Genomic DNA, 121,896 nt, shown 5'->3' with positions numbered 1-121,896 from the left:
GGAAGGGAGGGGAGAGTGGGAAGGAAATGGAAACAGACAGGCGACTACCGTGCTAGGACTGATGACATTTCTGGTGGCGCCGGAGAAAACAAAAGGTGAGGGAGAGGGGTGCCGAAAGGGAGGGAAGGAACAAAACAAGCGACTATCGTACTAGGCCTGACGACATTTCAGATAGTGCTGGAGGGGTGGGGAGACAAGTAAGGGGTGGCGGGAGGAGACAGACGAGGTTGCTAAGATACTAGGTCCAGGGACACATCTGATAGAGTAAGTGCATAGAAGAAAGTAATGGGAGGAGGAGGAGGGGAGGAGATAGGAAAAGAAGAGAACAGTGAGTAAGCAGTCAAAAAGAGTGGAAAGCAAGAGGGGAGAGAAAATACAATTGCAGAAGTCAGTAGAAACACATCATTTTGCAAGCCTGGATACAAAATGAAGATGGGAACAGCATGATGTAGGGCCACCATGAGAAAGGGTGATGCACTGTGAATCAATGAAGTCCATAAAAGTCAAATCCAGCATTGGCCACAAGACTGTGATGGTGAAACCCAAATGTATCAGAAAGGAAAAGTGACAGAAGCTCAATTACCCCTCTTTTTGTCCTCCTTGCAAAAGGGTCAGGGACCAAGGGATTTTAGATAGAAATCTTCCTTATCTATCTAGGGGTTGCATAGAAACATATCATTGTCCAGAGAGCATTCAAAGTACAAAACATGATATTTTAATAGATTAAATTACACACTTCTATAAATGGTCGGTGCTTTCCACAAGGCACCTCCAGACTTTAGTAACAAATTAGAACACATAAAGTTAAAAAGTCCACCACAACCACACACGTATTCTATTCGTGGCGTCTAGGGTTAGTAAAGTGACAGTTTTTATGAAACACCTTTCTATAAAAGCGATTGTTTAAATTTCTGATTCTGTTCGGGGAAACCAAGGCATTAAATCCGCAGCGTGAGAATTGTAACGCTGCAACAAAAGGCACATCTATTTTTGTGTCAGGATGTCTACATATGTTTCGGCAACAATTTGCATCAACACCATCCCTGGTGTTCTGCTGTTTTAGTTGTAGCCCTCTTCAGGACAGGATGCTGTTTTTTAGGTTGATATAAATTCAAAGAACCCCCAGGTGTTCACTTTATTTTCCGATGCTGCAAAGAATGGAAAGATGGAATTCGTGTTAGTGTTTGGTCTGGAATACAGTGTAAAAACTCTTCTGGTGAAAGTTCATGCGACATGGATACTCCATTTTCCACATTTACCATTGGCACTGACCTTTCTATGCTTTTATGGTCGGACTCAAGTTTTTGATTTTTGTTGTAGAAGACAGTGAAGTCACTCCTTATTTTCTGTGTATCTTCATGTTCTAAATTCCTCCTTTAGTATTTCGGCTGTAAACCAATTTTAGTCTTTGTGTCGAGATACTTCAAACGTTAGACCTAAAAAACAAGTTTCATATATTGGTTTTTAGTGTAACATTATTGACGTGTTTTTCTTCCAGAGTGCATAGTTGATTAAGCCGGCTCCCCGCGCAAACACTGAAAGGTGCAGTACTATGAACAAAGAAGACTGACCTGCGGAACAACTCAAAAGGTAAATGACTCACTCTCCCGTGACCAGCTGTTCTTTCCACTGTAAAGAAATAACCCACCGATTAAGCCGGCTCCCCGCGCAAACACTGAGAGGTGCAATACTATGAACAAAGAAGACTGACCTGCGGAACAACTCAAAAGGTAAATGACTCACTCTCCCGTGACCCGCTGTTCTTTCCACTGTAAAGAAATAACCGCAGAATTCCGCGGGTAAGCGAAAATCAAGATACTGTAGTCAACATGGAGTACATGGCTAAAATAACGTTGGGTCTGTCTCCACAGGTTAACTAAACAAAAGAAACAGACGATACCTTTTCAATACTATTTATAGCAGAAACGTGCAGCGGTTATAAGAGTCAGCGCGTAATCGAAATCAGAGTACCTATATATCAAATTACCAGGCCAGCAAAGAAAGCAATCAACTATGCACTCTGGAAGAAAAACACGTCAATAATGTTACACTAAAAACCAATATATGAAACTTGTTTTTTAGGTCTAAAGTTTGAAGTATCTCGACACAAAGACTAAAATTGGTTTACAGCCGAAATACTAAAGGAGGAATTTAGAACATGAAGATACACAGAAAATAAGGAGTGACTTCACTGTCTTCTACAACAAAAATCAAAAACTTGAGTCCGACCATAAAAGCATAGAAAGGTCAGTGCCAATGGTAAATGTGGAAAATGGAGTATCCATGTCGCATGAACTTTCACCAGAAGAGTTTTTACACTGTATTCCAGACCAAACACTAACACGAATTCCATCTTTCCATTCTTTGCAGCATCGGAAAATAAAGTGAACACTTGGGGGTTCTTTGAATTTATATCAACCTAAAAAACAGCATCCTGTCCTGAAGAGGGCCACAACTAAAACAGCAGAACACCAGGGATGGTGTTGATGCAAATTGTTGCCGAAACATATGTAGACATCCTGACACAAAAATAGATGTGCCTTTTGTTGCAGCGTTACAATTCTCACGCTGCGGATTTAATGCCTTGGTTTCCCCGAACAGAATCAGAAATTTAAACAATCGCTTTTGTAGAAAGGTGTTTCATAAAAACTGTCACTTTACTAACCCTAGACACCACGAATAGAATACGTGTGTGGTTGTGCTGGACTTTTTAACTTTATGTGTTCTAATTTGTTACTAAAGTCTGGAGGTGCCTTGTGGAAAGCACCGACCATTTATAGAAGTGTGTAATTTAATCTATTAAAATATCATGTTTTGTACTTTGAATGCTCTCTGGACAATGATATGTTTCTATGCGACCCCTAGATAGATAAGGAAGATTTCTATCTAAAATCCCTTGGTCCCTGACCCTTTTGCAAGGAGGACAAAAAGAGGGGTAATTGAGCTTTTGTCACTTTTCCTTTCAGTATCTAGTCCCGTTGTTAGCTCAATCCCCCTAAAACAAAAAATAGGGACTCACCCTTTGTGTATACACACCAAATGTATCAGGACAGACTCCTGCAGAAGTAGGCTGGAGGGGGACAGAGCAGAGTAAAAGAATCAAGCAAAACAGGCAACACCTGTGTGCGAGAAGGGCAGGGCTCAAGAAAACATCACAGGGGGACCAGATGGGTGGGGATGACCTGTGGGGACAGAGGGAGTAAACACATGTTGGTGCATGCTTACCTGCTGTCTGAGCAGGGGTTCGGGCTCTGGATGCTCCTGGTCCAAACAGGTCCAAACAGGAATTTCCTTTTTCTTTGTCTGCACTTCACTTCATACGCCCGGGTGGGAGACGCCCTTGATCTAAGAGTTAAGAGCACGAAAGGAAGAGGCAGGGCTAAGAAGGTGGGTGGTGCATAGGCCAGGTGACCAAGGTCCATCTAGTAGAATTATTGGAAAAGATAATAGGGGATTGGTAGAGATAAGGATGCAAGCAGAAAGAGGTAGAGATGGAGGTGAGGGGAAGAGAAATGCAGGAATGGTGGTATAGGGAGAGGAGAGATAGTGGCGGAAGTGAGAGAACACTAGATGATTATTAGACAATCAGAGTAGAGGTGAAAAGGAAACTGGAAAAGATGATGGTGAGAGTCAGAGGAGGTAAAGCTTGAGGTTAGAGAATGGAAAATGTAGAGACAGAGGTCAGTTGAAAGTAGACTTGACCTAACAGCTTGTGAAATGGTGCATCACAAATGCACAATGAAACTGTGCTGTGGTGTCACTTTTGCATGGTGCAGCTTTTCATGTCCACTAGGCTTAGTCTGCCTCCTGGTCCCAACATTTCACATTACATGAACACAGCTTTATAAGTACCTATTTACAGCCCCTCTTGCACTACTCCTGTTGATGGTAGGACCACAACCTATAAGCTTATACATGGCATAAGGTTGGCACTACCAAGTCATTTGATGCTGCTGTCAACGCACTGGTATGGAGGATGGTATATGTGACATACAATGGATGCACCTGGGCATATGAGTCTTCACAAAGCACATGATGGAAGTACTTGTGCAGATGAGGCTGCAGTAGGCATATGTCGGCTTTTCATTAACATTGGTGGATGTGCCTGGGCACACAGGAATGTCCCTTGAAAAGTAGGTTTCACCTTGGGTGTTTCATGATCTCTTTGGGTCTAGGAGACTAGGGCAACATAGGCCCTATTACGAGCATGGTGGTAGCCATGGAGCAATTAGCTCCATGGCTGCCTCCCATACCGTTACCATGTCCGATTTGGTGCAATGGGGACTTACCGGTCTAGTCCGACCCTGGCGGACCGGTAAGTCCCCATTGCACCAACCATTCCCCATTCCCATTTGAGCCCCCATTGGGCTCAATGGGAATGGGGAGGGCACAAATAACGGGCTCACGAATGGCAAGCCCGTTATTTGCACCCCGGTCCCTTAACGGGACCCATAAGGGACGTGTGGTCCGACCACACGTTCCTTACGGTCCCTGCCAAGGGACCTCGGAATAGGGTGGTAGGGGATTACCGGCACCGGTCTCCTTACCGGTGCCCGATATCCCCTACCGCCAGACTCGGAATGAGGGCCATAGAAAGCTAACTCTTTTCTCCCAATACGCCTCGAACAACAATCTGAGTGTGAATGGACAGAAATCGAAGGTAAGGATCTTCACTACTAGTAGAAGTCCAAAAACATATAACTGGACGGTTGGTGCTCAGCCCCCAAAAAGAGTTCATTCTATGAGGTATCCGGGCTACAATATGATGAACTCAAACTCACTTGTAGTAAGGAAAACCTTTTTGAAGGGGAAATGTACCCCTTTACTTACTACGATGCAAAGAGTCTATTCACAGCTGTGTAGATAATCCCTCCTGCCTTTGGTGAAATGTTACTTACTCATGGTTACACCTATCGTTCCACATGGGTTGGATATCACGCTTGCTGATTTGGGCCCCTACTTGAACTCCTTGCAGGCTATGCTTTGGAAGAAAACTTTGGGGTTGTCAAACTATGTTCCAAATGCCGTCATCGGGCATGAGTTTGGGTTAATTGAAATGGCAAGAAGGGCTGTGTGGAGGAAGTTGTCTGAGTTTGCAACAGGTGTATCTCCTCCAGACAACTCCCTCTACCAGGCGCTTTGCAAAAACACAATTCTGGCAGCGGCCGTATCCGTGAATGAATGCAGGGTGTACATGTGTAGAAACCTTCAGTTGTTTGGTGCCTCTTGCGAAGAATTGAGAAATTACACCTAATGCTGTGAAAAAGCAAATGTTCATTAATGACTGGGCGGAAACAGTAGATTTGTTGCCAACATGCGGACTGCACGGCGAATATGCCAAATTCCTGATGAAGAGAACTGAACTTCTAAAGTATGTGCTTATTTTTCCTTGTCCTGAAGTACATGGTTCCGCTTAAATCAGTTTCTAACTCTGGAACGAAAAAGTAAATGGGGCTAAGCATGTCAAGATTCGTACTGTAGGGTTTGTGAGGGGAGCCGCTTCAAGGAACCATTGAAGCATCTGCTCTTGGAGTGTTCTGGTCTAAGGACTGTAGAGCTCGGAATTTGGGTTCGGAACTGTTGAGTGATGTACTTTGGGTTAAATTGACGTGGGGAGACAACATGTTTAATTTTAGCATTACATGCATTTTTAAAAATTGTATTATGTAATTTGGGAACTATTTGAACTCTTTTAGTAAATGAAATGTTGAATTATAGTGCAAGATGAAATGTGATGGAACTTGTTTTTTTAACTTTGTGAAAGGTAAATAAACTTTTATAAGCTAAAACACAATAAAAAAAAGCATAGGAGACTTGTCTTTGCACAGCACGCACAAGGCTCTAGCTAGCAGACACGACATAGGAGACTGCACATGGGCAAAAGTAACTCTAGTGGGACGAGAGACCATACCCAGCCACAGGAGGGTTCGGCTGTGCACTTCACTAGTAATTGGGCACACAAGGCTGTGCTCTTGAACGCACCACTTGCCACTTAATAGACATTTGATAACTTTGAAAGCCTTTCACCTGCCAAAGTGTTTTCTCAATGAGTTCATTGTATTTAAGATCTTGGCACTTTTTTCCTTTACTTCAGCAAAGTCACTCCCTTTGCTGTGATCAGGGTCAAAGGTCAAGTGACATCACATGCTATGGTGTTAGCTGGGGGTCAAAGGCCGGTGATTTCTCTTTCGCTACCCTCTGGCATTTTGCTCAATTGACAGAATTTCATGAACTCTATGGCAAAGGAAATGCCTTTCTATTTCACTATGCAAACGTTGTGTTGTCATGAGGTATATCTCTAACAATAATTTGTTATTTATGTAGCACCCTCAAAAAAACACTGTACATTCAGCAGTTTTATTAAACAGTATTTTTTACAAAGTCAAAGTTGATGCTTCTTTAACAAGCTTGAGAGACTGAGATTACCTTGTTGGGATTTGAACCTGCGACCTGCACGTTACACACACATCTTACCCGCTGAGATATCCTATCAACAATTCCAACACGGACTCCCAAGTGCACCTTTTTGACAAGCTCTCCAGACAATCGCATGGACTGCACCACAGAAGAAAATAAGCCGATGCAAACTGGGGGGAGGGCAAAAGAACCAATAGCCATTTTCAGGGCGGAGGAATCCGTGTGCAACATGCAGATCACAATTCGAACAAAGGTCAACTCAAACTCTGATTTTTGTAAGATTCACTAAATGAATACCTTTAGGTCAAACAACAGTAACAGCTTTTACTCCAGAGTTTCATCACTTTTTACAAACTAACAATTGTGTTACTATATCTTAATCAGGATAACCTTCCTTCTAATTAACTCAAATTTCCAGACACGTGCATCAGGATATTTAACCTGCTTCCTTCCTTCCTGAACTCTCAGAGCCAGAAAAAAAAGTCTCCTAATGTTAAATATTGCAAATGAGGGCTTTTTGCGGTTAATATAACCTTATAGATTGAGAGAGGGAGCATTATTGCGGGATAATGACCTGCCACCAAGTCTTGGCCCAAGGTGAAGGCAAGGGACATAGGTTGGGGAAGGGTCATTATCCCGAGCAATAAGGACCCCTCCCCAAGTCTAAAAGGCTACTAGCCGTGGTGGTGGTGGCAAATCCTGTTTTGCTGGTAAAGTAAAACACGTTTGTTTTGTAATTAGAACGTGAATCGACAAACCCACAACAAGTTTGTCTTCATAAATTAAGCATTTCAATGGTAAACTTGGTTAAACTGGAGAGGGTTTAACATGAGTTTGCATTAGGGGCTGTGCAAAAAAAAGTAAACAGTTTCCCTATAAGAAAGTGAAAGCATTTCCCCAAGTTTTAGCTTTTTCTGCTGTGTGTTAAATACGATGTTGCAGTGAAAAGAAAAACAGGCCCTCCACTCTTGTTGAAAGACATTTTGCCTGGAAATTACACTATTGTTTCTCTCTCTGCTTTTGAAGACAGGGGGCCTGATTTACAAAAGCATTTGACAATGGCAAAATCCCATTGAAAAAGGCTTTCTAAATCAGTCCCAGAATGTTCAGCATGTAGTCAATACAAGAAGTTATGGACTGCACTCTGAACATTGTGATTGGCTGAGAGGAAGTCCATAATAATAAAGAGTATCCGTTTCGAATTCCCAACCTTAATGCAACGGGAAGAATTAATATTTCAAGGCTAAAAGATGAAAGAAAATTCATATCAATCTGACTGTTAAGGGCCTGAAAATCAGGACTGGGATTTCTAGAGGAAGCCTTCGTGGCAATGTGCACACATCCTTTGCATGGAGCACTCTGGGCACTTTCCTGACACTGCTTGCTGCTATAATGAAAAGCATTGGTAAATAAATGGATTGTGAGTTGCCATGGCATAGTCATTGACCATGCACTGACATAATAATACTATTGGCCCATAAGATATGGTGTTAGTACCTGCTCATTTTTATGGCAGTACTTAGCTAATGCATATACAAGAACCGAAACTGTTGGCTTTGCCAGATCCTTTTTAACGGACTACAGTCACTTTTTTATGACATTTTTTAAGGCATGCAAAGCTGATTTAAACTACAATGAACCATTAACTTTCAGAAGACTGCTAAGAAATAAAAACCACCCCCCTTAACAGCACAGGGCAAACTAAAAGAGGTCCCAGAGGTGGTGGGGCAGTTGGACTGTTAGGATCAGGAGGTGAGTGGGAAAGGTCATGGGGCTGTCACGGCCATAGGTGTCAATGGGCCCAGTTTATGGAATATTTGCCCGGTTCAAAGGGACTTTGCCCTGCCAACACAAACCCTGATTCATGGAACTCATTTTTGCAGTACAAAATGAACTTTGCACTGACTTCGCCCTGCAAAAATACACTTTGCACAGTTCCATGAATCAGGGTTTGTGTCTGCAGTGCAACGTTACTTTTTAGCAGTGCAAAGTCACTTCGAACCGTGCAAAAAATCCATGAATCGGGCCCAATGTGTAGGCAAAGAGCCAAATAACACATCTCAGGCTGTGAGTCCCTCCTGACATATCATCTGTCTCCGGTCTTCACGTCCCGTGACACTAGTGTGGCTTATAAACATCGCTTGCACCAGTTAATAGCCCAGTCTGGCAATCAACGCAAGCCCCATCCCCGTTAACTAGAAACCTAAACATAAACCCTCACACCAGAAATTGATACAGACAACTATTGGCCTTCCTCCTCTCCATACCCGCGCTGGCACGCTCCACTTACAGCATAAACAGCTAATCACATTTATATCACTGCATGTGGCCCACTAACCAGCAAGCTACGCACAGAAACACAGGAACACTGGAAGAAAGGAGCTTCACCGAGATGTCTACGCAGCAGCCTTCAAAGGAATAATCTGTAAGGTATTAACGAGTCCTCCCTTGCCAGTATATGTAACAACTGCCTTGTTATACTAGTCCCACGCTTAGAGGTTAGATTCCTGCACGAAGCTCGAAATAGAAACATAATTTAATTGAATGTTCTCATTTTAAAAGATTAATAATACATAATTTGGCCTTTATACAGCGCTAGGAACCTTCAGGCATCTGAGCACTGCTTATTATTACCCAAGGTGTGTGGTGCTCATCTGTTGACCTCGGAGGAACCTGCATCAGCAGGCTCTGCACGAATGTCAAAGCGAGCGCTCTACTCGCTGTGCTATCGGACCACCATTCATTAACTCCATCACTAATACAGTGAATAACTCCCTTATTAATGCATCTATGCCCTGCCTTATTATTACATATGATGACCCTCTTTGTGTTTCTCTGCCCTGTTGGAAATAGATTTCAAATGATGCATGAGGTGAGAGCAAAATAAGCACTTCAAAGGTACAAGGGTGCAGCTTCCACTCCCTCACTCCCTCCGAGAGGATAGCTCAGGAAGCAAAACAATGGGCAACACAGGTTTGAGTCCAGGTCCTGCGCTTAGAGACCGGCCTCCAGAGTTAAGGATGTTGTCGTGTTAGAAACGATTACTTAATTATTCATGGCCCACTCTGCATTCTCTCTGCAGGGCACCTCCACTCAGAGATGCACGTGCTTCTTTGTCGTGATTGGCTAAATGATGTATTTCCATAAAAGGCTTATTGATGGTGCAAGCAGCTCCGGTGGATGCTGATTGATCACCAATTGGGAATAACATTTGTGATGTTACCTTCTACTAAATGTCCTTTGTAAAGCACTCGTAGGCAAGGGAAGAGCCTTGCCGCTCTGTGGGGAACCTGGTTAGGCAGTGGGCACGGTTCTGGACTTCCAGAATACTGAAGACCGTGAAAGAAAGAGGGTGGTAGTCTAGTCTATTCTGCACAGAGGTGCCAACCCCCTCATCTGCCCATTCCCCTCAATTCCATTCCTTTCACCCAGCAGTGAGCCGATGAAAGGAAGGAGGCAGACGCTGAAAGAATTCTCTGCAGCAGGAAATTCACCGACCACACTATCCTTTGCTCATTTCTCCACTTGCATATAGGGCCATGCGTTCCATGTCTGTGTTTTATACCAGTGGTATTTTCCCTTAACCCATAAAATTTCCCCCGGGCGCTTCCACACTTAAAATGTGGCGCTAACTGAGTGAGTTGTTGATCTACGCCGCTATGGCAAAACTCCATGTCGATGATTCGCAGAGAAGCTGCTATAAGTAGCTCCGTCTTATTCCTGCCCACCGTACGACTGATGGTGTTTAGTTACTCACAGTGACTCTATGTGCCTCCTTTTACTTTGGTTGTGCGTTTGTATGGTTCATCTTTTCGTGGTTTGCTGGATATACTAATTTGTAGCCTTTTTTGGTGCATTCTTTTCTTATTGTGTTACTTTCTTAGACCTTGATGTATCTTTTGTTCTTGTTTTTTGTACCTTTCTGCCTTCCACTGGCCTAGTTCATGTTTGGATGCTGTATCTTTCATTATTTATTTCTTGTTGTGTGTTTTATGTCTTGTTGTTTGTGCTATGTCTGCACTACTATGATGCAGGCCTGTGATTATGCACTATATAAATAAATATAAATAAAATGTGTTATAGTGCCTGTTTGCCTCCGGGCCCAATCGCTTAACAAGTAAAACTAAACTAATAGCCCTCTCGGGATATTATTATTATAATAATTATTATTATTATTATTATTATTATTATTATTATTAATAGAGTATTTATTGAGAGCGGACCTACCTTCGGAAAGCAACAGAGCACTTTACGATCATAGAGGGAACAATAAGGTTAGTGAGCATATTTATTTATTTATTTATTCTTTATACAGCGCAAAACAGCAAGCCCGGAGGAATCAGGGCATTCACAAAGAAACAAGGGAGAGGGAATCTAGCTAAAGGGGACAGAGGATCAGCTATGGATCTACAATTCACCAGGCAAGGAAACAGTGGGCATCAGATCACCCAGTCTAAGGAAAGGTGGGGAGTGGGCATTTTATGGGCCTAGGTGGTAGAGAGGAACGATTCCTTGAAGGCAGGGTCTTGAGATACTTCTTGAACTGTAGTAGCGAGGGGGCGAGTTGGATGTTGATGGGAGGAGGTTCCAGAGTCTTGAAGCATAGACAGAGAAAGTCTCTCTTCTGGTTCTGGATTTAAGTCAAGGGTGAGTCATAGTAACTTCTTTGCCAATCGCCCTCTATTGTGGTTGTTGAAATTACATACACAGTGCTAATGTGAGTGATTCAGTAGTACACATCTAACTTTGTTTTACTGCCAGACTTTAATTATACATTTTCGTTGTCGAGAGGTTTGGCATTTCCCCAAGAAGATTTAAAAAAGTTAATAAGACAATGTAGAACAATTAGCGCAATAATTACCTTCTGCTTTGTCCCTACAGCATGAGAAACTGGTGTGGCAGAATGAAGTGAGAGCCAGGCCACTGTTTGCTGGTGAGATCATCAATACATTGCAACAATATGCTTCTGGTAGCCGTAAAGGGGAAGAAGCCAATAGTGGCTCTGGTCATCATCACCTGCATCCTTCTAACGTATTACAGTCTACAAACATATCCCTTCTTTTCAAAGGTATTTATGTGTTCATCTTGTTTCATTTGATCTGAGCGTATATGGATTCAATGCATATCTGCACAATGTACTAGTTATATCTAACCTCTCACAGTCACCTTTACTATTGTTGTAAATGCTCCAAGCAGTGCTGGAAATGGGATAACAATTCTCTCTGATCCATTGATTGTGATGGTGGGTGTGAAGTTTGGTAGAAGGTGTAAAAACACAGGAGTAAAATAAGAGAGATGGCTTCAAATGTACAGAAATCACAGAATAAACCAACCTGACAATACAATTGAGCAACAAGATTATGATTCCTGCTCTATATAGCACATCCTGAATGAAACCTTTCAATCACCAGCATGCAGATTAATGTAAACCTAAACAAACTGTCTCAAATAGCCTCTTGACCAGGAATTAATATCAACAAAATTCCTTGGTTATAAATGTATCTCTGAGTCATCCACCACTACGACAGAAGAAATCTATTGTGCGGGTGTAAGCTGAGGCCATCTGTCTCCATGTGAATTTATCTTTAAGTTATGTGACAACCTGAACTCTAAAGGTCTGTCTCTTGTTTTACCATCTTTGCAGTTGTCAGAACTTTTCATCTCTTCAGAAATCTCGCCTTTCTGAAATCTAAATGCCCACCACTGGGAAGAGACTGCACAGGCTTACAGGCAAACTAGAGGGCAGGAGATTTGAGTAAGGTCAGTCATACACCCTGATGCTCTCCAGCCTTGCCAGCCTTAGAGAGGCACCAGACTGCCGTTATATTTCACAATATCCCCACATGTCAGCACTCAAACGATTAGACCCGGCAGCTTCTAAATGCCTCCATCTTGCCCTGGCCTTCCATATGCCCTCATCCAGTCCTGACCTCCAGGTTGATAAAGTCACCTGCATTCTCATCCAAGCTTAGATGTACTTTCAGGCCATACCTGTTTTCCATCCGTTAGTGCAAATTAAATAATTAAATATGGCATGAAGGCATCTATTTAGGGGCAGCTTCACCTGCAGGATGGAAAGTGCTGGTGTCTCTGCAGTGCAGCAGAGCAGGAAGGAACAATGGCCTGCCACAGAAAGCTCTTTAAACCTGCCAGGCTTCCTGAGTATCCCGCGGCCAATTGGGGAAGGCGGAAATAGGGTGGCGAGGGGAGGGAGAAGTGAACAGGATGGGTGCAGGGGCATTGAGAAAGCACTCACAGTGCTAATTAAATAATTAAATATGGCATGAAGGCATCTATTTAGGGGCAGCCTCACCTGCAGGATGGAAAGTGCTGGTGTCTCTGCGGTGCAGCAGAGCAGGAAGGAACAATGGCCTGCCACGGCAAGCTCTTTAAATCTGCCCGGCTTCCTAAGTATCCAGCGGCCAATCAGGGGAGGTAGAAACAGGGCAGCAAGGGGAAGGAGGAAGAAGGTCACACAGATAGGGGCAGGGACAGAGGAACATTTTATTTAATATGACAGATAATGGTAGCATGAATGCCCCTCTGATGAGCCAAATGTATGTAGACTCAGTAAGTACCGCTATAGTGCTTCAATGGATTAAAAATAATGGTTGTGACCTATATGAGAAAACACTTACAATGGTGGAACTAAAACGCTACCTATATGGATTGACAGGGTGGTACTAAAGCACCATATATGCAACAAAGACTTCTTCTGCCTTCACAATGGTTATTATTGCCTCGCTCTGTGCTCCTAAAGTGCCACAGATGAGTCAAAACTACCAAAATAATAACAGATAAAAGCCATGTCTTAAAAGTCTTAACAGACTTGACCATGACTTTTATTTGTTCTTAATTTGCTAGTTATGACTCATCGGTGGCACTTTAGCATCACCAAGGGAAACAATAATAGCCATGAAAATCTCTGCCACTCCTTACCGTATTGTGCAAGGGGCCCCAACATTTGGTGTTACGCCATTCATTCGACTGATTTGAATTTACACAATTGTGTTGAATGGAACTCGTATCTGCAGAAAGCACACACACGTGGGAATAGTTGTAGTGAAGGCTAAGCAGCCACCTTTGCATAACAATAACACATATTGCTCGCATTTCTCCTGCTGCTGCAACGAAGCAGCGATTCTTTTCCCCTTACATTTAATTCTAGGAAATGTTTCTGGTTAGAGAAGAGAACATGCACCCCACATAGGCTGGCTTTGCAGTATATAACACAGGCTTTTTCTGAAAAGGAATGAGAAACAAAAAGGACCCAGTGGGAGTTAAGCAGCTTGACATGTTGCTTTTATTTATTTTCCCAAACTCGTAATGAGGCCCCTTGTCTTTTACTTACCATAATGGAAATGACCAGAGCCACATTGTTCACCGGCCACACTGGGCAGAAGCGGGAGAATATGGCCAGAATTAGGTAATCCATGGGTCTACCCTGCTCCTGGGCAGTGGTGGTGGCTGTGGAGGATGCCCTGGTCAGAATGACCATGGAGGGCGAGAGCAAAGCTGACTCGAGCTGACCGACAGACACTGACTTGTAAGGCATGCCGTGGCCGTTCTGGTCCATGTCCATAGACATCTTGCTGGACGTGGTGACCGAGAAGGATTTCTTCAGACCATTCTCATCTGGTTAGCAGTTTCTCTATTTGTTTGGCCACCAAACCAGTGTAGTAGAAACTCAGCCTGAGCTACATCATAATATAATTCGAAATCAGGCAGTGCCAAGCCACCCTCATCTATGGGTGCTACAAGTTTATCTCAAGAGATCCTGGCTTGTTCCCCATCCCATATTAGCTGTAGTACCACGCCCTTACCTCCCGGAAGTACTCCTAGTCAGACTTTGAAAAACACATATAAGAACCGAGGTAATAACACTATTTTAATCAATGAAATTCTCCCTTAAAAATTAAGGTAACAATCTTTCCACCTGTCTACCTCCTTCCCAGAGCTCTCTGTTAGTTGTGAACATATAAATCTTGCAGGGTTCTAGTAATGTGTAATACCAAATAGCGAGTGTAATCCTCCTGCCATAAGAACCCCCATCCATCTGGATATGGGGTGACACAGCTCGTCAGTGGGAAGAGGACCGACTTGGTTGGATTGATGCAAAGACCAGAGAAATCTCTGAATGTCATCACCTCCCCATGATCAGGTCTAAATTATTTTTGGGGTCAGCAACAAAGAGTACCATGTTGTCTGCATAATGGGGGAGGGGCACCACCCTGTGTGTGAACATCTGCACTCCCTGATCATCTCAGCCATTGGTTCTATTGCTAGTGCAAACAGCAGCTTTGACAATGGTCATCCCTGTCGTGTGCCCCTTTCTAGTCCTATTTTGGATGTAAATTGACCCTTCATGTGAACCTTGGCACACGACTGAGTGTACAGTAGTGTATCCATCGCAATGAACTGCTCCCCCCACCCTTTTCTGCGCAACACGGCCATCAGGAAGGGCCACTCCACTTAGTCAAATGCCTTCGTAGCATCCAGGAGTGCAGCCACTACATGGCAATCCTGTTGTATTGCAGCAATCAGCCCAAACATCCTTCACAGGCCAAAAGAGGTGGAATGTCCTGGTATAAACCTAGACTGGTCTGCCATCACCAATTTATGCATTAGCAGTGCCAATCTGGAGGCCAATATTTTTGCCAAATTGTTGTTGTCTAAATTAATGAGGTATATTGGCCGATTATAGCGCAGTCATCTGCCTGTTTCCCTGATTTAAGCAGCACCACCATCACAGCCTCCCTTAGAGAATCCAGTAGGTGGCCCTCCCTCAGGCTATGATGATACATTTGCAATAGGTAAGTTGCTAGTTTCTGGGCATACGATTTATAGAACTCGACAGTGTAACCACCCGGCCCAGGGGCTTTCCCAGTTGGGAGCAATGTTATTGCAGAGAGCAATTCGGTGTCCAGACATTTGGTTGAATGAAAACTGGTCGAAAGACATTTGGTCGACGCAATTTGGTCGAAAACCAAATGGTCGAATTTTTTTTTTATTTATATATATATATATATATATATATATATATATATATATATATATATATATATATTTTTCAGGTTTTTGTTTTAAAAAAAAGGGGGTTTTAGAAAAAAAGGGTATTGGGGGGGACCCCTCCAAAAAAAAAGGGGTGAAAATAAAAAAATAAAATATTCAACCATTTCGTTTTCGACCAAATTGGTTCGACCATCTGTCTAGTCGACCACTTTTTTTCGACCAAATGTCTGGTAACCGAGCAATTCCCCCAATGACACTGGCCGACCCAACCAATCCCTTTTCTCTTCCGAGCACAAATATAAGGCCACTTGGTTTAAGTAGTTATTTATTTCTTGTGGGGAGACCGGACAGTCGAGAAGAGTAGAGTTGGTTGTAGATCTACAGAATTCCTGGACTATGAGTCTTCAAATTTTTCCTCCCCCTATGCATCTCTTATCGACATTACTCAATTTTTAGAATCATCTGGTTTGGTGATCTGTGCCAATAGACTGCCCGAGCATTGTCCCTCCCCGTACTGCCTTACTGCCTCTTTTCTCTGGATAAATTTTACCTCCCCGTTTGCCAGCTCATTAAAGGTATGCAGTTGTTTTTTATCTCGGCAAGCTCTGCATATGTGGGGTCCCCAGTCCCCGACTGTATGTACGTATGCAAGACTCTGTGTCTGAGAGGTCATTACAAATCTGTTTCAGCACCGCTGTTTCTCTTGAAATGCACTCCCCTCTTGGCACACATTTGAAACACTCCCACAGTTTTGCAGCAGACTCTTCTGACCCTTCGTTGATCCGGAAGAAAGCATCTATGGCTTTTGGCAAAGAATCCCGAACACCCCATCTGATAACCTTTCACTCTTGAATACCCACAGGGCCCTTCTCCTGCTCCGTCCTGGCAGTACTGTAGTCAACAATACCAGAGTATGATCTAAAATGTATGCACCTGGATTGAGACCTCTGTGAGTCCTCCCCACCAGTGTGCAGAAAACCAAAAAGAAATCCAGCCTTGATGCTGAATTATGAACTGAGGTGTAAGACGTGTAACCTCTGTACCCTGAATTCCTAATCCACCAGATGTCACTGACCTCCCAGGCCCAGCACATGTCCTGTAGTTTACTTTTGATCTTCGAAGTGAGGTGGCGAATTACCCTTGTACAATCCATGTTGGGATCCATGACTGAGTTGAAATCCCCAGCCCAATAATTTCCCCGGGTGGTAACCCTGCCCATTGTTGCCCAATCCACTCTAATGATTCAGTCGATTCCAAATTCAGGCCATAGTAGTTGACTAGGGTGTACCACTGGCCCTGGATGGTACCTTGCACCACTAGACCCCTTCCCTGCTGATCTTTGACCATTTTGCACATTCAAAACCCTACTGAGTTATGCAAGAGAATGCACACTCTCCTGGAGTATGACGAGTAAGAGGAAAAATAGCGGTGGAACCCCGAAACTCCACCCAAACCTTGATTCCCCACCCGGTGTCAGATGTGTTTCTTGCAGGAATGCCACTCCCACCTGGTGCCTTTGCATATACATTAATTCTTTCTGACACTTAAGCGGGCAGTTCAGGCCCCTCAAAATCCAGGGGATACACCTAAGCAACCCCATCATCCAACCTCCATTTGGTGGTTTATCTCAGGAGAAAGGGTTTTGAGTGTTGTCTGCATACCATAAATCCATGCCACGCCTTGGGAACAGTGCAACCACCAATGCTTTTGTGCTGACATGCCACTTCCTGCTAGTTCAGCACCACACCCACCCCCTCTGTAACCCCAACTTGTCCATCCCAGTGTCCACCCTTTTTGGCCTCAACTTGGAAACATCCACCCCATCACCCCCACCAGCAACCCCAATTCACTAGTTTTCTTCTACGCCCCCATTCCAAACATAACTCAACAGCTCTTGCTTGGGGGCACCCCAGGGCCCAATCTCCAGGCAATACTTCAACAAAGATTGTGACCTGAACGCCATGGGTCCGTTCATTCGACCCGCTGTAGATCGGTTCCACTACTGAGTGCAGTACGTCGATGTATTATTAGTCATTGCTGTTCCCATGCCGTTATGCTCTGGGCAAAGACTCTAGAAACGTGTTTGCTTCTTCTGGGGTGTTGAAGAACAAGGTCCGCCCGTCGTGTTCCACTCTGAGCCTGGTGGGGAAAAGCATGACATACCTCATGTCTCGCGCTTCAAGCCTCCTCTTTACATCGATGAATGTCTTCCTTGAGGATTGTACCTTGTCTGAGAAGTCCGGGAATAGCCAAATGTGTGCACCTTTGTACACCAGAGAGCCTTTCTCTCTAGCTATTCACAGGGCCAGGTCCCTGTGTCAGTAATTAAATAAGCGGGCGATCAGTGGGTGCGCTGGCGCTCCCAGGACAGGTTTCCTTCCGCTCGGTATCCTGTGAGCTCTTTCCTCTATAAACACTGCCGAAAAGGCATAACCACCCAGGATGTCCCTCAGGAGTTCCTCCACCATGGTCTCCATTTTCTGCTGATCTGCTCCCTCTGGCACACCCACTATCCATAGGTTATTGCGTCTAGAGCACGTCTCCAGGTCATATTGTTTGTCCGTCAGCTCTTTTAATGCCCGCTTGATTGTCGCTAGGTCTCTGTTGGCAGTATTAGATCCATCTTCCAGAGTAAATGTTCGACCCTCGACCTCGTCCAGTCATTCCCCATGTCTGTCCAAACGCACCTGGATATGGTCGACTTTACACGTCAAGGTGACCATCTTGCTGTCAAGTGACTGGATGCTTGCCTGAACCTACCCCAATATGGACTTGATATCACCCAGAGCTCCATTGGGATCCAGCAGCAAGGGTTGCTGGGACTCCACCATTGAACATGTCTATGTTGTTGCAGTCCTGACTGGGATCTCAAAGTGCAACTTAGCTTACTGTTGTTTCCCAGATTTTTGTGATTTGGACATCTCGGCATGAAGTTTCATCCACCCCGTCAGGGAGTCCCTGGCGCGTATCAAGATCACACCCTCTGGGAGAAATGTTTGTAGGGAGTGTGGACCCCCTGATAGTGTCCTTACTTGTATGTCCCGAGTGAACACAGTAAAAGCGTCGCCACTGTCGCCTATCTCAGTTATTGTCTTTGCCAAGTTCCTGTGCCTTGACCGGGGTGCACTCCAGGTAGACCCAAGCCTTTTTTATTCAGTGTTTCCAGCAGGTCCCTCCCAAAGCAAGGCACGATGCACTTGATGTAAGACATCCAAAGGAAAGGGCCCCCGCAGTATTTGTATGCCTGCCAGGGTGATTACAACCTGTCAATGTATATTAGTTCAGCCCCCAGTCCTGCAGATCAGTAGATAGACCTGTAAGCCTCCAGGGCCCCTTCAGTTCGCTCCCACTGCAAACTGCGGCCCTGGGAGTAATTCTCTGGTTCACACCCTTGTCAGCACTAGCATGTGTCCAGACGATATGCGCCAGTGGGGAGGCTTCCCGCTGCCCGCCTCTGCAGTCTTCTCACCTGGTTCCAGGCTTGCCGGCTACTCCCAAGTGGATCGGATCACCGGAGCCTTCCTCCGCGGCCCCCACATTGAACAAGACAGGCATCCACGTTGTCCCTCTGGGAGTTGTGTAGGAGGGACATCTCCTGGCTGGTTGGTGCTATGCACCTCTCTAGTCCACTGATGCCAGTGGTTTCCACCCTGCAGATGGCTCCTCCTGCTTAAGCCGACATCGGCTCATTTAGGAGCACTCGGCTCAGGCCTCTGCTCTGTTGCCTGCTGTTTTGCCACACCGCAGCAAATCTGTGTCCTCATTTAATCCAGCCACAGGGCATTCCCACACTCGTTTTTTTGACCGGGGTGGTCCAAACAGTGTCACCCGCAGTATTTCTCACAGTAGAGCGAGGTGGCAGGTCAGGATGAAAGATAACATTCCGGATCTCTATAGGTTTGCCTGGAAGCTCACGGCCTCGCAGCCATTCTGATCAGGCTCTCTAGCACCCCCCTCCTCAATACATTGTTGTTGATGGACACCCCGCTTTCAAAGCCACAACAAACAGATCTTTGTGAGGGAAAACCACAGGGCAAACAGCATGGTGAGGGGAATAGTAAGGCATGGAGGAGAAAGGACTGTCAACAAGGAAAGCAATGCGGTGAGTCTGGAGAGAAAGCCGAAAGACGGAGAGGCGCATACGGGGTAGCCGAGTGCAAGAAACCTCAGGGGTAAGTGGAAGGAGATTCACCACTAGGGCAAGCAGCACGATAATCTGGAAGTGGAAAAGACAAAAATGGTGAAACAAGTCAGTGGGTTTGGGGTACTTGACTCTAGAGGCAAACCGAGCAGACAGGACCGTCCCCGTAAAATGTATGTCACCGGAAAGTATTTTGGGCAAGTATGGATTTGACTGTCAATGTGGATGCAGAACAGAGAAAAAATAGACAAGCCAACTCAACAGGAAATATTTGGTGAGTGCAGTGATAAATTGACTTTAAGATTCGACCTAGGTGGGAGGGACCTAATATATGTAGTTTCCCACTAGCTCCCCACATCTGGCCACTAAATGTATTCCCAGACTGCGCTCCTTCAGTTTATGATGGAGCCCCCAGCAGTGTCTCGTGTTTTGGATCATGGTTCCGGTCAGCCTTCTTCGGTCTGGGCCTTTGCTATTGGCAGTCTGAAAGGATGACCAAGCATCATTTATTTTCTCTCAGCACGTACTGTGAAGGAGAAACTCTGCACCGATGCAGAACTATTTTGTATGGTCTTTGCACCACTGCAAATGTTTTTTATTTCTTTATTTTATTGTTAATTTATAACGCGCAGGATTGGGATTCGAACCTGTGCTGCAGCGCTTGCCCCTGCGCTATCCTTCCACATTTTATCTGGGGTCATTTTTGCCCTGGGCCAAATGCTGTGTAAGATTGCAGTTGCACTGTTTCTGCAAAGATCTCCGGATCTCTAAATCACCATGTATCCCCTCCTGATTTTCTGAACCCCAGAGTGGAAGCACCGGCCCTTATGATCCATGCAACTTCAATCCTCGTGGGCACCTATTGCTGCAAGCCACGTTCTGGAGCCTACCCTCTGTAATGGAACCGCAAAATAAACGTCTGAAAATTCAAACGTACTGCATGGAAAAGTTCCCGAATGCATAGATCTGTTACTATCTGTCATTTGAAAGGGTTTGTTGCTATGGCTCACCTCGTCATTAGACATTTATCGATATTTACTGCTGTGTAATACCTACTCCCCATAGGGTCGATGCGCAGTGAGAGTAACCTTTTAAAATTGCAAAAGTGGAGACAGTACATTAAGTTCAATGCCAATATTTAAGAAAATGTACTGATATCAGAAAAGGCTAAAAAGAAATCAGCAATGAAATACTATTTCATATTAACTTGGTAAACATACAATGAAATTCATACTTGCAGCAAAAATTCACATTCATAGCCAAAAGCTCCGTAAACCCACTTCAAATGGTCTATAAATTCGCTCCAAAGTGCCCGATAAGTTGCTTTCAACTGTGTGCATTTATGATTTTCTCAGAAAGTTCTTTAAAAAAAATCTGATGATTCAAGATTCTTGCTCTTTGTCCACCTACAAGTGAGAGACGAAGGGGGAATAATCTTTACTCTGAATATAAATGGTAAAATGTGTGCATTGTCCACTTCTGCATCTTGAAAACTGCCGTAGGTTATGGTATATAAAGTTCTAATTTATATATTTGGAATGAGTGAAATGCTGTCTAATGAAGCTGTCTAACATTGTCCCAGCTCTGGTCAGATGAAGACCATATATACCAACTCAAATCAGAACACATGTCCCCACTCCTTGATCAGCAGCGCAGTTGCTCAGGGTACCATGGACTAAACCTCTGCATCAGAGAGATAAGTTATAATACTGAAGTCGATGCTCTATTGCGATTGCTGTTCTTGCAGACAACTTCAAGTTGTCTCTCATATTTAACTCAACGTCAACCTCAGGGAAGAACAGGGTCTAGTTTATGATCAATGATTCTACAGAAAAGCCATAATGTAAAGAAATCAACCCTCTACCAATAATGCTCTTCAAATCATGAAAATACTCCAGTGGCTTCAAGCAAAATGTGTCCACGAATAAAATCCCCCAATACGAGTATTGATCCACGCCCTACAAATTGTTATTTTTTTAAGGAATTCAAGAGAATGCCTTTCTCAGCTTTCTAAAAGATTTAATATAACTTTTTGCATTATTGACTAAGAGGCAATTTTCTTTATTAAGTGTATTCTCTGCCACTAGCAAATAATGAAGCCTGATGGGTGTTAGATAAAGCAAATGCTGCTGTCAGCATTGATAAGGAAATCCCCCAAGCAGGTGGAGGCACTACAGCAATGAAGAGTCAGGACACAGCTGAGAGGTAAACCAAGTTATTATTAGAGAAAGACATACAGCAGAATACAGTAATAAAGTAATACAGAATGAAAAGTGACAGGTGTCATCAGTTGTCAGATAGAGAGCTCACTCTGCTGGTGTTAGGTCAGAGCATGCCTTATATAGCCTGGCAAGTTTCCATGATGTTTGTAGACATTTGGTAATACTAGGAAGCAGACATTTGTGACAAAACTTTGCTGTTACATTGTGTAGCAAGACCAGTACGCAATTTTGAGGTACACAACTGAATACTCCTTATAGGGTGGTATTTGTACACAGCTTTGGAAAGGTACTGAGAGCTGGTGTCTGTTGGGTCCCTAAGGCAGCATTAGGTCATGGCCTACTGAGTCTGGGTGGGGTGTGCGCATGACAGGAGAGCTGGGTGTAGCAAGATGCCTCAGGATAAGCCATGGTGAAAGATCTGCGGGCTTTGCAGGGGAGGGTGATTGCTAGGAGGTATAGTATCAGGACCAGGTTCTCAATTGGGACAGTCCCCATTTTAAGAGGAGGGGTTGTGCTTCATGAGAGACACATAAGGGAGTAGACCATATAAAGATTACACAATACTTGTGACAGCACATTCATTCTTGTTTCAGACAGCCCCTGTCAGCTCCCTCCCTGACGAATCCCCTTGTTTCTTTTTAGCTTATGATGTCTTTATGTAGGGCAGTCAATACATGGAGAGAACAAGGAGAACAGACTTCCCCTCCCTTTTCACACCTTTAGTAAGCTTGCACTATGACACATTGTGCTATAATTTGATGATTCATCTGCACATTCACCAGAAATCGTTTTAAAACAGTGTAATGATGAACTATGTTTCTATAAAACAGTTCACAAAACAAAAACATCAAGGGTACCAAGTGGACGCCCAAACATGTAATGAGTCATAATAAACACAACCAATAAAACCATCAGAATGTGTGGTTAGTGCACTAAAATTTCAAAACGGTATTATTTAATATGTACATAATAAGTTATATTCCGTTCAAACAGAAACCACATGTTCCATTTCTCATGTACTGGTAGGAGCACTTAAATTCTCTATTTTGTCTGGGTTTTTTTTGTCTCTTTCTGAATGTCACTTTGGTGAAGGACCTCACATATCTCTCCATTTCTAGTGCAATAAAAGCACAGTTCACTCTCATTACCCCATGATGTACTATGGCCTTTCTCTACAAAATTGGGGCTGTGAACGTAATATATTAGTTTATGATGTCTGCCCATCTAAACCAGGACCTGCAGTACACTTTCACATACTCGCAACCGTATACGTATACTTACATATTTACAAGTGTCTTCAAGCTGACTGATTGCAAATGCGCGAACAGAGTGACAGTGTCAGCACAATTGAGGACTGTAATATACTCTTGCATGTGTTCACCCTTGGAGGAGTGGCCCTAGTCTCTCAACAAATCTGGATGCCATTTTGAACAAGACGGACCATTTTATTACGTTATACAATTTCATTGGTGCCAATGTTTATCGGTTCTATCAAGTTTCATGGGCCGTAAAACTGACACTTTTTCTTCATATGTATTTAAGAATGGATTCCACTACTCGCCCATAGCCATTTATAGATATACAATTCTTATAATTAATAAATACTAGTCCCTAATAGGGCACTTCTGATGTTGTTCCAATTCCTCCATGGAAGATCAATAGCCACAAGTATATTTAGCTGTCTCAATCAGCGGTGACCTAAGGTTATGAACCAATACATGATAAGAGCCAACCTTTGTATACCATAGTGAAACAAAGCATGAATAGCCCCCATTCAATGGTTGTATTCAGGCCTTTGTTCACATAATCTAATCTGTAAATCCATTTTTATTCTGCTTTTCTAAGTAACAAATTGAGATCTTCTCTTCTCAGAGGTTTTTTTATTGTTTAAATAATGATTCAGATCATAACTGAGGGTTTGTGCTTCTTTTCCTTAAGGTGTGCTACCATGGGCTTCTCAGCAACTTTGTTCTTAAGACAGGAGCAGCATTCGCAAATCCTCTGTCTGATTTCGCACTTTGTCTTCCAATATATAGCAATCCACACTGGCATTTTATGCCATAAATGGCTCATTTTGCTGTACAGTTAGTAAAGGATGGTAATTTCCAATTGAGGCCGTACAAATCAATATGTTTTAGATCTCTTGTTAAAATACATACTGAACATCGACCGCATCTAAAATGGTCGATGACTGGTGGTAGTGCCCAAAGTGTGGATTGGGTAGGGATTTGTAGCCTAGGCTCTTCATATGTATGTACTAGAAGATTTTTAAAGTTACTTTGTTGTTTGAATGCAAATCTTGGCTTCTCTGATTGAAAGTCAGGAGATTTAACAATGTTCCAATTGTGGAGTATGGTTCACCTAAGATCGTTGCTGATCGGGTTGAAAGTTATAACACATGTGATTGTATCATAAATTATTCTTTCCTGTTTTGTAAGGCAATTTACTCTGTTGATGTTGTGTGCTCTTTTTCTGGCATTACGAATCACCTGACTAGGATACCCGCTGTGTTTTAATCTCATAGGGAGTGCTCTGCTCTGGAGTTAAAAGTCTGACATGGTGGAAAAATTCCTGCAAATCCTTAAGAACTGCCTGTAGGTTAAGTTCTCCTTCAGACTTGATGGATGGAAACTCCCATAGGATAGCACATTCTTTTTTATCTGTGGGTTTTCTGAGTAGTGTAGTTTCCAGAGTGCCTTGAGTCGACTTCAAGATTGTCAAATCCAAAAAAGCCTTCAATGTGCGATCATATGGCACAGTGAAATTACTGTACTGATCTTGTGTGTTCAGCCATGTGATCAATTAAATCAATAGTGTTTCAGAGCCTTTCCAAACCATGAATACACCATCCATATAACCATGCCAACAACCAATATGATTGGTGAATGGGTTGTGATCACAGTTTATTGAGGTCTGTGCAAGACGGTCCATATGGAGGTTATCAAAGTCCAGTGCAAATGTTGCACCCATACTTGTGCCATGTTTTTGATTATAAAACACACCTTCAAATAGGAAATAATTCTCTGTAAGTGCGATTCTAATACATTCAAGTATGAATTCTGTTGGGACTAAATGTACTGTGGTTTTCCGTTTGTTTAGATAAACTTGTAAAACCTCTATACTCACCATCTGTGAAATACTCGTGTAGCAGGCCTCTACATCTAGGGTCACTTGAAGGTCCTCTGGATCAATGTTTATGCTTGACAAAATGTGCATCGTGGCTGTGGTGTCTTGTGCAAACAATCTCATGGTTTGCACAAAAGGCTGCAAATAAAAGGTCTACCTGGTAGTGTGGTGTCGTTCTTATACACCTTAGGTAGTATATAGAATGCACGTATAATAGAATACGATTTTGTGAGAAAAAAACATCGTCAGAAAATGGCCATTTTAGAAAATCATGTATGATTTCTATAAACATAGGCATCTGAGTCAAACTAAATCCATAATTCTCTTTCTCTCTTATTAGTTATCTTTCTGATTGTTACTCCATCCAATGTAAAAATCCCGTTCTCTTTCAAATACTAAATCAAATCTTCATAAGTGTGACTGCATTACTGCCCCCCCCAACTACTATTTGCCATACAAAGCAGATCCTTAATTTCCATTTAGCGTTTCAGTAAAGTAGCCATGGACATTATATTTTTTATAAGATCTCTTTATTGTAGTTTGCCAAAGCAAGTCGCTCATCTTTCAATCATTTGCCTTCACCAAGGTTCCCACCTCAAAATGAAAATACAGAGAATCTTCATATTCAAGACATCTATTTTTTGGGAGGTGTGATAGAAAAAGATGAAAATGTAATCAATAAATGAGCATGTCCCTGTTGTGCAGGGTTTAGGCTGGGTAGGTTTATCCTCACTAACTTGATGACGGATCATTCTTAAGCCTAAACTAAGGTGTATTTCTTTCCCTTAAATTTGGAAATCACCCATGGAAAGAAACGGTTGATTCTGTATTAGTCCAGTGTCATAATCACAGTAAATGCAGGTTTCTATACCTTTTATTGGGCCAAGTGCACACAGTGGTGGCATTAGACAGATGAAAATGGATCCAGCATGTTTTAATATTGATTTCTGAATGGTAATACGATAGTTAGGAAAACCATGACATATGGTGCTTTTGGTTTAGTGTTTAGTGTTGCTATGCTGTTATTCCCAATGTAGGACTGCATAATTAGGTTCTCTGAAACAACACAGGGAAGTGAAAAGTACATAAGTATTGACAGGTGGAATACTAGTTTCAATGCCATATAGAAAAACCACCGGTGATCAGCGGCAGGTTTTTGATTACCGAACTGGGTAATGACCTACCTCCAGCATTCCACTATTCCACTGGTATATAGCAATTGCTTAATAGGATGGGGCTGTAACGTGTATGGCATTTTAAGTTTTCATCATTCCAATCCCTATTGTAGTCCTATGGCATGCAGCATGACATGGTGAGCCATCAAGCTTTAGAATTAGGTACACTTAAAATCAAACTCAATTCAGGTGGACGTGGTATGATTTTTGGCAAGGTTGAACGTTTTTAAAAGCATAGAAAGATGCCTCAGTTCTGTGTTGGTGGAGGGTCATTGCATACTATATGCACACATTATGGTTTTCTGCCTTTACCGATCCACTTCCGTTCCAGAGGTCACATCCTTGCATTGTGCGAACGTATGCACCCCTACTTCACTGAGACCTTTGCAACTTTAGTATAAACCACCTGACATTATGCCATCACAAGCCACTCATAACCTTTCCCCTCACCAGCATAGATACCAGGCAATATGCTCACTCTCTCAGATCACTCTATTTTTTGTCATGCAAGGCCAGTGGCTGCCACAGAAGCTGTCTTGTAGATGAGTTGACCGTATGCTGGCAGACACATTCAGCAGTTTCTGATCAGAAGCTCGGCTTTGATTCGTCTGCAACATGCATATTTATCTATATGTGTTTTTTGTAATTTTTAGTTTGGCCTGCTAGGTTTCGCTTGTGACACCTATAAGACGAAACATTTGCATTCGAGTACAGATAGGGAGGAGTGGCATATAAGGAGAGACAAAAACCCTGTAGGTGTTTTCTTATTGGCCCAAACATTGACTGCCCACGGCCATACTAATTCATATGATCATTACCAACCAGTTCTTGCCCCTCCCCACCCAAAACACCTCCTCCTGGGAACTCTTTGAGCTTGCTTTAAACAATCATTACCATCAAACCTTTCAGTCAAAGTGCCTGTCAGTGTTTTTTTCAAAGCAGTCTTCTGACAGTAAATTACTTAATTGGAGCTGCAAACATGCTACTGGTGGAATAAAAATGTCTTAACCCGGTCTGCCTTCAGCCACTCGATTTATAAGCACTCTGCGTGTCCTTCACTGAAGTCCTGTTAAAACAAGCATTAACAAAGCCAGCAGCTTTGCCTTGTGTATAAGTATTAGGCATTTGCCAGGCTCTGCTATTAGATGTCCAGATACTTGAACCATTTTGCACCTGCTGCAGTCAATGGCCATTTAATACCACCACAGAATGTGCCTGGCAAGTACCTTTCCCATGCCTACAGAAATGCCCACATTGTTTGCATTGCTAATGCATGTTTTTAACATAGGGTTTGACCTAATTAGATAGAATAAACATCGCTCTTTTCATAAGGGGTGGCCTTTGCTGCCTCTGGTGCTGTTTCTCAATATGACGTGCACATTAGTTGTGACAAACTGCGTTGCTGATATCAATGGTGAGTCTTCTGTTGTGGTGCTTGTATGGTATCTGTTAATCTGTGGGATGATCTTCTGTAAAATGTCCATTGGGGGAGAGCTAATATAACCAACCGAGTTGTTGCTGCAGCTGGTGTTGGCATTTCTCTGGTCCTCTCTTTCCCACTTCCCCCATAGCTGCTGTTTAAGTCCTCGGTGTGCCTGGTCTTTTGATAATGCTTGCCAAGACTGTCCATGGAAGTTGTGTGTATTATAATGTGTACACATTTCATGTCTGGGTTTGGCTGCTGATATCTGGAAATGTTCATTGAAATGATGTAGGTGTTTTGTCTTCATGTGAGGAATATACCACCCGCATAGTGAGTGTGCGCTCGCCAGGGCTTTTTTGAAATGTTTAAATGAAATTGAATAATGGTAGATCAAGCTCTGGAAAATGTGTGGGGCTAATCTGCAAACATACGCATAGACCCGCCTACTCTGGGGGAATCCAGTGTACAGGCGCAGCCCCCCTGTCATATTTAGTTGGGATATGACAGGAGGAGTACACAATGCATCTGCAGAAAGGGTAGGACAAAACCCTTCCCCCTGCCATGGCCATCCTGATTAACTAACAAAGGCTCCATGCATCCGCGCTGTCCTTTTGTTGGGCTGGTGGCAGTGATTCACATACCATTCAGTGGGTAATTCAAACAGACCCACATAGGGCCTGGCTCCAGAGGCTAACAAAGGAGACAGGAAACCCCAACAACCTTTCATATGCAGCTGTGTCAACCTGAAGCCAGCTCCCTCCCTCAGTATCGACTGACAGTGAACTGTCAAATCTGGGATTGTGTTTACAGTAGTCCTCCCCACAGGGGAACTCATTTCATAAGGTACGAGAATGTGGTTTGCATGAGCCAGAGAGTCAGGTCTTGCTGCAGCTTCAAGGGAGACATGCCACTTTAATCAGGAACCACAGAGCAAAACTTTGATCCACAACAGACAGGAAGATGGTTACATGTTTTCACCTCTTTACTTTTTCTGTTGCAAAGCACTCTGGTTATTATTTCAAGCCTACAGCAGATTGCTGGTGGGAACCCAGGATTGGTTCATTAAGGTAGGCTTAGCCCACACCAACCCTGTGGTTCATTTGGCTGTAAAAGAGAGCGTAGCCCCTCTTTGGCAGATCATCTGAAGGCTTCACCATAAGCAGAAACGAGAACTCATCATTGGACCCTCGGTGATTCATTGACCACTTACACATCATCCTTCATGTGTATGCAACTTGGCCTGAAGAATAACTTTTTTGGGACCCATATCTTGATGACTCCCTTCAGGCATCCTGCTGCCTTCACATGCTCATCCTTATTCCATGTCATAAGCTGGCACTGTCCACTCGGACTGCAGTAGATCCATCTTCCCACATATTTGTATGAATCTTCAGATATAGGAACTTTGTCTCCTCAGGTGCATGAATATTAGCCTTCACAAAGTCTCTGATCTCTTCATCTGTCAGATCTTTGGATTTCCATCCTGGTTCGACATCAATCATAATCTTCATCCTTATGGCTTTCTTTGCTGTCTTCTTGCATTGTGAGATTAGTATCTTGATTACACAAAATCCAAGCAATATCATCACTATCAGGGCTCCAAGGAACTTGAAGATGTCTGCCATCCATTGTGGGATCCATGAGAAAAGTGATCCAAACCAACTATCATCAGCAATGTCTTCTACTTCCTCTATCATCTGGCCAGGGAGCTTGTCAGCATTTCTATGGCTTCTGTCAGTGTTCCATTCTCGTCATCATGAGAAGGTATAAATGTGCAACATGATTCTCCAATTTTTGCACAAACACCTCCATCCATCGTTGTGATCATGTCCAAGACATATCTATTCGGAAGAGTCATCAATCTTATCACTCTAAGCTCTTCTCTTATTGCATTGAATCCCTTTATTGTAGTGTTAATTGTTTTCAGCAATTCCCACCTGGTTATCTGTAACCACTTGTTGTTTGCTCCAACCTGAACAGCAGGAATGAAGATTTGTGAAAACACAGATAAGGTCTGGCTGAACAGTCTGTGCTCATATGACATGGCATCAAATGCTTCTATTGACTTAGCTGAGAAGTAGTTCTCTCTCTTCATTCTCTTGATTAGCTCCATAGACCTTTTCTTCCTCAGGTGAGCATCTGCTTTTGGGAAACTGTCAATGTGCAAATCACCTTTTGGGATCACTAATGCTGGAACATGGACATTCACCAGTGTGCATATTCCTCAGCAGTCTGCAGGCAACTTGATAAAGGCTCTGGCTGCACAAGCCCGATAATGATTCATGATCACTGCTGTACCATGTACCATTCCTGGATCATCAAAGATTCGACCACAGTTTGTATTCTCTCCAACTTTTCTTGTGCCATTATTTCTGAAGCGCAGCTTTGAATTTTCCAAGGGTACAATCTGCAGAGGTTCTCCTCTGTCTTCAACCCAAGTCAGTAATTTGGCAAGTCTTGGCCACAATGGCTTACAGCCATTCTGCACAATGTCGATGACTACGTTTTAGCATCCAATGATCACCCAATGATCACCCAAGCTCTGCAAATAACCACTCCTTCTTCCCAACCATCAGGTGATAACACAGATCCCCAAATCTGCATTTGACCTCTATTCTTCCATCTTTGAGCGTCTTCTGCTGACTTTCCTGAAACCTCCAATTTCTGGTTTACTTCCCATCTAATTCCAGCTCCTTCTACTCCAGGCTTCTCATATCTGATCACATGATTCTTGGTATGAGCCCTGTTTCTTGTTTTAGTATCTTGAAAGTAATCATCTTCTTCTGGATCTGTCCATTGAGTTGCCCATTTGAGGTAGGCATCTCGACCCATAAACTGGCCTCTGGTTCTGCAAAGTGCTATGTGCGAAAAACAATAAGCTGTCTGGACATCTATTACGATAGCTATGAAGATTTTGGACTTCCCCATACTATATGGCATGAGTGCACGCACAAAGCACTCCTCTGTTGAGGTACTTCTTCCTACTTCTTTCATCTGTGGGTACCAAATGTTATTTCCTGAATGTGCTGTACTATCCAAGTAATCATTTAGCTCAAAGTCATCTTTGGGAGTGTTTCTTTTTGTTCTCATTCTCCTCATATGACCTTCCAGAGTTATGCCATGAAGTATATCAACATAACTCCTTCTTTCTGGATAAATCATAGGCACATCTATCAGTGGACAATGTACACCCGTTGCTGTTCCTTTGGTGGCAGAGAGTGCAGCAGGTTTACTTTTCCCAGCTGCCCATTTAGGCCTAAAAAAGTCATGCATAAACTCCATATACATCTGTCTTTATGGAGTTATTTTTGGGTTCTTTACCATAGGATCAGATTTATTGGCATGTATTACTTGTTCAGGCACTTTGTTTGGCAACCTTTCATCTTGCCCAATTTGCCAGACTTGCTTCTTGTGTACAACCTTTCTTGTATTTGAATGAGTTCTAATAATGTTTATCTCAGACTTAGATAACGGGTCATCTTTCGCTGGAACAGGAATAATTAAATAGGGCCGTGGGTGTTTTATAGTTGCCAGAATTGCTACTTCCTTTCGCTCAGGAAGATTCACTGGAGTCTAGGCCCCATGTATTTCAAGGTAGTAGGATGTGCGGACTGTGAGTGAGAGAAGTATGATTATAAACAGAACACATCAATATATATGTCAAAGGTACATGGATGTACAACATCTCTTTCGTTTACAATGTGAATATCTTTCTGCATCCGGGATCACAAAGCTGCTACTAGAACTGCCAATTTTTATTGCCTAAGGAAGGAAAAAGTAATTTCTTTAATACATTGGCATTACACAGTCCTTCTGTAAGTAGCTGTCTTGCCTTGGCAACTTCGTTCTGGATCCATCAGTCTGTTGGCTGAATAACAGAAATAAACTCTTGATTTTTTATTTTCCTGGAATCATTTCTTAACCATGCGAAAATAGAAATCTCTCCAGCAAGAAGAAAATTGATCTTAATTCGTTTAGATCAGTTCCACGATATAGACCGATTCCCAGTCCACTCCTCGAATTTGCTTCAAGCAGGACCACATGATGAACTTTTTTCAGCATGAAACAAAATGTCTGTCTTTGTCAGCAACCTTCTCGATCTGTCCCTCGAAGGAAAGTTTCACACCACCACCTGTGAGTTCTCTCAGAATATAGGCTGACCTGTATTATGATATCCTCCAAGATCACAGTTAGAGTTTGAGTATTTCTGGGGTCCCTTAGGAACGTGAGTACATCTGTGTCTCTGCCAACAAATTGTGGATACTCCTCAATCAGATGGAAAAACACCACATTAACAATTCTGTGTGCAGCCTCAGGTGACAGGGCCATTTGTGCTATCCCAACTACACTCAGGTAACTGCAACACTTGTTTGATGATTGCTGCAAGTAGCCTCCTCACTATTGGACCCTTCTTAGGATCCTGCAGCAATGTACGAAGATTAGACATTCTCCCCACGATCTCTGGATAAGAGCGTAGCACATAGAGAAAAACTTCAAATATGATCCTTTAGACGTTGTCATTGGCTAACACCATGGGCAAATCCGAACAAAAACTCAGTGTAGAATGAATCAGGATACTGCACTCTCTCCCTGTTATCAAAGCCACGATCAGAGTCTGGCATCGCTCTTCTTATCAAGGCTTTATCATGCCTCAGTCCAAATTCAATAATCTCCTCTGTGGCTTAAAACAAATATTTTTCTCTTACTCTGATATATCAGCACAGAGTGTTTTGCATCAGCTTGAAAGAGTACCTGAGCCAAACCACAGTCCAACAAAAATACTTTCTTTCTTTATTTATCAGCTTCTGCGTCCTTCTTCCTCGTCATAGACCTCGTCTGCACGTGCTGTGGTTCTTCCCTGATGCTTGTACTTGCTTCTTGGTGGGGTACGGAGGGCAGAGTGGTTGTTCCAGAAAAGATCTTTACATCACCAAGAAAAATCCAAGCATGTTTGCCCTGCACTTTGACAGCAGACGGCGTGATGTCCTCAACCACCAATGATCCGTTGAACCTAGGGCTGTCCCACCTTTTTCTCCTGTGGTTCAAAATTAGGACCTAATTTCTAGTGAATACTTGGGGAAGAAGTGATTCTTTAAATTGCTCTGCTAAAGCATCTCCTACTGTGTTCTGTACTGCCCTGCACCCTTGCCGTTGCAAGTGCCCTGAAATGATAGAAATACTGGAAGTCATACAGTTCAAATAATCATGCATTTCTTTTTCAAAGACATCTGCAGTTGACTGAGAATCACTTCTAACTTGGGATGGAGGCATAAGGGGTGTTCTCATCCGCCTTCCAGTCACGATTTTGTGAGGCGTGAGATGGTGGTCAGAACCTGGTTGATTCCTCAAAGCATATAATGTCAGTGGTAGGCAATGCAACCACCCTTTCTTCAGAGTAAGCTTCAACTTGGCTATCCTTTCTTTAAGCAAGCCATTGATCCTCTCACAAATCCCATTTCCTTGTAGATGATAAACCGAGGAAAACTTGTGCTTTAAACCAAGCAACAAACTGATTTGATCAAATGTTTGGTTCACAAAGTGTGGACCATTGTCAGACCTTATAACCTTACATACTCCCCATATAGGAAACACTTCTCGCACCAAAAGTTTAGCTTCACAGGTGGAGTCCGGATGTGTATAGGGACCTGCCTCAATCCACCTTGAAAAGGGCCAGACCACAACGTTCATGTATCTGTACCCATTACATACTTGTATCATATCAACATAGTCAATATGCAAATGTTGGAAGGGACCAATGGGTCTTGGAATGACCCCCCCTAACTGTGCGCAGTGTATGCCCAGCTGTGAATTTCTGACAAATTATACAATTCGTCATAAAAAAGGCAACATGCTCTAACAGATTTGGTACAAATCAATCTTCAGCAATCGTTGCCGCAAGCTTCTCCCTAGTTGTGTGCGCAGGGTAGTGTAGCTGCTCCAGCACCACCCTCAATAAGGCTACAGGCATTACCGGTTTAGCAGTGCTGTCTTGTTGCCACAATGCTTCAGAGGGGTTAAAAGAATACCCTCTCTGTATCCACAAATCTTTTTAATCTTGCGTTGCTTCCCCCTGAACCTCCATAAACAGTGCTTTCGATAAATCACCATACTTTTCAACCACATTCATTAACACAACAATTTTGTCTTTTACATCGGGTGCTTCAAAGGACATTATATTCTCTGAGCATGCAGCGATGTTCGCTTCATCGTCTGCTACCTGCTTTCCGAGTGAGATAAAGTCTATCTTTTTAGTATGAGCTGTGCATTTAATGACCACGATGGCCACTGGAAGTTGTAGTGCCTTAATAAACCTGTCCAATAAGACGGCATGCTGTACTGGCGTGCCATCCGCTTGGAGATATCCCCTCCTTTTATAACATGCTAACCCTGAGTGCACTGTTGACGTTACATAGGCAGAGTCGCTGTGCACTGTTAATTCCTGGTCTGCATGGTTCTCGAGCGTGACAATCAGCGCCACTAATTCTGCAGCTTGTGCTGAATAGTGAGACGGGAGTTGTGCACTTACCAGTGTCTGAAACTCTCCATTGGCTGTGTGTTTTTCCACAGCGGCACCTGTCTATCTTTATCCATCATTTTGATTGATTCTTGAAGAACTGTCAATAAAAATGATTTCTCCACCTGGCAAGGCATTTTCTTTTACTCTTGGGATTTAACCATAGAACTCTTCATAGTTTCCACAGTCATGCACATGCTCACCCTCTGCCAATGGTTCAGCTCCAAACATGGCAGGATTCACTACTCTGCATCGAACTATTTCGATCGCTGGATTTGATATAACTACCTCATAGGTAGAAGCCTGTTGAGAAGTCAATGTGCCCATAGGTTTCTCTAGGATAGCAAATGGTGCATGCTCTACAAATAGTTTTATGGGACATCCCATCACTATGCTCGCAGCTTTCTCTATTGCGAACGCGCCAGCAGCCAAAGACTGTTCGCACGGGAAGTGACCTCTCATAACTGGGTCTAAAATTCCACTGTAATGTGCAAAGGCTTTGTATCCCAACATGGTTCTCTGTGTGAGGACTGCTGTCATAACAGTACCATCTCTGTGTGAGAATATGATATGATATGATATGATATGGTATTTGTAACGCGCCTATACACAAGTGTTTCAAGGCGCGACGAGGCAGGGAGGGAGGGAAACAAGGGGAAAACAGACAAACGATCCTACTAGGCCAGGTGTCATTCAGATCGCGCAAGTGCAGAGGTAAGGGGAAAAGGAGGAAGTGCAGGGGGGAGGAGGTGGGGGGGGAAGGGCAGTACAAGGTAAGTAGCGTAAAAAAAAATAAAATAAAAAAAAATAATAATAAATAATAAATAGAAAGGGCCAGCTGGTGGCAAGTGCGAGGTAAGTGCAGAGCAAGTGCTGGGAAAGGGGCTGTAGGGATACAGTGACAGTCCCACAGTGCAGGGGGAGCCGGGGAGGCAGTGCAGGTGGAGAGTGGCTGGGCCCTGGACCGAGGTTGCTGAGAGTGGCCCAGATGCAGGTTTGAGCTGAGTTCAGTGGGGAGTTAAGCAGGATTAGCAGGGGAGAGGGAGAGAGAAGGCAGAAGCGAAGAGGAAGGTTTTGAGGTGCTTCCGGAACCGGAGATGGTTCTCCTCAAGTTTCAGGGAGGCAGGAAGGCTGTTCCAGAGGGAGGCCCCTGCTGCGGAGAGAGATCTACCCCCAGCTCGTTGCTTCGAGAAACGGCTGACCATGAGGGAGTTGGAGACGGATGAGCGAAGGGCTCGTGAAGGAAGATATTTAGGAAGAGAGAGTTGGAGGTATTTTGGTCCCAGGCCCCAGAAGGCCTTGTGGACAATGCAGAGGGTTTTGAACTTGATCCTCGCGGCCACTGGGAGCCAGTGAAGAGATTTCAGTCCTGGAGAGATACGGTCCCTGGGCTTGAGGCCAAGGACAAGTCTCGCAGTTCTGTTCTGGATAAGTTGCAGAGGGCGGAGAGTGGAGGCAGGCAGATTAAGATAGAGGCTGTTACAGTAGTCCAGCCTTGAGAGAACCAGGGCTCGAGAGACAGTGAGCTTCTGGGGGAAGGAGAGGAAGGGAAGAATACCTCTGAGGAGGTGCAGCTGGTAGTGTGACTTCTTAGAAACGTCAGATATATGAGGAGAGAAGGAGAGTGTGGAGTCGAAGATGACCCCGAGGTTTTTAGCCTTGCAGGTAGGGGCAGGAAGGGGGCCAAGGGAGGCCGGCCAGAGAGCTGCAGGGAAGGAGGGAGTGGGTGTGCCGATGAGTAGAATCTCAGTCTTACTGGCGTTGAGGCAGAGGTCATTGGCGGCGCACCATTCATGGATAGCAGACAGACAGTCGGAGATGAGGGAAGGAGAGGAGGAGGCTGAGGGTAGCCTGAAGATGAGCTGGGTATCGTCTGCATAGCACTGGAAGTAGGGGCAGAGAGCGGCGATGCGGTGGGCAAGGAGTGTCAGATACTGGTTGAAAAGCCAGGGAGAGAGGTTGGATCCCTGGGGGACACCACAGGTGGAGAAAAAGATGTCAGAGAGGAAGGAGCCCATTTGGACCTGGGAGGGTCGATCGGAGAGGAAAGAAGTCAGCCAGGCCAGAGCCTGACCAGTGATACCCAGGTTATCACGGAGACAGTTGAGCAGGATGGCATGGTTGACAGTGTCAAAGGCAGAGGAGAGATCGAGCAGAATGAGAACACAGGGAGTGTTGGTATCGAGGTTCAGGAGCAGGTCCTCACGGATGTTCAGGAGAGCAGTTTCCGTGCTTCTGGCAGCTCTGAAGCCAGATTGATGGTCATGCAGATTACCAACAGAGTCAGCATGGAGGTTAAGCTGGGAGATGGCCAGTTTCTCCAGGAGCTTACCCAGGAAGGGAGTAATGGAGATTGGGCGATAATTGGCCGGGCAGGAGGGGTCGGCAGAGGGTTTCTTGAGGAGGGGGTGCACAAGGGAGTGCTTGAGGGGGGATGGGAAGACTCCAGAGGCGAATGAGTGGTTGCAGAAGTCAGCCAGGACAGGAGCCAGGGAGTCGATGTGGTCCTTGATGGTTTTGGAGGAACAGGGGTGAACCTGTTAAGACGAGGCTTTCATAGATCGGACTTGTCTGGAGACCTCATCAGCAGAAAAAGGTGGAAAAGCAGAGAAGGAGGGTGGAGGGGTGGCTGCAAGAGAGCAAGAGGGAGAGCTGGGAAGAGAGGGAGGGAGGAGAGAGGAGGAGAGCGAGGACAGGATGTCCTGAGTTTTTGAGATGAAGTGCGAGGCCAGTGCAGTGCAGAGGGCCTGGGAGGGGACAGGAGAGGTAGAGACTGCAGCAGGGTTGGCCAGCTCCTTGCAGATTTTAAAGAGTTCGGCCGAGTTGTTTGATGCCTCAGAGATGCGGGCTTGGATAAGGGCTCTCTTCTTGGTGAGAACGGAGAGCCGGTATTGCCTTTGGAGCAGGCGGCAGGCCAGTTTGTCAGAGGATGAACATGAAGCACGCCATTTCCTCTCTGCCACCCTACACTTGCGTTTTAGGGTGACGAGATCCGAGTCATACCAGGAGTTACATTTGGCTTTGGGCTTCAGGCGGATTCTCATGACAGGGGCAAGGATATCGAGAGTATCAGATATAGAGGAATAGAGCATGGAGAGGGCTGTGTCAGGGTGGGAGTCAGCCAAGGGGGGAGGAGGGGGCGAGAAGGTAGCAGCAAAAGCCTCAACTGACACGCGCTTCATGGGTTGGATGACCGAGAAGGTGGGTGGCAGTGAAGAGGGTGGCTTTGCCTGTGGGGTAGGGAGGGAGAGGTGGGAGGATAGGAGAAAGTGATCACTCCAAGAGAGAGGAGTGGAGAGAGGAGGGGAGAGGGGAAGGTCAGAAGAGATCAGAGCGTCAAGAGTGTGCCCTGCAGAGTGAGTAGGCCCAGACGGGAGAATAGAGAGTGAGAGAGAGTTACAGAGTTCGCGAAAGAGACCAGTGGGGGGACAGGAGGCATCGAGGTGGATGTTGAAGTCACCGAGAAAGAGGAGTTGGGTGGTTGAGGACAGGAGTGAGGAGGAGAGGTCAGCCCATTCAGAGAGGAAGGAGGAAATTTGACCAGGTGGCCGATAGATAGTAGCCACGGTAAGGGAATGGCTAGGAGAGAGAGAGAGTCGGCAGACAAGGCATTCAAAAGAGGAGTAGGTCTGCGTAGGAGTGACAGTGGCAGGAATCCACTCAGGGAAGATAAGGGCAACACCACCCCCTGAACGGTTGGGCCTGGGCACGGAGAGGATCTTGTAACCGTCAGGTAGGAGTGTGTCGAAGCTGGTGGCAGAGCTGGCTGTGAACCATGTCTCAGTGAGACCGAGGACGTCCAGGTCCAGTTCCTCAAGAAGGCGACAGATATCAGAGGAGTGCTTGATGGCAGAGCGAGCATTTAGAGTGGCAATGTGGAGAAGGTTGCCACCTTTGAAAAACTTCCGGGGAGGGGTGCAGATCAGAGGTATGTCCTGCGGAGGTGTTAGAGAGGGAGTTGAAGAGGGAGCAAGAGAAGGGGCAGGGAGGGAGGGGAGAGGCAAGGTAGCCGAGGACAGAGGAAGGGGGACAGTGGGAGAGGAGAGGAAGTTGATGAGGCGTGGGAGGCGTCTATCAAAGAGGTGAAGGTTGGCCTGAGGGCCTTGGACCAAGACGGTCCCGTTAGCATAGACATTAATGATGGCCTTAGAGGAGTGGAAAGGGGCCAGGAGGACATCCCAGCGGGTGCCACCATTGATGGGAGAGGAGGAGAAAGGAGAGAGCACAGAGAGCATGTGAAGGGTCCATAGGTCAGGTGAAGGCACGAAAAAGAGAATGTCAGTGAGAGTTTCCTTGGAGCAGGCGCTCGTGTAGGTGTCAGCAATAGGGAGGCCTGGGTTGGAGACCAGGATGTCCTTTTTAAACTTTTTCCTACCGGATTTGGTGAGGAGAGCAGGATAGTCAATAGAGAAGCAATTAGAGTAGATAGGCGAAATAGAGAGCACCATGGAGTAGGAGGGGAGGCGGACGACACGAGTATGTAGACAGGAATTGAGTGGAGGGCACTAGTTTAACACGATACAGAGCAAACAGTAATGCGTAGTAGGTCAGGGCCACCTAAGTTTGAGAATCCTGCGAGGGGAGAAAAAGCACCCTAGTATAACACAATGCAGAGCAAACAGTAATGCGTAGTAGGTCAAGGCCACCTAAGTTTGAGAATCCTGCGAGGGGAGAAAAAGCACCCTAGTATAACACAATGCAGAGCAAACAGTAATGCGTAGTAGGTCAAGGCCACCTAAGTTTGAGAATCCTGCGAGGGGAGAAAAAGCACCCTAGTTTAACACGATACAGAGCAAACAGTAATGCGTAGTAGGTCAGGGCCACCTAAGTTTGAGAATCCTGCGAGGGGAGAAAAAGCACCCTAGTATAACACAATGCAGAGCAAACAGTAATGCGTAGTAGGTCAGGGCCACCTAAGTTTGAGAATCCTGCGAGGGGAGAAAAAGCACCCTAGTATAACAGTAAATTGGAGAAAGGGGGGGGGGGGGCATCATGCAGATGCGGTGAGCAAGGTGAGGAGGGGTGTGCCGGAGAGCAGAGGAGCTGGCGCCTGGCGTCCCCTGCGGACACCTGCAGACACACAGGGAGCTGCAGCTGAGGAGTCGCCCTTGACCTAGGGCCCTTAGCCGCAGGGGGCTGCCGGGCAGAGGGCTGCCCAGGAGGGGGGAGGTTATAGGCAGAGGGAGAGGAAGGGGAGGGGGGGTGTGGGCGGGCAGGGAGGCGGGAGGAGAGGAGGACCAGGAAGTGGGAGGGAGGGCAGCAGGAGCAGGCACACAACGCGCTCGGAGCGCGAAATCAAATTTATAAAAACAAAAACAAAAATTCACTCACAGGGCCCAGGCAGGGCTACCTAGCCTGCTGTTCCTTCTGGGCTACCGGCGACCGCTCTCCCACGCACCGCAGAGCTAAGAAAGCGGGCGGGGGGGAACGGCCGTCGAGTAGGCCAGAAGGGGACAGTCAGGCAGCCAATCAGAGGGGGGGGTGGGCGGGCAGGGAGGCGGGAGGAGAGGAGGACCAGGAAGTGGGAGGGAGGGCAGCAGGAGCAGGCACACAACGCGCTCGGAGCGCGAAATCAAATTTATAAAAACAAAAACAAAAATTCACTCACAGGGCCCAGGCAGGGCTACCTAGCCTGCTGTTCCTTCTGGGCTACCGGCGACCGCTCTCCCACGCACCGCAGAGCTAAGAAAGCGGGCGGGGGGGAACGGCCGTCGAGTAGGCCAGAAGGGGACAGTCAGGCAGCCAATCAGAGGGGGGGGTGGGCGGGCAGGGAGGCGGGAGGAGAGGAGGACCAGGAAGTGGGAGGGAGGGCAGCAGGAGCAGGCACACAACGCGCTCGGAGCGCGAAATCAAATTTATAAAAACAAAAACAAAAATTCACTCACAGGGCCCAGGCAGGGCTACCTAGCCTGCTGTTCCTTCTGGGCTACCGGCGACCGCTCTCCCACGCACCGCAGAGCTAAGAAAGCGGGCGGGGGGGGAACGGCCGTCGAGTAGGCCAGAAGGGGACAGTCAGGCAGCCAATCAGAGGGGGGGGTGGGCGGGCAGGGAGGCGGGAGGAGAGGAGGACCAGGAAGTGGGAGGGAGGGCAGCAGGAGCAGGCACACAACGCGCTCGGAGCGCGAAATCAAATTTATAAAAACAAAAACAAAAATTCACTCACAGGGCCCAGGCAGGGCTACCTAGCCTGCTGTTCCTTCTGGGCTACCGGCGACCGCTCTCCCACGCACCGCAGAGCTAAGAAAGCGGGCGGGGGGGAACGGCCGTCGAGTAGGCCAGAAGGGGACAGTCAGGCAGCCAATCAGAGGGGGGGGTGGGCGGGCAGGGAGGCGGGAGGAGAGGAGGACCAGGAAGTGGGAGGGAGGGCAGCAGGAGCAGGCACACAACGCGCTCGGAGCGCGAAATCAAATTTATAAAAACAAAAACAAAAATTCACTCACAGGGCCCAGGCAGGGCTACCTAGCCTGCTGTTCCTTCTGGGCTACCGGCGACCGCTCTCCCACGCACCACAGAGCTAATATAAAAAATTCCTCAGCATAATTGGGAATCCCTAAACCTAGAGCTGTACAAATTGCTTTTTTCAGCTCATCAAATGCTTCCTCCATTTTCTCAGTCCACACAATTTTTTCCTGTGTTGCCTGTGCCCTCTTTAAAGCCTGTAGTAAAGGCCTTATTTATGAGCTCCTGAAAAGCCTTGCGTATTCATGGCGGTGCTAGACATTCAAAACTTTCCCTCACGTATACATGAAGTCAATCCTTGGTTCCTCATGAGGATTTGGCGGCATGGCTAGGACTGAACACATCAAGTCTCCCAGTGAGCTGTCCTATTGCGGGTACAGACTCATCCTGTTGCCTGAAAACAGATTCCCTCCACCAAATGTGACACTCCCTATCCTAGGTATAGTTAGCTGTCCCGTACTTGTACTCTGCTGAATTTGCATGGGCACGTGCTGCGACTGCCCTTTTGGTGGTGCCACTGCTACCTGTTGTGTCTGTATGCCTTGCTGCACTCTCGGCGCTTGCTGCTGTTGTACTGTTTCATTCTGAGCAAACCCATCATTATACTGCTGTGAATATGCAGGTGGGTTTGGCATCCCCCCACTTGAGAATTGGCAGTTCTGCATGAACCCTTGACTTCTACACATGCGAGCAAAATGCCCTGTCATCCCGCATGTCCAGCACAGGGGTGGCCTGCCAACCTGTCCATCCTGCATATTCAGACCGTCATTCTGCATGTATTGAAACCCTCCTTGGTTGTTCTGAAAACCTCCTCGATTATTCTGCCAATTTCCTTTATTATTCTGAAAACCTCTTCCTCGAAATACACCCCTTCCACGTGGTGTAAATCCCTTATTACTTTGATCGAACTGCCTCTGGTTATTCACATGTGGCATGTTTGCATTGTGCTGTCGATTCGGTCCATCTACACTTGTCAGCATTGTCACTTCAATGGCATATTTAGATAGCTTCTTCTGCACTAACTTTGCCTCCTCGCCTTTCCGGGCATCATATTTTTTACCATTCTTCTCCTGCAGGAGCCTATAATAGTGCACAAGATTCATGCATTTCCAAAGCCCAAGATTCCTGAAAGTTTTGAATGTAAAGTAACAGATCATCTCCATCCTTCAACTTTTTCGTCATTATAGCTCCCATATCGGACGTGTCAGGATATAGTACTCGTAGTGCTTTCTAAACTGCCGGTGTTTCATCATGAGCAGTGTTAACTATAATTACAACAGGGTACCCCGCCCTTGTCCATACATCATCAGCTCTCTCACCAAGTATGGCGATAAGGAGACCTTTAATGTCCCCATGGCTAACGTGTTTCCTCCGGTCATTTTCTCTAGTTCAGGTATCCATTTCCCAGCACCCAAAGTTAACATGGGGAGTTTAAATCTTAAGTTATCTTTGTCCATCTGGGGCCACGGTATATATTGTGGTCAGACCCCTCCTTTTTCCAATAAGGGAAACTGTGATGCCCCAAAAACATTCTCATTTCTCATCATTTGTCTGTGCAATACAGGAACGTTACCACATCGCCTTCTACCTGGTAGCGATCTTAATTTGCTCACATAAGGTGGCGATTCGCTCCTTTCACTGTGGAATTGCCCGTTGGGTTGGTCTGACTGCGTCAGTGGCTCTGGCGCCCTGATTACAGGTGTGTTTACATCTGACCATCTGACTTCTTTTTCTATTGAAAAATATCCCTCAGGGCCACATACCTCCCTTCTTCCTTCCCATTGGGAGGTGTCTCTGTCTTCCTCTGACATTTCTTGTGCCCAACTCGTGTGACTTTTCTCGTCGTCCTCTCTGCTCAGAGTCAATCTATCTGGAGACAACTCCTTTGGCCTCGCATTACATGAGGCTTCCTCTGTATCATATAACAGAGTGCTCTCGAGTCGATCGTTTTTTCCTTCCCCTTTAACTCTTTCTGGGTCCTCATTTCATGATATACTTTATCAATCGTTTCTCCAATGCTCCTTGAGTAAATCTCGTCTTCTAGATTTACTCTAGACGGGCCTGGTAATGACTCATATTCTGGCAAAGAAATCCTCTATATCGTCCCATGCTACTTCTGGCTTGGGATCTCTCATCACCTTCTCTAGGCGCTCGAGATCGCATGCGCTTTGCCTTCTCTTTCGTTCCAAATCTCCATCAAATTGTCTTCATTTCCTTGCTTCTTCTCTTACTCTGTCTTCCGCTCTTTTCTTCATATACCTTCAATCATTTGCCCCCGTATTTCTTCATCTTTTTGCCTGTGCATTCTTTTATCTCTTAATTTCTGTTACCTGCTTCTATTCTTTTTTGTTCTAGCTTGTCCTGCTCATCAATCGCTCTCTGCCCATTACAGCATTTTCTTTGCTCATCTGCCCTCTCCTGTTTTATCGATTGTTTTTCTTTATATAACTGCTCTCGTCTCTGCCTATCCTTTCTTTTCGCCCCTTCATCTCTCAATTGTTCTTCTCTTTGATTATCTCTTTTGTCTTGTTTGTCTTGATCTTCCTGTTGTCTTAGATCCTCAATGCTTTTACCATCGAGTTTTAATAAAATCTGGCCACCCATCCACTCATTCTGTAAAAGCGCTATCTCATCAGCCTTGTCTCTTTCTCCTTTCCATCATTTTATTTCTCTTCCTATATCTAGAGATGTACTTGCTCGATCACTTCTTTCCTTATCGCGTCTCTCCTTGTGCCTTGGGACCTTAGAGATTACATCTTTCTCAGTAACCTTCTCTGCGCCTTCGGTTGCACAGGTGACTCATATGCCAGGTTCTCCTGTTGTCACTTTAAGCTCTCTCAATGGATGCAACCCATCGTCTTTCTTACTTTCATCTCCTGTTTCAGCCGGGGCGGGAGGAGCAGATGGCTCCTAACCCGCCTCTTTGCATATATTGAGTATGCAATCTATAGGGGTTTCTTCCTCCCTCTCCTGTTAGTACAGCTTCCAAATTTCTGAACTAGCTAATCGATTTTCTAGATTCTTTCCTGTGTATGCTGCATGCAGATATGTCGTCATATGCTGCAGAACTGTTTTTGATAGCGAACCTCCTTGTGGTCATGGCATAAACATTTTATTTGCGGTTCCTTTGACCCATTCCGCACTGTACTGTTTAAGCTTAGGTGTATGTTTTGGTAGCTGTTTACAAATATGCATAAGCAGAGTAATATCTTCCATCTTAACTTGTTTACCCTTCATTTTTGTGTGACACTTTGTTTTGCTTTCTAATCTCAAGTTTTTAAACACGCTTCAGAAAAATAACATAATATGAGCGAGCACCAATTGTCGCAAGCTCCTATCTCACTAATCACAATTCTTTACTTTAATCTTGCTAAAACTAACCATCAGTTTAAATTCTAGTCAACAATATTTTCTGCTTATGTGGTAATTGCTTCATAAAACCACACAAAACAAACAGACAGACTCTACCGTTTACATAGATTTCTTCTAATCCTCCTCTTAATACTTATTAACCCTCCACAAACACTCCAATTTGGAGTTTAAGTTACCCCCTTGGTCCCGTCTTAAACCGGGACTGCATCCTATGATTCCACTATGGAATTTTGGGTTCAAACTTCTTCTGTTATGTCATAAAGTTGAAGGCCAGGGAGTATTCTCTTATCGTGGCCACTCTCATGATTTTATCTTATTGCTTGGCCACACTTGAGTCAATATCTCCTTCCCCACATATATTATACACTTACTCTTACATTATATTTTGTCTCACCTCCCTCCGTTACTCTCTTTTTTCTTCACTCTTCACCCATACTTTTGTAAACTCGCTCAGTTTTTTACTCACCGATACCATCTTTTCTTCTTCTGAACCTCGGGATCGTCAGCCTTTTTTAAAGCCTTTTCAACTTTCCAATCGATCAGCTTCGCGTAGACGTGGGAGGGGATTCTATCTGAAAATAGGGGACACCTGGGTTTACAAGACACTTGTTTGGTTATTGTTAGGCAAAGTTTGTATGCAGTACCCTTTGGGACCACTACACCCAACTACGACTACAGGTGTAAGCAAAACCAACCTTTGGTATAAGTCTGTACCACACAGTTTTTGGTAGCGAGCTGAGCAGCCAGGCTTATCTCAAGAGGGAATGTGAGCTTGTAATGAGGTTACACAGAGGTCTACAATCACAAGTATTCAAATAGACTCTTATACTAAAGGTTTCTTCGTAAAACACTCCTTAATTTATTACACAGTCAGTTAGAATACATTCACTAGAAAGAGGCAAACAATATCACACAAAAAAACACTACAATACTTCACACTAACCTTTCTGAGACATTTAAACTACTTTGAAGTAGGAGCAAAATGGCATTCAGAGCATTTGAAGTAGGAGCAAAAAGGCATAAGTTAACAAAACGAATAGTAGAGTTACTCTTAAACAGTGCAAATAGTTTGAGTTCACCAGAGGGGTTGATCGAGTGCAATAGGTAGGGCAAAGTCAATGGGCTAGAGTCTTGTATAGGTAAACACGGTTCTGGTAGTTAAACGGGAAAAGTCTTTGCCACAGTTCTCAGAAGTAGTTCATAGAAGAAAGATTCATATGTCGGGTCACCAGCTGACTAGGCCTGCAAGTTGCCAAAGATTCATATACTTTCGCAGTGAGAGGTTAGTTCTCTCGGTTGGATTTTCACAGTACCTTATATTGAAGAAAAAGATACAGCTAAAGACTTCTGTTCCTGGCATTTCTTGCAGATCCCCCTGTTCCTGAGCCTCAGTAGTGGGGACCAGAGGGAGGATGTCGGGTGACTCCTGCACTGCACAGGAACTGGTCACAAAGCTGGCAAACTGGCAACTCTTCAATTCCGGCAGCTGTAGTCAAGCACACAAACTGGTGTCCTTCTCCCTGGTTATTCGGTTTCCTGCAGCACTCTGAGGAAAATACAACCAGCTCTGAGAATGGTGTCCAGGTGGCTTACGAGTTGATTGGTCCCACCAACTCAAAGGGACAAGTCATCCTTGCAGGGCTTCTCTGTCGAGATGAACTTGGCGATTCAGACCTGTAGCAGGGCATCACTGGCCAAGCCAATGGGCCAGGAGTTGCAGCAGCCGTCCTCTTCCAGCTCGTCTTTGGTTCTTTCATTCCAGTGGTCGACTCTGCCTTCCAAGCCAAGAGACTTGCCTTTTATTTAGTTTTCTCCCTTTCATTCCAGCCTAGCTACCACTCACCCAGCAGGGTGGCTGTCCTTGCCGGACAGTCAGCCAGCCAATCACACCAGAATGCATTTGGGTCTCCTAGGAGACTAAGCACAAGGAGTTTCGGGCACCTCCCTCACTTCCTGCCCACCCCAGACACTCAGGTGCCAGAGGCGGTCTTCAGTCCTGAAGCCCACCAAAGGCGCAGAAACTAAGGGACCAAATCTAGTTTTGTGCACAGAGAAAAACTCTAGAACGACCTTTCCAAAAAGAAATGGCGAAAAAAGAAGACCGGGACCCGTTTAAACAAAGGAGGCTCAGACGCCATCTTGAAAAACATGGCTCCTGCGATTTAACGCTACTTATGTTCTCGGTCGAGAAAAATCATGGTAGTTTGTTGTAAAACCACTGCCACCTACCATTTCCAGAGGAAAAGGTAGCATTTGACGGCTACATGAGTTTCTAGACAGAGGGGATACTAGGTAACCACTCCAGCACCCTATTGGAAGATAGGGTGTGCTGAGTCTAGGAATTTAAAAAGACTAGTAAAGTCAATTTTACTTTACTTTCTCTGGAAAACAGTAGTTTATCCTGGAGTGGGAATTTGAAACCTTGGGACAGCTTAAAAGGCTTCCCTGTGTCACTGCACAAGAACACAAGAGTAAAACACACATAAAAATAAATGAGAGAGTGGGAAAAAAGGCTCACACTCTCTCCAGGTAAAAAAATCAAGTTCTCAAATTCCAGCAATGTTGCTGGGGGTCTCTAAGGTGAGGGGAATTAGCACATTTATTAGAATTCTCCCTAACAGTTATTCTAGCCACTATCTACGGGGAGCTTCACATTCTTTAAGCCGAATGGCAAAGGTTGTTCGATATTGCCAGGACTTTAAAGTTTACTCAGGTCCGATGGCTGTTAAACATCCTCTCTTTGCTACCAAGTGAACTGGACTTTCCAGCTCCTTTGATGAGCAGCACTTACTTTTGAGATGGATGGGGATGCAGATCTTACTCACACACCAAATAATAGAGCCGACACAAGAAGTTGACAAAAGGTAAACTGTTTTAATATCAATTATCTAAAACAGGGAGCTTAACAAACATCAATGCGAACGCTTGATGTTCAACTCTCAACATATTAAGAAAAAACTGTACTTTTATAAGCAAAATGTATCATCACTGACGTATAACTTAAGTGTTAGCAAGGTCATCCTACGTGGCAAATTACAGAAACCTAACGGAGGAGGTGATTGGGTCTGCGTGAACATCTAAGTATATGATCCATACTAGTCTAAAAACATGTAACTATGTGATTGGGTATTTAACATCATGTGGGCAACTAAGCCCTCCTCTAAAAATAACCACTATGAATGTCACTAAATACACAAAGTTCTATTGGTTTCACACTATAGGACCCTTACATATGCAGGTCCTCTGCAACTGGTTGGCACTCTGTCTATCTTCAGTATTTTTCCACCTACGTTAGCAGCTTGCAGGCTGGCCATCCAGATGCTGGTGAGGTTGCCTTAATTTTAGCTTCCCACTAATTAGCATATCAATCCATCATCACCTCAGTGGTATACTGTCAATTAGGCCTTTAAACTTCGTCCTTGAGAGTGTCTTAGCTTTGAGAAAATTAGGGAGTGAGCAGCACAGTCTGCCTCCATGCGTAGGTGCGATCATCCTGTTCGTCTACTTCATGCTTCCATGTGACGAGAGACCATAAAATTAAGCCGTTCCATGTATTTAATATTTTATTCCAATAGTCCTCTGACATCTTCCTTGTTATGTTCACTCTTCTGATCAAGAGGTTTTTTCTTTCACATGATGTGTATCCAAAGTCAGTTTACTGCAGTTTGATAGACCTTGGCTTCCTGGGGCTCATCCAACCTCGCCTTTCTGAGTTCTGCTTCTGTAATTCAAATCTGCTTTTAAAACTGAGACACACTGAACTGAGGCCTTTTGCTAATGTCCAGCCTGCTTTAATACATTTAGTGGAAACATCCATACTCTTCTTGTTCCTATGTATGCATACATTGGCACTTGCTGCAATCTACTTTACTATAAGCTTAGAGTTTATAGCTTAAAGCTAGCTTCACGATTACTTTGCTTCTTGCATTTCTTCTGCATCTGTACACATGTAAAATGATTTAATATCTTCATCCGTTTCTGTGACATAAGTTTCTAAACCTTGACCCAAGATGTCACTTATCCCTATTGCTTTCTTGATGCCTTATAGAATATCTGCATTCTCTGATCACTGCATCTTGTTATGTACTTCATCTTCAGCTTCATATAACATATTTTTGGGCAGTGGCTGGTACCCCTCCCATTCATCCTTGCCATTTTATTGGTTCTGTTTCTTCAGGGATTTCGTTCAAATGACCATCATATTTCTTTGTATGTACATATGGTTTCCTCAATGGGTACCTTGGCTCCCAGATTGTCTTAGGTATTGATCCTTTCAATGGGACTGGACTTATTCTGCTCTTTGTCGATTCAGCTGCTCTGTATATGTTTCCTACTTTAGTTTCCAGCATACAGGTAAAAGGGACGGGTCGATGGAGGTGGGGGTACTTGGCTCCTTTTGTACATTCTGGCTGTTAATGATGTAGCTGCTAGAAAGCTCCTGTTGGAGGAGAGGAGAATTGCGCTCGAGGAACAAAAAAAGTGGGACAAGGTCACCATACAGCTGAGCAAGCTGGCGCACAAAGAGAAGATGCATATCCACCTCTCGAGAAAGCAGTGGTATTGACTCCAACTAGGGTGCCCGGGATAGGCCCCGGCGCCACATCCCCAAAGAATCAGTGCTTGCTTATTAAGTGGGGAAGGATATTCTTGACTGGTTTGAAGCGCTTTTTAGCTACAGGAGGTGGACGAGGTACAGTGGGGCATAGTCCTGTTGGGTCGCTTACAGACACCAGGCAGGGACTGATACAATTCTTCAGTTAACGCCCAAGAAAAAGGCCCGTTTATGAGAGCATGAAGGCTGCACTCCTCAGAAGTTCTGTAAATCCTCTCAACAGTATATCACAAGAGCTTCAGAGAGCTCGGAAAGAAAAGTGGGCAGACATTTGAAGCATTCACACAATTGTCGTTGGAATATCTGAGCGGGTGCATGTGAGCATGTATTGAACAATTGTGAGGTTGACCTACACCATCATCTTGTGGACAAGACTATTACAGAACCTAGGGAGCTGAGGAAAGGCTGCCGACAGGTTTGTAGGTACTCGAGTCTAGAACAACGCTCAGGCGAGCACAACTAAACCGGAAGAGAAATCTTCAGACATAAAAGTTAACAAGAATGGGAAGAACAAAGGAACAACCCACTCCTCTTTGAAGTCGATTCCCAAAACAAATGAAGGGAAATCCAAAAACTTTAGTTCAGCCATACACACTGAAAAGAAGAGCACAGGCAACCCTAACACTGGGACACCAGCATTCTCAACACCCAAAGGTTGTTTCATGTATAAGGAGCTGGCCCATAGGAAAGGGGATCCTGCTTGCAAGGGCTTACCCAAGCAATACATAGTGAAGGCTGGACTCATAGACAAGGCCATCATTAGTGTGGGCCTCCCAGAGGAGGACTTCCCACTAGGCCGAATGTAGATTGATTACACTGAGTGGGAACAGTACCAGGTACTCAGAACAGATCCTAGTTCCCAATAATACTCAACTCTATTTAGAACATGTGTTTGTCAGTGGACACAAAACTCCTGCAGTCCAAGACACTGCATCTAGCCTCACTGCTGTCACCCAGCAGTGGGTACAGCCAGGCCCTTATATTGATGGGCCTGATTGTAGTGTCAATGTGTTTGACAGAAAGAGCAAGTGCCCCTTGACGATAGTAGAGTTCAGCTGGCGAGGTTAACCAACCCAGCACCGGGTAGCAGTGAAAGACTCCATCCCTGTCCCACGTCTGTTGGGTAATGAGCTTCCTGACCCTAAGATAGTCGCAGTGGCTACTCGATTGAGGATCAAAGTCACCAGATTGAACACTATCAGAGCTTTACGGCCCAGAGTACTTCCAGCGGGCTTTTTGGAGGGACCGATATGGCCGGTAGCCCCTGATCCGGTTCCACAGACTGTTGAGTCACCCACTCCTGCAGGAGAGTGGCCAATAGCCACTGAGGACCCTACTTTGGTAGCAGGAGACTCAGTGACTTTAGAGTTGGTGGCGCAGCAAACTGAGGTGGAGGACCAGGTGAGTGCCGATCTGAAGGGTCTTTCCAAGCTGGATGAGTTTGCATCAATTGGAGGCCCAGATCAGATTCACCTCTTTAAAGCCCAGAAAGAGTGTCCCACTCTGGCGGGCCTGCAGAAGCAGGCAGAGGAGCAGGCTAAAGGCAAAGCCCCTGGACTGTTCAAAGTGTACTGGGAGGAGAGGCTCCTGTACAGTGAGCCAACAGACTCTGAGGGCGAGGGCACCAGAAAGTTTGTGATTCCCCAATGCCACAGAAAGTTCCCTTTGGATTTGGCTCACCAAATTCCTTAGACTAAGACATCAGACCGCTTGTCTGCAAACTTTTACGGGCTGCAGTTTGGCATAAAACATATGGAATTCATCCAGTCCTGCCTGAATTGTCAATCTTCTGGCAAGACAGATGGTGCAACAAAGGCACCCTTAATTCCACTAACTGTTGTCTGGCAGCCTTTTGAGAGAATAGGAATGGATATTGTGGGTCCTTTGGATCCTCAAACCTGCTCATGGAACACTTACCTCTTGGTGGTGGTAGACCACACCACAAGGTACCCTGAGGCTGTGCCTCTGAGGAGCATCACATCATATCATCAAAGCCCCCATGGTTGCACAGGCTCTTATTGGGATATTCTCCCATGTTGGATTCCCCAAAGAAGTCATTTCTGACAGGGGATCAAACTTCATATCAGCGTGTATGAAGGCTATGGGGGAATAGTGTGGAGAAACCTACCGGTTATCTACACCTTTCTATCCAGAAACACACAGAATTGTTGAGTGGTTTAACAAGGCCCTGAAAGGCATGATCGGGGGCTTGGAAGAGCACCTTAAGAGAAAATTGGATATTCTTCTGCCATGCCTACTGTTTTCCTACAGGGAGGTGCTACAGAACGGAGTAGTGTTGAGCCCCTTTGAGCTTCTGTTTGGACACCATGTACGAGGGCTCCTCACTCTAGTGAAAGAGGGAAGGGAGGGCAGCCCCTCATTCCTTAAGCAAGATGTTGTGGACTATGTACTTGGCCTTCGGTCCAGAATAGCAAAGCACATGGAACAGCCAACAAAAAACCTAATGGCCAGTCAGGAGCTGATGTAGCACTGGTACAATGAGAAGGCCACAGTGACAGTCTGTTCTCCAGGTCATTGGTGTGGATTATGGAGCGTGACAAACCCAGTGCCCTTCAGGACCAGTGGACTGGGCCTTACTGTGCGCTGGAAAAAGCCAGTGAGATATTTTATCTGATTGACGTGAGAGGACCAAAACAAATGTGCAGGGTCTTTCACGTCAACCAGCTAAATCCCCATTATAGCCAGGATGTCTTGGTCATGGTGTCAGTGACAGATGGAGAGACTTAGGGGAGACCGTTGCCCTCCCAGACCTCCTGCATACTGAAGCCACAGATGGATCAGTTAAAGGTGTCAAACTTGCAATTGACCTGTCAGAACAGCAAGAGTGCTGCCGTTTACTGGGAAAGTTTGTTTGGTTGTTTTCCTAGATTCCAGGTCACATAGATTGGTGCACCCATGATGTGGTCACTGGGGACAGTAAGCCTGTGAAGACCAGGATTCACCGGATGTCTGATAAAGTCGGGAACAACATCAAGGAGGACGTTTCCAAGATGTGGTCCTTAGTAGTGATAGAGCCATCCCACAACCCCTGGGCTAGCCCAGTGGTACTGGTCCCTAAAAATACCAGTGGTGGGAAGACTGATGTTTTTGTGGGCTATAGGGGCTCAATTCTCTCTTGGAGACCGATAGTCACCCCATTCCTCGGGCAGATGAGCTTGTCTTGCCGCTGCCAATACATGAGTACCTTTGACGTCACGGAAGGCTACTGGCAGGTCGGCTTCACAGATGGAGCGAGAGCGAGGTCAGCATTCACAACCCCAGAGGAACATTATCAGTTTACTGTGATGCCCTTCATATTGAAGAATGTTCCTGTCACTTTACAGAGGATGGTTAACCAGGTTTTATCTGGACTGGAAAACTTGAGTGTCGCCTATTTAGACGACATTGTTGTGTTCAACCACACCTGGGAAGATAGGTATCCCACCTGAAACAAGTACTTCAAGTGCTGCAGAACACAGGTCTGACTATAAAGGTCACAAAGTTCCAGATAGCGCAGGGTACATTCACTTACCTAGCCCACCTGGTTGTGGCGGTAAGAAACAACCTCTCGAAGTGAAGGTACAGGCATTGAGGGATTGGGATATCCCCACCACATAGACACAGATGACAGCCTTTCTAGGTCTCTCTGGGTACTACTGGTCGTTCATCAGAGGGTATGGGACCATTGCCATGCCCTTGAATGATGTAACTTCCAAGGATATGCCAAAGAAGGTAACTTGGACCCCCCCCTGCCAAACCTCCTTTCAGGATTTAAAGGATGGATTGTGCAGGGCCCCAGTTCTGAAAGTGCCAGACTATGCTTGGGGTTATCCAGACATACACCTGTGATTTTGGGATTGGAGCAGTGTTAGCGCAGTTGAACAATCAAGGAATAGAGCAACCTGTCAACTACATAAGCAACCGATTGATAAAAAGGGAATGGAACTGGGGCAATGTTGAAAAAGAGGCTTACGTGGTTGAGTGGGCAGTAAAGAAGCTGAAACCCTACATCTTTGGGCCACACTTTACTATCCAAACAGACCACCATCTCTTCAATGGTTAATGGTCAGGCAAGGGGAGAGCCCTAAATTTTTGCGTTTAGCCATATTCCTACAGGGATTAGATATGGATATCCAGCTCAAGCCAGGCTCCCAGCATGGAAATGCAGATGGCCTCAGCAGGTACGTTCACCTTGATGATGAAGCAGACCCTCAGAAGGGTGGGTGGTGGTTCACATGTAGAGCCTGGGGGGGGCACATGAGGAATTTGACCATCCGCACGGTGGGTGTGCGCTCGTCTGGGCTTTTTGAAATGTGTAAATGAAATTGAATGATGGTAGATCAACCTATGGAAAATGTGTGGGGCTAATCCACACACATTTTCCTATGCTCACCACATGACATACGCGACCTGTGTACTCTGGGTGGACACAGCCTACAGCTACAGTCCCCCCTGTCATATTTAGTTGGGATTTGACAGACAGAGTACATGATGCATATCCAGAAGGGGGAGTTCTACACCTTCCCCCTGCCATAGCAGCCTAATTAACTAACACAGGTTCCATGGATATGCCTGTCCTTTTGTTGGGCCATGTAGAGGGTGGCAGCGATCTGCATACCATTCAGAGGTTAATTCAAACATGCCCACATGGGGCCTGGCTGCAGAGGCTAACAACGGAGACTGGAAATCCCAACAAGCTTTCATATGCAACTGTGTCAACCTGAAGCCAGCTCCCACCCTCAGTATCGATTGACAGTGAACTGTCATGTCTGGGACTGCGTGCTTAAAAGGAGCGAGAGAGTGTGTCTTGCTGCAGCTTCAAGTGAGACTTGCCGCTTTAATCAGGAACTACAGCGATCTTCATTAATCAGAGAGATCCTTTGATCCACAACAGACAGGAAGATGGGTGCAATTTAGCATTCCATGTTTTCACCCCTTTACCTTTTCCACTGCAAAACAATTTGGTCATGACCTGAAGCTTACAGGAGATTATTGGTGGGGACCCAGGATTGGTTAAATAAGATAGGCTTAGTGGTAGACTTGGCTTTAAAAGAGGGCCTAGACCCTCTTTTGACAGATCATCTGAAGGCTTCATCAAAAGCAGAAGGAAGAACTCATCATTGGACACAGGCTGAAGGATCTTCTGCCAGGGAAGGAAAACCAGGACCTCAAGAGGGAAGCAAGATCCCTCCCCTGAACATCTACCAGGGAACAGAGGGCGATACTGAATCTTGAGGACCCTCCAGCAGCTTCATAACCAGTACCCAGCCAGCACAGTGTGCCCTGCTAGGCTCTGCAGCAAGCTACCTAGGTGGGAAGTGCCAAAGAGTCTCTGAACACAAAACCGAGGACAAGGCAGCTGTATGCAGCACACGCCCCAGCTTTGGGCCATCCGCCTTAAAGGACAACAAAAGCACAGTGAAGAAGCTAGGAGAAGTGCCTCGATGAGCATCTACTGATGTTCACTTTAAAGGACATTTTCGAGCCAGTCAAGTCCCTCCAGCTGCAATTGACTCCAACACTGACTGTTGTTATGCTGCAGTCACTTAATGCCATCTGAGATGTCTCGACCATTGCTGCAGAACTGCCGACCAGCACTGAGACAATGATTCCTGACCCCAAGCTGTCATGTAGGTCAGCCTGCAGCTGTCCTCCAGCCTTGCTTGCTGAACTGTTTTCTGTCCGGTACCCACAGCTGTCTCCCATCTTGAATTCTGTCGCAGAAGCTGCAAAGCGCCCTGAAGCTTACTAGACCCTGTCGAGAATCAAAAACACCTACAAACACAAGGTACATTGTGGTTCTGTCCCTTTGATTTTCTCCGAAGGCCCCTAGAGACATTTTAAGGCCCATTGCTCTCTTTATGCTGAAGCCAAGAAACGTTAAACTGTTCTGATTATTAAGAGAGAGGGTGGGTTGACAAAACCTAGTTTGTTGGTGGCGCTGGCAAGGGGGTTGGTGCCCCTTGGTTATTACACAAATCACTGCGAAGATGTTTTTGTGTGTGCAGGCATATTTATAATTTCAAGTGCAGCATAACACCTGAGGTACAGTGTACCAGGTTGGTGAACCGTAACAATAGAAAAAACCGCTGACGCGCCTTTCAACTGAAGTCTTTCTCACGGCATTGAAGTTGGGGTGGGGGCTCCCTTCGGAATATATGTAGAAGAACAATGAGTAGGGTGTTGAGTAGATGCTGGATAGCAGATTTCTGGTCTGGTGGTCCGTCACACCAACCACCTTGCCAGCGCCACCAACAAACTAGGTTTTGTCAACCCACCCTCAATCTTCAAACTTCCTGGGAACCATGGAGCCTGGTTCCCTGACAAAACCATGTACCGGGCTGCAGGCTAACTTTGAATAAAGACGACAAATTGCGCAGGGGACCTGGCTGTCCCGAAACCAAGCTCCTCACCCCTTGCAAACATGTTCTGATTATTAACCATACTGACTTCCCTCCTGTCAGTATCCAGAGTGCATCCCTTTTCCTTCTTTGTCCCTTTTATCATTGGGTAATAATAGTATTTTCACTGTGTTGCATCTAACCAACGATCCACGACCTTGCAGAGATAAGCCTGCTGTTATGTCCACGTTCCCAAAATTGGACAAGGGGGTTTATAATTTGCTTGTTATTCCAATCTGTTTGGATACTTTCCGTTATACTAGAGGTTTGGAGCTGATTGATGGTTTAGAAACCAATATCCACCCCATGACCACTGAGTCCCCATAAGTTCATTGGTCACACTTTACCCATGTAGCTTTTTGATTCGAGACTGTGGAGAAGGTCTGCCAGTTATCAAAGCAAGTGTTTCCCCTTATTAGGGTTGGTTCCAAGTATTGATGTGTTTCTCCTGTATGGCATGGATAGGTGGTTTGGTGGCCAAACATTGCAAGGTTAGTGATTGATGTTCTGACATGACAGATGACGTATCTGCTCAATTCAGTAGCGATTGCAAGTGGTCCCCTGCTTTCCTCAATGTGTATCAGTCTCTTTCATTTGTCAGAAATATCTTTTCAGTCATAACAGCCATAATAACATGTGTGTGCCAAATGATGATTATCAGGCTCCTGAAGTTGGATCGATTGCTGCCTTCTGCAGAGATTTCATCTTTGGTCCACACACGCCCATATATTTTTCATTATGCAGTGGTAGTTATTATTTTATCTTATGTACATTTAGTGGTGTGTTTGTCCCTTTGCTTACCTTAGGTTTCGCAAAGTTTAAAATGGTGGCATTGCTAAACGCAGTCATTAGTAATTGAAAAACAAGCAACTAGTTTGAAATTCACCGATGAAGAACGCAAGATAAATGCGCTGGCAATGAAATTGCTTTAAATGTAGTATTCGACATTTACATGGGTGCATAATAGTATCTTTCTTTTTCCACTGCAGGTTAAACATTTCAGCGATTTTTACAGAGATAGCGCAGTTGACCAGCACAAGGCAAAAATCCCTGCAACTGAAACTGACTTGGAAATCATTGAGATCTTTAACGAAATTGATAAGACAATTCACAATGCCCCTATCAACGACTTGAACCATACGACAAGTGCTGAAAAGAGCCAGGCGACGATATTGAACCCCAAAGACAAGTATTGCACTGGTGATAACCTAACCGTTCAGATTGATGTCTATGATTTCTCTGGCAACAGAAAGGAACACGGAGGAGACTTTATAAGAGCCAGAATTTACTCCCCAGAAGTCAAAGCGGGAGCGTCCGGCATCATTTTAGACTTGAAGAATGGCTCATACTATGTTACTTTTACTTTATTTTGGGAGGGTAAAGTTCGAGTGTCCCTGCTGCTAATACATCCCAGTGAAGGGGTGTCGGCTCTCTGGAGGGCAAGGAACAAAGGCTATAAGAATGTGTATTGGACGGGCCAGTTCGTTAACGGAACACATGGCATTTACACCGAATGCGGATTAAAATTCAACACCACGCAAGAGTTGTGTGAATACCCAAACCACTGTGATGGCGAAAGATTTTACTGCATCAAACCTGAGCGTGTACCGTGTTATGAACTGAAAGCGATGTCATCCTCCATCCGGGCACATTCCTACCTGAGCGACTTGGAAAAAAGTATCTTTCACATGTAAGGAGGTTGGTCAATGCGGGTGGCATTTGTGAACAGCACTGTGGGTACATGGAGGCTGGAGTATTTTAATGTTACACACATGCTTCATGACATTTCAATGCTCATATAAGCCTTATTCTTGCTGTCAATGAAAGATATGATTTTGATTTTGTTGTGGGGTATTTTTGTTAGAAATCTAAGTGTTGTGCTGTTGAAAATTTTAAGATAATGCAATTGTGGTTGGGGGGTAATTGAATTTTGAAAACTGACTGCAGCAGTAGTCACAGCTCAATCACCAAACTTTAGAGTTGCAAACAACACCAGCAGAACTATGTGGCGCACCATGAAGTGGATTTGCGAGTTGGTCAATTCCGCCCAAGGCTATAAGATTTTGAAGTGACAGTATTTTACTCCCTATTTTTTAAATCTGGGAGTAAAAAGATTTTTTTAGAGAGTGAAAAAAGAAGTCCCACTCCCAAAGAGTTTTTAATAAGCGAGTAAAAAAAGTACCTGTAAAACAGATATGTTTTGTAATTAGTTTTCATGTACATTAAAAGATACAATTTCACCTCTTTGAATTAGGTAAAGATAATAACAGAGTTTCTTCCTGTGGCAGTATATGTACTATTGGTCCAATAATATCCTTAGAGCTGTGTGGATGAAAGCAGGGAGACTGGCTTCTATGTGCTTCTTCCTATTTTTTTATTGGGGGCATTTGTACTCCCTATTTTTATTTTTTTGGGAGTATTTGCCTAATATTATGGTGTAAACGTGGTTGATACACTCCATATCCTTAGGGCTGGGTAAATGACCTGGTGAACCCCCAAGAAGTGACTAGAGAATCTTCAAGCACCACTGATCCAAACGTGTGTTGACTCATGCATATTTCTGGGATATATTTGGGTGATAAACAAGCCACTCCATATTACCCAGAGTAACAATGCACCCATGTCCCCCAACTTAGCCACACAGTCCCTTCTCCCGACAACACGGAGTGATTGTTAAAAACTTTTTTTTATTTTCAGTGCAAGATTGCCGGAAATAGAAATACAGTTCCAGCCTGGCCTGCACGGACCTGACAGGCCCCCCAATAGAGCACTCAGGCATGTCTAGCACCTTGCGGGCGATGGCAGCAGGGTAACCCTAGAACGTTTTCTGGCAAATGGCTAGAAAACTAAATAATTGGGGTGGCCTTTGAGTGTGCTTTCACTATGGACTGCCAAGCCAAAAGCATTATAAGATCAGTGTTGTATTCCCTAATGGTCTTTCATCAGCTTTGTCATCCACGGATCGAGTCACACTGCACCTCCGTAGCCTCTGGCACAGTTGGGGTTATTGACTGTCTGCAGGTACTAAAGAATACAGCCCTGAGAATTATATATAATTCGCCGAGATGTGCACATATATCCCCACTGTTTAGGAGAGTCCACTGTCTCCCAGTCAGGATGCAGATTATCTTTAAAGTATTCACCTAAATGATACGAGCTTGTTTGGCTCCCCACAATGCTACTTCAAAGATGGCTTCATGTGCCTTTTGGCCATAAGACCGCCCCAGCATGTGCATGGACAACAGTGATAACTCCGGTCTAAGTGTTCTAGGGATCCAGGCAGATCCTTCACTGCGCCTGCCATAGGTTTCTGGAATGTTAGTGCCTCCACCCATCCCCATTCCCCCTGTCACTGTGTTTGTGCCCCCACCCATCCCCATGCCCCTGTGATTGTGTTTGTGCCCCCCAACCACCCCCATGCCTCTTGTGCCTATTTTGTGCCCCCATCAACCCCCATAACCCCCATTCTCCCTTGTTGTGGTGCTGCACCCCTCTTTCTCCCCCTCTCCACTTTTGCTATGTTCATACTTGTCTAATGTATCACATGTATGATGGTTGCATGTCCATGTCCCACCCCCTCCTTTTGTTCTTCTCCTTCCCCTCTCCCCTAGCAAGGCCTGATAGGTCGTCTGACCTAGTACATTGTCGCTTGTCTTGCCCTTCCCACTCTTCACCTCCTTTTCCCTCCTCCCCTACTCTATTCCCTCCTCCCCTCCTGCCCACCTCTTCCCTCCTCCTGTTAATTACCGGCACTACCTCAGTTGCCGTCAGGTATAGTAATCATAGCCGCCTGTGCCTCCCAGCCACCTGACCTTCCCCCCATTCAATTGTTTTTCTTCTTAAAGTCTGGCACTACCTCGATTGCTGTCAGGCATAGTAATCGTAGCCGCCTGTCTTTCTCATCCACCTGCCCTCTTCTCCTCCGTTCCCCTCCTCCCCTACTCTTTTCCCTCCTCCCCATCTCTTCCCTCCTCCTGTTAATTACTGGCACTACATCAGTTGCCACCAGGCATAGTATTAATAGCTGCCTGTCCTTCGCAGCCACCTGACCTCTCCCCCCATCCATTTTTCTTGTTAAAGTCCGGCACTACCTCAATTGCCATCAGGCATACTAATTGTAGCCACCTATCTTTCTCATCCACCTGCCCTTTCCTCCTCCTTTCCCTCCCTCCCCCTGTCTTGTTAAAGTTCTGGCACTACCTCAGTTGCCGTCAGGCATAGTAATCGTAGCCCCCTGTCTGTCGCAGCCACCTTACCCTCTCTTCCTCCCCCCCTTTTTGATGTCCATTAGCACTTACTCTTATCATTTGTCCCGGGACCTTTGATAGCAGCGTGTCTGTCTTCTCCTCCCACTCCCCCCAGCACTATTCTGAATCGTCGTCTGACTTATTATGATAGTCGCTTGTTTTTGGTCCTCTCCTACTCCCTGACTTCCACATCTCCCCCCTTCTCTCCCTCCTCTTGTATATTCATGCACTACATCAATTGTCGTCAGGCATAGTAATGTTACTGCTGGTTTTGTTTCATTTCTCCCTTCTCTGCTTCTCCTTAATTGTTCCTTGCACTTGTACTATCTGAAATGTCGCCAGGCTGATTATGATAGTTATTTATCACATTCTGAATTGTTTCAAGGACTTGTAAGAATGTAATTGTATTCTCCCATGTTCCCTCCCTCCTTGAATTGAGTTGAAACACATTGTGTATAGCCACTATACAAATAAACAATCAATCTATCAATGTCCTCCATCCTGTTGAGAAACCTTTACTTTTCCAGAAAACAAATTCAAACGTCTTTGTTTTGACTTCAAGCCTCTCCTCTTCTGGTACTTTCATTTCTCTTTTCATATGAATGCTGTTGGTTAGTGCTTTACGACCCCTGGGTGGTTAGTGCTCAACAAAAACAATTATGATTACAAAATGTTGGACAGCTTGCAGGACCTCAAACAGCATGACATTCATGCTCTGCGAGTTATTACCAAACTGGTTTGCCCAATACTACTCAAAACTAGGAATTAAACATTGGAGGAATTTCACTATAATTTTAATTCCAACAAAACGGGTGTGGTAAAATAAGGTTTTTGCACACAGCATAATAAAATTCTTTTCAATCGTTATTATGATTACAGCGTGGTGGTGGAATTTCAGCCACTTTTACTACACTGCTGGTTTCCGAATTTAACCTTGAAATTATGGATTACCTAAATCCTCGATTTGAGGGACAAAACTCAGTGGATTTACCATGCAGAATTACCTCTCATGTTAAATCTGGCAAAATGCCCATGTACACATCTGCACTCCAATGGGACAGAGTGGTTGTAACAGTAAATGAGTTTGGTGGAAATTCGGCAGATTTACAGCAGAATTTCTGCCAAACTCGTAATGAGGCCCCTGGTCCCTTAACTCAAGAGATGCTCTAGAGAATCCCTTTCCCTTTTGGGAAAGAAAGATTCAGGGGGGGAGGAGCTTAGTGGGTAGAAATACCAACATCTATAGTGCTCCTAGGGCCTATTTCACAGAACGTTTTCCAAAAGGGTTTGCCTTTATAAAACACTTCTCTGAATTAGGCCCTCTAGCCTTACCACTTGTGTACATGAAAAGAAATAGGGATGCTCTGCTTTTGGAAACTTCTCTGACCAAAATCGTGTCTTCTCAGTGGGCGAGTCTTCGAAGATGCAAATTATACTGATGCATGCTGAGCCCCACAATATGTTTAATCTCCTGTACTTCATGCCAACTGTTGAACCAATACAATAAACGAGTGCTCATATGCTGCCTTTTCTATTGCACCCCAAAGTGATAGCATAACAGCAGGTATTATGTACTATGTCATTATGAAATTGGCCTTCAAAAGATGAGTGGCTGTGTAGATCAATCATTATTCAATGGTTGTGTTGATCATTATGTAACACACACAATGCTGCGCTGTGTTAGGCAAAGTTTGCATGCAGTACCCTCTGGGACCACTACTCACAACTCTGACTACAGGTATAGGCAACCCAACCTTTGGTATAAGCTTGTACTATACCGTTTTTGTAGCGTGTTGAGAAGCCAGGCTTATCTCAAGAGGGGAAAATGTGGACTGTAGTGGAGTTACACAAAGATTCACAGTTACATGTATTCAAATAAACTCTTACACTTAAGGTTTCTTGCATAAACAATTATTAATGTATTTATCAGTCAATTATAAAGCCTTCTTCAGAAGGAAGCAATAGAATAGTAACACACAAATACACTTCAATACTGTACACTCTGAGTTTCTGAATCAGTAAAGACCCTTTTGGGATGGCCCACAGACACAACCTACACCCACAGGTGACTTTATTAACTAGGGTGCTGGGGACATTGATATCTTACTCTTGGCATTTAGAATACTCTTAAAAGTTTGTAAAAGGCAAAGGTTATTAGAACAACAAGAGACCACAAATATTCTTAAGCAGGCAAGTACTTTTAGATTTTCCTAACAGAGTCATTCAGTTCAATCGGCTAAGCCAAAGTCAATGGGCATACGTCTTGTATAGGATGAAACACTTCTCGTAAGCAAATGGAAAAGTCTTTGCACAAGTTCTTAGGAGTCTTTGATGAAAAGAAGAATAAAATGTAGGGCCACAAGCTGATTAGACTTGTGAGTTGCAGAAGTGACACTCTACAGTAAGAGGTAAGTTCTCTCAGACTTTTTGCAGTACCTTTAAAGATGAAGAAAAGATGCAGCTGATGACTTCTGTTCCTGTGCAGCTCTGCAGGTCTCACTGTTCCTGGGCCTCAGTCGTGGGGACAAGAGGGAGGACATCGGCAAACTTCACTTTCAGTGGCTGTTCACTATATCAGCTCCTCGCATCTACCGCAAATAGCAACACCGTGGTTCCTGGCTGTCGAGATGGACTTTCCTTGCTTCTTGGGTACCCCACTCTGTTGAGGGGGCTCAGGCTTGGACAGTCCTGCTTCTTGGTAGTGCGGAGCATCTTCCAAAAAGCTCCAGGCCAGCTTAAAAGCAGCGCACACAATCTGGTGTACCTGTCCCTGGCTATACGGTTTCCAGCAGCGAATCTGTGGAAATTCAACCAGCTCCGAGATGGATGTCCAGGTGGCTTACTTTGGAGTTCATTGGATCCACCAACTCGAGGGTAGAAGTCGTCCTTGCAGGGGCTTCTCTGTCGATGCAAACTTGGTGTTTCAGCACTGCAGCAGGGTTTCACCGGGCAAACCAACGGTCCAGGAGTTGCAGCAGGCGTCCACTTCAAGTTCTTCTTCGGTTCCTTCGTCCAGTGGTCGACTCTGCCTTCCAAGCCAAAGGACTCGCCTTTTATACAGTTCTCTCCCATTCATTCCAGCCTAGCTGTCAATCACCCACAGTGCATTTGGGTCTCCTAGGAAACTAAGCACAGGGGAGTTTCAGGCACCTCCCTCCCTTCGTGCCTACCCCAGACACCCTGGAGCCAGAAGTGGGTTTTACTCCTGAACCCTGCCAAAGGCGAGATGAAACCTGGTTTGGCGCGCAGAGCAAATCTCAAGAGGGACCTTTCCACAAAGAAATGGCAAAAAAAGAAGACCGGGTGCCATTTTGACAAAGATGGCTCCTGTGTGCGCTTTACTATAGCTACGAACGCAGCCTGCGGTAAAGGCACACTATGGTAGTTCAAACGAAACCACTGCCACCAGCCATTCAGTGGGTAAGATAAAAATGTTTACATGAGAAACTAGACAAAGAGGATACTGTCATGATGCCTACCTCCAAGGAGCCAGGTCCGACCCAGCAACCCCAGAGGCAGGCATCATTCCCCCCAGGGAAGTGCCAGCGGGCCCAAGCTGGGGCCCTTTGGACAGAGCCCTGGCGCCTTAGGCGCCAGGCTCATGTTGGACCCCTGTCCTGGCGCCTTAGGCGCCAGGCTCATAAAGCTAGACATGTGTTCAAGTGTTTTAATGTGCGCTTACCTGATGCAGACCATGCTGCTACATCCAGGCCCTCTTGAGGCCTGAATGGAACTACTTTACCTATGGGACTACTTTCCACCTGGGTGTGGTCGGGGAAGGATACATACCTGATCGGTGGAAGGATACATGCCTGGAACTTCTTCCAAAGCTATTTAAACCACGCCCGATCAGCAACTCACGCGTCGCGTTGTTCTGCTCCTCGCAGCTGGACGCTCACCGTGTCAGCTCCTGCATCTGGACTTCAGCCACGCCTGTCAGCATCCTGGGTCACCTGCAAAGGGAGATAAGAGAGAATTGGAGAGAAAGAAGACCTTACCTGCTAAAGCTGCATCACGGAGACATCACACCGACGATCCTGAAAGGGAAGACATCATTTTAAAAGCATTTTGCTTCGATCGCTGCAGCGTTGCATTTCACTCACCTTTCCTGGGCCCCTCCGTCTTCAGCAGCGATCATCCGGATCCGCACCCACTTCCCAGAGCCTAGAGAGAAAAGACAAGAAAACAAGGTGAGAGAAGGAAGGGAAATAGGAAAAGCTCAGTTTCCTTCTAAGACTTACCTGTTGGGTCATTCCCATTTAATTTCGGGTCCTGCCGCGTCCTGGCATTCCGGACCCCGGCCCCAATGGGGAAAAAAAGACAAAGACATTGAATGAGCGAATGCAAAGACATTACCTGAACGCTCATCCGAAACTTACACTTCGGGTCGGCGCCATATCTCCGGCATTCCGAACCCCTGCCCCTAAGGGGAAAAAGACATAAGCATTAGCGCTTGCTGCAATAAGACAATGAACATTATTATTAAGCTTGAACTTTTGAACTTGCAACAGAACTCTTACAGCGCCTCACCTGAATAGTCAAGCTTATTTTGAACTCCCATCAAACCTCAATCCAGTGAAGTAACTGGGTTTCAATGCGCCTCTGCATCAGAAGCACAATGGAGAACTCATCCTTCCAGACCCTAAGGTGAGACTTCGCGGGGAATCGTGGAAGGGTATCGAGGAGGGTTGGAAGGGAGTGGGAGGCTTGAGCATTATTCCGTCAGTAGGTAATACTCCCTTTTCACGCACAGGGGAATATTCCTGCGAGCCAGAAAAGCCAGAGTAGAGGGGCCCTTCCTGTCCATCATCAGAGTCCTTCGCTTCACCATTGAAGAAGCATCAGCACTCGAAGCCAGACCTGCGCCTCCGTGGGAATCAGGTGAGCGTGACAGAACGCGAAGCCTACCCACAATTTCCCACCCGGGCGCTATGGAGACTTCCGAGACAGATCAGCTGGCCCAGCTTTTGGGGGAATTACGGGCAGAAGTGCACTCAGCCCGCCAGGAGACTAACGCTCTCAAAAGAGAACTGATCCTATCCAAGAAAAGAACTGATGACCTGGCCAAAAGGTTATTGCAGGCCCAGGCAGGGCACACTCCTTTACCTAATTCCGGAGGTACTTCCACATCAATGGGTTTGAATAACCCGGTACAAATCAATCTACCTGGACACATGCCTTTGGCCCCGGCTGAACGTTTTGCGGGGGATCCCAAGAAATATGCTGTCTTTATGAACCAATGTCATTTACACTTTCTCTGCAGACCCGGGGCCTTCCCTAACGACCAGACCAAGGTAGCCTTTATACTATCTTACCTCAGTGGCAGTGCTGCCGATTGGTCTATTCCATTGGTAAATCAGGATGATCCCATTCTCCAGGATTTTCAGGGCTTCCAGGCCAGCATGGAAAGATTGTTTGCTCGACACTCTCAAGGACAGGCCCTTGATAACGAACTGCTATCCTTACGACAAGGTAATCAGGATCTCCTGTCCTACGTTGCCACCTTTAATAGACTGGTTGTGGAAACTGGATGGCCAGAAAACAAAAGGATCACATTGTTTCATCGAGGCCTGCGCAGAGAGCTTAAGGATGTTCTAGCTCAGATAGTGGATCCACCCCAGGTCTGCGCAGACTACATAGACTTGGTGGTTCAACTTGATCACAGACTTCAAAATAGAAAAGCAGATAGGTTCAAGTACGAAACCCGAGTACCGATCAAAACCCACGCTAACTCCAAGAGTACCGACGTATCTGAACCTATGCAAATCGGTGGTGTTAAAGGACCATTAACGCAGAAGGAACGAGAGAGAAGGTGGCAAATGCAACTTTGTCTGTATTGCGGGACTTCCGGTCACTTTCTTCGAAATTGTCCGGTTAAACCACCTAAGAAGGTGGTTGGAGCCACTGATAACGATTTATTGACACCTGATTCGGGAAACGATCTAGCCCGACAAGCGTAGGGGTCCGCTTGCCGAGCTTGAAAACAAACTCTTTGACCTCGCATTTTGTCATGCCAATGGTGCTCGTGGACCCAAAACAGCCTCAGCAGTTGCATGCTGTAAAAGCATACATCGACAGTGGAGCTATTGGAAACTACATAGACTGTGAATTGGCTTCCAGGATTAAGCTCCCTCTCCGCCCGAAAGTAACCCAAGATGTCATTACTACAGTAGATGGAACCGAAATAGCCTCAAGGCCTGTAACGCATTCCACTGTTGAAATGACACTGGTGGGTCAGGATGGACATCGGGAAGCAATCGTGTTTGATGTGATCAAGGCCCCACAATTTCAAGTAATTCTTGGAATTCCTTGGTTAGAAACACATAATCCCAGAATCGACTGGCGAGCAAAGAAGATACGTTTTCCTGATTGTGAACCAACTTGTTATCCAAGAAATCCAGTTATGGGTCTAGCCTCAGCAACTTCCACCCCTGTACAGCTACCGTCAGAATACCAAGAATTCCAAGACGTTTTTCAGAAGGAACAGGCTAACACGTTACCTCCCCATCGGTCTTATGATTGCCAAATGGATCTGGTACCCAATGCTCAACTACCTTGTAGTAGGATTTATGCTCTTACGGAACCTGAGAACCAGCATTTGAGTCAGTATTTAGATCAGTACCTAGCCAATGGTTTTATTCGCCCGTCCAAGTCTCCTGTCTCCTCAGCTCTGTTCTTCGTGCCGAAAAAAGAGGGCGACCTTAGAACATGTATAGACTATCGCGCCCTAAATCAAATAACGATTAAGAATCGTTATCCTCTGCCCCTGATCCCTGAGCTTATCGACCAGGTGAAAGACGCTTGTGTGTACACCAAGTTAGATCTCCGAGGAGCTTATCACCTGGTGCGTATAAAAGAAGGCGACGAATGGAAGACTGCATTCCGCACCAAATTTGGGCTCTTCGAATATCAGGTGATGCCCTTCGGTTTGTGCAATGCACCTGCCGCCTTTCAGTACTTTATGAATGATGTTCTTCGGGAACTTATCGATGTTTGTGTCATTGTTTATATTGACGACATCCAGGTGTACTCTTCTTCAGAATCCGATCACAGAAAACATGTTAGGGCAGTTCTTGAGAAATTGCGCCAGCACAGACTATTTGCAAAGCTCGAAAAATGCATTTTTCATACCACAGAAGTTGAGTTTCTCGGATTCATCCTGACACCTCAAGGAGTCCGAATGGACTCGCGAAAAGTGGACACCATCCTCAAATGGTCATCTCCTAGCTCGGTGAAGAGAGTTCAGAGCATGCTCGGCTTCGCCAATTTCTATCGAAGATTCATTCCGGAATTTTCCCGAACAGTCCAACCCATCACAGCTCTCCTAAAGAAAAACAAACACTTTGAATGGACTCTTGAGGCTGAACAAGCCTTTCAGGACCTGAAAACCAAATTCACCTCTGCACCTGTATTAAAGAACCCGCACCCAGATCTCCCTTACATTGTGGAAACCGACGCATCCAGTTCGGCCATGGGAGCTGTCCTGTCGCAAAGAGACCCAGAAACTAACCAACTACACCCTGTGGCCTTTTGGTCCAGGAAATGTTCTCCTCCTGAAATCAACTATGCAATTACCGACAAGGAGTTACTGGCTATTAAATCTGCTTTCAAGGCTTGGCGTCACTACCTTCTCGGGGCAAGACACACCATCACCGTAATTACGGACCACAGAAATTTACAATATTTAAAGACGGCCAAAGCTCAATCTTCACGACAACTCCGATGGGTTCTGTTCTTTGCGGAATTTGATTTCGTAATTACCTATTGCCCTGGCTGCAAGAATGGTAAAGCGGACGCCTTATCCCGGATTGGCATGGAAGAGCCCAATTCGAGTTTAGAACCTGTGCCAATCATACCTGAACAAAGAATCTTAGGCCTAAGTTCATTGCAAACTATTGAGGACATCCAAACGCAAGTAAAACAACTTCAGCCTTACTGGAATGGAGTCAAAAGGGTCCTCATTACACCGTTAAGGATGATTTACCCTACTTCCAGGAGCAGTTGTTTCTGCCAAGTAAAGAATTGCAAGAACTTGTTATTGCCCATCATCATGAATCATTAATGGAAGGACACCCTGGTATCGCTAAAACGGAGGAAAAAATCAAACGCCACTTCTGGTGGCCTTCTTGGAGAAAAGACATAAAGTCTTTCGTATTGTCTTGCGAATTTGCGCCCAAAACAAGGGTCAAAAGAAAAGGCCAGCCGGCCTACTTCAACCCTTGGATATTCCACCGGCACCATGGTACACCTTGTCAATGGACTTTATAACTGACCTGCCTCCTTGTGCTGGTTACAACACTATCCTTGTAATTGTGGATCTATTCTCCAAAATGGCCCACTTTATCCCTTTAAAAGGTTTGCCTTCAGCTTCCACCTTGGCCAAGGAATTTCTGGAGAATATAGTTTGCATACATGGTTTTCCTTCCATATTAGTCTCGGATCGTGGAAGTCAATTTATCTCCCATTTTTGGAAGAAATGTTGCCAACTAGCACAAATAGATGTGCGGTTATCCACCAGCCACCACCCCCAGACCGACGGACAAACCGAGAGAACCAATCAGACTCTCGAGCAATATCTTCGGTGCATGTTACACCAATCCGAGTTAAATTGGAAAGACATCCTTTGGATCGCAGAATATGCATACAACAATTCAGTGCATTCTGGAACCGGACAAACTCCTTTTTATACTTTGTATGGTCACCATCCTCGGACCTCTAACCTAGATCCACCTCTGACCCTGGAAATGCCCGCAGTAAATCATCTGCATTCCACAATATCCCGAGCCGTCAAAGAAGCTGCAACTCATTTACAGCAAGCCAAGAAAAAGTATAAAGAAAATGCTGATTTGCACCGAAGTAAAACTCCTCCTTACTAAGTAGGAGACCAGGTATGGCTAGCAACGAAACATTTACCCCTCAAAGGCCCGCGAACCTTCAATCCCAGATTCATAGGACCTTATCCCATCAAGGCTATAATCAATCCCGTGGCCTTTAAACTGGATTTACCGTCTAACATGCGTATTCATCCAGTTTTTCATGCATCACTTTTGAAGCCAGTACAACCAGGGACCCGACTGTCCAAGCCTCCAGACCCAGTTCAAGTTGAAGGGGAATTAGAATTCGAAGTTAAAGACATTTTAGACTCCAAGGTGTTAAAGTCAAAACTCTTCTATCTTGTTGACTGGAAGGGATATGGACCTCAGGAGAGATCGTGGGAGCCTAGTAACCATGTTCACGCACCTCGATTAATACAAAGGTTCCACCGGAGATTTCCGAACAAGCCAAAACCCCCGGAGGGAACAACCTTGGGAGGGGCCTTGAGGGGGGGTACTGTCATGATGCCTACCTCCAAGGAGCCAGGTCCGACCCAGCAACCCCAGAGGCAGGCATCATTCCCCCAGGGAAGTGCCAGCGGGCCCAAGCTGGGGCCCTTTGGACACAGTCCTGGCGCCTTAGGCGCCAGGCTCATGTTGGACCCCTGTCCTGGCGCCTTAGGCACCAGGCTCATAAAGCTAGACATGTGTTCAAGTGTTTTAATGTGCGCTTACCTGATGCAGACCATGCTGCTACATCCAGGCCCTCTTTAGGCCTGAATGGAACTACTTTACCTGTGGGACTACTTTCCACCTGGATGTGGTCGGGGAAGGATACATACCTGTTCGGTGGAAGGATATATGCCTGGAACTTCTTCCAAAGCTATTTAAACCACACCCGATCAGCAACTCACGCTTCACGTTGTTCTGCTCCTCGCAGCTGGACGCTCACCGTGTCAGCTCCTGCATCTGGACTTCAGCCACGCCTGTCAGCCTCCTGGGTCACCTGCAAAGGGAGATAAGAGAGAATTGGAGAGAAAGAAGACCTTACCTGCTAAAGCTGCATCACAGAGACATCACACCGACGATCCTGAAAGGGAAGACATCATTTTAAAAGCATTTCGCTTCGATCACTGCAGCGCTGCATTTCACTCACCTTTCCTGGGCGCCTCCATCTTCAGCAGCGATCATCCGGATCCGCACCCACTTCCCAGAGCCTAGAGAGAAAAGACAAGAAAACAAGGTGAGAGAAGGAAGGGAAATAGGAAAAGCTCAGTTTCCTTCTAAGACTTACCTGTTGGGTCATTCCCATTTCATTTCGGGTCCTGCCGCTTCCTGTCATTCCGGACCCTGGCCCCAATGGGGAAAAAAAGACAAAGACATTGAATGAGCGAATGCAAAGACATTACCTGAACGCTCATCCGGAACTTACACTTCGGGTCGGCGCCATATCTCCGGCATTCCGAACCCCGGCCCCTAAGGGGAAAAAGACATAAGCATTAGCGCTTAATGCAATAAGACAATGAACATTATTATTAAGCTTGAACTTTTGAACTTGCAACAGAACTCTTACAGCGCCTCACCTGAATAGTCAAGCTTATTTTGAACTCCCATCAAACCTCAATCCAGTGAAGTAACTGGGTTTCAACGCTCCCCTGCATCAGAAGCAGGATGGAGAACTCATCCTTCCAGACCCTAAGGTGAGACTTCGCGGGGAATCATGGAAGGGTATTGAGGTGGGTTGGAAGGGAGTGGGAGGCTTGAGCATTATTCCGTCAGTAGGTAATACTCCCTTTTCACGCACAGGGGAATATTCCTGCGAGCCAGAAAAGCCAGAGTAGAGGGGCCCTTCCTGTCCATCATCAGAGTCCTGCGCTTCACCATTGAAGAAGCATCAGCACTCGAAGCCAGACCTGCGCCTCCGTGGGAATCAGGTGAGCGTGACAGATACTATGTAACCCCTCCAGAACTCTATTGTAAGATAGGGTGTGCTGGGTCTAGAAAGGTACAATGGTAAGTAAAGTCAATTTCACTTTACTGCTCTTGGAAACAGTAGTTTATCCAAGATAAGGTATTTAAACCTTTGAGAAATCTGAAAGACTTCTCTGTGTCACTGCTCTGAAGGTGTTGTGTGACACAATGTAAAAGATGATGCCTATGGAGTTTGTCAGACTCCACAACCAAAAGAAACACAGTGTTCAAAATCACAATAAAATACATGAGAGAGTGGGGAAAAGAGTCACACTCTCTCCAGGTTAAAAAAATCAAGTCCTCAAAATCTAGCACAGTTGCTGGGTCTCTAAAGTGGAGGGAATTAGCACATTTCTGAGAATTCTCCCTAACCCGGTGTATCCATAATCCTCTGAAATATCACACCGGCTGTCCACTACACTTCATTAAGGCCCTGATTCATGGAGTGATTTGCGTGTCAAACTGAGATATATGGCCAGAATGGCACACAAATCCCTATTTTACACGCAAATAATAGCATGAATCAGGGGCTAAGACTGCTCCGCTAAGTTAAATTTACTGCACCACAAAGAGTCTGCCTCCCCAAATTATGTGCCATGAAATGCATCTGCCCTGGACGGGTAGGGCTGAAATGTGGATGATAAACATGATCTGAGTTGTGGCGGTGGCTATGTGAATGCAGGACATTTGCTTGGTAGCTCAAGAGCAGTTCAGGTACCTGTCAGATGTGCCCTCGGAATTTAAAGATTATCTGTCCTATCACTAAAGTTGCCCTTGCAGCCATTTTTTTATTTCTGGATTGTTCTGAATCAAAGGAGAAAAAGGAAGAGGTGGAGTGTGTGGAATAGATGAAAATAGTACAAAAAGAGATAGTCTTCATTCAAAGATGGCTATCAGAGGTGACACTAGAATGATATTTAGGTCAAGAAGGACTTTGCAGCCTACATCTCCTGTTTTCAACAATTGAAAAAGGACTCATTGCACACAAGAGGTGACAGGTACAGCCTTTTATCATGGATTAAGGGAAGAATTAAAGGGTGCATCGACCTTAGTAGCAGATTTGCCCCATCGTCCTCAGCATTAATCAATTTGATCCTACTGATTAATCAACAGAAGATGACTCGTCAGGAAGGAAAACAAGTAGTAAACAGAAAGGAGTGGTAAGCCAAGAAAATGCACTCCCACTCTTGTAATCTCATTACAAAACACAGAAGAACCAAATAGGGACTATTAAGGGGACATTAAAGGGAACATACAAGGAAGTTGATAATTTGTATATATTGTGATCAACCTGGACATTTGGTGATACAATGGCCAAAGTTGACAGGAAAAGTCTGTGGCCGGTCAAATTGCGCCTAAAAAAAAGAAAAATCACATTTTTGTACCTGGGCTAATCGCTGTATATTATTAACGAAGAGGTTAACATGAGCTTACATTTTGCATCACTCACACTAGGAACTTCAATTTGTAGTGGAGACAGATGTGTTGGCAGTAGCTATGTTAATGTTAATGTTAAAGGACATTTGTACTGCGCACTATCACCACTGTAGTGGTCCTTTGGCGCTCTGGCGGCTCTGAAAAAGGGGAGGAGAAGGGGTGGGTTAGTGGGAATAAGCTGGAAAAGTGCAAGAGAGCAGTGATGTGCTGTTGGAAGCCTCAGCCCGGTGGGTCCGTTGGCTGGGTTTGGGGTGTTTTACGGTCCGTCGTCGTCGTGTGCTGTTGTGCAAGTCTATGTGTGGTATGTTTTGTTGTTGCATTGTTGTGAAGTTTGTGCGGATTGCTGCGTTTTAGGCTTGTGGTTGTGTTTGGTTAGAGTTTGAGAGGTGTATGCAGAGCGATGGAATTGTTAGTTGGTTGGTTAGTTGGCATTGCTGTCCATTGCAATTATGGGATTCCATCTAGGTGTGGTACATGCTGACATTCACATTTCTATCTAGATGCGACGCACGCTAAAATTCAGAACCCTGAGTGTGGTGTATGTTAAGAATCACATTTCTATCTAGATGTGACGCGAGCAAAAGTTCAGAATCCTGAGTGTGGTGCATGTTAAGAATCACATTTCTATCTAGATGCGACGCAAGCTAAAGTTAAGAATCCTGAGTGTGGCACATGATAACAGTCACAATTCTATCTAGATGCGACGCGAGCTAAAGTTTTGTTCCCTGCATATGTAGCGCCATCTTGTCTCAAAGGGACATGGTCACTAATGAATTGAATCCAGTAGCATTCTTTTCTAAAACTTTCTGGAGGCAGAAGTCCATTTTATTCCATTTATGACAGAAAATGTCCTGCCATCTAAGAATCATTCACACAGTGGAGACATTATTTGGAAGGAACAGAAACCCTGGCTACAGTGTGGATCCTGGATGGATGATAAATATCTAGGATTCCTACACAGTGTGAAATGCACTAATCACAGGCATGCAGCAATCCTGCTATTCTTTTCCGGATTTGATTTTCAACTCTAATGCATGCCTGGAAGTAGACATGGCAAGGCCGAAACATGGTGCCAGAACGTCCGTAATGGTAAAGGTGGAGGAAACACTTATATCGAAGAGCACCATTTCACTCTTACTTTAAGAAACACCATGCAGTCTAATGTCCATAATTACAACAAGGCACGGATTCAAGAAGAAACAAAAAAGCAGACATGATCTGCACAGCAGGAACTATTATTCCACAAGATCTTCATACCAGATACTATATCGAGTGTAATGGCATTAGATATTAGTCATGATACATCATTAAGAACAAATCCTGTAGTTAGCAAGCCGTGGGGTTTATTAAAAAGACAATTTTAGTTCACGGATGTGAGAAAACTGATGGTACCACTACATCTGTTGAATGATCTGAAGAAATCCTCGATGAACATCTCTATTGATTTCATTGTGAAACTACCTAAATCACAAGGCTACATCACAATTCCTGCCGTTGTAGATTCGTTGACGGAATTAGCACACTAAATTTGTTAACAAATGTTAATCAGCAGTGAATGCAATGCATTGGTGGAAGGTGTGATAAAAGAAGTAATACGACTGCATGGGTTACCAGAGGTCATAGTCTCTGATTGAGGATCACAGTTCACATTAACATTTTGGAATACGTGATGGAATATGAACGACACGCATGTCAGTCTTGAATTTTTGTCCTTCTCCCTAGCAAACTTTGTTCCCCAATCTCAGAGTGAGCACTGCTGACTCTCTTTGCTTGCTGTTTGCATCTGATCTCCTGCCTTTTGATATCTAGGACCTTGGTAGGCAATGATCTTCTCTCACTTGTGGCTAGCTGACATCCCTAATTTCCCCAGTCTGAGAATAGCCACTACCTATTTGTTGAAATCTCTGAGTGTCCACTTGCCCCTCCTGACACCTCAGCCTGGATGATCAGGTCCCTTCTATGCTTTCCCCCATTGGCTTCATTTCTTTCTTTGAACCAGCTCTCTGCTGTAAGATCTACCATGTGTGTGCCTGTGTGCTCAATCTGTGCTTTTCACGTGGTGTATGTTTTTGTGGATTTACAGATGCCATCCCAGTGGGGTCCTTGCTCTTTCCCCTCCAGATTGAAGAAGTTTGTTCTGTAGTTCCTGCTCCTGTGAGAAGCCTAAAAGCAACTAGAGGGTGATGGCCTCTAATGCTGGTTAGCAGTGTTCTCGAAAAGAAAACTCTGTCTTGACAAACCCTCACTAAAGGGTACTAATAGATAGGGCTGGAAGATATGAAAGAAAAGTCATATGTCAATATTTTTGGGCTGAATGGCGATATACTATATATATATCGATGTTGTTTATGTGGGTTAAATGCTCAGTTGTAAGTCACCAAATACATGTGAGATGTTATAAACTCCTTTATTTATAAGCCATTGATCAAAATAAAGTGGAAATACAGGGTTCCTCTTCCTGTTTGAGAATACACACAGCTGTGTAAATATAAAAATGTAAATAAAATATTGTAGCATATGTAATAATGTATAAACAGGCATATATATCAATGTTAATGAAATTGTCTCATATTATTTGGATTTTGAAAATATATCAATATATCTCCAAAACCTGATACATCGCTCAGCTTAGTAATAGATTGTGTGTTCGTTCACCATTGGGGTTAAGTCCTGGTCTCTCCCCTGCCATGTGTTTTTCCGCTTCCCCTGGAGAAATTGTTGGCATTTTGTAGACGGAAGAGCTGCCAATTACTCTTGTGGTTTTGTGCAGCTGCCATTTAAACATTATCCTTAAAGTGATGAAACTCTTACTTTGCCAAACCCGATCAAGATTTCCCACCCATTTTCCAAGATCACTTAATTTTATATTTTTAATATTATGTTGCAATTATCATTTTGTTGTAAAAACGAATTGCAATCTCTGTCATTCCACATGACAGAAAGTGCAGAGAGTTTGTTGCCTCAGGTACTCTGGCATTTGGGATTTCATAAGGGAATGTTGGGATGAGTGATGTTTGGTCTGAGGAATTGTTTGGTTTGCTGCATTATTGGATCTGCCGTGCACCCCAAAAAACAATAAGTTACAAACTAAATTGACCTTGTCTTCTTGTCACCATGAACTCAGGAAATGACTCACTTTCAGTGACTATACAGTACTGAGGCCATACATATCCCTGCAACTTCCTGTGGTCAGTATCAAGACAACAACAATGCTCCTATTGTGGATTGAGCTTCTGGCACTAACATTAAGACGTAGGAAGCCAGAGTAAGTAGAAATAGGAGTGAGACATGACCGCATGCCGACTCTGACCGACAAGGAGAGATTGAGTAAAGTTCAGTATGAGATCAAGGTGCTTTCCTTAAAACTTGGAATGTGATCAGAGTATGAACTCTGGTTGATGTAGGTCCACTCAAGACCTATTCAATATAGAACCCTAATTGGTGTTTTCGAGGTTCTATACTCACCACTGAAACTCCATGTGGGACTGAGCATTGGGGAAACCCAATTACACTTTGCGATGGATTCAGGAGGAGGCAGGAGCAAGCCAGCATCTTGACCCATATGCATACCCTAAAACACACATTTTCAATAGATTAGAAGTTGAGAATAAAGGTGGATGCCAAGGCTGGGAGAAGATAGCCTGGACGCCTGTCCCAAACTCTTCCAGCCATGTGTTAATCTTCAGGGTAAAGCTGTGTCTGGAACCCAGCATGTTTATCTTGGAGATTTGTAGCAAAGCAGAAAGTGTCTCAATCCAAAAGCAAATGGTACTGAACTTTACTGAATGCAGAATATATGTTTTGTTACTAGCATAACACTGAAGTCCGACTCTGCCAAGATTACAAACTTATATGTGGGTGGATGCTAACCATAGAGCACAGTTTGACAAGTATGGTTGTGTGTAGAGGGGTACATTGGGTGTAGTGGTCATTAGCTCAGGAGATCCAAAAACCTGGGATTGATGTTGCAGTTGCTCCAGTCTCCAATACATTTACATACTTTGCAAAGCACCATCATACACACTGCATGCATATCATTCCCCTAGTGTCATTCCACCCAAGCCACCCACAACTATGGTCCATGTAAAAGAGCAAGGGCCACGGAGCTGATTGGTGTGATCAGCCACTGGCTGTGTGCAGCACCGTGTGCCAGACCTAACCAAAAGACTGAGAGGATGGTGGGAACTGCCCTCTTCCCGAGCACAATAAGGATACAGGATGGGATATCAGGGTAGAGGATGCTCATCATCACCCATGTCCCTGATGGTGCATGTGCATGCTAGTTCCATCAGTCTTGTTTGGAATCCTTTCATCACTGCACCTTATTTCTATAAAGTACTGTCATAATCTCCATGTACCTATAGTTAAAGTATGCAATTGAGGCTGCCACTGTACTGGCATAGCGTGTGTTCCTTAGAATTGCAAGTATTTTGTGTAAGTAATCCACCAGTAAATGCATCCTCTTTGCTATGGGTTCATTCTCTTCTACAGAAGAGTCATCGCTTGTCAGCTGTTACAGCTACAGGACCAGCCTCGTGCCTACCTAGGACTGTGTTGATTGCTATTACCTGAAGAGATCTCTGTTCTCATGGAGCATGACCTCCCAATATCCTTTTATTTGCTTACTTCACTCGAGGAAACGGTTCTCCCCTGACCTTCCACTACCCATCTCTGAAACTGAGTGCCTTTCATAGATCGTCAAAACAGCAGGGTAGGCACCTGGGAGTCAGTAAGATGGGAGGTCAACTGTAAAGTGATCTTCAGTCGACCTTAATAATTTGTGGGCATCAACTGGCATTCCACCTGACTGATGTGGAGGTGCATGTGTGTGTGTGTGCACACGCGTGTGTGAGCATTTGTGTGTGTGTGTGTATACACTGGGTGCACTCTTAAATGTGTCTCCCTACCTTGCCTTGTCTTTTTTTTCTTTAAGGGTGTGCTATGGGTGTGTCCCCCGCAACACCCCGCTCACTATACCACACAGTATAGTGAGTGGGTCTTTTTTTTTCTTCTTCTTTTTTACTTACCTGCAATGCTACCACGAAAGGTTCGAACCTTTGGTGTTCGAACCTTTGGTGGTAGCATTTTTTGGTTGTATTGTTTGGTCGGACCTTTTTTTTTGGTCTGATCGTACAATACCCCTAGGCAGACCCCAATGTGAACTTGTCCTTCTCCTTAGAGAATCCTTTTGGGACCTGCATTGGTCGAAGAAGATCTGCACAATTATACTGATCCTGCCCTCTTTTGACAGCTCTATGGTTGCTCCTTCCACAGAAGGGGATACATTACAAGGGGCCTCATTACGACCCAGGCGGTAAGGGGTTTACGGCAGCGAAAACAGCGCCGACCCTTACCGCCTGAGTACGAGGTCCCTTAGCGCCATGGAGGTTTTAACACCTGCTTTTAGCAGGTGTTAAAATCCATGGCGCTAAGGGACCATGGAGTTAATTACGCCACCGTAATTTACGGTGGCGTAATTAACGCCTTCCCCACTCCCATTATGCCCTATGGGGCGAAAATGGGAATGGGGAAGGGTAAATGGGGATTGGGGACTTACCGCCCCGCCAAGGTCGGAATGGGGCGGTTAAGTCCGCCAACCACCATGGCGTAAACGTAGTTTACGCCATGGTGGTAAAGTCACGGCCCAGACGGTAATTTACCGCCTGGGTCGTAATGAGGCCCAAGGAGGCCCCAGATGAACTGGTCAAGACGAAAGCAAAGAGGGCAAGTCTCAGTCGACAGGAAGGTGCTTGAAAGACTAGAGCCTAGTTCAAGTAAAAAGCGAGCAGTGAGTTGGACGACCCAGTTCAGGCTTTTTGGCTATTGATGCACTTTTCATGCTTGAAATGTGTTCGCTATTTTCAGTTAATATCATTTAATGGGCTTTAATCTGTTTAATGCAACTCATTAGTAACTCCCCCACCACCCCGTGTTACAGAGGTTTGACTCAGTGTTACCTTTCAAGCTTTAACCTTGACTTCCTACCTTATGATCCCTCACTGTTCAAATGCATTTAGCCAGTTTGGCGATTTAAGCCTGTTTTGATTCAAGTGCATGGCATCTGTTAGCTGTGGCCCATCACAGCAAAGACCCTGGGAAACGTGCTTTGCTGTTAAAAGTCCACACACACCATGAAGAAATCCAACCCACGACTACACACTGAACCCGAGAGGATGGAATAATGGGGCTCAAGCCTTGGTATCCAATAATCACTGCTGATGAATAAAACATGTCAGCAAGAAGATGAACGAAGCTGTGTGCTTCTCCTTGAAAATATGCATACTTTTGCTACCACACCTTCCTTTGCCCCCAGTCGGATTGTTTAAAGGTTGATCTATGTGTGTGAGGGACAGGGAGCCTCATTGTGTTTGCTTTTTCTTTACAGTGTCTTGGCAGGGAGCAATACTCATAACACCTCAGGACAATGTGCTGAATGGCTCCTTTAATGTGACAGATGTAAGCTGACAAGGAAAGCTAACCTTGTCTCAGCAGGATAGCTCAGGGGCAACGTGCTCGCCTTGGAAGCAAGATGACACAGAGCATCACAGGTTCGATCCCCAGGGCCGCGCTTAAGGTTATTATAAATAACCTATCATATCATGACCTTAATTGCTACCTTAAGGACTACTCCAGCCAATAATGCACAAGCGCCTCCCTTCATACTAAGTCAAACTTTGTTCTAAATGCACTCCCTTCCTCTAAAAGCCAACCCTGAAAATCTTCTCAAATTCGACATTTGCTTTATTCTAATGATAACTGCTTCCTAATTGCTACCATCAAAGCATTTACCTCCAGGCTGGCCTATATGTGTGGACAATGCTAACCCCTCCTATACATTCTGAATAACAGTTACCAATAGCGAATGACCACACTAAACTGAAAGCAATCCCAGAACATAGCATATCATTCTTACCTGCTCTACCCACTTGAGGCAATTTACAAGGCAGACCCAACACATCAGCAGCCTATTTCTTTTTACATGTTGGGTTTTTAATCCCTAAATGCCTAATTTCCACATACAAGTGCAGCCTAAGAAATGTGCAATAAAAGAAGCGCATTTCCACGAGACTGCTCCGTTGGGCAATCCCTGCCACCCACACCAAAAACAAACTTGTCACTGACACCCTTGGGGACACCACACTCTGTCAGACAACATCAAGTGAAAGAATCCAGACTACTCTGGCCCCACCAAAGAATACCTTGTCAGAGTCTCAGCCAACTGTCCTGCCCAACTACTGTGATGAACCAATGCACCTATCACACAACTTCAACGGATCACTTGAAAACCCTCATGCCCATGACGCAGAAACTAGCCTCCAAATCCTGGCTGATCAATACCAAGACCCTTCCATCCCACTCTTCGCTCAACACCTAGCTGCACTGATGATTTCAAGGTACATCTCTATTGTGTGATCACCTATTTAATTTGCGAATGTTCTCAAAGGAAGGGTTGAACACAGTGCTTAATTTGTGGGAGAGCTGCCAGGGCACAGCTCCAGCACTTATTTCTGAGCCCCAGCACTTATTTGTAAGCCCAGCTTGATTATGTTGTGGTGTTTTGTACAACTTTATTATTTTAACCGTCAGTGATAGTAACATGACAATCAACAACCGTGTGCACTGGCCAGGGCCTCTGGATCCTGAGCTGGCTCATTGTTATTCACAAACCTGGTGACCTATGTGGGCAGGGCAGCACTATTTATCAATTTTGATGATAAACAATGAGATGTAGGGTAACAATCCTGGGCACTGATGCTGGCCATGTCCACACACTGCTCCACTCAGCCTGCATGACAATGCAGCACATTCTCTAGAGTAAAAACCAGCAGGCAGGGTTGACAACAACAGGACAGTCACCAGCCAACAAACCCCAACACAGGGGCAAAGTCAGTGAAAAGACCCATATCGGACAGGAGAGGCAGTCATTTGTGCCAACCCATGGAAGACGATCTTGCTGCAGTGTGTCACATGCACTCATCAGTTCAGTAATGATTTTGCCTATATTCGTCCATCAATGTGGTTAAATGGTTAACATGCTCCACTTGACACTGATACGTAAATATTAACGATGATGTGTTTTAAAGAAAGAGACAAGAAAAGGGGGTTTTTCCAGTCTTGCTGCGCCGACACAAAATAATACTACAAACTGCTACAGTTGCAGGTTTATTGTGGTTTGAAAACAGCCTGACACGTGTTTCGAGCGATTCTTGCTCTTCATCTGAGGCTTAGAGTTGTTTAGACGAAGCCTTGGCTTGCAAGTGTTATTTCTTATTAATTCTATAGCTTCGCTGTTGCGGAAATCTCTTCAGTAAAGAGTTTGGACCTGGTGGTCTAGTCTGATGGAACGGAACAGCCCGTTCAGCCACACAAACCAGGACAAGGAGAGGAGAGGACTGGTTCCCGGCACATCACGCTATACCATCACATTCATTGCTGGTCTAGGAACCAAAAGAGTCTGTGGAAATAATTGCCCCATATTACACATTTTCTCTAAGCCCCAGCCTTTTCCTATGAGAACATTTGAAAATGAAATAGGCTACCACACAACAGAGGCCCAGGGTGCGGAGGCCTGCCCGGAAATCTCCACAGTTCCCTGTAGCCAGTCCATCCCTGATTGTACTGCACAGCGAATCAAGGCTGCATGAAGCCAGCAAACTTAACCTGCAATAAATGCATATACTTCAGCCCATGTCCCGTTCAGAAGTTTACCTCATGGATGCAGGCCATTAACAGGCAACTTCTTCAAAAAACGTGGCATGTACAAACATATGTGTCTGTTAATGGGTGGGGTCCACTCAGAGCGTGTGGCTGCAGTCGCAATTCTGAATAATGGCATATAGTGATGCATCGCGGAGCCTTAGTGGTACAGAGTGTCTTGCGTGCTGGGGCCTCACACTGATCTTACTTCCCTCGGCCTACGACGGAGGAGATCTTTGCTGCTCTGCTACTCTGGGCTCGTTGCATAGAGTCTGCTTGAGTTCTCTGGGAGTGATCCATTGAGTCTGTCCAGCCTGCTGCCCCCGGCGTGGACCTGCTGGGACATTTAAACCACCTGTCAGTGCGTCAGCACGGTGTCATGGAAACTGAGTGGGACAGAGTGTCTTCTGTCTCTTGACAAGTGCCGAGATGAGCATGCGAAGTACTGTACTGCTTGCCTGAAGGGCCAACAAGGTAAGTGTATTAACAGCAAATTACTTACTGACTGACATGCCCCAGGTTCCCTGCGGAAACGTGGGGCCTCATTACGACCCTGGCGCTAATGGGTTAACAGCGCCGTAAAAGGCTGCGGTGCCGTTAACCCATTAGCGCCTGATTACGAGGTCCCTTTGCGGGACCCGACCTTAACGGCTGGTCTACACCAGCCATTAAATTAGGGACCCGCAAAGGGACCTTGGTGCTAAGTACGGTACCGCAATTTGCGGTACCATACTTAGCGCCTTCCCCATTCCCATTGAGCCCAATGGGGCAAAAATAGGAATGGGGAAGGGCCATGGAGGAAGCGGGAATTACCGCCCCACCAACCTTGTAATGGGGTGGTAATTCCCCCTTTCTCCAAGGCGGAGTCGGTAAGTTACTGGCATGGACCATGGTGCTATTAGCACCATGGTTTTCCGCCTGGGTCGTAATGAGGCCCATGGTCTCCGCATTGAGACAGCAAGAACTAGAAAAAGGCAGGGAAGCCTTGAAACCTGCACATAATGCCAAAAAAGACAAATTCATTGCAAAATCGGCTCTGCAACCAGAAATCACATTTCTTTTACACCCTTGCAGTGAAAGCTCCTGTCAATGAACAGCAGGATTGTACAACTGAAAACCCTGACTTGGCACTATCACAACCGATTGGCAACAATCACTCTCTTTTAAATATGGTCATAGGCCTCTAAAGCGCTTCCCTGGGTAGGGAACACACCCTACGCGATGGCGATTGTAGGGGAAACGTAATTGGAACTGCCTTGTCTATAACCACTGATGTGAACAGGTTTCTGACATCTTCGGAATCCTCCGCTGATTTGGATTAATCAGAATTGAAGGAAGATGATAATAACAGCGTGGCGAGTGGGCCTGTTCAGGAAATCTCGCTATTGCCCAGAACAGACTGCATGGCGTTGGACGCATTCAATTTACTGATATCAAAAATAGATGCACTTGCCATAGTAATTGGTCCAATACAAACTGACCAGTTGAGTTTGAAACAAATCCTGTTTAGTGAAATTGATAAAAAAATATGGCCCATGTGTTTGTTTGTTTCTTAATGATTTGTTCAGTCACAACCGAGCTGTGTAGCTGCGATTTAGAGAGATGTAGGCTGTCAAGATGTCTTGCTGCATCCAACAACACCTCCTCTACGATTCTGTTGATGGCTTGTGTGACTCTCTTTTTTCCAATTACTTGCATCAGAGCATTAGTGGTGACATATGGCAACACCAATTTGCAATAAAGTAAGGTTTGCTGCACATACTACAAGGAAAGGAGCGATACAAGGCTGTACTCTAATCTCAAACCATCCCACATGTTTCAAGGCAATGACTTCCAGGCCATATAAAAAGCTGGGAATTATGCACACTTGATAGATCTCAAGAGCCACGTCCGCGTTGTAACCACATTGCCTGTTAATATAGTGTTTCACCGCCAACCATTTTCTAAATATTTTTGGCATGAGTGTTGCCATAATATTCGGCAGGCGGTTGGCCTTTTATTGGGAAACCCAGGTACTGATACGCTTTGACAATATCTAAGTTACGGTCGTTAGAGCTTCCATCGAAATGCTGGTTTCATTTGTATTTTCCTAGCCAAACACATGATCTTTGTTTTCGATTAATTTATTATCATGAAATGATCTTCTGCATACTGGGACAATGTATCCAGGGATCTCTGGAGACCAATTGGCTTGGTATCAAATATGAGTGTGTCATCCGCGTTTGTCATGCTTAGTATTACCTCCCTATTCATTTTTTGGGGGAAATTACGTACTAGGCCAAGTGTCTTGTCCAAATCTGCTTCAACCAGATTGTACTGAAGGGGACCAGGATGCACCCCTGTTTTAATCCCCGATTAGTTCGGATATTTTTGCTGTGATTCTCCTTGATGTTCAAGCGAACGGTCACTGTGGTTTCAGCGTGAATGGCGCGGCACCTTTAATGCGACAGACCTAAGCTCCTAAAGAAAGCTAACCTGAACTACTGCCTTAAAGGACACGCCTGACAATAATACTGTTAATGGTAGCACTGGCAACGTCTGTATAGTAGTTATCAGCTGAGGAGAAAGTAGCAGAGCTATTCTGTTGCTAAAGCTGCAGAGATATAAAGTAGAATGCACGCTTGTCCCCTTATGATGTTTGCAAGTTGATCGTGCTTGCAGGAAATTGACCGACTCATACATTCCTTAATGTCTGTAGAACATCACATTTCTGTCACACCTCAACATGGATATTTCTGAGACCTTGACACCACCCATTAGTGCAATTAATTTGTCAGTATCAAAGCCTTTGCTTCACACCCCTTGGCGCCCTTCCAGGCCCTGCAGCCTGATCTTGCAGAGCATGTATATTGAGCCGGGAAGTTGGAGGCTAATCTATGTGAGTGAGAAACAGGGACTTCTTCAGCCTAGCCCTACCAGTCCAGTCTGACTGTACATTCTGTAGTACTGCTGTCCCCCAGTTCTTAAGTAACCAACGGCAACACAAAGCTAGCGCTTTGAATTGGAGCAAGAGATAATGGGATGTATGGTTGTGCATCTCAGGTCCCCGCCACCGCCTGCGTTTGTGTTTTCTGTGAGTATGCATGAATACCTACATACATGTTTGTGTATGCAAGTGTGTGCGCATCTGTGTGTGTATGCACACTCACTGAGTATGCCTGGGTGTCTGTGTTTATGGAGATCGTTGTCATGTGTGTGTACATAGGTGGGTTAGTGTGTAATTAGGTATGTGGATGTTTAACTGGCGGGAGAGCGCGTGCATTGCTGCCTGTCTCTATGTCTGTGCACGTGGTGTCTACATGTGTGCCTTCATTGTTTGGGCATGAGTGCCTATTTAGGTTTGTTTTCTTGCTTGGGAGCCTGAATGTGAGTGGGTGTGCATGAGAAGGTGTGTCAGTGCACACGGGTGGCCGAATGTCTGTGCATGCGTTTGGATGTGCAAGATGGATACAATATTGTATTAAACTCCAGGTGAGCCCACTTCTCTCTACCAAACATGGGCCTCAGATGTTGCTCTGCATCACAGGGTTCCAAACAAAAATATTAGCAATACAACATTGCAGTTCTGGGTTCTACAACATTAAACAAAATGAATAGATTTGGACAGTCAAACAGCATATGCTTGAATGATCCAGGATTTGATTTGCAGTGCCACAAGGGACCTAGTGTAGATTACCCTTTTTGGTCTGCTTAGAAAGCAGTGCTGTAAGCAGCAAGTCATGATGCAATTCACTCAAGAGGAGCAGAATCAGACTGCAATTGCACAAAAGGTTTTAACTCGCCCATTCCCCAACATCATCTAATCATCAATGAGGAAAATTCCACACTGAATCCAGGGATCACAATGGATCATATGGCCACCAAATTAAATCACAGGGTTATCCCAAAGAAACATATCATGGGGTATTCTGATTTGGTTCTGACTGGTAGAGTTCAATTCCCAAAGGGGCTCACAAGTAATTTTAATTGCAGAGTTAATGAGCATATTGATTGGTTAATAACAAACAATGCTTGTAACAGTCACCCCACCAACCAGTCCTCTCTCCATTGATAAGCTTTTGGATCTGTGTCATTAGGAATGCCATTGAACTAAAGAGCACATTTTCTGAATAAAAATGAGAGATGGCATAATTGAAAATGTCGGCAACTAGACTCCATCAGCCCATTTTGAATAGAAGACTTAAGTTTCCGGGGAGACATTCATGCTCTTTCTTTTAACTCAAAGGAACCTCGCAATAATAAAGTCAGTCATTTAAAAAAAATCTATGAAATACATTTTTTTGATGATGACGCTTTGCAAAACACGAGGGGCTGCATTTTTGTTCACGGTCAGAGGTTTTTCTCACTAAGTTAAGAAAAGAGAAGGCCAAATGACAATGACATTTTTAAGGGTTTGGATAATGTTAGTAGTTATTAGGTTAATGGTATTCTGTATTATATTTGCTACCGGAACACTGGCATTTAATACTATTTGAGGCCTACAATATGTCAGCATTCTCCACATTGTCTTCAGAAAATGCACAGAACAGGCTGTTCATGCATCTAAAACCATCACTCTCAATGTGACTCAGTAGCCTGGCTTTGTGACCATGAACACTTGGCAAATGCATCTGGTATTTTGCAAAGAGAGACATCCCTTGAGAAACCCAGACTTATCATGGTGAATGAAATATTGTATAAATTGGGTTAATAGATAAGCAAAGATATAAGCATAAAACGTAATGACCAAGAATTTTGAATGAAACTTCACAATATTGCTATGATCTTTCCCTCACTTAGGTATCAGCGCCAGAAATGAGCATTCTTGAAAAATCTCTTCACCTCCCCATGTTAGCAACAATTTGAAATTGAGTCAATAAATGAGGTGAAAATACATTTACAAAATTCAACAGTGATATCAGGTACATTACCAGATAGGATTGACTTAATTCCTGCAGATAATTAAGATACATTTAACGGTTATTCAAAGGCTTCCATGTGATTAGTGGAAACTTTGGTGTAAAGCTTTTGTCCAAAATTGTTTATTTATTTGGTTATCAGAAGAGCTAAGTGACTCAACATAGAGATTCTCAGAGAACCTGCCAACCTTATTGACCATAATGTTCCTGTCGACCAACCCCATCATCACCTGATTGAATAGGAATGTCCTGATCTTATGTCTTTGGACACAGAGGTAATTGACTTGCAGTCTATCGGATATCCTATCTTCTATAGTTTCCATCAGCATTATCATTGGATAAAGCATACCACAGCCAGATGGATCAGCAAGGTTTTTACTCAGATCTTAAATGTTGAAGTTCATCTCTGTACTGAGTTTTAATGGAAGAGATTGATAATCTTTCAAACCTCTCGGGTTACGATGTGGGAAAATCAATGGGAAGTTAGAGGTAAGGCATCGCCGACTGCATAAATGAGGGGTCTGCAACAAAGGCAATCCTTCTGTTTGTGCTGCTTGACAAAATGGTCACTTTCTGGGTCTCAATAACAATCCTGGTAGGAAAGTAACTTGTGTTAAAATCTCTGGCATTGCTAAAGTTATGAAAGCACTCCATATCAAGAAAAATCTTTTTTTGTTTTTTTGTGTTTTAAATGATGCAAAAAACATTGCATCACTTCTGTATGTTAAATGTGTGTTTTGAATGGGAGGGGCGAACGCCCAGTTGGGCCCTTCAAAATAATTCATGGTCATGGTCCATTGGGCCTCAGCCCCTAGGTGTGGCAGCTGCCATGCAAGTATTCAGGCTGGCCAAGCTTTCCTCTTTTAACGCAGCGAGAGGGAGATCCTGGCAATGGGTGAAGAGAGAATGTCCCCCCATTTTAAACACATTTGCAGCAAGCGGGCTAGGGAATGCAGAGAAATTGGCTAATATAAGAGCTGGTCGACCACTGTTACCCCAAACGTCACTGTCCTAACTCCCAACACCCTTTTAAACTAATTTTGAAGCTTCAATTCTTACCATCAGAAAGCAGTGTATCCCTGCAATCTTTAATATGTGCTAGTATTTGTTAATGTTTAATATTGATTTTAAAGATATAGCAGACAGAGTGTTGTAGTGGTGACTTTGTTCTTATGATTTTAACTATGTAAAACACATAGTATTTAGGCACTGGCATAGGGTTCCCCAGGGTACAGTGAATGTCCGAGACATGGGCAGGCCTCAGTATTCGCTCTGATTTGCGGTAGAAAGGAATGTGCTATGGGCTGTTTCTGTTGGGGCTTAGAAACTTGTTTTTTAGCCCCCAGACCCTTAGAGTTATTTCAAGAGATCTATCAAGTTTTGGCGTTACGCACTCTACAATCCCGAGAAATATCTAGAATTTGGCTTTCATCATAAAGCAAACCATCCACTCCAGTCCACTATTTATAGAGAATCTCTTTGTAGCCAACGAGAACCTACCAGTAAGTTCCAAGGAAGGGGTATTCAAATATTTGCCATTGTCATGCAAATGATATATTTTTTTTACAAGTGTTTTGGTTCAGAAAGATCCCTATTTGTTTTGTTGACCCAGGCCATCTGTCATGTTGGTATGCGCTGTGTCTTCTTTACCTTACAGAGTACAGTGCGTGACTTTTCAAGACTTTACTTGAAAACCCAATTCCTAGATTTTCCAAGCTCCCATCATGCAGTCTGAGTGGTCAGTAGACCAATCCCTCCCCAGTGCCCTCTGAATTTCTAAAATTAATTCAATGTTTTATCCATTACCTGATAGCATCCATTCACGTGACCAACTTTGTGTTGAAACAGTAAACTTGTATGAAGCTTAGCCTACAAAACCAATTTTCGAAAAAATTGCCACTTAAAACTACAGAACTGATCACGTGCACAAAATCTGAATTGAGTTAAAATTACCATTGTTGTGAAAATCATTGTACTCAGTAAGGGCACACAGTGTTTTTAAGAAATGCACCGTGACTTATGCTGGGCAAACTAATTGCATGGAAACTCAAATAAACACATTTTAGATTTGTTGGGAATATTGTAAACTTGTGATCGTTTCCGCGAGCATGCATTTTTCCCCATGTGGGCCAACCAGGGACATCAGTCTGATGCTGCAGTCCCCGAACAATGGCCATATCACAAGCCTCAGTTCAATACTTGGTGCTGATAGGTCCGCAGGGAGCAGTGGAGCATGTTACATTATTTTTCAAGCTCCAGTGACTCACCATGATTGTATTGACTCGTGCTGAAAATAAAAAAATTAGATATCTTCGACTTGAGTTTGAGGGTCACACCACATTTCCTCCAGACAATACATTCAATTAATTGGGGTGGGAGGGCTTAAAGGGCACCATAGGGTTTATGTCAGGGGGTCAGAGGGGGGAAAGGATACATCGCAGTGCTCTGGGTGAGAGAAGAGCCATAGGGCCTCATTACGAGTTTGGAGGTAGACATGGCTGCCTCCAAACTCAGGTCCTGGTTCCCTAAATGGGGAAATGCCGGGCCATTCCGACCTTGGAGGGCCCGGTATTTCCCCTTTCAAGGAACCCGGACCTTCCCCATTCCCATTCGAGCCCCCATAGGGCTCAATGGGAATGGGGAGGGAGCTAATAATGGGCCCGTTAATAACAGGCCCGTAACGGGCCCGTTGTTAGCTCGCTGGCCCCCTCGCGGGACCCGCTATGGATGTCTCGTAAAACCAGACATCCAGAGCGGGTCCCGCAAGGGAACCTTGTAATGAGTTTAACGGCGCTGGCACCTTTACCGGCGCCGTTAAACCCATTCCGCCCGCCTCGTAATGATTCCCATAGTGTAGCTTTGGCAACGTTAGCCCTCTTACCCCAGATGAATATTCACAGATAACGGAATGATGTTCAAATCGGTGACCCACAAGTCTTTGCGGGTCACTTCTTGGTGGGTTTGTTCGGACTTATGCGCCAGCATTTGTTGCACCTCCCTTTATTGTCATCCAGAACGGCAGTGCATGGGGTGTGGATGCGTGAATGGAGTGAGGCATGGTGGGAAGACGCAGGCTTGGGTACGAGGATTCTCTCAGTATCGTGCTTCTGTTGGTGGGTTCAGTACATTATCGTAACAGTTTGTTCCTTTTTGTTTCCCCTTGTATCTAAATCTGAAGGTCTAATAATGGAGTAGAAATTAAAAAGAAGTTTGAACCCATCGATGTTATGAACTGCAACAGTAAGTACCTATCTTTGGTCTTGCCATTTATGTGTCCTGCGCAAACCTGCATCCACACTCCAGTTGTCATTTTGAGTAAACCATGCAGTATAATTATTATAATTTTTTAAAATGTGTATTGATGTGATATGGTTAAACAAGTAACCTTCCACATCCAAATTACAATAAACAATATCAGAATAATAATATAAAAATAAAATTAAAAAAAGTCCATCATACATTAATTGATAACGACTATACCAAAAAGGCTAGTTATCCCCCAGTCCCGATAGTTCCAAAATGAGCGTAGCCCGGGATCTTTTCCAGACCTATCAACATCCCTACAACAAACTTTGCCTAATTATTGCTAACATTGTAAAAGACATCATCAGTAATCTTTAAAAACAGGTGACATCAATGCAATTCCTTTCCAAGCACAATAAACGTTATTAGAGATAACAATAGATCGACCTAAAACTATGTATGGCCAGAATTCATCAAATGCGATTAAGTTAATATCATGTGGATATTTGCTAGATAACCGGATATATACCATTGACAAGACAGAGCCCTCTATAAGTAGATGTTGCATACTCTCCATGGAATTATGGCATATTCTACATACCTAGGCTTGTCGTGGTATATCATGTTGCGATCCAGTTACCAGTTATCGTAAAATTATTAGCATCTCAACTTTCTACCTGTACCTGTATATATTAAATAATGCACTTGTGGTAAATTCATGAGAAATGTGACATTCCTGTGAAAATGTGAAAGACATTTTGAAGTGTGCTGTGGGAACAATGTTCATCAAAATGTATTGGGGGAGGGGCAATTACCTTCAGTGTGAATGTATGTAGACAAATAAAGGAGATTTTGTGCACATTTAAAATGTGTGAGGGCCTGGGAAAATATGTTTATTCTATGGCATTATCATCGGTAACACCCAAGTAGGTCGAAAAAAACCCAGACCATATGGCCATTTTGATCTAATTGGGTGTTACCGTTTTGTTTGAATACAAATATACTGAAACCCAACTCCCAATGTTCGGTATTTCAGGGTTTCAGGGGTGCGGCTTCCTTGCCATTGGCAGGGGGTCCAAAAAAAATTAACATACAATACGGGTGCCCAAATAGTTACACTGTGGGCAGTCCATCCGCGAACAAACGTTTGCGGGCAGACAACCCAGATCCTTTTCATCGTCTCACAACTATCAATAATGTATTTTGGAGTGGGTGTGCAAGATCAGGTGAATGGTGAGGGAGGAACTTCAAGAGGAGTGAAGAGAAGAGCATGGAGGAGGTTGAATGACATACCCTAGGAGAAAAGGAGGTGAAATGTCAAGAAGGAGGTTGGTGATGATGCTGAGAGAAAGAAGGAGTTGGAAACTGGAGGTAAAATCTAAAGGGTACACCTTAAAGTCCTAGGGGTGTGAGTGGAGGAGGGCTAGAGGTATGAGTGTGTAGCGAGTTCTGAATGAAGAGGAGAAGAGAGAGAAAGCAGAGGCGAGAAGATTAGAAATGGTCCATTAGGTATGATATAGTTGCAACTCATTGAGGAGGTAGATGAGGATGAAGGTGTTGGGAAACAGAGCCTTTACCTCCAGTTAGCAAGGTGCAGAAGGTACCCTGACACAACTTGTAGAGATGCTCAGATAGCCCACCTGTTGGTGGAAGCTTTGGTGATCATTTTCACTTTACTGGCCCCAGATTTTGCCAGCCACGCTTAGCCCCAAGACCCACAGCAGGAGGTCCCCTCAGAGTCGAGGACAAGAAGAGGCAGACCTGAATCTACATACCAAAGAGCCAGAGAAGTGTGGGGATAGTTTGACCCCCAGGGAATGTGGGGGGCTGAGAAAGGAGAATCTCTGAGGGAGGGATCCAAAGACTTAAGATTGTGAAAAACAGAGACCTGTTGTGTGAACTTCAAGGTGAGTGTGAGGTGTCAGAAATTAATGTTGGACACAAAGTTGCCAAGTTTCTGGTTAAAGACTTTTACTAACATGAAAAGGGGTTGGGTAAAAACCTCTTTGACCCTGCTCTTGAGGAATCTCCCTACCTAAAACCATCAACTAAGGATCTCTCTGTGACAAGATGTCAAAATAAAAACTGTCCTTGTGTCCAAATGTTCTTATCCTGACCCTCACATGCAAACCAAATTATACGATGTAAAGGGAAAATGTCTTTAACCTGGTGATTGTAAAAAGAGTTAAAAAAATGAAAAAGTAGAACAGATCCAACATTAATGTTCTTTAAGGTAACAGAACTTTGGTTCCAGAAGATGATTCCCATCCTTTGGGTTTTTTCTCTTTTTCAACTATTTCTCTAACACAAAAGTATTCCAAGGTCAAACAAGGATCTTAGTTCCAAGGGGGGGGGGGCATCTCATGGATTCGTTTTCATTGGAATTAATCATTCAACACACTATTCTCCAAGAGTAACACATATTGGTTCCACAGCTTTATTCCCTTCCCTTGGATTCCTCCTTAACTCCAAAGATTCTTGGTCTCACAATTCATTGTCTCTCTCTTGGCTTACAATAATACTATTTATCACAACTGTGCTTAGTCATGTAGTTCCTTCTTTAAAAAGGCTTTTCTCTGGAGATTCTCTGTAGATTTGCTTCTGCCTGGTATACTCCACTGACAGGAATTCTTATGCACTTATGATTGCCTGGTATACTCCCCTGCCATTACCTCTTATTCACAGTAACAGTTCCTCTTTTACTTCCACAATTGCTTACTTCTGTTTTGGTATTACACATTTAGCTGCCTGGTTTACTCGCCTGCCAGGACTTCTTATATTCCAGGTAACAGTTTCTCTTTTACTTCCAAATCTACATATTTCTTCTTTGGCTTTGTATTTCTGATTGTTTCAACATTCGCTCTGGGTGCCCCTCATATATGCAAACAATCTCCTTAATGTCACGGTTTCTCTGTCTTTAAAGTTTACAAATGTTGTTTGGCGCTGTTTCTGAAACACCTTGGGGTCCCCATTTTGCTTGGATTGACTGTCTGTGGCATGTTCGGTTCCATTTGTGCTTATGAGACAAAGCTTTGCCGCACGCTTTCCACTCTGGACTGCTTCACATCGTTTCGGGTTCTCTCGCAGCTCTGCTCCCGTATGCCTGACTTCCTTCAGGTCCTGGTAGATGCAACGTTGCTTTCTCCAGTTGCCGAATGCCCAGGAATCTTACCATGGTTCCTGGTGTCTCTGTGGCATGTCCTGCTCACGCAATGTTCCTCTGACTCCTTGGTGGCAAGCCCCTTGCCTCCGGCCACACCGGTTCATGCTTACAGCTTCCACATGCCTCACAGAGAGTTGTAATGGCTTCACCCAAACAGCAGCCTCCTGGAGGTTTCTTTCAATCTTTAAATGTCCCGCGCACAGATGCAGTCTGAAAACAAGTAGCATGATTATTGAACTTGAGGTTCCCTCAGCTCTGCATCCTTCCCCTCATCCTCCTCGTCCCAGTACCTGGGTGTTTGTGAGAAATGGAGTCCATTGATGTTAACTGATGCAAATTAAATGGGAAATCACTTTCTTTTAATAGTTCTATATGATGAGTCGGTTCCATATGTAGGGGAATTAGAACTGGAAAAGCTATTCTCTGAGTTTTTACTTTTTAGACCAAGGATGGATGTTTGTCTGAAAAGGTTCTGAGGAAAAGGTTTCTCAATGTTCCCAAAATGGCGATATAGATGTATGGCAGTAGGCCATTAGGATATTGGGTGCCTAGGGGTTTTCCTCATGGGCAAACAGGGGATACCATGCCTCATCCAATGAATCCATGACATCTCCCTGGAGGCTGTCTCCTCCCAGGTGATCCTCCCTCACATAGCTTCCCCCAGGGTCAGGATCAGGTAGCGGCCGCTGTCCCCTGGCCACGTGGGAGGAGGTTACCGCCGGGGAATACGTTGATGACTCGATTGGAATCATCACAGGATTGTAGATGGGCTTCTTTTTCTTTTTTTTGCTCCTTTGTGTTATGATCCCTATTAACCTTCGGTGTCCACCTCATTTGGAGCCCGCTCGGCTTTGTTGTAGTTTGCAAGTCTTGCCCTTTGTTGGTGTTGTAAGAAGCCAATAGAAATGAGCAAAGTTGTTCAGTGAATCAGTTGTCAGTTATTTTTCTCATGGTAACTCAAAGTTTCACCTAGAAAAGGTTTTTGCGAATCATTGTGGGCATGTCTAAATTGTAGTGTATCACCTTCTAAAATTAGTATGAAATATTATTTTGTCTATTCAGCAGGGACCTTCTTCACCCTCACATTGGGACAGATTCACAAATCTGTGACCAGGACAAATTCTGAGTGACCCCTGTAGAGAGAGAGAGAGACCCACAATTAAAATACCAGTAGTAACTATGGTTTACTCTTGGCTTACTTTTCTCTTTCCGGTAGAATGTCAGCATAAAGACAGATTTACTCCTGATAACATCTTGGTGAATGTATTTGTCTCTCAATATAGCAAATACAGAGTAATTTAGAGTTACTACCAGCAATTTCTTTATATAGATTTTATGGGGCTGATTCACAAAGATGCTATTGTATTAACTCTGATTTACTCTTGGTTTACTCCCCGCGAGAGGCTATTGGATTCACAAATATATTACCAGAGGTAACTAACTTATTCCTGACTGCTTCTTCATTTAATTTGATTGTATTTCTTTAAAACTTATGGGCTGAGCAGAGATAAGTACCACTGTATATAATTAAGAGAAAGTACAGTTTTTGCAAATAGCAGGGAATGTTAAGGGGGTGAAAAGAAAGAAGATGTGATTTCAAAACAGAGTAGAAAGAAGGGAGAGTAGAAGCAGACTGGGCAGAAAGATAAGTGCATTCTTGTATTTGGAGGTAAAAAGTGAGAACGATTGGAACCAAGGTTGACATAAGAACAGTCTGGTTGAAGCGTGATCTAATAGTTTAAAGTTCCGAATCAACAGTGATGAGTGGGGAGGAATGGAGGTGACGGAAAAGGAATGCACTGAAAAACTGCAAGGAAAACAAAAATGTTGGCAAGTAGAAAAAAGGAGTCAGTGAACTGAGTTGACTGAGGGAGAGATGTGGTCAAGAAGGGGAATCTGAAAGAGAAGATAAAGAGAAACGTCTTGTGTGGGTGAGAAAATAGGCGAGCAGACCAAAGAGAAAATTGAATATTTATGGTATGAAAGTTAAGAAAACAATTGATTTTACTTATATTGAAAAGTCTGAAAGGACAACTGCGTCACAGAATCTATATGACAGGAAAAATTGTGAGAAGAATCAAAGATAACCCAATAATTTGCAGCAGATACTGAAAGGGTGAGAGAAGAAGTGGGTCATTTAATAGAGGTGGGGGGCAAAGATGGCAGAGGAGGGATACAAAAACAGGACTTTTGGTTTTGAGGAGTTACGATGAAGGGAGTGGGTTAGCATTTAGGGTTGCGTTGCTAGAAGAAAATACAAGGTTGTGAAGAGAAGGTGATCAGTGAAGCAGGGAGAGGAAATGAAAACATGTGAGTTCTTGGAATAGGAGGGGAAGACAGACCCCTCCTATTCCAATAGATGCTATAATACGTGAAAGGGGAACCAATTATAATGAGAACAGTAAAGGAACATGGACAGAGCTTTGAGAACAAAAGAAAAGAATTAGAAGAGGACAACAAGACTTACATGTCAAAGATACTGAGTATTTGAATAAAGATAGGAAGATAGCCAGGACAGAGCAGTGTGAGACATCCAAAGAGAAGATAAAGAGGAACAGTGTAAAGAACACCCAACAATGTCAAATGCAGAAGGTAGGTCAAGTCAAATAAGAAGGGAAGAACGTTTGCAATAACAGGCAGTAGAGAGAAGGTAAGGAGCAAGATGGACTCGCAGGGATGACAGCCAGGTTGAAGAGGCGGGAAAAGGGCATTTGAGTAAAGACTTGAGAGAAATCAGTATTGAGTACACATTTCAAGAGTTTGGAAAGGAAGCAGAAAATAGAACAGATGTTGGTGAGGAAAGGAGAAAGGGAAAATATGGCTCAGCAGCTCATCTTAAGGCTACAAAGATGCCATAATGAAGCTCATTTTGAGCTAACTGTAATGTAAACACCATTGCACATTTTTATTCATCTGTATGGTGGAGAGGAGGGGAGGAACGCAACTTGTGTTTCCGCCCCTCCCTTCCTCTCCCCCATACAAATACACCAGCATTTGCGGCAGCATTTTCTTTAATGCCGGTGCAAATGCGGGGGATCCCTATGGAGTCCGCTGCTTTTTGCACCACCATAGGGATCCATTGTGAACATCGCCTGCCATGCGCACATGGCAGGTGGCGTTTACTCAATTTGCACTGAGGAGTGCAGAGGGGAGAGCAAAAGGTTGGCATACCCGCTTGTACACAGACTTTTGCCCTCGCCTTAAACCCTCACCACCCTGCGCAAGTGACGAAAATCTGGCGGTGGTGACCTGGCTACGCTGGAGAGAAAACGTACTAGGTGCCTGCTGCTAAATTATGCAGAGCATGAAAATGAGCTCCAATGTGTATGTCATCATGGTGAATGGGTCATCCATGAGAAATGGGAAAAAGTCTCCTTGAACAGTTGATGTTGGAAACAATTGTTGTCAAAAGTGGGTTGCTTCAAAATACATATAAATCCAACTGATTACGTGGCGGAAACCTGGCGGCCATTTAAGGGTTGTGCTGGTGCCCGATAATTATTACATAGAGGTAATTGACAGATAATTTACACCCCAAATATATTTGTTATTTTTTAAACAGGCACTTTAACATTTGGGCAAGAAAAGTGCAAGACCGGCATGAGCTCCCGATTTCCCAGTGGGTACTTCTATGAGAATTTGTGGCGGTCGCTATTCTGCAATGTGTCTTACTATGAAAATGAGGAGCTGCTGAACCCGTGCATCCAGGGGAAGCTCATTTACCTCATGGGAGACTCAACTCTGCTCCAGTGGATCCACCACTTCCCAAAATTTGCAAAGGGTAAGGACAAGCAATGGCTGTGCAGCCTGTGGTGCTAATGGTTCACGAGTAAAGATTGAGGGCCCAATTCATGGAATTATTTGCACAGAGAATAGGGTAATTGCACACCAAACAGCACGCAAATCCCAGATCGTCGATACATAGAATCGAATGCATGGTGCTTTTCCTGGACTTACATGGAGTTTGCGCTGCTTCGGCACATCTTTGCGAGCCATTGAACGCCTTGCACGAGACACTGCGCAGATCGTGGGTGAGGCTTGCTGTTAAGAGGGATTTCTGAACTCTGACCTGGAGGGGCAGAGGTTCAGAAGGGCCAACCTAGTTTCTTGGAACAGGGTAAACTCTGGACAAGCCAGACCAATCAGGGTAGCTATGGCAGGCGGTCATGACTAAGTCTCAAGAGGGGTGAGGGTGTCTGAAAGACCTCAATGAGCACACAGACCAATGACACTTTCAAATTACTCCAGACAGGTGTTATATTAAAAATATAGACACATTTATTACAAGGCCTCTGTAACATAGACCATAGTAAAGAATCAAAGTAATGCTAAAGTAAACCAATACATGACAATCAACACAATATATATACAAGACCATAGGGCTCTAAGGGATTAAAAGCACAAAATATGTAGACCACCTAGATGGGGAGGAAAACAGGCAGTGCAGGTAATCTTTAGGCCCAGTTCTACATCATGAATACACCTAACTAAGAGGCAGTCCAAGCCCTACGAAGAGAGGAGCCTTGTGCTCAATAGTACATGCACGTGCTTGTGCCAATGGACAAAATAGGGTCTCTTCAAGGGTCTCTAGCAGCTCAGATCGGTGGATGAGGCGATGAAGAACAAGTTCCCACTATTCAAGCAGGGCTTCCACTTGAGGGCAGAGGCATATTGAGAGCGCTTGATTGAGTCGCTATTTCGCAATAGAGGTGGAAAGGAAAGGGGCCCACAGGTGCCACTTTGTGCGTATAAATGTTCTAGGGGCCACCGGTTGGGGTAAGGATTACTCACCAGTCCCCTACGCAGGCAGACCCAAACTTTGTCAGTACAGTCCACTTCGCTGGCAGGTTCGAACACGATAATCAGGACGTCTCGACACTGTGTAGACTCAGAGATACAGCGAGGATTCCCAAACGGGAAAGTGGCGATTTCTCCGCTCCGGGAGGAGGAATCGGCCCAACTTCACTGCAGCAGGCTTCAGGGGGAAGAGGGTCACAAAGGCAGCAAACTTGCAAAGGTCGTTGCCACGGCAGGGCAACACGGCAACTGCGTTTACTCCGGTCCGGGCGCACGTGTCTCACTTCAGACCTGGGAATGCCAAGTGTATGAAATTGGGTGTGCGGGTGCCGTGGACAGAAAGCAAGCAGTATACCAAGTTTTGAGGGCCTCCTCAAAACGGCGGCGGTATCAGAGCAAACGTCCCGTGTAAGCTGGTCAGCCCACTAGTTGGCCCAGGGACACTTCCAAAGAGGCTTACTTGCAGGGTTTGTTGAAGGTGCCGAGAATAGTTGATCCCACTATTCCAATGGGTTGAAGCATCTTCGCAGACCTTCTAGGATGATCAGAGGCAGAGGGGTCCCACGGGACGACAGCGGGCTTAGGTTGCCAAAACCTTCCAGCAGGTCACCAGCGGTTCCTCGACTCGTCTTCTTGTTGCAGGATACGTGGCTCCTTATCCTTTGTTCGTGTGAACTCAGGAGATCGACATGGTAGTGGTGTTTCCAGCCTCCTCTTATCCAAAGTTCCCTTTGCGCCAAAACAGAGGACCCAATGGGAGATCTGCTCACAAACACTCACTCCATACGTGGACCAATCACGGACCATGGTGGTCCCAGGCATTCAGGACACTCCAGACTCTCTAGCACCCAGGATGTGTATTGGGAACAGACATCCCAGCCCACATCCTGGAGGCACACACACAAGGCATGCAGAAGCCTGCGAAAGCATTGGGTTTCACGGGAAAGTGCATGACTAAATAAGGACTAACCCGGGTCGGCCCGACCTGGGGAAGGTGAAGGGGCAAGATGGCCAAAGGACAGGACAAAGAACCTCGTGGCATGGCCATTTTGGAGCCAGGCCACCTATTCGTACCAAGCGCGGTAAGCGCGGTTAACATGGCAAGAAAGGGTTAAAAATACATGAAAACAATAGCTGCCACCAGTCCTGCCTATGACACATCTGCACAGTTCATAAAAAGTCCAGCGAGAGTTTCTAGGGCCTTAGGAATGACTAGAGACCCAAGGGTGCTGTAAAGTAAGTTACATTGCACTCTTGTTACATGTTGCACAAAAGCTGCAACATGAGGAAAGGACTAAGGGAAACAAAGTCTCCCATTGCCGACTGTCTTAAGGGCATGTCAGTTTCCCCATATAAGTGAGCGAAAGCCCAGAGGAGTGCAGCTGAGGGCTGTGCTTCTCTGGCAAGGTCTAGATCAGGGTGTAAAACAGCAGCAAAACGTTTGGGGGTTGACACATGGAGGGAAAATTACATTCGAATTATGAAATCTTTCCTAACACTTGCGCAGAGGGTGGAGTATGGGGTGGAACATGGAAAATGGGGAAGAACTTGAGAAAAAAGTGGGCATTACGAGGCATGGGCCGCAGACAGTCCCTCGCATGTCCACAATTATGTGGCACGAGAGATATTCATGGAATTGAGTGTGTAACTTATCGGATGGTAATTGGCCATGCAAGTCCTTCATACTATCCGCCACCTGAAAGCAGGCAAAAGTACACTTATGCATAGGATTCGCAGCACAGATGTGGGCTTGTATTTCGGATTTAGGGGTGCATGTATGCAACCAGGGTCCTGATCTTACTTAGAGGTGCGCATAAGCAGTGTAGTGGGGTACAGGAACGGCTTACAGGGGTTCGCACGGAGATTATCCGGGTTTAGACCGAGTTATGATTTTTCATACTTGTGTTTTCGGGGTCCCGGCAACAGTTATGGGGGACCCTGCGTAGGGTCCCTGAGATGAAGGCCTGCTTGTGGTGGACCCCATGCACTGTATGAAGGGTGCGTGTATTCATGGCCAGGGGAGCGTGCAAAAGTAGCTGTTCTGGGTGTTTATGCATTGTGTGTGGGCGTGTCAGGGGCGTTCCGGGTGTGACATGTGAAGGCGGTTACTTAGCGCAGTGAATTCCATGAATACGCAGGGCGTGAATTTTTTCTTCTGTGCGCAGGCCTGAGCAGTGTCCTTCTTGGCACGTGGCCCTTGCAGGATTTCAGCGCACATTTCCATGAATCGGGCCCTACATCTTTAACAAGGCATGTTATTGGCCTCATTCAGTTTAGATTGTAATGGTGAGAATTCCATTCTTTCCGAAAACACAAAAATGAAGCTTTCCTTTGTTTTTCAGCAGGCATCTGTAAAGCATTGGATATACAAACAAGCGCCAGTGAGGGATTACTGAGTTACAGTGCTTTGAAAAAAGCTTTAAACAATGTGGCAGGATTAAAAGGGAAAAGGAACATTTATGTATAGATCTTCGTTTCAAACACACCTAATAAGGGCTTAATTAGCAGCATGTGCATAGTCTTCAGTGCTGCTGCATATGGTATTGTAGGAAGGGATCCATGATTTTTTAATTCTCTTTCAGGGTAAAACAGCTTTAATGCAAATGACAGGAAATGCATCCCTTATTGACATCAAAAGTCTAATAATGCAGTTTCTTTTAATGTATGCTTCTTCTGTTTTTTAGGTCTGAGGTATTTTGACCTGCATCCAAATGACTGGCATGGAAACCGGGTGGCTCTAGACATGGACAGGAATTTTCGTATCCAGTGGACAAAGCATGGACTTCCCTTTCTCGCCACGAATTTCCCCATGTCCGACTATGCATGTATCACTAATCAGATCAATCACCTGGCGGGCGACTCTTACACGGCAGTCGTCATAACTCTCGGCCAGCACTTAAGGCCCATTCCCCTTGAGGTCTTCATCAGGCGAGTCATCAATATCCGCCAGGCAGTGGAGCGCTTACTGCGGCGGGCTCCGCAGACCAAGGTTATAATAAAGATGGGAAACACCAGAGAGCTACACCCGGATGTGGAGCATTTCAGTGACTTCCATGGCTACGTGCAGTACCTTGCCACGACCCGTATCTTACAAGGCCTCAATGTGGGAGTAGTCGATGCCTGGGACATGACCATTGCCTCTGCTTCACAACTTTGCCATCCACCGGAATACGTGGTCCATAACCAGATTAATATGTTCTTATCTTACATTTGTTAATCGCTAGCCATGGGATGAAGTAAATTAGCATTAAAGCTTGCTCCAAAGGTCTTACTTGCTGCTTCCGAAGTCTTAAGGGATTGACTTCAATTGGTGGCAACCTCTTCTCCACATCGTATAGAGGCTCAAATCAAGAATTTTAGACTTTCTGGCAATGGAAACAGTGTGTACTTGGACTTCCTGTCTATGGGGTTAAGTGATACCAGTGTGCACAAAAATGTGGCTTCCTGCTTACATACACATTTTAGCAAGCAGAAGCACTTCTCACCATCATTGGTTGCCATTTACTGGCGGTCTGTACAACAATATGAGTTTGCTCAAATCCTTGTGTACAGTAAATGGTCTGATTCTTAAAATACACTCCAACCACAGCTTGCCCTTTTGTGTTCAGGTTATTAGGCTGTCAACTTAGTTTTCATGGCTTGAATGAGTGTCAGCCATATTTGCCTTTCAGTATGGCACACTAGACTGTTAATTTCCAAGTAGCCAATGCCACATCTAGTCCCACTGTTTGTCTAACCAGATTTCGGTGCCAACATGTCACTCTAGTAGGAATCGCTGCACTTTATAACTGATATTACATAAGACAACTTAATATGATATAACACATGGTTTGTTGTCAAAGCTAAACTGACAGTGGCAATGTTGTTTTGAAATAGTGCGCTCACTCTGAAGATCGATCTAATGCCTATTTCATAAACTGTGATGAATCTTGCCAAGTCATCTACTGAAAGGAAATATTTGGAAAAGCAATCAAATAACAGCTGGTAGATGCTTACAAAAATAAAAAAAAGTCACCATTCGTTTGAGTACATTAACGATGTACAACCTCATTGAATTGGAAAACAAGATGTTCTTTTCCAAATATTTTGCAGTTCTCTACATTACAGGTTGGGATTATGACACGTACACAAGGTCTAATAATACTGCATGCATTCATGATCTTGGATTCAGAGGGGTTCCGAGTCGGACGAATTGTGTGGTGTGGACTCTGTCATGCTGAATCAGCTTAAACCAGACACAAGCAAAAAGCTTACAATTGGCATTGGGAGGACTAACACCGGTGTAAAACACTGTGCTAGGGTTTAAACCAGGGCTAGGAACACTTGAACGGGCAGTACATTTCTATGCAATAAGAGCCAATCTGTTTTTTTTTCGGCATGAAGTGACCTTTTTAGCATTCATGGATCTGTCGACCGCCTTCAACAAAGTTAATAGGTCCAAGTTGTGGACAAAGCTAATACAAGATAATTGCTCCACGAACCTTCTGGCTGTACTTGAGGCCATCCATAAGGGAAATTGAGGCCTGCGTAAAAACTGGTGGGGCGGGACACTGCGTTTCATATTTCCCTATTGCCACTGCGGTAAGACAGTGATGCGTGTTGGAACCCCTCCTTTTTTCCTTATACGTGAATGATCTCCTGAGGACTTTAACAGACCTTGTACAGATGTCCCCAAAATCGGAGGCTTGAAGATATCGGCTTTCGTCTATGCTGTTGATTGCACAAACTACCAAGCCACTCCAGAGACTTGCTATTAAATTCACTAACTTTATGAGCAATTTAGAAGTAGCGGTCAATGCAACTATGTCAGCTGTACTTGTCAGTCACCGACCATAAATTAAGTGCAATACCACTACCATACCTGTGGTCCAAGAGTTTGATTATTTGGATATACATTTTATTAGAACTTTGTCAAGTGCCAGTCACTTGAAAACAATAAACATTAAACACTACAACGAAACAGGCAATTGGTGTGGTGTTTCACTTTACTGGAAGGTGCAGGTTACAGCTTCTGAACATGATGCTTGACATATATAAAGAAAACAAATTCTGGCGACAGCAAGCTATGGGGCAGAAATATGGGGGCTTGAGAACTTGTCCCAATTACAAATAACTGAAAATGGCCCTCATTACGACCCTTGCGGAAATTGACTGACCGGACCGCAACAGCGTAAATAGCGTTTCCGCCATTGCACGAAGGAGCAAAGTGCGGCTAATTACGACCCATCGGGCACGAGCATTACGCCATGGCGGAATCCGAAAGGCTGCGATGGCGGAAATGACCCCAAAACGGCCCTTACCGCCGCCGTACGCTGCACCAGGTGCAATACCGCCACCCATCTTAGCGGTCACCGTAATGAGCGGGCACCGTAATGAGCGGCCACCGCAAATTACGGGCACCGTAAATATACGGAAACGGAAGTAAAAGCATGTGGCCGGAACGGGAAACAGCACGCCGCACAACTATAAAATCCGAATCCCAACACAACCATAAAAAATCCGACCCTGACACACATCCCAACCCGTTAACAACCCCAGTTAAAAAAATAAATATGGGAAAGGTAGCCAAGAAAGCGTGTGACCGCAAGCGGCAGGTACACTTCTCCCGAGAGGAACTGACCGTGCTCACCGAGACCCTACAGGAAAATTCCGCCGTCGTCTTCTCCAGTCAAATGACCAGGACGGCCCTTGCCAACAAGAAGGCCATATGGGTCCTGGTGGCACAGCGCGTAAGTGCGGTGGGGACAACACCCCGCACGCCACAGCAATGTCGCAAGCGGTGGGACGACCTGCGGATCCGCGTACGCAGCATACTTTCTGCGAACAGGAACATCGCCACAGCTACCGGGGGGGGTTCAGAGTCGCCCATCAAGTTGACCCCCTGGGAGGAAATCTGCGCCTCCACCATAGGAATGGAGAGCATAGAGGGAGTCGGAGGGATGGAGAAAGGAGTGCCGACATCCGGAGAATCAGGTAGGTTGGCCAAGAGAAACAATGCGAAATCCACAAACCACGAACATGTGCAGTACCATGTGACCCCATAGTGCAATACATACTTAGCCCTGACAGCGCCCTCTAAAAGTCAGAATGAACAAACAAATCAATCAAGAAGCCATAAACAACCCCTACATGTGCAGCATGCACCCCCTAACTGCAGGCAGCCAAATGAATGCATCCCCAATCCACACGAAAATGAGACCACCTCCAAGGCCCAGTCCCAAATCAGCCTCATGTACCACCCCAATGCATTTGATACGTTGCCATTCCAAATCCGACAGAACCATAACTAACGCTCGCCCCTCTTTACTCCACCACAGGGTCCGATACCAACGACGAGCTGCAGGACACCCCTACCAGCACGCCTGCAAAGAGGGCCAGGACCAACGTCCCAAGAGCCTCCACCTCAGGTGCAAGGATCAAGACACGGCAGCAGCAGGAATCAAGTGGCAGCACACTGGAGGGGACTGCAACAGGCACCCCAGCAGCCAGCAAGTCCACAACCCCAGCACCACAGGTCCCCCCAAAGAACGTATCTGATGGCACTGCCTCTGGTGGTAGCAGCACCATAGGTGACACAGCTGTCATGCCAGCATGCTCCGACACGGAAAACAGTGCTGGCGACGTAGGTACCATCCATGACCTTTCCCAATCCCCCTGCATGTTCCATCCCCTACACCATGACGAAACCACGCAGGGGCACCCTGAAGACGACGACTGGCCAACCCCCACAAGTCCTGTGCCAAGGCAACATGTGTTGAGCAGCCCCCCTGTCACACCACCGCAAATGTCCATGGCCCAGCAGAGGCAACAGTCCCTCGACCTGCTGATCGAGCAACAGCAGGAAGCGTCCACGCTACTCAAGGACCATGCAAATGAATGCGGGGGTTCCAGGGCAGCCATGGAAACATCCACCGAGACACTCAGGGCACAAATAGAGAAAAGTAGTGAGAGCCTCAGGGGAGAAATGGAGAGAAGCACCGAGAGCCTGAGAGCACAAATGGAGAAAAGCACCGAGAGCCTGAGGGGGGAACTGCATGCGACGTCCAAAGACGTCTGTGCTGAACTTGCTGCTGTGCGCCGTGTGCTCTCGGAGCTCTCACAAACCCTCAGAGACATGCATGGACGCGAGCAGGCAGAGACCTCATCCGTGGCAAGTTCCGTCCAGGGCAGCCCCCAACGCAGATCTGGCAGGAACCTGCGCTCCACGGGCAGGGGTGCCCCTGATACCCGTAGAGGGGGCTTGCAATAGCGTCTACCCACGGACAGCATGCATATTTGGACACTGGTGTTGGGGGGGGAGGTAGTAGGGTGGAGGGGGTGTGTTGGGCTTCACTGGGTGGCGGGTCCATAGGGTGTATAAATCAAATCACATCAACAATACAGCACCTCATTATCATCCAATGACATGTGTGGACATTGATATTTGCGTACGAGGCCTTCATAGGCGTACAGTCCACAATGTGCCTGTACTACACACACACAGTGCCACAGGTCCCCTTTCCGTGTAATAGGCACCATGCGTGGTTGCTAGAAGCATGCATCTATGATGCTCTGTCGGATTGCACGTGCATCCTGTGCCTCATGGACTCCTTGAGGTGCCTCCACATCCCCACCCTCATCATCATCATCATCTTCAGGTGCATGCAGTACAGCGTCAGGGGGCATGGGCACATTCCTACGTATGCACATGTTGTGCAGCATGACACATGCCATGACCATCTTAGAAACCTTCTCATGGCTGTATATGAGTGCCCCGCCAGACCTGCTGAGGCTGCGGAAACGAGCCTTCAGTAGGCCGAATGCCTGTTCAATGACCACACGGGTACGTGAGTGGGCATGGTTGTAGTCCTCCTCATGCTCGTTCTGTGGGTTCCGGATTGGTGTAAGGAGCCATCTCTTCAGTGGATACCCGGCATCACCTGTATGAGACGAATAAAGGGTGTCAGTGGAATGATAGTGCTAAGTAGCCCCCCCCCCCCCTGCAAGGTCATTGACGCATCAAATGGGCCACGATGTCATGCATGGAATGAGACTCACCGAGTAGCCAGGATCTGTGCCCTGCGTGTCGCTCCATGTAGCGTGGTATTCTTGTGTTCCTCAGGACCATAGAATCATGGGTAGATCCTGGAAATCTGGCACAACAATGCGTAAAGATCTTGTTGGAGTCACACACCATTTGCACATTGATTGAATGAAATTGTTTCCGGTTGCGGTACTGGACCTCCATGGCATGTGGGACAACCAATTCAACATGGGTGCAGTCGATGGCACCAATGCAACCCGGGATGCCGCCAAGTGCATGGAATCCCACTTTAGCGTTGGTAATCTCCTGGTACGTGCGTGGTAGTGTGATGTGGTCGTCGGCGTGCTTCAGGAGGGCATCGTGCACTTGGAAGAGTGTCCGTGAGAACAGTGGCTGTGAAATGCCATGCAACTGTCCCACTGTGTGCTGGTAGGTGCCTGTGGCCAGGAAGTGGAGTGCAGACACCACCTTCAGTAGGGGTGGGATGGCGGTTGGGCTATCTATCATGCTCACGAGGTCAGCATGTGTCATGTCCACAATGGCGATTATGGTGTCCCGGTCCAAACGGTAGAGGGTGTGGATCTGCTCAGCAGTGAGGTTGAACGGATCAGCTCGGAGGCGTGGGATTGCGGGCCGCCTGCGTGTTGGTAGTGGCAGTGCTTGTGGGCCTTGCTGACCCTGCCTTGCCCTCCTCCTCCTCCTTCTCCTCCGTCTCCCCTGTGCGCCCGGTTGTTGTACCTGTTGTTGTTCGTCGTCTTCTTGTAGTTGTAGCACTTGCAGTGCTATCTGGTGCCCCAGGCCCAACATCGCTAGTCCTGCCGGTAGCATTTTGGAGTGGGAGTGGTTGTGGGCGGGGTTTGGGTCTGCTATATATGTGCTGTCGGCCTGTATGGCCTCCACCTGTGCTGATTGAATGAATCTGTGGCAGATGCAATCCCTTCTGGCCGAGCACGTCCCGCACGTAAGGCTGCATTTGGCCGCATGGCATCTTGGGATTGGAATCATGTATCGAATCCCGATGGCAGTGTGATGTACTTTGACTGATTTTCATGCTATGCTCCCATTGTTACACATGCTATGATTGCAGCCGCTTACATACCTGTGAAGAGTCAGTGGTATGTAGGGCTCGATCGATGGCCGACCCTCATGCAGCACAGTATCGTACTTCACCGACGGGCGTGGCGTCCCATTTGTGATTGCAGCCAGTTAGCATTATGACACACAGCCGCACTACATTGATGTAATTGTGAATGCAAGCGTTCACAGAAGCCTTTTCGACGTAATGTTGCAAGTGAGGAATTCGAAGGCCAGCATTTTTGGTTGCGAAGTAGCGGTGAGGAGACGCCCACAGGTCTGGCTGGAAATGTAACGTTCTATTGTAGAATGTCCTTGGGACAGGGCCCATAACGAGCAAGCAATGAATGACATGAATTGAATGGGATGCGCAATAGCGTAGTGGACGATAAGGCAGGACGTTCCCAAGTCCATCTAGCTTCACGACACTACAGATCCGGCCAGGAGCACAGTGGTTTTTGCAGACTGCATTACGCACAGACGCGATGGAAGTTTCACATATTATGTGAGTGAATGTTCATGCGTTTTCATTGCGGGATGAGGGAATGATGAATGGATGCATGGACAGATGATTCCATTTAGGGTCTGCCATGTACATGTGTTTTTTGATTCAATCCCCTTCCCCTGCGCTATGTGATGCAAGGCTGCCATAGTGGGACTTACGTCTATCTGCCCTTGTCGGATCCTCCCTGTCTCGACGCGCCTTCATGCACTTGTGTCTAGGCACGTTACTAATCCCATGTCATGGGTTCTATCTTGACGGACGCATGCACAGTAACCGACGTTGCCAATGGTGTATTAACCTCGATTGGTTTCGTTATGTATCGATTCTGATTTAGGGGTGTGTATATTCCTTTGGAGTGGGCTAGCATGCATATGGGTGTGGATTTGGTGTGTTGAATGAAGATAGTGATGCATCATGTGTCCTGTAGTGCAATCGGTTAATTTGTGTTTCATTTTGGTGACAGGTATCTCCTGCCCTATTGCAGATGCCATCTGTACGCCACTCCTCCAGATGGTTTTTACTCTCGACACCTCCAGCTTCGGGTGAATCAGTGGAGCACCATTACGATCTTATGGGACGATCGCCAATGGGCCACATGCCCTTACGCTGTTCTGGTGGCTAGGTGCAACATTTCGGCCTTTCAGCTGGACTAGTGCCTGCCGCATGGGACGGACCTGCGGTTCTTGCCGCTTCCATGTTGCCTTTTGGAACGTTGATGTTGGCCCTGTGTGCCATGATGGTACAGGGCGTCACACAAGTGGAAGCTGGTCAATTATTGCAGATGCAGCCCTCGGTGATGATGGATGTTTTGGTGTTATTTTACAAATTGCTGTGAGGCCTTTGTCATTTGGATGTGCATTTAAATTGTATTCCGATATTTGGCGTGTTGCGTTATTCTTTGCAGGTGATGTGGCGATTTTCGATTTGTGGCGGTATGTATTGCGAGATGATCTGCATTGTGTTCCGCCTTCTGAGTTGAGTTGTGTGGTACAGTACTGGCCGCTTTTGCCTACGTAGCACAGTGTGGTCACGGATAGGGGCTGCCATTGTGACTGTTTACATGATGTGCTGTTCAGGGGCGGGGGATTGGCTTTTGGCCGACTGGTGCCTGTCAGCCAGGTCGATTGATGGTATGATGGGATGTTCAGAATGTGGCTGGTCACAGGTGCCTGTGTTTGCGTGCGTTTGTTGGAGGGGGACTGGGGTCATGTCCATTGGAATAGCTTCTGTATTCATGCCATCTGTGCCCTGCAGCTCCCATCGGCCCCTCTTGGGATGTGCCTGGCTGCTCAGTCACCCTGCCAACTTGTGTGGTACATGCTTCTGCTGATGGTTGGTTTGTTTACTGGCAAGAGTACAGGGCTGGTGCAATCCCCCTCAGGATGCTGTTTTGGATGTTGCCTTGCGCTGGTGGCAAGCGATGGGGGACTACTGTTGTTTTGTGTCATGTGTTCTTGATTTCCATTTTGATGTCTTGTACCTTCACATGCCTGTGCTGCATCAGTACGGCTATGGTGACATGCCGTACATGGATGCCCACTCACGGGGCGCTTTGAACACCTGCATGCATTTCTACGTTGGCATGCATGGGTGAATTGTAGATTTCACTGGTTGCATGGTGTGAGTACATTGCGCCTGCCAGGAGTTGTGCAATGTGGCCAGGGAGTGGAGTACAGGCACTCAGTGGGCCATTTACGGTTGGTTCACGATGCCGTATTTCTCGCCATGGCGGAATGGTCCATTCCGCCATGCCTGATGGCGTTAGGTACATGTCCGCTAGGGTCGGAATTGGCGTACCGTTGCACCATGGTGGTGTTTGCGGTTTGGCATGGTGCGCGCGCGCGTGCTTAGTGCAGTTAGCGTTGGCGTTCACTACGGTGTCGCTAATGGCTTCGTACTTTGCGGTGACGGGTCATAGTCGCACCGAGCGCTTTTCGATGGCGGTATTGCATTTCCGCCATCGTTTTCCCCTTTCCGCAAGGGTCGTAATGAGGGCCAATGCATTTTTGTAAAAAAAATCTAGCTCTTCCATAATCTGTGTCAAATTATGTGATGCATCATGAGTTTGGAGTTATTCGAGGATGACCTAGGGATGCAACCAGTCTTGCACTGGTTTGGTTAAGAATTTGTAGTAATCCACAAGCGGCACAGACTCAGTATTTGATCACTGCATGGTTAGAGAATGGATCTGTATTGGAAATACCCTGGTTTAAGCATGTTAATAAAGGTTTTAAGGGGGCAATGCTAGGCGCTGAAGATGATGGCTGACTAATCCTACTGCTCCATCTCACCCGATTTAGCAACAGCATTTTCTGCCACTTACCGATACCCTTTTCTTCTGCTTCTTCCTTTCTTTGCTGCCGCGTGTTGAGGACTGCTTCCTGCTGGAGGGTCACCGCTCTGGTGTGGGTCTTCCCGCACCGTTACCTCGACCACATCTGCCAAGCGCCTGCTGCACCCGCCTTACATGAGGTAATTTCCGGCATTGTTCGGGAATCGGCGGGCTGGCTCGGGCCATATCGGCCTTTCCTGATCTTGTCAGCGCCACCATCTGTAACTTTTGGAATATTACGCCGCCATTTCTTCCGACGCGTTATGTTCAGCTAAATTATCCTTCCATATGACTCTTTATGGATTTGCCAGCTTGCTTCTTCTTTTTTATTCTTTATGAAGGTTCAACACTTTTTGATATGCTCCTTCTCTGAGATGTATTACGTCCATTATAAGTTACAATCCTCTTTTCTCTTCAGATTTTTCGTCATTTTTCACTACTTTTATTTTTCCTTGAAAAGTGCTATCTGACATTGCTCATTCATTAGTACTGCCCTGTGTGTTGGTGGCTGTACTTCTGTTGATAAGGATTCAACATTGATGTTGGCATTAACCTGAACTATTCTTTTTAAGCTACCTTAGCCTGCTACGTGGTGGCTATTCTTATGACAGCTCTCATTTGATTTTGGTACTGTACGCTGCTCTGTACATTGGTGGCGCTCTTCTCTCACCTACTGGTTACTCTACCTTACAATATTTGATACCATGGCTACCGGCAAGAGTGATAAAAAAACTGCAACAACTATTAAGGATTCTTCTCTTTCCTCTGCCAATCTCAAAATGCCAAAAACTGACTCACATTCACTGCTCTCCATTGCTGACCCTGCTATTTATGCCATTTTGCAGGAGATCACAGCATTGAAGCCATTCATTGAAACCACTAATCAAAAGTTACAACAACTGGATGGCAGATGGAAAGTGTTTGAAGATAGAATGGATGAAATGGAGAGAAGGGTTGGCTTTGTCGAAAATGTTTCTCCAAGGGTTGTGCTGCTTGAAAAGACTGTCAAAGATCTCCTGAAACATAATGAGGAGTTGCAGAATAGGAGAAGACGCAATAACTTGTGCATGTCCGGCTTGCCAGAGGGATGTGAGGGGTCTGACCCCATTGCGTTCCTGCTAAAGATGCTGCCTTCCCTACTCCACCTACCACTGTATTCAACAGTTAACATTCAGTGTATCCATCACATTGGTCCTGTAAGAAATTCCACTTCCTTTCACCAACCCCCCGTACACTTATATCGTACTTATTGGAGTATACTCTGCTTCAACTTATTATCGCTAAAGTAAAGGAGAAGAATTCTCTGATTTGGCATGGAAGTAAACTTCAGATCTTACAAGATGTTGCTAAGGCCACTGCTCAACGTAGGAAAGAATTCTTATCTTTCCATCCGGTCCTTAAACAGCTAATGTGTGCTATGCATTGTATCACCCTTCCTCCTTCAAGGTTACGCATGAGAAGAAAACCGCCATTTTTGATGACCCTACAGACCTGAAATCTTTTATGTGGTCTATCAAAACTGAAGGCATGGATACATCGCTTCCTTTGAATTCTCCTTCCACTTTTGGAACTTGATACTGTTTTGCTTTTTGATTATTCCATTTAATGTTGTTCTCAATATTTGTGCTTTAACATGGGTGGGATGGTCGTAGTTATGGCATCCCTCCCCTTTTGTGGGTCGTCCTTATTTTTTCTTTTTGGGGATGACTCGGTAGGTGCCTCCTGCAATTTTGTTTCCCTCTGTCTTTCCCCACATTCCAGTCTGATAGAATAACATGTCTTTCCTGCTTTCTGCCACCAGTTTAATTTTTTTTCCCTCATAATGTGGCACTAAGACTCGAGACAGCGGGACAGTACCGCACAAGGTAATGCTCCCTGGGCCCAAAGATACAGGCCAGAGCACAGTGAGGGCCTTAACAAAGGCCCCAGGGGCATTACCGGGGGCGGATTTGGCCCGCCGTGGAGGGGCTTATTGCTATCAGTATTCTGGGGTCTGCAGGCTCGGGAAACTAGTTTTCCCGAGTTTGCAGCCCTGGAACACTGATGGCTGATAAAATCTTTTCAAGCACCATTTCTTTTGCTGTTTGAAAAGGTTTCATTGCAGTACGTGTTAGTTCTAGGAACACTAGAACGCGCATTCTGCTTCATTAGTACGGAGCAACAGGGTGCCATTTTCGGCCAAGTTGCTCCGTACTAATGAATGGGAGGACACTGGCCACCGCGGAAAAGGGAGAAGGGACTACATGTGGTCCCTTCTCCCTTTCCATGGTTACCTGAAAAAAAAGAAAAAAGAGTGTTCCCGGCATGCGATGCATGGAAGTGCGTCCACAGGATTACACTGTGGTATGGCTCGAAACGAGTCAATCCACATTAAGTGTATCCCATAGAATATCACCGCTGGGTACTAATTTGGCTTAAAGAATGCACTCCTTGGTTTGACTCACCCTCCCTTTCCCTCTACACTTCTGTGTTTTCCTTACATGTTTTGCCTCTGAGTTTTCTTGATTGCACTTCATTGATTCAGGTCGCTAAAGCAATGCATATTTTACTTTGCTTTACCTATCTTTATTTGAATTGCTTATTGGTACATGTGATCTGCCTATCTCCTTGTAATGTGTCATTGTGATTTTTAAATGTGTCTCATGGAAGATCAAGGGATGTAATAATCCTATCAAAAGATATAAGATAATTTCTCCCCTCAACAAACGCAAACCTTCAGTGGTTTGCATACAGGAGACTCATCTTTCAATGGTGGAAGCCATGAAACTCCAATCCTTGTGGATCAAAGATGTCATTGCAAGTCCCGCAGCGGGCAAGAAAAATGGTGTTGCTATTCCCCTTAGCAAAAAATTGTCATGTAAAATCCTAGGTCAAGGTGCGGTCTCTAATTGACAATGGGCATGGGTCAAGCTTCTGAAAGGTTCTGACTATATTTCCATAATGAAAATCTATGGTCCTACCTGATCCGGAATTTTGAGTCTCTTTGAAACAAATTATTCTTAACTCTGACCTCACTAATCTTATCCTATGTGGCAATGTCAATCAGGTACTAGATCCTGCCTTAAATAGGATATCTAGTTGTATGTTCAATAGCTCCAAGACCCACACATCCTTTGTGGGTTCTATCACTGAAACTGGCCTGGTTGATACTTGGCGGCTCTCTCACATGACTCAATTAAAATATACTTTTCACTCACATCCCCATAATAGCCTCTCTCGCCTTGATAATATCTTCTCTTTTTCTGATCAGATGAATAACATTTAACATAATATTAATTTCACGATTGAAGATCTACAGTTGGGCTTACCGAAAGTGAAGCGCAACCTATATGATCAGGACTGGGCTAATACGTTGGACAGCAACAAAACTTATAAACTATATGTTGATTATGTTCTGATTATGAGAAAGAGAGAGCTTCGTGCACCTTATTTAATTCTATGGCCTTCGAATAAAATAAGAGCAATTTATGTGCGATTTAAACTAAATCAGTTTAAAACTTTGGAACACATTTATAGTTGGCAACATGGTGCTGGGTTTTCTAGTAGTAGGAAATGTAGTTTTTGCAAAAACATTACACAACAGGAAACATTGAAACACTTTTTGTTCTATTGTCCGAGCCTTGAGAACAAAAGATTAAACCTACTTGGAATTTTTTATCCACAGGCTTCTGAAATAGCTAGAGCTTGTTTTTGGGAAAGGTGTTTAGCTGGGTATACTGTATCTTTTATTGTGGCTTTATCTCGCTTTCTATCCTGTATTGAACAAAAATTAACACAGAAAAATTCTAATGAACATCAAAGGATTTAAATATGTGTCTAAAGGGTAGAAAAGTATAATTCTTCATTGGATATTGTCTTTGTAGAATTATGAGACCAAGTTCATTGAAATATGATAAAAATATGATGAGGTTATATGAAAAAGTGATAGGGAAGGTGGTGAGATCATGATGCACCTATAAAACCTTGTTTCCCTTGGAATACATTACAAGTCTTGCTAATAGTCAAATGAGGATTACTGTGGCAATAAGTCCCGAGGCGGTGGGCCAATACCGCCCCAGGTAATGCCCCTGGGGCCGTAGTTACAGGCCCGAGTGCAGCGAGGGCCTTAACGAAGCCCCGCGGGCATTAACTTGGGCGGTATTGGCCCGCCGCCGATGGTCTTATTGCCATTAGCACCCCGGCCTGTTAGACCGGGGTGCTAATGGCATTTTTTTTTTAAACAGAAAAAAAAGAAAAAAATGGTCGCCGGGAAAGGGAAAAACGTAGATCCCAGCACGTTTACTCCCAAGACCAGAAGAAAAAAGAAGGTAAGTGGGGTTGGGAGGGCGGAAGGAAGGGGGAAGAGGAAGGAAAGAAAAAAAAAGTTTTAAAAAAAGTACCGCAGTCTCCGGTGGGGGATGATGGAAGCCTCCAGCCGTGTGGAGGCTTGGAGCGGGGATGGCCCCGCTCCGAGTCTCCACACGGCTGCAGGTTTCCATTGTCCCCCACTGGAGATCGCAGGATAGAAGGTAAGTTGGGTGGGGTGGGAGGTGGGAGGAAAAAAAAAAAATTCTTACCTGAGTCCCCGGCGGGGGACGAAGGAAGACTCCAGCCATGGGGAGGCTCTGAGCGGGGATTGCCTCGTTTCGAGCGTCCTCATTGGCCGAGGGGCTGCCACGCCCCTTGCCTGGAACAGAGTAGCCAGCGCGCATGGCGTAAAAGGGAATAACGTGTGGTATGGCTCGCAAATGAGCCAATCACAACGCAGTATTCCCGTTGCGCCGCGCGTGCCGGGTGCTAATGTATGATACTATGGCTGTTTATGGGCTCTAAAGAAATTTTGTTAAATTTATGATGGTATTTTGTAAATATGTCTATTTCAAACTACAAACCAAATGAACAGAACATTTTTTATATGTGTGGTTTTTTTAAAAAAATTGTGCCAAACGGTAAAAATGTGATATCTATGTTGTAAAAGTTTGACCATTTTTTTTGTTGATATTTTGTATAAACTAAAAACAACTTTTAATTAAAAAAATATATATACATCTTCTCTTTTAAAACTCTCACTGGCCCCATTATTGACTCTATTATCTCTGATATTATTATCTCTGATCATGCCCCTCCTTCCACTTCCTTTAAGTAAGTAAACTTCCTTTACTTCGAGGACATGAAAAAGCCATCTTCCAGATGGAGAATTAACAATTGCCTGCTGCAGGATCAGCAGTTTATTCAGTCATGTCTGGCTTTCCAACAACAGTTATTTGATGAAAATTTAGATTGTGAACTATCAGTGGTTAATAATTGCAATGCCTTTAAAGCTGCACTCAGGGGGCATATTATTCCCTACTCCATCAGGAAAAAGAAATTGCATAAAAAACATCTTGACAATGTATTCCTTCAATTATCAAATGCTGAAAAACAGTTCTATTTCGTCTCCTCTGAAACTAATCTCTGCTCAGTTCTGGCCTTATGTTTTCAGATTAACGAAGAACTCACTTAGATGGCTTCCGCGACTCTTCTCAAATATAAAACTAAGATCTACCAGACCTCGAATAAAGTTGGCAAATTGCTTGCCTCTTATGTTAAGACCAAAAAAGAAAAAACATATATCTCTCACATCAAAGAAAGATTTGGCACCACCCATACTCATTTGGGTGATATTTTAAACTGCTTCAAGCAATTCTATTCCAATCTATCTACTCCTGACACCATAATATCTGCGGTTGACATTGACATCTTCCTCAGTAAGATTAATAGACAATCTTATCCCCAGATTGACCTTACTCATTTGAATGGTGATATCACTTCATGAAATCACTTGCGCTTTTAAAGGGCTAGGTAAATGGAAGGCCCCTCGCCCGGATGGATTTTCCATGGAATTTTTTGATAAATGTGCCTGTACCCTCGCCACTAGACTTCAAGTGCTATACTCTTACTTTGCCTCCCAGAAATCCTCCTCTGGCTCCTTCTCCGAGGCCCTACTCATTCTGTTCCCCAAACCTGATAAGGATCCTGCTCTGCCCAAAAATTATAGACCAATTTCCCTCATTAATGCTGAAAGTAAAATTGTTGCTAAGGTTTTGGCCAATAGAATTGAATCTTCTCTACCTGCCCTAGTGAAACACAATCAAGTTGGCTATGTCAACGGCAGGAACATATCTTCTAATGTTAGACTACTCTTAGATGCTCTGCATGTAGTCTCAAAAGATAAAAAAGACAAATTGGGCTATGCTGCAATCGCGTTAGATGCAGAGAAAGCCTTTGATCCGGTTAACTGTGATTTCATATTCCAATGACTCCAATGGCATGGATGTGGTGAACATTTTATATCCCTTATCAAACTTCTTTATTCATGCCCCATATCGTCAATTTGCATTAATGGCCAATCTTCGTCCTTCTTTCCCCTACATTGAGGAAACAGACAAGGTTGCCCCTTATCTCCCATTCTCTACATTCTTTCTGTAGAACCTCTATTAGAACTTATAAGATCTGACAGGAATATTCCTGGGATCTCTTGTGGAAAATCCAATTTTAAAATTGCTGCATATGCTGATGATATTCTTGTAAAGAATGATAAGATTAGATATTTTATTTGTATTGCGCTCGTACACACGTGTTTCAGAGTGTGATTAGGCAAGGGAGGGGAACAGAGGGGAACACAACACAACAACGAACTTACTAGGCCCAGTGACATAACACGCAAGTGCATGGGAAAGGGAAACAGGGAAAACGTGCATGGAAGGGGGAGAGTGGAAAGTGTGGAGCAGAGGAGAGCAGAATAAATAATAATAAATACAAATAAATAGAACATTGAGGCAATAAACAGTGGTAATGCAGCCAGCAAGTGGCAAGTGCTGTGGGGGGGCTGTATGGGTACAGAAACAGTCCCCAGTGCAATGGGTGACCGGGAGGCAGGGCAGGAGGGTGGCAGGGTGAACAGGTACCTGGGCCCAGGGGACAGAGGGTGGCCAGGTGCACAATGCCAAGAGAGAACAGATCAGCAGGGGAGAGGGGGAGCGAACGCAGAAGCAAAGAGGAAGGTCTTGAGGTGCTTCCGGAACCGGAGATGGTTCTCCTCAGGTTTTAGAGTGGCAGCGAGGCTGTTCCAGAGGGAGGCCCCAGCCGAAGATAGAGATCTACCCCCAGTACATTTCTTTGAAAAACGATTGACCCGGAGGGAGTTAGAGGTAGAGTAGGGAACAGTTCGAGAGGGGAGGTATTTGCAGAGGGATAGCTGAAGTTATTTTGGACCCAAGCCCCAGAAAGCCTTGTGGACAATGCAGAGGGTTTTGAATGTAATCCTTGCATCCACTGGGAGCCAATGGAGTGATTTCAGAGCTGGAGAGATACAATCCCAGGGCTTGGGGCCCAGGACAAGTATTGCAGTCCTGTTCTGGATAAGTTTCAGAGGGCAGAGAGTAGGGGCAGGTAGATTTAGAAAGAGGCTGTTACAATAGTCCAAAGGTTGAATTGGCATAGATACACTTTATTTATTTCAGCGTTCTCCATTAACATACAAATCAACATCAACAGTTCCCAAAATTATGTTTCAAAAACCTTACAATTTGTGTTATTTAACATTAAAAAGATCTACCTTTGTAACAAATTCAGGCAGATTGTATATAAAAAACACCTTCTTCACAATGCAATATATATATATCGATTTGCAGCACTACCACCTTCTTTGAAGTTCTATAAAACATGGACAGATTAACAAAACACAGATCAAATCTTCTTTGCAACCCATATAACATCTGCTCCTATTGGCATACATGTCTGACTTGTCAGCTGCAATGACAAGGCTTCAACCTGAGTTGCAAAAAAAATGCTAAGGGTGGATTAAATGCAAAGTATACAGACTATTTAAAAGAGAGTCTCTGTATTTGCCTATGGCACTTACTGTCCTGCTGCCACTGGGTGACTGGCAGTTAAGCAGAACAGACTTGCATGAAGGGGAGCGATGTAACTTCCAAAGGATTGGAATGTACTTAAAAAATACCTTTTGGTCCTTGCAGCACAACTAAAATGTTACATTCTCATTTGCTAGCACCATATGCAACACTCAGCAAGTTAAATCACAAAAAAGTGGCAATTCCAAGAAGTAGTCTTTTAAGATATCAGTTGGGTGTACAAAAATGTTCAATTTCAAGAGTTCCTGTCCTTTCACAGTGATGGTGTGTGGCCTGTGGTCTGATCACAGGGAATTACGTGTACTTATAGGGCAGAATGCATTTTCACCTACCAGTTTAGCATTCAAATCTGAAATGCATTTGTTGGGCATTAGACATTGGATTTGGCCAAATGTATGATTTGTGGGCTGCAACCCCAAAGAACCAGGCTTCAACCCGAGTAGCTGCAGTGAATGTAAAAATGGAATCCAGTGCTTGCTCTTCCAATGATATCTCAACAAGGAACAATGAGAATAATGGTTGAATGATATGTTTATTTTATTCAAATAAGATGATACTTTTACACCAATGTGTAAAGAACCAGGGGACCCTGGGAGACAGAGAGGCAATGCAAAGGGCAATAGAGTAGAAGGACGGGGAGGTAGACGGGTAACAAGAAAACAAACAATTATTATTAAAGAGGGAGGAGAAATGACTCATTGATTGGGAAGAGGAACAATATTTGTTGTATACTTTATTTTTTATCTACTTTATTGTTCATTTGGTTATTGTACAAACCTTAAGCACAGTTTACAGTTTAATATTACTTTTAAAAAAAACATAAAATCCAATCATAAGAATCTCAAACAATTAAAATCACAACCGTGCAATATTCATATAAAAATTCACATAAACACAATTTAGAATTCATATGATTGAATTTCATTAAACTCATTAAATACATGTGTGCTGTTAAAGCAGCCGAACAGTAAAAATAATGTAATAATTTGTTTAAGATTTTTGTTGCACTTCCTTCCAGATAAAATAAGCAGCCACAGTAATCACAATTGATTCAGAATTGATTTGATTCAATGCGTTGAATAGACACAGGTGTCCCAGATTCTCTGACATATAGAGATTTTAAGCTAGAGCATTTTGTCACAATATGACTCTACTTATAAAGGATATTCTTCTTCTAAGCTCCACGATATTCTCACGTAGACATCAGACTGAAATGCAAATATAAAATAAATATTTTCAAAGCCACTCAGCAGAGCTTAGTCAGGTAGATACAAGGAGCCTGTATCTTTTCTTAGTGGCTAATACAGCAAGTTATTAATTCTGTCCTATTCTCTTGACTTCTTTTTTAAGCTCTGTTCTATGTTTTGTTTATCAAATGCAAATGGGAGAGATATACCCAGGCGCATCAAAAGCGTGTTTACTGACTGTTCCAATAAAAAAATGAAGAGATTATCTTTTCTATTTGCGTCTCAATTTTCCATTTGTCTTAAAAGCTCATTTGCATTACTCAGGGGGAAAACAATTTCAAGTACAAAAGAGTACGTTGAACAAGCTAGGAGGTATGATATGATATGGCATTTGTAACGTGCCTATACACAAGTGTTTCAAGGCGTGACGAGACGGGGGGAACAAGGGGAGACAGACAACGATCCTACTAGGCTAGGTGTCATTCAGATCGCGCAAGTGCAAGGGTAGAGGGGAAGGGAAAAGTGCAAGGGGAAAGGGAGAGGGGAAAGTGCAGTACATGGTTGTAGAATACAAGATAAATAATAAGGGCCAGCTGGTGGCAAGTGCAAGGTAAGTTCCGGGAGGAGGGGCTGTTGGGATACAGAGACAGTCCCGCAGTGCAGGGGTTGCCAGGGAGGCAGTGCAGGGAAAAGTGGCTGGGCAAAGGACAGAGATCGGTGAGTGGCCCAGTTGCAGATTCAGTGCAGGTTCAGTGATTTTAGCAGGGGAGAGGGGGAGAGAAAGCGGAGGCAAAGAGGAAGGTTTTGAGGTGCTTCCGGAACCGGAGATGGTTCTCCTCAAGTTTCAGGGAGGCAGGAAGGCTGTTCCATAGGGAAGCCCTTACTGCGGAGAGAGATCTACCCCCAACTCGTTGCTTGGAGAAGCGGCTGACCCTGAGGGAGTTGGAGGCGGATGAGCGAAGAGCTCGAGAAGGAAGATATTTAAGAAGAGAGAGTTGAAGGTATTTTGGCCCAAGGCCCCAGAAGGCCTTGTGGACAATGCAGAGGGTTTTGAACTTAATCCTCGCAGCCACTGGGAGCCAGTCTAGTGATTTCAGTCCTGGAGAGATACGGTCCCTGGGCTTGAGGCCAAGGACAAGTCTTGCAGTCCTGTTCTGGATGAGTTGCAAAGGGTGGAGAGTAGAGGCAGGCAGATTTAGATAGAGGCTGTTACAGTAGTCCAGCTTCGAGAGACCCAGGGCTCTAGAGACAGTGAGCTTCTGGGGGAAGGACAGGAAAGGAAGGATACCTCTGAGGAGGTGTAGCTGGTAGTGTGACTTCTTAGAGACGTCAGAGATGTGAGGAGAGAAGGAGAGTGTGGAGTCAAAGATGACCCTGAGGTTTTTTGCCTTGCAGGTAGGAGCAGGAAAAGGCGAAGTAAAGAACAGAGAGCTTAGGCTTCCCCACTTGTCTATCACTGGCCTGGTTGTGGACCCAGCACACTTCTTACAGATCACTGCAGATTGTCTGTAAATACGAGAGGCACCCAGTGGTTTTTTTTTATTACAAATACACTTTTTTTATTTACGTGGTATAAAATAGCATCACATCGCTATTAACAAAGAAGAGAAAAACAACACAAACGTTTTGCTTTCCCGTGATCACCGGGGTTGTTAGGTATTGAAGGCATATTAGTTAACCTCATACGTTAATTCTTTACAATCACTGATTTCTGGTGCGGGTTAGTAAAGAATAGTGACTTAGAATGTGGTCCGGTTGACCTCACATCTGTCTAGTCGACACTACAATGGTGTTTCTGGCACACAGTGGCTAGTGGGATACTGGTGCCGTCTTCAGGACGAATATAATGGACTTGAGACTGTCACTTGATGTACCGCTGTATGGGGCATCTAAAGGCAAGTAAAAGACAATATAAAATCAAAGGCTGGGTGTGTCTCTACAGGGGAAAGATCCTGTGATTAGAGTGCTGGATAATGTCCTACCTGAGCCGTAGCTATTCTGTGTGACAGTTAAGCGCGGAATCTGGTAAGGGTTCCTTGCTTACAGCGCCTTCCGTGCGCTCGGTATGGTAGATGTCGTAATCAGCTTGGTGGCTGTAAAACAAAATATAGAATATTCAGTTTAAGAGGCACGTAGTGGCGCTTCTCTGTCATATACATCTAAAGCCTATGGGGCCGTGATGGTGACTAATGGAAGAAAACTTGCCATTTCTTGTTGCATGCTTGTGATTGGTGTTTACACTAAGTGCGTAGCACCAAGGTGAAGGGTGAGTCCCTCAGTTTATCTCTCACCGTGGTGGATCTGTGTCGGGCTGGGACAGGTGCTCCTTGTGGCTAAGACTGGATCATGCTTAGTGTGAGCGCGAACCGCTTCGTGGAAGCATTTTTCCTTACCTGCGTCTGTCGTGGCCACAGCTCGCTGAACAAGTCGGCGGTGTCTGTAGTCACGGGCATGCACAAGATCTATTTGAACTCACGTCACTCGTACATGCACGCCCGGCAGTCAGGCGCGCATGCGCCAGTGATTAGTGTGTTGACTGTAGAGTGCCCAGCTATTTTGAATGCTGTATGTGAGTGCGTGCCTGCTCTGGGTGCTATAGGAATATACATGAGTTTCAACGTTTGTTGCTGTATGGCAGTTGACGTGTTTTTAAACATTTGTTACACACATGTTTTCAAATATCTACAAGAAAACGTGACACATGCTGCTCCCATCATAATTACAGTTCTGGTCATTCTGTGACGCCAGGTGCGTCTTGTCTTTTTGCTTCCACTGTACATCATTAGGAAATGTTCTATCGATAATATTTTACATTTGTTGCACACATGTTTTTGAATATCTGCAGCATTCTTGGTCAAAAGCTGCTGTAGTTCTGATCTATCTTTGATGCCAGGTAGATCTGCCATTTTTTCCCTTGGGTTGTGCATCGTTATGCAACTGTGTATGGGAACCTCATAAGGTGACATCACATATTTCAACAGGTTGTGAGCATACATACACAGTGATTTAAACCACAAATTAGTGCACAAATATTTTGGAAGAAGAGTTTTAGAAGAAAAGGTTAGACTCTATGGACACATTTAACCCATTTTTTACCGTATCTAGACGGCGTATCCATTTCTGCACGAGTTTTCTTAGCTCTAGATCTCTGTCACCCTCTCTTGCTTTTGCCTCTACTGTTTGGATTACGCACCATCTTAGATCTGTGTGTTTGTGTTGGTGTTTCACAAAATGGGCCATCATGGGTTTATCGTCTGTTTTGTTTTTCATGCAGGACCTGTGCTCACAAATTCTTTGTCGTATTTCGCACTTGCTTTTACCTATGTAATATAGGTTGCACGGGCATATGATTAAATACATGCTCCATTTGGTCAGGCAGTTGGAGAAAGTTTTGTGTTTCCAGATGGTGCCATTGAGGGTTATCTCTTTCTGGTCTTTTGTGAGGTGACATACCGAGCATTTGCCGTAGCGGTAGTGTCCAGCTACAGGTGGAAGCTGCCAGAGAGTGGTTTGGGCTCTGGGTGTGGCTTTTTCTATGGGGTATGTGTGTACCAGGTGGTCTTTGATGTTTTCGCTTCTTTTGAAGGCAAAGCGTGGCGTTATCGGTGTGAAACTGTCTGTTTGTAGCAGATGCCAGTTGGTGAGGATGGTATTTCTTAGTGCATTGCTCACTGGTGAGAAAGTTGTTACACATGTCATCTTGTCCTTGTTTTCTGTTCTTGTCTGTTTGGTCAAGCACTCTGTCCTGTTTCTGTTTCTTGCCGTTTTCCATGCTTTCCTGATGATGGCCGCTGGGTATCCTCTTGTTTTTAATCGTTTTTCTAGATCCTTTCAATGGAGGTCGTACTCGGGGAGTGAGAAATAGTTCCTTCTTATCCTCAGGAACTGTCCAAACGGGATATTTTCTTTGAGGGCCTGTGGATGGTAACTTTCAAAATTGAGTAATGTGTTCTTGTCCGTAGGTTTACGGTACAGTGTTGTTGTAATCGTTCCGTCCATTGCTCTCATGATGTCTAAGTCTAGGAATGCCAGGTGGTCGGTGCCATGGTGCATTGTGAACTTAATGCAGGGGTCTACATTGTTCAGCCATGTGTAGAACTCTAGTAATTCCAAAATACTGCCTTTACAAATGGTGAAGATATCATCTATGTATCTTACCAAACCCACTAGTTTGTTGTTGTGTGGGTTGTTGTCATTGTATATGAATAGATTCTCTAAATTGTCCATGTACAGATTAGCAATGTCCGGTGCAAAAATGGATCCCATGCTCGTGCCTCTGATTTGTTGGTAATACTGTCCTTGATGTAAGAAAAGGTTTTCTGTGAGGGCAAGGCGTATACATTCATGGATAAAGGAGGTAGGTGTGGAGACATCAGTGCGTTTATCTAGATATTCTTTGAGGACGTTTATGCATTCTGTTTGCGGTATGCTGGTATATAAAGCTTCTACATCAAATGTGACCAGTATGTCTTGTGATGAGGATGGGATGTTGCTCAGATGATGAATCATGGCTGTGGTATCTTGCATAAAAGATCTCATTTTTCTGACACTAGGTCTGAGGAATATGTCCGTATAAATGGACAACGGCTCCAAAATTGATCCTATTGCTGAAACTGTGGGTCTCCCTGGTGGTTTGGTGGTATTTTTATGTATTTTAGGGATGCAGTAGAAAGCCGGTGTAACAGGGTGTTCTTTTGTGAGAAATGCTCTCTCATCTTCATCGATCCATCCTTGGGTATTGGC

At 45.0% G+C, this 121,896-nt stretch overlaps 1 protein-coding gene across 1 annotated transcript; it reads left to right on the top strand.

Annotated features, from left to right (window-relative positions):
* Positions 1-11,306: 11,306 nt before the first annotated feature.
* LOC138489622 (NXPE family member 1-like) lies at positions 11,307-99,691 on the top strand. The gene is made up of 5 exons (XM_069617318.1): positions 11,307-11,485; positions 55,864-56,564; positions 88,116-88,177; positions 94,906-95,124; positions 98,825-99,691. Exons 1-5 carry the CDS (start codon positions 11,378-11,380, stop codon positions 99,355-99,357), a joined length of 1,623 nt encoding a protein of 540 aa, XP_069473419.1. The 5' UTR covers positions 11,307-11,377; the 3' UTR covers positions 99,358-99,691.
* Positions 99,692-121,896: the final 22,205 nt, after the last annotated feature.

Source organism: Ambystoma mexicanum, chromosome 9 (genome assembly GCF_040938575.1).
Source record: "Ambystoma mexicanum isolate Mex_15411 chromosome 9, UKY_AmexF1_1, whole genome shotgun sequence".
Taxonomy (NCBI): Eukaryota; Metazoa; Chordata; class Amphibia; order Caudata; family Ambystomatidae; genus Ambystoma; species Ambystoma mexicanum.
The sequence above is the reverse complement of the archived record's forward strand: the minus strand, read 5'-3'. Positions and strand labels throughout refer to the sequence as shown.

What these genes read in the sequence shown, in the direction of transcription:
- LOC138489622 (XM_069617318.1), top strand. Translation starts at nt 11,378, where the DNA reads ATGCTTCTGGTAGCCGTAAAGGGGAAGAAGCCAATAGTGGCTCTGGTC. An exon ending in CATATCCCTTCTTTTCAAAG is followed by an intron (nt 11,486 to 55,863) that starts GTATTTATGTGT and finishes TTTCCACTGCAG; the next exon opens with GTTAAACATTTCAGCGATTT. An exon ending in GAAAAAAGTATCTTTCACAT is followed by an intron (nt 56,565 to 88,115) that starts GTAAGGAGGTTG and finishes CTAAATCTGAAG; the next exon opens with GTCTAATAATGGAGTAGAAA.